Source organism: Lepisma saccharinum, chromosome 2 (genome assembly GCF_977018435.1).
Source record: "Lepisma saccharinum chromosome 2, izLepSacc3.1, whole genome shotgun sequence".
Classification (NCBI taxonomy): Eukaryota; Metazoa; Arthropoda; class Insecta; order Zygentoma; family Lepismatidae; genus Lepisma; species Lepisma saccharinum.
In genome coordinates, this window is record NC_139230.1 from 142,903,208 (window position 1) to 143,047,386 (window position 144,179).

The 144,179-nt window shown below is 38.2% G+C and overlaps 1 protein-coding gene across 1 annotated transcript; it reads left to right on the forward strand.

The window, feature by feature from the left end:
• The first annotated feature begins 13,313 nt into the window (after positions 1-13,313).
• LOC145984521 (piwi-like protein Siwi) lies at positions 13,314-94,157 on the forward strand. The gene is made up of 16 exons (XM_083118177.1): positions 13,314-13,367; positions 17,050-17,133; positions 21,639-21,850; positions 23,294-23,650; positions 24,119-24,271; positions 27,483-27,625; positions 42,271-42,379; positions 42,771-42,921; positions 45,395-45,536; positions 49,934-50,088; positions 57,917-58,044; positions 60,127-60,295; positions 63,394-63,518; positions 67,379-67,524; positions 68,392-68,539; positions 93,656-94,157. The coding sequence occupies exons 1-16, from the start codon at positions 13,346-13,348 to the stop codon at positions 93,770-93,772; spliced, it is 2,361 nt and encodes a 786-aa protein (XP_082974303.1). The 5' UTR covers positions 13,314-13,345; the 3' UTR covers positions 93,773-94,157.
• Positions 94,158-144,179: the final 50,022 nt, after the last annotated feature.

The window sequence follows — 144,179 nt, forward strand, 5'->3', positions numbered from 1 at the left end:
ACCACATTTGTACATCAGCATCATCAAAATCTTTACTGTCAGAACTAAACAATTCATCAAAACCAAAATGCTTATCACCATTTATTTATAATTAGTAATTCTTACAATTTTGTTTCCATAAGGGATGTGACTTGTTCACTCCAGTTAGTCAACCAACAGAGTGAAATGGTCAATAATTTGCTCTGTTGGGATTTACAGAGCTGTCTTGTCATGGCTCTATGAGCGTCCCACAATCGGCAGAAGTGGGGTATGGTTGGTGGACTACTATGTGATCCTCCCAGCTAGAACCGAGGGATCTGATGACGAACGACAAGTGCTGTCCTCCATTCATATTGGGGGTTAGGCGTAGAGCTGACAACTCTGCACAGTAAAAAGACATGTGAAGAAACAGCAATATGAGGCCACAGACGTTCCCAAGGTAAAATATTCCAGAGGTAAAAGAGTCCCCATTCGGATCTACGGGCAGGGACTACTTTGGGAGGTCCCTGGACTAAGGATAAGATCTACATTAGGAATAAGGATATTAAATTAGGCACCTGGAATGTTCTGATCCTTTATCGGCCTGGGGTATTTCAGTGTACAGTTAATGAGATAGTTAAGTATAAATTAGATGTAGTAGCTGTCCAGGAAGTTAGGTGGCCAGGAGAAGGGAATTGTAAGACTAAAAATTATACTTTTCTCTATGGTGGTACTGAAAATCATAATTTTGGAACAGGCTTCTTCATAAATAATAGAATTATCTCGGCCCTTAAAACAGTAGAATTTATTAATGATAGGATATCATATGCAGTTTTACAGGGTAGGTGGTGTAAAATTATTTTAATAAACATACATGCACCAACGGAAGATAAAGATGATAATACTAAAGATGATTTTTATGCAGAGTTAGAACAGGTCTTTGATAAATTTTCTCAGTATGATATGAAAATTCTGTTAGGTGACTGTAATGCACAGATTGGCAAAGAAGAGACATTTAAACCCACGATTGGTAAAGAAAGTCTTCATGAATTAAGTAATGATAATGGTATAAGATTGATTACTTTTGCAACCTCAAAGAATTTAATTGTGAAAAGTAGCACTTTTAAACATAAAGATATCCATAAATATACCTGGTTTTCTCCAGATGGTAAAACTCATAGTCAGATAGATCATATTCTTATTGACAAGCAGTGGCTAAGCATCCTAATGCAAGAGTTTGGAATTTTCATTTATGATAATTACAAACAAAATTCTAACCCTGTTCAGTATACGAACTTTCCACGGAGTGAGGCACATTTGCTGGGGCCTCTTCTCTTCACATTCTGTCGTATGGTCATATATGCGGGAAGCCTAATCTTACGAGTACTGTACGTATGCTTATAACGTGCTCGTCCCACTAGGACGAACAGAATATCAGCAACACTGCATTTCCGCCAGGGTTAGAAATTTGTGATGTACCAGCATTTTACATAAACATTAGCCTGTGTTCATGCAGAGATATTTCTATTTCATTGTACATTCTCCACATTTTGTACGAAACTTAAGTTTTCCTTCCTTTCATCGACAAGAGCAAGGGAAATTAAAAATTACGGAGTACTGTAGTTCTGACTTCGTTTTCTGGTCAGAGTGCTGATGGTCTTGTCAATTCACCCAACACAGTAGCGTAAACAGAAAGTCTAAAAAACTTATATTTCTAAAGTAAGTTTTCATACCAAATTATGTAAATTAAAATGCTAGTTATGCCCTATATTTACAAAGTAGTTTTACATTCACTGGAAATAGAATTATTTATTTTAATCCTGAACGGAGATTCCATCACTTGTTCCCTGCCTGTGAAAACTTGCCTCTGCTCACAACGCTACAAGGCAGCGGGGCTCAGAGCACGAAGTTCGTGGCAGTAGAGCTTTGTTTGTGAGTGTGTCATGTGCAGCGATCAGATTTATGCAAGAAAGTGCTGGACTGAAATGCAAGAACAATTGAGTTCTTAATTGAGTGAAGATGTAATTATCGGTAAGGTAAGACCCACTTTTGTTCTTTCATGTTTCCTTCTTATAACAATAATTTCTAAAATGTTTTCAACTCTATTTTCCTTTGCAACTAGCAGTGGCAAGTGACAGCAAAATATGAAAAATTTGAAATTTGTTGAAATGTTATTTAATGCGTTAACACTGTCGTCGAATAGATGTTGCAAGCAAAGGTTTACCCTGAAGAGATAACAAGAGGAGGGGGGCTTTGAGAGTAAAATTCAAGGGAAGACTTTTTGGGGTTTAGGACAAAGAGTGCTATGGGATTATTCCGGTTCAAGTCTGGCGGAACAGACCAGTGTTGTCACATTGGATTGGCAGAAAAGAGCTAAATTGCGCCTAAAAATTGGGATTCTATTCTCTCAAGCAACTGCATTTATTATATATAACCTGTTTATATGTTACAAGTAACCTGTCGTGTTGCCATCATAGAAGGGTCCCAAACAAGGATCCTATGTATCCTACATATTATCACGTAAAGGTGTCTACTCACAGGAGGGGCAGAACAAACTACAATGCGAAGTATTCACACAGAATGAGAGAGGTCACCTTTACCTTTGTTTTTTCTTTAACACTTCCGCCCCATATTGGTCATCCTAACATGTTACGAAGCCAGGTGTCATGATTGTGGGCATGTCAGTGTTTCTTGATCTTTAATTCATTCTCCATACATTCTCATTGTCACGCTTAACAGATCAGAACAAATGAGATGAAAATATTAAAAATTTAAATTACGTATATTTACTTGCACATACAGGTGTCAGAAATTCATTTATCTTGAAAGCCAAGACTGGAATTAACTACAACCATTCCTTTGGTTAGACAACAGATAACAATGGTGCTTTCCTCGGTGTGAGGAAGTCTTGCTCCAAAAAAAACTAAATTGGCAACAGTAGTTCGTACCAAACTGACAGTCGCTGAAAGTGCGGAATTCTGTCATCTGCTCATGGCACAAACGTCATAGTGACCTGAAAATTATAGGGTTTTTCTTCCTCTTTTCATCTCAATTGCAAAATAAATAAATAAATTTGAAAAAAAAGTGATGAAGAATTGACAACAGGGCTTGACCACTATTCATTGGATTTTCGAGATGTCTCATAATTGCTAGTTCTTTCTGGAGACGTGTGCATGAATCACTCAGAGGTTGAGAAAATACAAACAAAACACAATGAAATGAACAAAAATCTAGATCGATGACATCTGGTGAGCGGGAAGGGATAACGTCTAACAGACATAATTATCGTACTGATGGCCGGTAACAACGCTTTTGAAAATGTCCCCCACTGACAAGTAAGGAATCGGCCTGGAGAGACATTGAAGCACTCTCCATGACATGACATACCCCCCTCCTTTATTTTTTACAGATTCAAGCAACTATTGGAAATTATCGCACTTTTGTGCCTACCTTGCTAGCAACTCTATGCTTCACCACTGTTGATAAGAGAAGGCATACTAGTATAATTAATGTGCGTACACATAGAGGTGCTGACTGTGCCAGTGACCATTATTTAGTAATTGCTAAATTAAGAGAAAGACTTGCAGTGATAAATCATAAGCAACAAAATCTAAAAGTTGTAAAATTTAATATAGGAAAATTTGCTGATGAAAAATTAAGAAAGATTACCAAATTAAACTGTCAAATAGATTTGATGTTTTGCAGGATTTAAATGATGATGAAAATATAAATGAAACAGATGTAAATAAGAATTGGGAGCACATACATAATGCAATAGAATCAGCAGCTAAAGAAAGTATAGGATACCATAAACCAAGAAAAAGTAAGCCATGGTTTGATAAGGAATGTCATAATCTAAAAGAAAAAACTACAAAGAATTTTATTTCCTAAACAGTATACAAGATATGGTTACATAGAACGATTATTTTTTTTTTTTTTATGTATACGGATAAAAGTAGTCAAGCTACTTTCGGAGGTATGTGCTTATGCCCTGGTACCTGAAAATTAACCCAGGGCATCAGTTCCGTGAATTTTTTACGGATTCCCCCGCTTTTCTTTGATTCATCTTTGATTTCCATTATTTTTTTAATTACAATAATTCACTGTGACATTGGCAAGAATGTCCCAGTGTGAAGAACCAAATTTGTTCGGTTTTCCTGAACAAAGTTGGTTTCACATCATTCTACAAGGTAAGAAGATTAAGATAAAGGTTAGAAATAGTAGGAAGTAAATAAGTGTTAGTGTTTAACATTAATATTATTTATGATCACAGATACGAAATTACATAAGTGTGTAATTGGGTGGGTAATGTTTTCTTAGGATAAGTTTTATTGTGTGTCGTGTGCATTAGTGTTGATGGATGAGATGAGGAATGGACATTAACACGATTCTATGAATGTTAAGCAGGGTCTATGTTCTAGTATGTTATGTTTGAGATAGTGAGAGTATTATTGGCTTTGAGATGTACGTATTAATAGTAGGAAGAGATATGAAAGAACGAGTGGTACCTGATGCAAGGAGACTTGCGGGAGACCAGCAAGAGTTGGTCGGACTGGGATGAACATCGGTACGACGGTTGGTACCCGGGACATCATCAGGAAGGGAAGAAGTAGGGAGGGATTTCCTGGGAAGTATCGGGTACATTAGTACGTTCGGTAGTGGAAATATAGAGAATTGTCAAGAATCAGTGAGAGAAGTTTGCAGTGTGTTTAGTAACGAGAATAAAGAAGGGGGTGTAAGATTACAATTTAAGAAAGAAACGAAAAAGAAGAATCTTGGTTAAATTCGGTTGGTTCCTAGGTCGAGTCCTTGCAGTGTTATCCTTTGCCTTTCTCCGGGGAGATGTAACCTTTTTTCGTTTTGGCGTATCACTGTCTTCTGTATTAGTGTCTCCTTCTTGATGTTCCTGTGGGAGGTTCTGCTTCATTATCCTCTTGGTGATCTTAGTCCTAAGGAGGGATGTCCTGTTGTTGAGTTTGTCGAAGGTGGATTCTTTGTGATCTTCTGGGGGGGGGGTATATTACATTCCGGAGGTAGGGGTTGAATGGGGAGGTGAGTGATGCCGGATTTGAAGAGGGAATGTTCCTCTTTCGACACCAGGTTTGTTAAGTCGTTTAGTGACGTAAAGTGCTCGGGATTTCTTATTAACTGGTACGTGTTGAAGTTTGGTAGCTTTTGTCTTAAATCTTCGATTTGTTTGTTTGATGTCTGGCAAAAGAAGACTTTTTGTTCCGGTGTGTCCGTCTCGGTTTTACATTTCAGGCATTTATCAGTCTGTCTGAGGTTGTGCTTATTTAGGTGTTGACCGTAGGGACCGTGTCCCGTTAGGAAATGTATGAGACCTCTCGTGGGATGGAAATGGTCCATCGAAAGTCGTTCTTTTATGTTTGGAAGGAAGCTGTGAAGTCTCCTTCCTTGCGTAGCTTGTGTCCATTCCTGTTGCCAGATGCTAAACAAGTGGTTGTAAATTTCTGGTACCGTGGCAGGGCGTATTCCAATTAGTTTATAGATTTCGTCCTCTTGTCCATTTCTAAAGTAATACTTTGATGCTCTAGTTTTAATAACGATTTCAATAGGCTGTAGGCCCGCAATCATGAGAAGAGCCAGGGTTGAGGTTGTTCTGAATGCACCCGTTAGGCGAAGTATCACTTTGCGTTGTGAAGATCTCAATCTGTTTTTAATGTACTGTTTACTGGTTTCCATGGCCCACAGGGGCGAGCCATAGGAAATAATAGAATTATATATGGTAATGAGATATGTTTTTATGTGTGATAGTGGAAGGTTGTAGTTTGCTGAACTCAATGTGGCTAGACTGTTTATAGTTGTTTCGGCCTGGGTTGTTGCCAGGGCTATGTGTCTGTTAAAAAACATCTTCTCTTGAAGAGTAATGCCAAGGTATTTAGCTTCTCTTACTCTTTTTAAATTTCTTTCTCTGAGTTTGATTTGAGGGTTTCTTTGTAACTTCCCCTTAAGGATAATATAATGAGTCTTTTCCGAAGCTATTTTGAGTTTAGCATGATCACACCAATTGGATAGCATATTGATTGCAGTGGATGCTTTATCTTCGATTTCCCTTCTTGAGTTACCGGAAGTGAGCATGATAATGTCATCCGCATAAGCTATGATCTGGTCTATGTCTGGATGGTCTTGTAGTTTCATAAGCGCAGGCTCCAAGTTAGTATTCCAAAGCTCGGGTCCCAGAATGGAACCCTGAGGACAACCTTTTGACGTGATCTTACTCATTTGTAGATCCGGATATTTGATGCTAATTTTTCTGTTAGAGAAATAACTTTTCAGAAGTAGGAAGAGTGTACCTGGGCAGTTCATATTTTTAAGTGTTTGAAAAAGGCTGGGCCACCACAAGTTTTCAAATGCCCCGGCGATGTCCACCATGATTCCAACCATGTACTTGTTTGGAGTGTTTTGTGTTGTAGACGATAGCAGGCGTAATGCATCGTCAGTGCATTTACCTTTCGTGAACCCAAATTGTATCCCTGATATGGGTTTGAGCAGGCGAAATTCTTTGAGTCTTTTTAGGATAAATTCTCGAAGAGTTTTCCCAAAACGTTGAGAAGGCATATTGGTCTGTATGAATTGACCCTGGTTTCATCTTTATTTGGATGTTTCTTGATGATTATTAAGTTTGCTTCCTTCCAGGTTTCTGGGAATATCTTCTGAACAAGGCACTCATTAAATAGTTGAGTAATATAAGGCGTAAGTACTGGGGTGATTTCTTGTATTATTTCCACAGGAATTCCGTCTGGTCCCGGGGACTTCTTCATTTTCATGCTGCTTATTTCGTTTTCTACTTCCTGGGTAGTGAAAGGTAATATTGGTGATTCTGGATATGGCTGGTGATAGATTTTTCTTGTATCCTTATTTTCCTTGCTGTCGTTTTCAGGTTTGTCGTCTGGTATGAGATTCTTCATTAACAAGTTGATGGTTTCTTCCAAGTCCTTTGTCATATTCGTGTTGTTCTCGTCATTAATTAAGGTGGATATGGTTTGCGGTTTTTTCATTTTGCCGGTAGCGATTTTATATGGGGTGCCCCATTTATTTAATTCCAGACGTTTTTCGATGAAGATATTCCATTGTTGTGTCTTATAATTTTGTAGCTCGGTTTCGTATTGCTTTTTTTTTGGCACGGCAAATCTGGAGGTTGGCATTTCTGTATTGTGCGATGATGGATTTTTGATATAGTTTCCTGGCTTTTTGCATTTGTTTCTTAAGGTTGGTTAATTTCTTTGGCCATGCTTCCTCTTCATTTTCCTTTGGTTATTTCTGGGTGATGAATTTTCAATTGCTTGTCTGATGTTTGCAGAGAGTTCCTCTGCGAGCGTGTTGAGTGATTTTTGTTGGTCCAATTGTTCAGGGATAATAAGCTTTTCTAGGAATTTTTGATGATCGATTTTTCTCCAGTTCAATATGTTCTCCTGGTTTGTCTGTTCAAGCTGATGTTGCCTGTAGATTAAGTCGAATAGAATTAAGTTGTGGTCGCTTGTTGTGGCGAGATCTATAACTTTCCAGTTTTGGACATCGCCCAAGGCCCTTGCATTCGTGAGTGTTAGATCAATGTTGCTTGAGGCGCCCGCCCTTCCCCTGTAGGTGGGGGGATTATCTGGCTGATTTTCGACTTGTAGGTTGTGCTCAGAAATGAATTCCTCCATGGCTACCCCCTTGGTGTCGGTTTCTTGGCTGTACCACCACGGAGAGGAGGAGTTCGTGTCAGCTGTGATTATGATCTTGTAGTTTTTGTACGCATTGCAGATCAGATCGATTTTTTCCAAATATGGGTCTATGTCAAGGCTGAATTGAAAATAACTATTTACTAGGATCCAAGAACCATGCTCGGAAGATATTTGAGCGCAATTTATGTGTGTGTCACAAAATTGTGCTATTTTGGTGATTGTTAGATTTCTGTTTAGGTTAATTATTGCTGCCATGGTTTGATTGCGGTCCTGAATTGTGTGAACGTTGAGTGGTATGTAGGGAATTTTGTTTTTGGATGTGTATGGTTCTTGCATGAGAATTATGTCAATGTATTGCTCTTTGCAGTAATTGATTGTTTCAAGTGTTGCAAGCTTGCTTCTTCTGGTGTTGATCTGTGCAATGCGTATCTTGTCGTTATCTATGAGTGCCGTACTAATTGGTGGCATCGGGGCCATTCGTTTGTAGCTATGAACTCCATTCTCCCGTGTGCCCTTACAAAGTCCGCGTAAACATCGTCAAGTACCAGGGACTCTCCGCGACGTCCGAAAGCTGTCTCGGTTAGCCGGAGCAGCTCCTCTGTGTCGGTAGGAAGGTTGTAAGTTTTTAACGTTATCCTGTCCACTGCTTCTGGTATGGGGAAGGTAATAGTTTTGCCCTTGCTATGCTTCTTCCTGACTAGTAGTCTCAGTGCAGTAATGAGAATATCTCTCTCTTCTAGGCGTGAAAGTTTCAAGTTGTGTTCGAAGTTTCTATATATTAGGTACGGATCCGACTAACAAGACTAACCACATATGCTAATAAAATTATAGGTGATCATCAATGTGGATTTAAAGATAACAGATCAACTACAGATCAAATTTTTTACATTAGACAGACACTTGAAAAAAAAGTGGGAATATAATCAAAATGTCCATCAACTATTCATTGATTTCAAAAAAGCATATGATTCGGTCAATATTAGTAGAGTCTGGAATACCTAAGTAGCTTGTTAGTATGAAAAAAGTATGCACCAGTGAAACAGAAAGTAAAATTCGTGTGGGTATTACTGTGTCTGACAAATCTTCAATTCATGATGGGTTAAAACAAGGAGATGCATTGCTCTTTAATTTTGTCTTAGAATATGCTGTTAGGAAGGTAAGAGAAACTAACAAAGGACTAAAATTAAATGGTGTGACTAAGTTGTTAGCATATGAAGATGATGTAGACTTATTAGGGGATGATAAAAATACAATTAAGAAAAATGCTAAAATATTTTTCAAAACTGCTAAAGAGATAGGTTTGGAAGTTAACAAAGAGAAAACTAAATATATGCTTACAGGCAGAAACCAAGTGTTAGATAATAATCAAAATCTAATTATTGATAACAACTCATTTGAGACCGTTTCCAAATTCAAATACTTAGGAGTAATATTTAAAAATGAACATTATATTAAAGAAGAAAGAAAAAGTAGGCTTAATTCAGGAAATGCATGTTATTTCTCTCTTCATAAACTTTTGTCTTCTCGCTTAATATCTAAAAAACTAAAAGTTTAAATATACAAAACAGTAATTTTGCCTGTAGTATTATATGGGTGTGAAACTTGGTCCCTTACATTGAAAGAGGAACATAAATTAAGAGTATTTGAAGATAAGATCCTTAGGAAAATATTTGGACCTAAAAGGGATGAGGAGACAGGTGAGTGGAGAAGGTTACATAATTTAGAAATACATAATTTGTATTCATGTCCAGATATTATTAGAATGATTAAATCAAGAAGACTTAGGTGGACAGGCCATGTGGCATGAATGGGAGAGGGAAGAGGAATTTACAGGATTCTTGTTGGGAAACCTGATGGTAAGAGACCAGTAGGAAGACCAAGACGAAGATGAAGGGACAAAGTTGAGATACACATAAAGGAAATTGGTAGGGATGGAAAATAGTATATAGATCTTGCTCAGGATAGAGACAGATGAAAGGCCTTTGTTGCTACAGCCATGAACCTTCAGGTTTAAGAAGACTAGAGAGTTAGTTATTTAGTTAGTTAAGGAAGGGCAGTTGATGGAACTTCATGGTAGGTTCCCTCCCTTGGATCTCTGTAGTGACGTGGTTTGTGATATGTCATAGCACTGACAACATCCACCACTTCACATTTTTTTCTCTCAATACCAACCAAGGATAGCAACCAGTGTAAAATTATTTCATTCAATTCTCAATAGACAGCTTGATATTTTTTTTATATAAGTTCATATTTTCAACAAGAAAAATGATCATTATATGCTATATAGAATCTGTAAACAGACAGGTTCAGAAATTCAGCAAGTAACTTGGAGACTAACTTTGGGGGAGCCGAGCTAGAATCTCAGGTTCCAAAATCCTTAACTTATAAATGTTAATAAATTTGTATTTTTTGTGGGTGGGGGACACTTGTCCTGCCAAATTATGCCTCTGTTCAGAATGGTGGACATGCATTTCACAAAATGTATTATTATAATATTATGCAGTTTTTGATGATAATTTCTGTGTTACTAATATTTACATGTAAGTAGGGCGACCGGGAGAGTTGACAAATAGATTTTTATATCTACCAGATTCGAGTGACCAACATTTCAGGTTAATGTGGATGTGCTTCATCTCTTGGAGGAACTCACAACTAAGTAGTTGATCGTCTTGTTCACAAAGTTTCTAGTGAAATTTTCAACTTGCTAAGTAAATTTTCACAACTATATATTCTTTCTTATTCATTCCTTAAGTAACTAAGCACATTGTTTATGATAAGACTATCCAGAATACTATGATATGTTGTATCAAAACTACATTCTGCTACTTTTTTAAACTTCATTGTTTAGTAGTTGCTTGGCTAGAAATTCCAATGTGGTGATCAGGGTGAGTTGACAATAGGAAAGAAGTCATGAGATGCCTACTCACCAAACCAAGGAGTTATTTGTTTCTCCATATTGCTTTGCCCCAAAAATGTTTTTCTTTTGTTTTATTATTTTCTGTTTGATAATATATCATATATGTATAGTGCATATATTTAACACACGCACATAATTATTATATTTTACATTGCATAGGTTATAGAATTTTGTGTACAATAATATGTGCAAATGTAGCTGTTGATAAATAAACATATGAATGTTCACATAAAATAAATGAAGTCCTTATAAAACTATGACTCCGGCGATTCACTATAAATACATCTAGCCTCAAAAATAGAAAAACACATTGACACCTTGTTTATAGAAATAAAAAAAAATAAACACTAGGAGAAATTGAGTAAGTACTTCTTGTAATTAATTTTAAAACTTTGGAACATTTATGCTTCATGTTATACTGTTCATTTGATTCTTTTAACTCTCCATCATCCACACCCTCGTATTAGCACAAACATCCCGCGCATGGCACTCAGTGCCACCCTATCAAAACCAACATTTATTACATGATAATTGATACAAATCGATGTTGAATTACACTAGCATTTACTGGAATCAAGCAAAATATATATAAACGCAAAAACGTACTTATTTTACAATTTTAATAGCTATTAAAGGAAATAAACTAAAAAATGAGAGAAACCGTCACATTGAATTACAAACTTATACCTTTGAAGCAAATGCACCAAAATATTATTCTATGAATAATTAGAACTTTGTCATATAATGAAGGAACTTAAAAATGAACTCACCATTCATAAAATTTTCAACTTATTTTTTAGAAAAATTGAACCCATTTTTCAAAAATTTTCAAAGTATTTTTCAAAATGAATTGACATCGTTCAACATATATGGGCTTAGAAAGGAACTATTTGTTCCAAATTTCTCAGTCAAGGCCATACTGACACGCAGAAAAAGCAATCAAATGTATGATATACAACTCGAAGAAAATTGCAAAATGTTTTTAAAATGTTCAAATCTCAATATTTTTTCCAACTTGTATGAGATATATGTAAACAAAAGCCATACTGACCTAAATAAAAGGAACCAAATGTTGTCACTTGTTAATATCGTTATTTTGACAACTCTGACATTTTGTATGGGTACTGATTACTGAATGGTTTCTGCATACAAATAATTTGCATTCCGAACAACGTACTGTAATTTTATTCTTCTTATATCCACCAAATTCATGGCTGGCGTGATGTGATTTAAGGTAGGAAACATTCCCTCATGCAGTACTGAATGCCGCCAAAGTAGGATAGGTCACTTCAGAGGTGTGTAAGCAACTTAAAGAGCACCAGAAAAAAACACGAATGCCTATATGTTTACGTGGGAATAGTGTATTTAGGTTACCTAGTGCTTTCTCGACCATTTTTTTTAATGGTAAGGAAAATAAATCTAAATTTAAAAAAAATGCCACGTTTGTTACGGCAGGTCAAGGCAGTATATTCCTTGAAATTAAATACTCCAACACATGTTTTGAACAGACCCTGCACACATAGTCAACTCACCTCATATACAGGGTGAATTGACAATACTGACATGCTTAAAAAAAAAAACAATGACTTCTTTACAAGCATGGGGACATAGTGGTCGAGGAAACTGCAGGTATTGCTAATTACATTTCATCAATAGGAGATCATAATTTTAAGAGCTGCAAAAATGATAACATAAAAACATGTTCAATTCACTGTCTACCCTACTTGAATTATCATCAATTCTGTTCTTTTCTATTTAAGATATGGAGATGCTACCCACTACCAGGACTCGTGGACCTGTTAGAAGGCAGAACCAATCACCAGCTCTGGTAAGAGTTGCCATATTCTTTCTTTAAAATATTTGGCGTGGGTCAAATTTGAGAAAATTCCTAGGACATTTCTTGTTCTGCATTAAGCATAAAGGAGACTTGTTCAGATATTTACGTTATTTTAAAGTTTTTGCTAGTTTCTATCAACAAGCATTGGCTGAGATAGGTTTCAAGATAGGGAAATATAATGCAACATGTAAGTAATTAGTGCATTGGTCAATAGTAATTAATTTACATTATGAGTTTGATTCGCTATTATCAGCAATAATTGCAAATAGGTTCACCTGAAAGTTGGAGGAGGGACACTGCCTCAAAATGAATTTTTAGAATACATAGTAGACTATGAAAATGACTGATTAAAATTGTATTCTAATGTTTCATATTTATAAGTTTTTCCCTCAAATTATAGATGCCTCACAGGTGTCATTCATAATATGTAAGTAGTATCAAAACCAGCAAATAAATGTTTAATATTTAATTTTATGATTACATAGTGTTAGTGCTGATGTATTGCATTCAAGGACATTGAGATTAGCCTTCTGATGATTTCAAAAATGTTTTTTTTTTCTTTAACAAAAAAGAAGTGACATTGGATAGTGTTTTTATAATGTCAAGTCTCCATCCCAAACTTCTATTCTCATCACTCAACAGGGAAAGAAAAATATCATGAAGACTATCCTCAAGAGTAGTGATACACCAATCAGTTTTAGTACAAATGTAACAATTTCGTTTTTGTGCAACAAATTTATTGCATAGGACATGTTAGATTTGCAACACATTAATTGGTACTCATTGATATCGGCAAATATCTTCTTAGTGGTAAAATTACCAAAACGTAGCAATTTTATATGTCTGAAAATGTTTTTCATCTATGCTTGTGGAGATTGATATGTCATTTTCCTTTTCTAGGGTGCTGCAGCTCCTATCACTCAAGCAGATGCTTTCAGAGGCAGAATGCAAGGTCTGCAAATTGGAGGTAATAATATTGCATACTTTCCACAAAACTGGTTGTAGTGTTTGTCTAGATAGTAAATGCTCTCTTGCTGGTGGCATTACGAGCAAAAATTGAAGTATGAAAAGTTTTGTTATCAAATGTGTGACTGAACACATGATTACAACTTCAACTTATTTGAAAGTAAGACATTTTCTATGGTGATGGTTGCACTCAAATAATGTATTCCTGAAGGAATTTCCATGGGTAGCAGATGGCAATAAGTTAGAGTAGTCTTGAAAAACAACTACGTCTGAACAAAAATCAGCGAGAAGAAATACATGTTGCCAGTGCAACACCCAAAGCCTGGTCATTATATGAAAATACTTGCCCTGTAGTAGAAGATCTAGGTAAGTACTTGGTGTTACAGCTTCACATTGTAAAGGTTTCATGTTCAAGCCTGGTCAGAAAGGTTTGTTTATTAGTTTGCCAATGAGGCTCCAACATCCCAAAACTAAAAAAAACTACGCAACAACTATGCAGACTCTTGGATTCATAGAATATGGGAAGTGCATGCTCCATGCAATTTAAAGCAATGATTTTACCCACTAATTTCAGATATCATCTTACATTTTTCCTTCCCAGAATATCTTTTATGACTGCAAACCAAATATGTAGCTGTCAAACTATGCCTACCCTCAGTGTGAGTATAATTATATGCCTTCATGGTCTCTATATTTTTAACTAGAGATGTTTTCACATTTGTTTGAACAAGTTTACATTGTTACCTATTAGTATGTTTATTTTAATCGGTATCTAAAAGGATTTTGTTGTAAGAGGTTTAATATCGAGTAGTTTCTCCCTCTGAAAACCATTCATTACACTTTTGTTAAAGAGAAACAGTTGTACCAAAATGTGTAATTAATTCCATTCTAGATACACACGAGTTGAAAAAAAAAGTCGCATTTATTGAAAAGTGAATATTGCAGAACTGGTTTGTTGGGTAGTTATCATACTAAACTTGGCTAGAATGTCACATTTACAGAGCACTTTATTTGCCCACTTAGGCTTCCTTAGAAAAAATATATTACATGACTTTATCTATTATTCAACAAAAATTGTAAGTTTAAGTATTAAAGATATACATTTTCTGTAAGGAAGTGGGGATCATGCGCAAAAAACCCTGCATTCTCCCTGTGATACAATTCTCACAAAGGCATTTCCTTGCTCATTTGGCAATTCTACATTATCCATAAGCTCATGAATGTATGGTCTTCTCTGCTACAACCTTAGTCAATAACATGATTCCATAAACAAACATAACTCTGTGCAGTGGCTTGACAAGGAATTTTGTGAGCAAGGGATGTGGCTGTATAAAGGGTGTAGTGTGTATTGGTGTGTAGTTAGGGACTGAGGAGTGCAGTGATACAAAGTCGATATTTTCTTCTCTCACTGCATGTATACAATGCCTAGAACTACACAAGTTTTTAAGGTATAAAGCAACATAAATCATTTATCATTTTAACTGAAACTGAAAGAATGTAAATGGCAAAATGCAAGAGAGACATCACTTTATGAAATGAGAGCTTGCCATGAGGTTAATTACAATTCCAACATTGTGTATGGGTTTATAAATAAATATATAATATAGCATAGCTACATCAGTAAACCCAAGATGCACTAAACAAATAATATAGTGACATCAGTTCCATGTAAAACACTAGATTTAAATAATACACTTAACATTTATTTTGTTTGTATCTCATTTCAACTTTCTTAAAGTAGTTTTGTATTGAGTAGTTTGAAAGCTATTTGCAATTTGTATTTAAAAGTAAAAACATTTGTTATCAAATATGCAATAAACATTTTACAGATTTACATTAGTTGGCATTCTATCTTTAAAAAAAAACAACTGTTCTAGGATAGATTCAGAGGTAAGTTCAAAATAAAAAAAAAGTCATGGATCGAGTCTCCCATTTATATGCATATAAGAAAGTTGAAATGAGATACAAACAAAATAAACGCTAAGTGTATTATTTAAATCTAGTGTTTTAACCTTAATAACAGACTGCCAGACTGCTGGATTGGGTGATCTACTCAAAATTATCAACAGTTACTACTACAACTGGCCCAGTTGTATGAAGATCATAGGTATGAGTTTCTTGTGTAACCAAGGGACTCAACATTTTTATTAATATTTTATTATTTTTTTAATCCATAGGAAATAGTGTATTGTTGACATTTATAAAGGCAAAATATGAAAACTATTTTTTGATAAATCTAGTTACTCGTCAACGCAATATTGGATGTGTTTTTCCATGTAGCTTCTCCAATACTAAATTATTTCTAACAAGAGACAATAGGGTGGTCCATCTTTGAGTTAAAATATAAGTTGATTGTTAAAAAAAAATAGAACAAGCCATAACAACTCGCATTCCTCCTTCAATATTTCCTGGGCACACCACTGCAAATGAACCAAGGATGATGTCATTTTGTTTAGAGAACCTCCACCCTGTCTGTCAGTCACAAGTCGCCTCTTGTACATGAAGTTGCCAGGGAGAGTTATGAGTGGCCCAGGCTCAACTTCATCTGGTGGTCACGTTAAGACTGTTTCTCTAGGCAGGCTGCCATGGAGGATTGATTTGCGGACGCCCAGGCTCCACCTTGTCAAAGGATTGATACTGTTGGGAATCAACCCCAAAATTGTAATACTCCTTCAGCACCACTTAAGTGCAATTGTTAGACCCTGAATGGATGTGGACATACAGTTCTCCCAGTGTGTGTGCTACACTGATCCTTGTTTGTATGCTGACTGGGCAAAGCAGGGTTGGAGATGTATCTGTAAAGGATGTAAAAGGGGGGGGGGGGGTCGGTGTACAATGATATGAATAATCTATGGAGACTGTGCGTGAGATCTTAGGCATATGGAGAGATAGTGTCCAAATTGTGTGTTCAGGGATTGCAATGTGATATTTAGTAGATTACACACTACCATGAAGACGGAGGCAGAATCAGCCTCCGAAACGTTGGTATTTTTTAAAATGAACACAGTGGTTAATAGTCCAAAACTAAGAATGAATAAATCACCACTGATCAGCTACACAGAAGAAAAAACAATATATTTCTTACCACACATGCTTTCAGTCATATTTCTCGAAGAAGCCAACTTTTCTTAAAATTTTAGATTAAGTCAAGATATACTTATGGGACTCTGAACTCTTTGAAATGATACTGAGACAGTACCAAACCTCTCTCTCAACATTTGCATTATTACCTGGAATGGCAGCAATTAACATAACTTGAAATAATATGAAACAATGTCCTTAAAATAACTTGAAATGATTCCAAAAGTTTCATTTGTGTGGTCTATAATTCAAGTATTTTTTCTGGCATCACTTATTTATTTTATTTTCAGTTCTGAATCAAAACTAATTTCACTCGTGGGTATGGGAATGCAGTCAAATGAAATTTTAATGCATGATAATTACTTTGTTTACTTTTTTATTTTGACCAATGCTCATTTTTCCTTAATTCAAAATATGTGAATCTCAAAATGTAAAATATTTATGATATTTTCAAACTCAATGAATATCAGACATTATTCTAAAATTTAGGATTTGTCTAGGAAAATTATTATGTCTGGTAACCCTAGCACAGATATTTTTGCACTGCAGAACTTTCGGTTCTATGTGTGTAAATTCTTCTCTCTCAAAATTTGCATGTGCAGCTAGTAGACCAGGTGGGAATGCTCCAATAGGCAGAGGTGCTTGGGCAGACAGCTTGGGAGCTGTCGAAATGAGTCGGAGGCAAGGTAGGTGTCCTTTTACTATTTTCAAGAAAAATTGCTTTTGCTAATTGCAGATATCATATGAGCAGTTTCAGATGTGAATTCAGAATTACTAATTACAATTATAAAATAAAGTAGAAATTATAATTTACATAAAGAGCATTTAATTATTACCAAGATCACATATATGTGGTTGTGAATAAGGTCTCAGTACAAAAACTGGGCACATTTAGGGTTCAAAAGCAGTATATAAAATAGCATATCAGTGTTAAAATGCACTGTTAATCCTAAATTTGATTTAAAAATAACAACTTAGTAAACAAAATTAATATATCCTTTCTTATAGCACATTTATGTAGTTAGCAGAAAATAAAGTTAATTTCTTTTTAAAACGAGACAATTCTTGTTCTTCGAATTTTACAGTTGAATTAATGAATTTTGCATAACTCTCAACAAAATGCAGACTTCATAAAATGTGTCAGTATATGCACTGTAGATTTCATGTTTAGCAGTTTTTCGCAGATTGTTTTGCATCAACTTGTGTCAAAACATGACGGAGAAACTTGACTCACACCATTGAAAAACATGATAATTTGAATATTTGATTTAAGAGTACATTTTGCAAAAATGCGTTAATGGGGACTTAAACTACAGTTTAAAGTTGGATCTGAACCACTATGTGCCTCTTCTACATTCATTATGTACTCCGGGTTTTGAGAAAAATGAAAATAAAAATTACACAATGTAATTTTCCATTTCATGTTTACATCAAAAAAGAAATATGCATGTCTGTAATAATTATATGTAGGGTGAAATAAGGTAATTTGGTGATCATTTTTCTAACAAATTGCACAGCATAATCTATGCATTAGATGAGATGGCTCACTGTGCCCATTATGCTGATGCATTTGTGAATGCAATGCATCCAATGCATAGATTATGCTGTGGCATACATAATAATAATTATCATCAAATAACATATGCCATCAAATTACTTTACTTTACCCTTTGTAATGATGTGCCTTCTTGGCAGCCTCTCTGGAACAAGCAAATGAAAACAAGTCTTTGTGTAAATAGAGAAGTGAGATGGCTCCACCATTGAAAATGTAAGAGGGAATGGGATTGTGTGATGTGGGTGGGGTAAGCAACTGCAGTTACCAGCCTTCAAGCAGCATGCACTACTTTACTATGCCCATTTGATTTCCCTCTATGCATGGTCTTGTTCCAAAAATAGCCAGGAAAGGATATAGTTGAGTTAATATATTTACATACAGTTTATGGTAAAGAGCTTATTTTTTCCATTTTCATTAACATTTTAATTGTGGTTTCCCTTGATATGTGAAATGCAGACAGATTTCCTACTTTTAAGAAAATTACTTTTATTTTTATATGTACGGGGTAACGTGTAATTAGGTGTATTACCTGAAAGGGGTTAAAGTAGAGACAATTTGCAATAAATTTGACCTGTAAATTAGTAGTTTTCGAGATAATCGAATTTCTATTGTTTTTTTTAATGACAATTTTCCACATAAAAATGCGAATTGAGAAAAAAACAGCTCATTGTATGGCACATATTTCAGCATTTGCTGATAACTAACAAATAAGTGGTTGGTTGAAAAAAAGTTTGTCCCAAAAAACAATCACATGTAAGTAACGGGTGAGTCTAAACTTACAAGTGATGATAAAAAAAATGCACTCTTAGTTAACTAGGTAAAGTATTAATAACAAAAATGGTATGACGCAAAGCGTATAAATTACTTAAATTACTTCCTTGTGTCATCTGCTATTCAACAAGGTACAAATGTTGCTAACATTCACATTTGTGTACAAGAAATAATAACTTCATTCATCTTTTGTGTGAATGGAATCAATGAACAATACAATTAAAGAACATTACACATCTTGCTCAAAGTAGGCACCTCCGTTACAAATGCAGGCATGCAGGTTTTTATGGACATTTGTTCTTGTAACTCGTGATGTTATGGTGTCCTTGATGTTTTGACCAGCTGTTAAGATACTCTCTCTGAGCTCTTCTTGCGAGTTTACCAGTGTCTTGTAAACTACGTCTTTCATGTGGCTCCAAATGGACCTCCTTGCGAGGTCCGAGGTTTACTCTTTGTTTACAAAACAGAACATTTCCAAGAGGGGGCATTGTAATCAAACAGAACCTTTCTGAGAGGTGGTGTTGCAATCAAACAGAACATTCGCACACATTATTAGCATTTTACCAACTAGGATGACATTTACAAACAATGAAGTCAGTGGCGGCTTGTAATCACACATTCGTGATTATCTTGAAAACATCTCGTTTGCAGACCAATGTTTACTGAGACATTTTGGCTTCTACAGGGTGTCCCACGAACGGCGCAACTGGGAATTAAGAGTGGCGTTACTTTGTAACCGAAACCTGTACATACATAAGTCATACACCAAATGTTAGCCCTGTCCAAGTAAATATTTTTAAACATAGAAACAACAAACGGGGTGCAGTGTTTTTCATGCAGTGTTGCCAAATGTAAGTGAAAGTGTAAATTTATTTTTCCACAAAGCATGGAAAATTGCATGTCAAACATTCGTACGGAAATTTGGACGTCAATTTCCACCTTGGGTAGGTGGACTATTTTGCCATCTATAGTTCAGAGAAGAAAACCGATTGTTTTCCTGTATAGCCAATCCTGAAATGCCTCGTAAAGGCGTACCGGTCCAAATGGGTGTTTTAAAAAAATTATGAGGTACAGTGGCAACACTGTTAATGTTTGAAGGCAACAAAAGGTGTGTTTAGTGATGGTCTATGACATGGAAATACTGGAAACAGGAAAAAAAGAAAATGAAAATTATGGTGAAAAAATTGTTACTTACCTACTCCTGGCAACCATGCATTGGTACAATGTTGCCAGAGAAAGTTAGAAGAGAGGAGACAAATGTAAGGTACTTTCACCAGTGTTTACTGCATAGGGTGGGTGGTTTCGGGGAAGAGGGGAATGGGTTATTGGTTGGCTAGGTTGAGTCCAGGGGGTATAGTGGCGTGCATGCCTGATATATAGGCCCTTTCCCATCACCTGCAGAAAAACGTGTCTGAGTGGTGGGGTAAAAGATGTATTATGGCAACACGTAAACAGTTGTTGAAGATGGTGTTATGGCTGTTGGTGTGGATGGCTACTGTGAGATCGGAGTTTTGGGTGGAGGAACAATGGTTATTGATCCTAAGGTTCAAAGAGGTGGAGGTTTCACCAAGGTAGAAGTTGCCACAGATTTGGCAGATGAGGGTGTAGATGAGGTTGGATAAGTGGCAGGTGCCCTTGGGGTGAAGGGTGTACTCACCTGTCACTCATCTGGATTGTGGGGGAGGTGATAAGTATGGTGCAGGACTTGCACCTGGGTTCATTGCACCTGTGAGCTGGCAGGGGTGGTGTGGAAGGGGGGGGGAGTGTTTTGGACCAAGATGTTGTTCAGGTTGGGAGGTGATGGAAGATGACCCTAGGTTTATCCCTATAGATGTCCCTAATGTCAGGATCACTGTGTAGGATGGGAAGGAGGGAGTGGAGGGTATATCTGATTTTCGTTATGTTGGGGTGGTATTAGGTGATCAGAGCTGGAGGGTAGGTTTTGGGTTGTTTGGGGTAGTTGTGATTTGTTTGTTGATGAGGGTAGAGGGGTAGCCACGGTTGGTTAGGGCTTGATGCAGGCGTAGGTTGTAGTTTTGGCAAGATGAGGGGGATGAGTTAAGGTGTTTGCCTCTGAGGGCTAGGGAAAATGGGATGGCTTCTTTGGTGTGGTAGAGGTGTGAGCTGGAATAGTGGAGATACTGGAGATGGTTGGTTGGTTTGATGTGTATGGATGTTTCCAAGTGGTCTCCCACGATGTGGATGTCCACATCTAGGAAGGTCACTTGGTCTTTGTAGTGGAACCAGGTGAATTTGAGGGTCGTGTAGTCATTCAGTTGGTTTAGGAATGTAGTGAGGGAGGGTTCGACATGTGTCCAGAGGAGGAAGATGTCATCAATAAATCTCAGCCAGAGGAGTGGTTTCAGTTGTTGGGAGTCAAGAAATTCCTGTTCCAGCCTGCCCATGAACAGGTTCGCATAAGAGGGAGCCATACTGGTGTCCATAGCTGTGCCATGAATCTGTAGGTAATGCTGGTCTCCAAAGCAGAAGTTGTTGCAGGTAAGTTTTAGGTTGGTCTAGTTGTATCAGGAAGTGGGTTTTGTGGTTGTGGGGTTTGGGTCAGCTGTTGAGGAATGATTCTGTGGCATGGAGGCCATAGGCATGGGGGATGTTGGTGTAGATGTCCAGGAAGTGGTTGGTGTCGCTGTGGCAGGAGGGCAGGGCTTGCATGAAGGGTTGGAGGTGAGAGTCTAGAAAGGCTGATATGCATTCAGTGGGTGAATTGTAATATATATATATATATATATATATATATATATATATATATATTATGTACTTGAGACAGAATACACATCTAATTTTTTGCTATTGATACCAATGTTGTTTTGACTGGTCAATTTTCTTTCAAGAGTTAATTTATTCCAGGTGAAACAGGTGATGTAGTGCAATTGACTGCAAACTACTTCCGGCTGGTTACTAACATTGACTGGTGCTTGTACCAGTACAAAGTTGATTTTACTCCAGAGGAAGATCTCGCAGTGGTGAAGAAAGCTTTGCTGCGGAACCACAAGGAAAAATTGGGGTGCTATATCTATGATGGATCACTTTTGTATACCTCACACAGACTGGATCCTGATGTAAGTAGAAGAAGTCTGTCTTGTTGAATTTTCTCTTAATGCACATCAGTGTTGTCTAATTCGTTATGTCTTGTGTTTTTGTGGATTGTTGTGTGGGATTATAAACATATATAAACCAGTCTACTTAAATATGTTATGGGGCTTGTCTTGTAAAAGATAGAGAAGTGGCACAGTAAGTTTAAACTGGCTGAGCCAACACTATCAATTCCCAACAATTTTAATACTTGAACATTGCAAAAGTAGTCTGTTGCCACAAAAGTTTCCTGGTTCAAGTAATTACCTAGCCATATGTGTTCTTTGTGAGTACCCTTCAATTATTTAATCTGATCATACATTATTCTCATTGTCAGAATTAGCTAGAAGTACCAGAAATGCCAAGTAAAATAACCGACAGTGCAAATTAGAATACTTATAAATGGTATGTGTGTGTGTGTGTGTGTGTGTGTGTAGGTGATATCTGCTATACCATACCATATGATACTATATCATATCAGTATAGTGGAGTTTTTATTGAAATACTGTATTCATATGAATGAGTCAGAATTCTTTCAAGTGCAGATAATTCAAGGTGACACCTGTGAGACTACCTTGAATTACAAGAACAACAAATATCTGACCATACAAAATGGGAAGAGATGAAAGAAGAAAACAATATAACAAATAATTACATCATGTGAAATATGGGGTAGCAACACTGATTTTAGTGTCATCTATCCTCTGGGTATGCTTTGTTTCTGAGCAACAATGAATTTGAATAAGAGTTGAAGACTAAAATTCTTAAACGCTGTAAATGCCACAAGAAATCAAACACAGTTTTTCACGTTAAACTGTGAAATGTGCCATGCTTTATAATGTGGTAAATGTGAAAAGTGGCTGGTAGCCCTCTAAGTAGTTCAAGGGGCATGTAAAGAGGTCACTAGTGTGAATGTTCTTATTTGTTGATGTGCGGAACGATGCAATTTCCCAAAACTTTCGCTTTTGGCACCTACAACGTTTACTACTTTTAGTCCTCAGTTGTTGACATATCTTGTCTCATACTGTTGTTTTAAATAGTTCATTACCACCTCCAACACAGCAAATTTTATCTTTTATTTTTTATTTATTTATTTATTTTTTGTTTGGATTATCTAGACTTTACTGTATTAAAGTAGTGTGTTTAAGAGTGGTTGTTCACCTGAATTTGGTTGTTCATCACATGAAAAAGTGGGAGATATTTTCACACTGTAATTTCTATGATATAAAGCCTCATCCACTGCAATATTTTAAATTTTAAAATACCTTCTGTTCTCAGTTTACTTCATGCGAGAAATTCTAGAAATTAATCAATGACTGAAGCCAGAGAATTTTTTTGTGTTTCATTTTGTCATGTATAAAATGGAATAAAGAGAGTGGCAATGTTGTCATGTTAAATTTTACCTAACTTTGTGCTGTATTTTTTTTAAGCCAATGGAACTGCTCTCAAAGAGAACTTCAGATGATATCATGGTGAAAATTTGCATTTGCTTTGTTGGAGATTTGTCTACAAGCGATTACGACTACCTCCACTTTTTGAATATCCTGATGAGGAAGTGCTTGGGCCATCTTAACCTGCAACTTGTGGGCAGAAACTTCTACGATGCACACGCCAAAGTCAAGATCTGGGATAACAAGTTAGAGCTGTGGCCTGGCTACATAACTTCCATCAGACAGCATGAGAATTCAATTTTGATGTGTACAGAGATATCCCACAAAATAATGCATCAGAACACAGTCTTGGATCTCCTCAGGCAAATATATCATCGCAATGAGAGAGATTATAAGGTAAACCATGTCATTTTTAAGAGCTGGTAAGAATCAGGTTTTTGTTTTCTTTAAATGTGCATTTTAATAAAAATTGCTTTTTAGCTGAATAATACTTATTCTAACTAGTAAATAGGGAAAGATAGTAATGAACTGATCCATTAATAAAATGCTCATTTGTAAATCGATTTTAAAAAAGAGTGATATGTTCCCCAAATGAGTACTGAATTTTTAAAAAGAATTTGTGCATTGCTATTTATTTTACATATCATATAGAGCACACTTCAATTTCATGTTCTTCAGGGTACCAATATAAAAGAACTTAAAATCTGGGGAAATTATATATATTGCTTTATTGGATCATGGGTATTGAATTTAGAGATTTGGTACGTACTAACGTCTTTGAGATAAGCCTAAATATTACTTTGTTCTTTGATTTTTTCATGGATGGGAATATGGCATAAATGAGTCTTACCATCTTTTCTGCAGAGAATATTTAGTCAAGAAATCCTTGGCACAGTTGTACTAACTGGTTACAACAACAGAACATATGAGATCCATGATGTTGACTTTCAAGTCACTCCATCATCAAAGTTTAGTATGAGAGGAGAGGAAGTGTCATTTGTTGATTATTATAGAATGGTAAGTTGAGCAAAATTGTTTTCAAAGATTATATTACAAACTGGAAGTTATGAATTTTAAATGTTTTCATATTTTGACATTCACAAATTTCAAAATGGAATTCTATTGTTGTTCCTTTGAAATTTTCAATGACTACTTATTGCCTTTTATGTTGTGTAATAAATGTGTATGTCATTTCATACAACTACACTTTGATTGATTTGATTGATTGATTGATTTACTGTTTTAAGTCCACTTTATGCACAGTAAGGCTAATCGCAATGATCAGAAGGCTACATTTTAAAAGTAGCTTCGCTACATCTACAGATACTCTTCCAAAATGTAGCTTCGCTACAGCTACAGCTACATTTACAAAAAAGTAGCTCGCTACACTACTCCTGTTCGCTACTCGCTACTTTTTGCGCTACTTCTGCATAAAAAAATGAAAACAACGATATGGGTATTAAAAAAATCCCCTACTACTGGTAAATAGATTCTGTTATTTATTATCATGATTCCAATCATTCGATAATTTTGATAGCAGTGTTACTTCGGTTACTTATTTTTACTATAGTTTTTGAGAATACCATCCATACCTATGCAAGTGGCATATCAATTCAAATTTGATATATGAATATTGCAATTAGGGTGTTACCCAAATTAATTATTACAACTATACACAAATAAAATTTGGTAGGATTACGTATTTATGTTCATATCAACATATTTTTCTTGAGAATAAATATTTCATTTTTTATAGACTGATATGAAGTCAGCATTTTGAATGAAAAGTACCTGGAGCCCTTTGACTGCAAAAGGGTCCCAGGTTCGATACCCAATGGAGGCACATAGTGGTTAGGATCCAGTCTCGATCAGCTTATCTATGCATAAAATGGACTCAAAACAAAAACTAGGAAAGACGCCAAGTTGGGAGGATGAGATTCTCCTGCTCCTTCATTCCCCACACTGCTCATCATTCTTCCTCATTATCACAATTAGCCAAAAGTGGCAGAAAGTGACTATACATAAGAGAATAATTAAATAAACCATTCATCCTCATTGTCATGATTGAGAGAAGTGCAAGACTAGATGAGGAGGTAAACAGAAGAGGACAAATGGCTGGTGGACTATATCAGAGCATTCAAAGATTAATATGGAACAGGGATGTATTTATGAAATGCAAGAAGGTAATATATAACACACACTATGTGCCAATAATTATGTATGGAGCAGAGACTTGGACAATGACAGAGAGAGACAAAAGAAGTGGGTGTAGTGAAGCTTCAGGACAGAATAGATCAGGCACAGATGAGATGGTTCGGACACATGAAGAGGATGGATGCAGAAAGACTACCAGTAAGAGCTTACAATGCACAAGGAGTGGGAATAAGGGCAAGGGGGGCACCAAGATGTCGGTGGAAAGAGCAGATAGTGGAGAGTGTTAGGAGAAGAGGACAAGATTGGAACACCTTGGAAAGAGAGAAGTGGTGAAAGACCAGGAAAAAATGGAGAGGCTTGACTTCTATGCCGACACAGCCAGAGGCAGGAAACAGCGAAGGATGATGATGATGATGATTATGTCATGATTAGCAAAAGTTACAGAAAAGTGATGCAAAAGTAGGAGAAATACACAAATTTGAAAACTATGTATATTAGCTAAAGAAAATTGTCGTTTCTGCAGGAAAGTCAATAACTCGTACATACTTTTTGCAATATGATAAAATTATTGGGGAAACTGTCGTGTAAACCTGAGTGTTCTAAACGTATTGTAATTTTAAAATTTGTGAACAAATACTATCAAGAAAATAATTGTAATTCCAGAAACTCTATCATTCTTGTATCAATAATTTCTTGCTGGGGAAATCCTATATACTGACAATGATCAATGCTGTTCAGGTACTGAGCCATTTATTGCTGGCACTATTTCCTTGTCAGTGCATTGGAAAATGCATTGCTCGGTTTTGCACTGCAAGTTGTGTCTTACACAGCAAATAATGACATTTTGGTGTCTCTTACACCATGAATATCCACAGGATTTGTTCCGAGGGTGACGCAAACGAGGCACTTTTTCCAGTGGTGCAGCAAACGAGGCATGTTTCTCCCCAAAATAGTGATGCAGTTAAAAAACGTAGCTGTTAGCAGGAATATATTCATATATGTCAGTTAGTTGTCTGGATATCTGAATTATTCAGATACTAATTAAATAAATTACGCATTTATCTATAATCTACAATCTAGATAATCTGTATCTCCATGTTATAGACTGTCTTTATGAACCTCCTGCAAAATTAAAGGTTATTGTCGATTTTTTCTGACGCTGTTGCCACATTCAAAATTCACCTCAAAATGCTGATAAAAATGTAGCTTCGCTACCGCTACAACTACAATTTTCAAAATGTAGCGTCGCTACAGCTACAGATACAAATTTTGTAGCTAGCTACAGTAGTGACGCTACAAGTAGCTCGCTACTTCTGACCACTGGCTAATCGGGACTGATCCTACAGTTTAAAGTGGAATCCGAACCACTATGTTCCTCCACCAGGTATCAAACCCTGGACCCCTTGATTACAAGGCAACAATGCAACCACTGTGTCATCGGGGAGACCCCTACAACTAGACTTGTTGCTGACTATAGGAATAGTACAAAAGTTAATATAGGAAAAGTGATGAAAACGTTTCTAGTTAAGGCATTTTTTTTAATGTATAATATGTTTTAGACAGATTTGTACTTCAGTATAGTTGGTCTTCAGACCAGAAACAGGCTGAATTTTATTAGCATATATTTACTTTTCTTTAAAAGATACTTTACTAGCAGTATAATTTTGTATATTTTGCTTGGGTTGTAAATTTTAATTTTAATTGCCAATGGGCCAAAGTAAAATGATTTATTCATTACTAATACTGTAACATGTTCCAATATAAAAGTGCAACATTTTCCTTGAATATAGGAGTATTATTGACCCTCCTGTTGATGTTTATAACTTTATTACAACAATGAATACATGTTTTGACATAAATTCAAAACCATGGAAATGAGTTACATTTATATACATAAAGGCAATGACAATATGATATAATTTTACACTAAAGTACTGTTTTTTTTAGTTTTATTGCAAAAAATATCAAAAATTTTACCCACTTTACCCATTGATAGAGTATCAGTTAATCTATCCCATCTTTCATTTCTATAATTTCCAAATTTAAATATTCTCTTTCTTCTTAATATTCCCAGAAATACCAAATCACGATTACTCAGATGAATCAGCCTCTGTTGGTTTCCAAGCAAGAGACACATAAAGGAAATGCTGGAGCTCTTCAACTCATTTATCTGGTTCCTGAACTCTGCAGACTCACAGGCATCACTGATGAAATGAGGTAAGTTTTGTATTTTTTCTAAAATTGCACTTATTCATATTATACATATTCAACCACTAACTAGGTCAAAGTTACAAACTGTTCCTACATGGTGTGTATACAGTTTTGGGGTGAGTCATGGATGTCTGAAGCAAGCAGAGATCAGATACTAATATCTTTGTAGCTGCCAGACAAGTCACTGGCACTTCATCCTACATCTGGATGGTAGCCAAAACAAACATTGGCCAGGCAGGAGAAATATCACCATCCATTGCAAGTGGTCAAGAAAAGGACTACTTTATTTTATGCTGTTTATTATCATGGTGTTTTCAGTTGTTGAAAACAGGCAAATTGAAATACAATTTTTAATTATCCTTTTTCAAAAATGCATCTGGATATGCAAGAAATGTTTACATGCACAAGGCAGCATAATAGAAAAGAAACAAGAAATTCATAACATCTTGCAGTTATCACCAGAGCTAGGAATTTTAGGTGCTGCACCTTAAATTTTTTTGTGTGAAAATGGGTAAAAAAGTGACCCATCCCCAAAATAAGCACTTATTAAACTCTACTCATGGTGTTTCGGTTGCACCTTTTTGCACCTTTTTCGCAATCTCAGAACCTTTTCCACCTTTTTCACAATCTCAGAACCTTTTGCACCTTTTCGCCCTTTTTGCATCTTTATCATATTTCTTAATACAACTCGCACGTTGTTTAACCCCACCCATTTCGAGGCACAGCTTCTTGGCACGCGATTCTTGTTTACCGCACAACAATGAATCGGCTTTCTTCAGTTCTTGGACGTTAATGTAGTAAGTGCACGGACTTTAAACAGTGCCAACAATGACGCGTTACATTTGCTAGAAGTTGTGCTCTTCTTGTCCTATGCTGTATTGTTTACAAATTGTTGTAGGAAAGCTGTTTTGCTTTAGTTTCCTTCTCCCGTCTCAGCGAGCAAGGTAACTGCAGTCTGTGATCGACTGATCGATGCATCGGATTTGCTTGTTCACCATGCCAAAACAAAGTAAATGTTGGGAAACTGCAGGACATTGTTAAACAGTTTAGCGGTGACGGCATTCAGAGAGATAGATCTGTTCTGAGGTGTGATCTTTGTGATATTTCTAATTGCTGTTGATGACAAACACCAACACACTCGGGTTGTGCAGCATCTACAAAGTGGTAAGCACGTCAGGAATAAAGAACTACGAGATGGTGAAGGTGGGAAGCGACAGCAATTCATTGGTGAGGCGTTTGCAACTTAGACTTCCAGAAATTCAAATGAAATTTTCAGTGAGACAGCAAGGACATTTATAGCATGTGGAATACCTCTTTCCAAACTTAACAATCTTGTCATGAAATCATATTTGCAAAAATATACTGGGAAGTCAGTTCCAGATGAGAGCACCTTAAGGAAATCTTACCTTCAACCTCTTTATGAAACTAAAATCTCGCAGATTAGGCAAGTAGTAGCTGACCATCCAGTCTATTTCATACTAGATGAAACCCCAGATAGGCAAAACAGGTACGTTTTGAACATTTTAGTAGCACCTCTCAATATACATCAAGTGGAACCCATGCTTTTAAAAAGTTATTTTCTCGGCAAAACAGATAATGCAAGTGTAATGCAAAGTTTCAATGATGCATGTTTTGTATTGTGGCGGGAGGGCGTAAAATATGATAGAGTGTGGCTAGTTCTTACAGACCAAGCATCTTACATGTTAGCTGCATTTTCTAATCTGAAGAATATGTATCCTAACTTAAAACATGTGACCTGTATTGTTCATGCTTTGCATCGAGTTTGTGAAGCTCTTAAAACATATGTGAACGAATTTGGTTCTAGCATTAAGAAAAAAACTGAAAAAGGCCCCTTCTAGAATACAGAAGTACGTAGAAATTACGAAACTTCCACTACCACCTTCTCCTATCCTCACTAGATGGGGTACATGGTTAAAAGCTGCAGTGTTTATTTGCAATCATTTCCATACAATATCGAAATTTTTAGATGCTTTGCCTAGTGATTCCTCAGCTGTAGAAAAAACCAAAAAACTTGCACTTAAACAGGAATTGCAAGATGAACATGGCTTCTCTTTCCTTACTACTGCAATCACAAAACTGGAGGAGCAGTATCCTGAAAAGGAAGCACAGTGGGCTGTATTGATGAATGTGCAACGAGAGCTGCAAGGGGTCAGGAAAGAGAAGTTAGAACAAAGTTTAGCCAAAAACCCTGATGTTCAAGAAGTCGCAACCAATAAGGATGTGGATTACCGGTTGAAAACAAAATACGCACCACTTGTGTCTGTTGACGTTGAACGATCTTTTTCAACTTACGAGTATCTGCTTAGTGACCGCAGATGTAGCCTCACTCAGAAGAACATAGAAATTTTGAATGTAATCTATTTTAACAGTTTTCCAGATGACTAATTCTAAGCAAGTAAGAAGCATGTTTTCCTTTATGTCGCTTTGTAATGTATCAGAGAATTTTCTTTGCTTAGTTATATTAAACGATTTTAAACCAGAGAATACTCTGTGTTTATCCAGACAAGTTGAATCATATATGTATGCATTGCTCACAATAAATTTTACATCTCAAAATTAGCACCTATTTTAGCACCTTTTTTGTACAAAAATTGGCAAATTTTTTGCACCTTTATTGGCAAATTTTTGCACCTAAAATTCCTAGCTCTGGTTATCACACAGCCTGTACACACAAGTGGCAGCTTAGCAAGATCTTGTGAAGAGGGAGCAGTGGTGGAAGTATTATTTTAGTTGTTGCCTATTAGTTCATTGAAGATTAGATAGCTGTAACCATCCTCTTCACATGTGATTGTTGAATTTCAGTTGTTCCAATTCAACCTGCTCACAGGGCACAGTAAGATGAAGACAGCAGTTGAAGCACTGATCATTCATTAGTACAATGTCAATAAGCTACATGATCTGCACAGAACAATGCTTTTGTGCCTTAGTGACCATGTTCAATTTTGCTCTCAGTGAGTAATCTGCTGCTGACACTGCATTACTGTTCTATTATTGAGATTTTATCTGCAGGGGTATTCACAAAAAAAGAAGAAAGAACTACTCCTGGGCACAGGGGTGCCCACAAGGGAGATTATGGGACAGACTGCCCAATCCAGATTTTTGAGGAGAATTTTTTCAATTAAAATAATATAAAATTCAATGTTTATCAATTTTTTCAAAAATGTATCTAAGTTGAAAAACCTGTCCCATTCCCATATACTCACACACCCTCCACATTCACACCGACACTGGTAAATTCACCTTCTACCCGCAAAGGGACCTGCCACACCTCAAATCTAATCTACATCCTCACCTCCATCATCTGTGATGACATTTACCTGGGGGAAACATCAACTACCTTCAATCTCAGAATCAATATCCACCCCTCCTTCACTTCACTGTCGCCATCCACACCAATCATCACAACAGCCCTTTCACCAACTGCTTGCAGGTAGTAATCATCCACCTCTTACCCCAATCTGCCAACACCTCAGTATGCAAAAGATGGGAGAGGGCCTACATATCTGCCATGAGTGCAACCTCACCTCCTGGCCTGAACAAGGCCACCCAGTAACTTCCCCAACCCCAACCAAACCCATATCAAACCCTCTCTTTACTTATGCCACCCAACCATTCACTGGTCCCCACATCAACGCACCACTCACAATTTTAGATGAGCCTGGTGACAGAAAGTGTTCTCTTTCAATACTTCTATATGTTAGATCCAGACCTGGCAACTCTGCAGGTCTCTAACTTCCATTTCCACCTTTTCTTCTACAACTGACACTCTGGCTTGCAGCTGTAAAAATTTGAGTTTTTCTACTGTCTGTTTACACACACACACACACCCACACACACAATCACACACACACACACACACACGGATATATATATATATATATATATATATATATATATATATACACAGGGTGTCCGGAATGGGACTGACTGTTTTTAAAAGCGTGAGTGGCTTTAATATGGTTAGAGATACGGAAGAAAGAAAATGTGCACTTTGAAGGAAATCTCAAAAAGTTTGTTTGGTATTAATTACAAGTCATTGTAACTCAGTATGACTCCACGTGAGCTCCATTTGAATTCAATCTCTCTTCACGTATTCTGTAACATCTGAGGTGTGACAGAAGCAATCACATTCCGAATATGGGTCATCAGTTCATCAAGGTTACTAACTTTTTCACCGGAATACACAAGGTCTTTCACATACCCCCATAGGAAAAAGTCCAGAGGGGTTACATCAGGGGAGCGTGGTGGCCACCTAATTGGCCCATCACGGCCTATCCAACGTTCCGGAAATTCCGTATCACGAAACTCCCTCACTTGTTGGCTCTAATGTGACGGGGCACCATCCAATTGGAAAATCACTTGAGGTTGCAAATGTTCTAATTGGGGAACTGCAAAGTTTTGAAGCATGTCTAGGAACTCATTTCCTGTTATGGTTTGCTCAATGAAAAAGAAGGGACCTATAACTTCATTAAGTGTTAAAGCGCACCAAACATTCAATTTTGGACTGTCCCGGGAATGTTCCACATACACATGCAGATTCTCAGATCCCCATATCCTAACATTGTGTCTGTTAACACAGCCAGACAAGTGAAAAGTTGCTTCTTCTGAGAAAACAATGTTCGATAGAAAATTATGGTCATTTTCAATCTTGTGTAGAATTTCATTGGCTAATTCTAATCTTTTTGGCTTGTTGTTAGGCTTAATTTCTTGCAACAATTGCAACTTATACATTCACAAAACTTATCGTTTATGTACCACATCGTGCACAGTCGACCTTGGAATTCCCAGCTGCCTGCTCGCTGCGCGAATTGACTTCCTCGGGTTACGTTTGAAACACTCTCTTATTGACTCCACCCGTTCGTCTGACACATGCGATTTACCACAACTATAAGGTTTCACTACACTCCCTGTCGATAAAAATTATTTCCTTCACACCTTGATACTGTTGCTTGATGGAGGATCCTTGTAGTAAACACGTCGGAAGTTTCGTTGCACTTAAACAACACTTTATGTCTCTGCAAACCACCACACGCATTGTGCCTTCTCGAGTACCGACGCCATTTATCATTTCGGCGATACTAGCGTCGTCACCGGTAGTTGTACAACTATGAAAATTTGCTGAACAAAACTTTTTGAGTTTTTCTTCAAAATGTATGTTCTCTTTCTTCCCTATCTCTGCCCATATTAAAACCACACACTTTTAAAAACTAGTTAAAGTTACAATTACTAATTTTGAAAAGTAACTCGGTTACAGTTACTTTTACAGTTACTTCTGTTGGAAATAACATAATAACATAATGATGAAGTGTGTGTTATTCACTATCAAATATAAAAGAGCAAATACCTATAAAGTATCAAAAATTCACAACTTACGTGAGTGAGTATAAATTTATCCAAACTATGTTTCGGAGGTCAATACTTCCTCCTTCTTCAGGTCCACGTGAATATCTAGACACAGTCATGGTGTCATGTAAAATGTGTTTTATAGGGATATAGGTTGAAGGCTAGGATAAAAAACACTTATGAAAACCTCTGACTCTGACAAAGTAAAAGTTCCTATGTTCCTAAAAAGCCCATATTAAAATACTAAAAGGTTTTAAAGGCAGGTCCATTGCAGCGGCCCAGGAATCCCAACCAGCTGTAGGGCAAGGCGTGTGGGAAACGGTCTACGTACACAGAGTTGAAGGTTACCTCCCCTCCATGGGACTGATTACCCTCAACTCTCACTTCACCAATCCAATGAAAATTCATGTTCTTCCTCTGCAGCTCTCGAAACTTCAGCGGTGACATGAAAATCCAACTCAGCATAATCATTACTGGCTTTATTCCATATTTTAAGAAAATGGACCCACCCCTCCCCTAAATTGCCATCCTCTCTATTAAGTTTATTATCATTTCCTGTGCATATATGTGCAGACTCATATACATTCCGTTCCAATTTATTACTACTTTTTTTAATAATTTCCCTTTTTACGATTTTGTTTACTTTCAATTATGTGTTCCAAGAGACCCTTCCCTAATATCTTTATCATGCTCCCCCCACCGGATTCACATGCTGCTTCCTGTTTGTCGAACATATTCCCTTCCGCATTTGCACACAATTCTGTAAACACCTTTCTGCCCTTCAAGGTCTCCTTTGCTCGCCCCCTTTCTTATATTCCATAAAATGCTTTTCAATATTACGGGGGGGCTTCCGCTCCACATTTAACACTGTACCCTTTCATGGCTTTTTCTATTTTTTTCTGAAATCCCTTTATGATAGTTAATACCGACAAAGCAAACTCCATTGTTCCATCCCTCCTCTTTTTCAATTTCTCTATCGGCAATACTGGTTATTTCATTCCTTACAACTCTCGCAGCTTTCCTAGCGATTCTATTCATCTCCAAGATTGAATACCCGTTCTTCAAGCCCACTTCCCTTATCCAAGCTATTTCTTTCTCTTTCTCACATTTGTTGTTACACAATCTTTCAGCTCTAATAAAGAAATTGAGATAACTGTAGAGTCAAACATAACATTTAGGGAGAGGATTCCTAAAACCGGTCTCTCGGAACACATACTTGAAAGTAAACATAAAATCGTAAAAAGGGAAATTATTAAAGAAAGTAGTAATAAATTTTACTGGAATGTATATTGCACAGGAATATATGCACACATGTATGCACAGAAAATGATAATAAACTTAATAGAGACAATGGCAACTTAGAGGAGGGGTGGGTCCATTTTCTTAAAAAGTGGAATAAAGCCGGTAATGATTACGCTGAGTTGGGTTTTCATGTCACCGACAAAGTTTCTAGAGCTGCAGAGGAAGAACATGAATTTTCATTGGATTGGTGAAGTGAGAGTTGAGGGGAACCAGTCCCTTCAACTCTGTGTACGGAGACCGTTTCCCACATGCCTTGCCCTACAGCTGGTTGGGATTCCTGGGCCGCTGCAGTGGACCTGCTTTTAAAGCCTTTTAGTATTTTAATATGGGCTTTTTAGGAACACAAGAATTTTTACTTTGAAACCTGATGGTAAGAGACCTGTAGGAAGACCAAGACGAAGATGGTGGCACAACGTTGGGATAGACCTAAAGGAAATCGGTAGGGATGGAAAAGAGTATATAGATCTTGCTCAAAATAGGGACATATGGAAGGCCTGTGTTGCTGCAGCCATGAACCTTCAGGTTTAAGAAGGCTAGAGAGTTAGTTAGTTAGTTAGTTACAGTCAAAGGTTTTTATAAATGTTTTTTATCCTAGCCTTCAACCTATATCCCTATATAACACTTTTTATGTGACACCATGACTGGTGTCTAGATATTCACGTGGACCCGAAGAAGGAGGAAGTATTGACCTCTGAAACATAGTTTGAATAAATTTATACTCACTCACGTAAGTTGTGAATTTTTGATACTTTTTAGGTATTTACTCTTTTATATTCTGTTGGAAATTTTCTTGCAAATAATTTACACACAATCAATAATCTTGTACATAATATAAGTCTTAGTATATTTATATAATCAGTTTGTATTTTAGAAATTTGCAGCGGGGATAGGAATTCTACTAACTGTGTAGAAATAGCATGAAATAATGATTTTATACCACCTAACATGCCATTACTCACTCACTCTCTTTCTTTCTCTCTCTATCACACACATATGATTGAATTAGGTTATTTTACGTAGCTTTTCTGCCACTGGCTAATCACGATGATGAGTGATGATATCACAAATTTAATGAAGCTTCAGTCACAAAGAACACTCATGGCCAGGCCAGATTTGTACCCGGGTTCCCTTATGTAACAGTGCAGTTTAAAAGGTTTCTGTGTTACTTTTGCTCATAAAGTCACAAAGGTAACAAACATACAGGCAAAATTCCATTGGTGGACCTATCACCTTCCCTCCTTACGATGTGTGTACCGACATGACACTCAAGCCTATAACTTATAGTAATTTTTATAATTAATACAATTACTACATACATAACTAATGTAGACAAAAAATGCATTGATGCAACATTAATATCTCTTCTGAGCTTTAGTGAATGATAAAATACGTGTGAGCAATAACTGGTTCTTATTTGTTATTAATGATGGTAATTTTTGTAGCTATATCTGTACACATAAACAATAAACGAAGCAATGAATCAATAACAAAATGGTTTCTTGAAATTTAGTGATAAAATTACTCCGAAACCCCACCCTCCCTTCTCAGGCAATAAGTTTCGTGAATGGCACAAGTAAACAAGGGTTCAAAAGCCTCACTCCCCTCCCCATCCCCCACAAAAGTCTCGAACAATTACAGTTTAAGTACAAATTTATCAGTTTTATATGGCCTATTGTTTCTGTCATGAGAAAAGAATTCTATTTGGTTCAATATTTCTTGTAAGTTCGTTCAATTTTTGTTACCCATTGTGAGTCCAGAAAAAAGAAATAAGCAAGTGCCAAACTGATGCTACAAAGGAAGCTACTACATATTTACTGTTTTATTAAATATATTTAAATTTTCAAGAACTTAAATGCTATCAAATTATATTTTGACAGGAGAGGGGGGGGGTAGTGTTTGAGGCATATAAAGAGTGTGATAGAGATAAATAAATTTCAAGTGCGTTATCAATCAAGTCAAGAATTACTTCTAAAGTTACCCCCCCCCATCCTCCTGCAGAAGATTACATTAACAAGCATGTCTGATGGCTAGGATCTTCCTATTCATTGGTTTGTGACATGAGTGTTGCAATTATCATACTGTTCTTAAAAAACGATTTTGTAAAGGACTATTGCACTCGCGAAAAAAATTCCATGTAGGCCATCTTCCACATACTATTATCATGTGTTAACCTTGAAGTAGACATTGCAAACTCAAAAGTTGCCAAAGTCTGCAGATCTTTACCCTTAGTTCAGCTTTTAGGTGTGAATGAAGTTGGAAGAGCTGGCCACACAAATTATGGCCAACACCAAAATGCCAAAGGCAAAAATATTATATGTGAAAAACTATATCTGCTGATAAATAATACAGTAACTCTCCATAAAAATGAACATCCCATAACTCTACCGGCACCACTTCCAAATAATTCCAAAGAGAAACAACCAACCTCCACCATCAAGATCATGCAAGATATAAGAAAAGAAGTAACAAGGAACGAACCAGGAAAAGATGTAACTCTCTCAAGTCCATCATCCTCAAGTGAAAACGGTAGTCAAGTAGTGAAAGATGGAAAAGGTAGTGATGTGGTGAAAGATGGGAAAGATAGTGAAGTCATGAAAGATGGGGAAAATAGTGAAGTGGTGATTGATGAAAAAGATAGTGAAGTGTACAGTGAAAATCCAACAGAAAAAAATCCCCGAGTAGCAATCAGGAAGAAATGTATGCCCAACAAGTACAGTGACGATTTTTTATGGTAAATAATATAATTGACGTAAATGAGAACAAAAATAAAATAAACAAAAATAGTTACTATGTAAAGGACAATAATTGTAGAAACTGTGTAAATGTATATCATTTAAATGTTCAGTTTATATCAGGTAAAATGCTAAATTTGTATATTCCCATAAAAGAAGAAACCGAACTCACAATGCTTTTGGATGAACTAAAAATACTAGAATCAGAAATTGTAATATGTGGGGATCTGAACATTGACTTCCTAAAAGACACAGGGCGTAAGGTACACTTTGTGATGAAACTAAACACATATGGCCTCAAACAAGTTATCAACTCACCTACATGAATAACACCAAACTCAGTTTCATTCACAGACCACATGATCATCCACAGAGAAGCAAAAAAATACCAGTGTAAAAATGTAAGTGTACATTATTCTGATCATGAAGCACAATTTCTTTCACTAGTGTGTAGATACAAAAAAATAACTGAGTGAAAAGCAACAAAGAAAATACATAAAAGACTATACACAAAGGAAATAATTGATATATTCATGCAGAAACTAGGGGAAGAAAGGTGGGATGCCATTTATCAACTACCCTGCACAAATAAGAAATTTAATGTCCTCCTAAATAAAATTTGTGTACTCCGCAATGAATGCTTTCCTGTAAAACAAGTAAATATAAGAAATGAAGAAAAATCCTGGATAACAAATGGAATAAAAATATCTAGCAGAAATATAAAATTACTTCATGCAGAAAGTAAACTAAATAATCACCAAAATTTTATAGCCTATTACAAAATGTATAAGAAAACATATCAATTAGTATTAAAACAGGCAAAAATCAGACATAATGACATAAGTATACAAACATCGGATAAAAAATGCAAAGCCATGTAGGATATAATCTGAAGTGTAACATGTCCACACTCAAACACAAGAAAAAACATAACATTAAATGTAAAAGGCAAAGAATTAACTAATCCATATGATGTAGCAAATGTATTCAACACCTTCTTTATAAACTCGGTACCATGTGCTGGCCAAAATAAAAATAAAAAGATGACCAAGACAGGCACTAAGGTTTTAATAGCTTTGAAAAATGGAAAATCAATCTTCATATCACCCATTTCTGAACTAGAATTAAGGGAAATATTCAGGTCATTAAAAAAACAAGCACTCATTTCGATTTGATGAAATACCACATTTTCTGATTAAAGGTTGCTACAAACAGCTTTGTAAACCTCTCCTACACATCACAATCATTCCTTTGAAACAGGTATCCTTCCAGACAGACTAAAAATAGCAATTGTAAAACCAATATATAAGAAAAATGATCCAAAAGATGTAACCAATTATAGACCTATATCACAACTTTCTGTATTCTCAAAAATTTTTGAACGTGCAATGCTAATAAAAGTTGAAAAATTCTGTGAAAAGTTTTCAGTACTAAGCAAGACACAACATGGTTTCACAAAGCAAAAAAGCACAAATTCAGCCCTGATTGATCTCATTGAACAAGTGGGTGAATCACTTGATAACTGCAAACACACACTTGGGATTTTCTGTGACCTGACAAAAGACTTTGACTCAGTCAATCACGAAATTATCCTAAAGAAACTAGAAAATTATGGCATACGAGGACTAGCACATAAATGGTTTAGATCATATCTTCATGAAATAAAACAATTTGTAGAAATACGTTACTTAAATGCTGATTGAAATACAATATATAATCAATCTCCAGTTCAAAAAATAAATTGTGGAGTTCCCCAAGGCAGCATACTTGCACCTTTTCTATTCCTGCTCTACGGAAACGAAATGCCAAAACTTTTGGATGAGGCACAGGCTATATTGTATGCAAATGACACAAACATTATATTGACAGATCACTGTGAGCATGTCTTAAAAAGTAAAGTAAACAACAAACACATTGCTAAAGCTTGATAGCTGGTTTCAAGGAAATAATTTAATTCTAAATACAAGCAAAGCAAATTACATAAATTTTACAGCCTCTGAAACAAAGAAACACTTAAATATTAATGTTAAGTCCCAAAATACAGACTTAATTCACACAAAAGAATCTACATTTCTGGGTATTATTTTAGATGAACACTTGAAATTCTCAAACCACATCGACATGCTTCAACAAAAATTAAGTAAAGTCTGTTTTGCACTGCATGTAATGGTAAACATTACCAGCTTTTGGTCTGTCAGAAGTCTCTATGGAGCAAACTTTGAATCAATAATAAGGTATGGAATCATGAGCTGGGGTAAACAAGGCACACAGCTCCATACTGTTTAAATGACAAAAAAGAGCACTTCGAATTATGGCAGGGGTCAATGGGAAATATTCGTGCAGAAATCTCTACCGTAACTTCCGCTTGCTGACATTACCCTGTTTGTATATCTATGAATATCTGGTATACATCAAACAAAATATTAGTACTTTCAAACCCAATGAAGATATCCATAGCCTGAACACGAGAAATAAAGATAAAATTCGAATGAAGACATGCCATCTTATTCTCTACAAGAAGGGACCTGAAAACTCAGCAGTTGACCTGTAACAAATTGCCCAGAGAGTTAAGACACGAACCAAAAGTGGAAAAATTTAAAAATAAAATCAAAACCATGCTAATTAAACATTCATTTTACAGCATACAAGAATATACAGAGGCAACACTCATCTTTTGAAGGTCTTGTGTATATGTAACCAAACTAAATGTTAAAAGGTATGGTTAGGTTAGTTACCATACATGCAGAGCTTGCTGTTGCATATCAAACTGAAATCTCTCAAGTATAATATCCTTATATGCAATGTATCTTATGTTAAAATCAACAAACTTTATTATCATGCATTTCTATTTGACATGTCCTATAATACTATGTGTAACCAGAATAAATGTTAAAAGGTATGGTTAGTTACCATACATGCAGGGCTTGCTGTTGCACATCAAACTGAAATTGAATAGTATAATATATTGATATGCAAGGGTTATAATACACAAATATATATGCGTGTATCTTATGTTAAAATTACCAAACTTTATTATGATGTACTTCTTCTTGACATGTCCTATACTACAGATGCACCTACTTGTACAAAATTGTAGTCCTTGGATGCAAATAAATCATATCATATCATATCATTGTTCCACTCATTCATGCAAATAGACGTTCTGCTGTGGATGACTGTATCCGATTCACCAGGGCAACTCTCTCATTCATTGTGAAAATATTTTCTGGCAAATTCCATGAACAGAGGAAAGGGATGAGGGGAGGTTGTCCTTGACCCCTTGGTTCTTTCATCCATGCCTTGACCATCACTTCAGGGGGTGATGCCATGATGCTTGCCACTTGGACACTTCCAGGAATAGGGTATTGCTTGACTTGCCAAACACAGCTTCCAATGGTCTGACAGGATAGTGTGGCAAAGCAAATGAATGGTGAAGAGGAAATAAAAGTAGCCAAATTGTCAGTAACTTACATCACAATAACAATTTAGTGTTGTAAATTAATTCTAAAAGTAACCGTTGAAATGTTACTTCTGCTGAAAAAGTAACTCTGTTGCAGTTACAGTTACTTGTTTTTAAAAGTAACTAGTTAGTTACAGTTACATTTCTTAAAAAAGTAACTGTTACTTTTAACTGAGTTACTTGTAACTAGTTACTTCCAAACACTGATATATATATATATTGGCTGATTCACTGTGGTTTAATGTCCTGTCACTTTTGGTCTGTTCTGTTTCGGATGCAATAAAACAAGCTGCGATGCTCTGAAAATCTGCTAAGTACTTTGTTGATGTTTGTTTGGAAGAGATCTCTGTCCTGTATGTTTTGTTTTGTCTCTATTTCAATCTCAAAATTTTAGGAATGCATTTTCGAAAGTGCTAAAATCCCTGAACATTTCGCATATCTATACCAATTACTCACTTCTTTTCTCAAAGCTACTATCTAATTTTATTTTGAGAATTGCTGCACTATGATCACTAAAGCATACCGAAAAATTTTGAACATTAATTATATGGTCCTGAAATCTCGGTGCTACATAAAACCTATCTATTCTTGATGCTCTATTGGATGTTATATGTGTGTAACCTGGACTTTCTTTGAAATCTATGCAGTGTAAATTTCATTCATAATTCAACCTATTTTTTTTGATAACAGCTCGAATTTTTGACCTGGTTGCTGAGAATTCCACATTAACGTATATATATATATATATATATATGTGTGTGTGTGTGTGTGTGTGTGTGTGTGTGTGTGTGTATACACACACACACACACACACACACACACACACACACACACACACACACACACATATATATATATATATACGTTAATGTGGAATTCTCAGCAACCAGGTCAAAAATTCGAGCTGTTATCAAAAAAAATAGAAATACATACAAAAAGGGCATAGGAGACACTTACCACAATTGAAGAAAAGTTCGATATTTTGAGGTCATGACCTCATTTTCCCAGTAGGTAGATGGTATGGAGTACACTGTGGAAATGAGGTCATGACCTCGAAATAACAAACTTTTCTTCAATTGTGGTAAGTGTTTACTGTCTCCTACGCCATTTTTGTTTATCCGCCCTTCTGGCACTCTTTCTCATTCTATCCCTTATATATTTTTTCCTATCTGGATATGAACCCTGTTGTGTACAACTCTCGCCAACTCTCCCGACTCTGATCATTCATCATTTCCTTCACCAAATCTGTTTGCCACACACGCTTCTTATATATATGTGTGTGTGTGTGGGGGGGGGGGTGTATATGTATATAACATACTTAATGGTTCATTTGTCCTTTTTTGTACTGAATGAGACTTTCATAAAATTGGAAAAAAAATTGCTTGATTTTAAAATTCAGTTACATTATTTAAAACAATAATTGTAAATAATCAAAACAAAAGCTCATGGAATTCTAACAATGATCCTTCACCTACAACATAAAGAAAATTATGTACTATATTGATTGCTGCTAAATAGAGGAAGTACATTTAAAAAAGAAAAAAAAATGGGTCGAAATTGATAAGGATATTGTGGCAAGTAGAACATATGTTACTAGGGTTTAAAGCATTAACTTGTCCCTTTCTTGCTCTTTTTCTGTTCAGTTCTTGATATTCTTGTATTGTTTGTTCTCTATTTTTGTGAATATATGTGATTTTAATTATTTTGTTTCATACATACTGTCAATAATCACTATTTTTAATGTTTCTGATGAAATGTTTGCTTATCTAATTGAAATTATGTTTCTTTTCCAGAAACAACTTTTTGCTGATGAGAGAGCTAACCAACCACACCACAGTTGCTCCTGACCGCAGAATTGAAAAGTTGATGCAGTTCAACCAACAACTCTTGAGCAATAAAGAAGTAAGTTTATTTGTTTCATTGTTCTGAAGACTTGAATTTATTTTATTTATTAAGTCAGTAATTTTGACCCTTAGACTGGTTTCTATCTGAGATTGATTGATTGATTTAGTTTATTTTACTTCGCGTTTTGTGCCTCTTGGCTAATTTGTGAAGATGGGGATGAGTGATGAAATGATGAAATTGATGAATGGACATTCACAAACAACCAAACCCGAGCAGGATTCGAACCCGGGACTCTTGGCGTTGCAGCGTGATGTGCTAACTACTCGGCCACAGTGTCCAGCGGTTTCTATCTGAGAGTTTGTTTTGACAAAGTACATGGAATCTTGTTATTTATAATGTTAGATTGTACACAGTGCAGAAAGAAGAGTTTAACAACACTATATTTCAGATCCATGATGAACTGAAGAAATGGAATCTCAAGCTCGACAACAAGCTGGTTCAGTTCGATGGTAGAATTCTTCCTCGTGAGAAGATAATTCAAGGTTCTCACCTCAAGTATGATGTAGGTCCAAAGGCTGAATGGGCTAAAGAGCTTCAAGGTAAATGCTGATGACAGTGGCAGCTCATGAGTTCGGAACGTTGGTGGTTGTAGCGAAGAAATTAAAACTATATGTGTTTGTGTACATACGTATATAGTGAATGTGTGTGTGATTGTATATTTTACAACCATTTATTCAAACAAGAAACAACTTCTCCCCTTCTAATGACACCTTATCTCAACCCTGTCTCCCCAGCACATAGAAACCCACCCTGGTTATAATGAAGTTTGTCGTTATGTCAGTACAATCAAACTTTCTTTTCTAAAACAAGAGAGCCAGTTGTTTTTTTTATGGTGGAGGTCCACCTTGAGCCTTATCTAGCATCACAACCATTCTCCCCACAATATTTTGGAAACATATGTATATCTTCGAACCATGGTGCATTAGTTTGGTGAAAGTCTTACTGCCACATGGATGATGCAGGTTTGATTCCCCGGACAGGTGATCAAAAGTCAGAATTTCCTGACATTGTTCCTTCATAAAGTGACCCTGTCACTCAGCCTCTAATAAATGTTTACCTGGCAGTAAAGTGAAAGAACTGCAATATGAAAGATTTGATTACTTTATGAAAACACTGTTGAGTCTTGTTTCCATGCTAATAAAACATTAAAATGCTGAACAAAGCAAAAATATACACTAAAAACATGTTTCCACCTTCTTCAGATGACAGATGAAGATTCACAATAAATTTATTTATTCTTTCACAAAGAATTTATTGTGAGTTTTCGTCTGAAGAACATCCTGTTAGAGGGTGGAAACATTAAGTTTTTAGTTTATATTTTTATACAATAAATTATTCTTTCACAAAGAATTTATTGTGAGTCTTCGTCTGAAGAACATCCTGTTAGAGGGTGGAAACATTAAGTTTTTAGTTTATATTTTTATACAATAAATTTTGCCATGGTCAGCATTTTAATGCTTTATGTTATGATATTGTAAATGAGCAGCAGAATTTCTCACAACTTGAAAAATGTCAATATTCAACTTCCTTCACACACTATAAAAAAGTTTTTAAAGTGACATAAAAATATCTAAGAAAAAGAAACAGCTGTTGGTCTGCACACAAACACAAACTACAACATTCAGCAAAGAAATCAAAGCAATCAGAAAATATCGTACTGTATTCCAAAATTTTAACTTTTTTTTTTTTGTACATTGGAAGATGCCATCCAGCTATTTCCATCGACATCTGTTGTGTTTATTTTATGTCAATTTTCTACAGCCTTGTCTAATCACGATGATGGCAATAAGCAGATGAGATGGATGAAATGGAGAAACACAATGATACTTCCATACCTTAGCCATGGTTCAAGGCTTTGAGCTCTGGCATCACAGTGTTTGATGCTGCCAAGTCTGCCAGGGAGTAGGCTGTTACTTAGCTCTCTCATGTTGTATAAAACGTTAAATGCAAATGCACTGTCCATAATAAGACAAGAATATGGTTCCTTTGACATGTGTGTTTCAACATTCTGAGTGGGTGCTGTAGTTCTGAGGTTGGCTCTGGACTATCTGGATGAATTTGCAACTGGACTGTAACTGCTTGTGGCCAATACATAGTAGAAATGCAGATATAGTGCCCAAGACATGTGTAAAAACATGGGGAGGCCTCCATTGCCCTCTTGAAGTTGCAGAAGCTGAGAATAGTACCAAACACAAAAAGGACAGAGGTGTCCATGCCATGCCTAGGCACACAACAACAGAAAATGCTCGGGAAGAAATTTCCACTATGATTACATTATGTAACCATTATTCTCTACAAAAGAAGTTTAATATTTATCTATGTAAGTCCAGGAATATGTGATGGTTGCATAACTTCACCACCTTAAGGAGCAGCCACGAGTGGCTGATAATTTCCTTTATTCTTACAAAATTTTACGTGTGCAGCATACTTAAAAGTTGTGAAAATTTTGGGTTATTTGCTATTATAGATAATTTGCACATTTCATGTTTAGTTTCTTATACTACTTCCTTTTAATGAATGTATAATTGTTGTAAAATAAGCAAGTAACTGAATGTAACCAGTGTAATGTTGGACAGTTATTTCCTTAAATTATTTATTGTGCCTTTATGAATGTGATTTTTGACTTGCATCTGGGAATGGATTGTTGTTAATTCTATACAAGATGCACTGAACTAAATATGTGAATTTTTACTACAATCAAGAAAGTGAATTAAATGGAGGAGGGAAGGGAGCAATGCTGAGGTTTACCTCCTGAAGAAAAATGGCAAAACTACATTTACCTTTAGTAAGTATAAATTATCCAATACCTGGGATCTATTTCAGGTGCTAAATGCTGCTTTTGTTTGAAAGTTGTAATCATTATTATATATTATTATTAATATATTTTTAGATTTTCATTCACTAATACCCTTGAAAATTACTTGCTCATGGGTATCAAACCATTTATAACATGGCCATTTCTCTTGCATGAAATGTAACATGTTTGATAAGTCTTTATACTATTGTTTCCAGGCAAACCCATGCTGGTGAGCTATGCCATTAGGAACTGGGTAGTCATTTCACCACAACAGTACAAGAGAGATGCTCAGAGTTTTTTCAACAAGTTGGCAAGAGTTAGTGATGCAATGAATTTCAGAGTGGATCCACCTCAGTAGTAAGTTTCTTCATGTCTATTTTACTTTGCTTGCATAAATGCTATGTTTGTAAAGGCTGATAGATTTTAATTTAGAGCCACGTTCACATGCTCAAATCAGTGGCATTTAAACGTATGTGATTCCACTTGAGTCGAAGTGCATGGGGAATTGTGAAAATGTCATTTAAGTGATAGCAGTTGTAACATCCAATATTTTTGTGTGGTTTTGAAAGAAAAAATCACGGTTAATTGATGTGTTATAATTGTGTTATAAATTTATTCAAATGTGTTGCTGAAAAGTACATAAAAACATCACAATCAATGTATTAGCGCAAAAATATACTTCAAAAGACTGTTGGTATTTCAAGGGTAACACCTCCATGATGTGAGGAGAGAAAAAAGAAAGAAGGTGATAAGTTCCAGTCAAGTAGTGTATGTGTATTCAATTTGCTTTGTTAATTAGCTTGGGATAACTGCCATATCCATGAAACATTGACAGTTTTGAGGTTTCATTTCTTTTTCCTGTATGACCTTGTGTTTTTCCAAATTTTAATGCAGCTAAATTGATGTTCAAGTGCTAGTATAGTTTTAATTGTTTTGTTGGAGCAAAAATCACTAGCAAAGATTCTTACTTTACTCACTTGCTGGAGAAAGTAGCAACAGAGTTGTTCACAGATAACCAAAGGCAATTGGCCCAACATTCAGTTAACCATACTGAAAATGGTTGACCAAGCGTAAGAATATACCATTGAGCATTGGTAATTTTGGCCGTGGTTCCAATATTTGCTCAATGTTTGATTTTTACGCTGGGCCAATGTACTGAAAACTAAAATATATATTGGTTTGGGTTCTGATACATATAATATCTTGTGAGGCCAAATATAAACTCTAGTACAAATTATTTTGTGCAAAATAAAAAACAAACAAATAATCAGCACTTTCCAATTCATATGGCATCATTGTTCTCAAGGTACTAGATTTCCAGAAAATAAATGTTCAGGTGACTGTGGCCAAATCTGGAACTAACGTTGGTATGATAAATTATTTGCAACATGTAACAATTCTACTTCTCATTTACAATACATGAGATTTGTCACATTAGAGTTGAATGGAGAAAATAAGTTACCTTACCACAGAAGCCTTGTTCTGAGTTGCAGACTTCAAGTCTATTCCAGCTTATAAAAATAAACTAGTGAGAAACAGCTGATATGTTCACAAAGTTTCCACAATTGCTGATTACTCTTAAGACAAAATTTCAAATTGGTTTGATCAAGTGATAAAGTGGGGAAAGTGTTAAAGAGCTGCTGGTCCAGTTGTCTGAAGATTGTAGGTTCATATCTCTTGTACATCTCACTTTTTTATTTAGTAGAATTATTTCTCGTGGACAAAGAACTTGGATAAGAGGAAGAAAATATGAAAAATCTTCTTCTGATAAATCTAATTAGTCGTCAACACCATTTAAAATGGTTTTCTTTTTCCATATAGCTTCCCCAATACTAAATTATTTCCTACAGGAGGCAATAACATGGACAGAGAGCTATTGAAAAATCTTAACCCTTTGGATAATGTCTGTGACTGAATTCTAAATTCCTTCATTTTTAATATTTAGAGTTAACAAGAAAGCATAATGTTTTGTAGTTTCGAAAAAACACCAATTTAATTATAATATTCTGTTTGAAATACTTTCTATGAATAGCAGATAAAATAGTGGAATATGCTTTCAACACATGGGTAGGAGCATTTAAAAAAAAGAGATCAAAAAGGATGGTGTGGTCCAGATACTATGCTACCTGCTTGACATACAAAGGGTCCCTGGTTCAATTCTCCCCTACAACACTTTTTTTTAAATGATAGAATGTAAATTAATGTAAGTCTGTGAAATATTTTTTGCATATTTGATGCCAAATGCTTTTAATTTTAATAGAAATTACAAATAGTTTTGAAATTGCTCAATACAAAACTGCTTTAATAAAATTAAAACCATAAAATGAGATAATGTAATAACAAAAACAATAAACTAGTGTTTGCCTGGAACTGATGGAACTATATTATTTCCTTAGTGCATCGTTGGTTTACTGATGTAGCTATGCCACTAAATCCATCTCATCTCTCTATTATGCAGAGGTTTTGTTTGTGGAAGCAAAGAACTTGCCAACATACCAATGGTCCTGGGTTTACTTCTCATCAAAGACAGAACTTTTTTTTTTTACCGTGCAGTACAAACTAGTGTAAACCTAGGATGGTATTAATTACACATTTTGCACAACTGTAATTTTTAATATAAATGTAATTATTTTCAGAGTAACTGCCTCATATTAAACCTCTTACAAAATGTGGAAAGGTATGTGAATGAGACATACAGTTCTTGTTTTGTGTGGAACATTAATGTGGAAATTCTTAGCAACCACATCAAAAATTTGAGGTGTCATTTAAAAAAATATTGTTTGATTTATGTACAGAATTTACACTGTATATATATTTCGATTTTTAAAACGAATAACATGGTAGCTTAGAACATATTAGGTTATACTCTGTATAAGTTAACCGAAGTAGTCCAGATCTTAACATTATAATTGTGTTGTAAAATCTGTAGCTATATATAAGAATAGCGAAAATAATATTCTGAAGACTACCTTTAGTACATTGTTTTTCTGGCCAATCAGTATCTTCTCGATTTACATTTGTAGTATCCATATGCTGTGCAAAAGTATAAACGTCTGACTCATCCGTATTCTAGGATTCTACCTATTTAATTACAGACTAAATTAAACATATTTGCAACTGATGATGCAAATTTGTGTCAACAAACTCAAAATCATCTTTAGTTTAAAATAGAGGCATGTAATTTATAGTCACAGTGAAAGTATTCGTGATCTGACAGATCTATGTTTGGTCCACAAGTGTAAAAAGACTTTGTAAAGATGGAAAAAAATCCAACGTGCTTTTCAAAATCATCGGATGAATTCATGGATTAAAAATGCATGTGGTATGCACTTCCTACATCCCATGTATTCGAGAATCTGCGTTTACATAATTTAAAACAATAATAATTTCACTGTTTAAATGCTGATTCGAACACACACACATGTTGGAGCGTCATTGGTAACTACAAAGAAAAGAAAAAAATAGATCTTATCTAACCTGGCTCGAACATGCATTTTTCAGAGCATGAAGCCAAAACACTAACCATTCACCTGTAACTTCTACTGGTAGGTGATTATTTAATTATCATGTACGTTTTTCAATTGGTTCACCACTGTTGAAGCGTATTTCATCTCACTTATTTTCTTTCAGATGTAGTTGTTTTTCCAGACCGCTACAATTATTTACCTTCTGCCACCCATGGAGATCCTTATGGAATACATTATTGGAATGCAACTCACAGAAATGAGAATATCTTAGTTTGAAAAAATTGATGTGGGAATGATGTGTTCAGTCACATATTTGACCATAAAATTTTCATATTTGAAGTTTTGTTTGCAATGCAACCATCAACTGAGCATTTAATATCTGGACATATAGTACCTTCAAATGGTAGCAAAAAAAGAAAAAAACTTTCTATAGTTTACTTAGATTTCCACCTTTCATAGAATTTAATCTGCACATAACATTGTTTATTTTACATATATGGATCTAGAACCACCTACACAAGAACACCTGTAAGAATGTTCTTTTTCTGCTAGAGCTAAGCAATTCCCAGCATAGAGATATCTTTCATTCATGGTAGCTGACAAAGGACTTGTGAGTTACTGCAAGTTAAAAATAGATTCTCCTTTCATTAACAAAATATTATACTACTGAACCAAAGAACCAGACACCTTAATATTTGACATCTGAATTGCAATTACTTCTGAATTAAGCTCTTAGTTAAGAATTGTACAATTGTTCTAATTTAACTTATTAACAATAGATTTTAATTTGTTTTCTGTTGAATATATTCAGATTTTCTTATTTCCAATAATTTCTGCAAAGTTAGTTAGCCTTCGAATCAGAATTTATGCATTATCACAAAAATGCAAGTGTCTGTTTTTTCTGTCCAGCAGTGCATATTCCCTGTATGTGCTGTGACTGAAATATTTGTAAAGAAACACTGATACATATTATTTATTTTACACTCTAGAATTTACAGCATACTCTTGAAAGTTGTCTTAACAGGAGAAAGTTGTTTTTAAAACTGATTTTGATTCACTTTCCCATGGTTGGACCATTGGTCCAACATAAAACCAACTTGAATTTGATACCAGCATAAACTCAACATTTCCCACGTAAGAGCTGCAGTTGGCACAACAGTTGTGGCTACTTGGGTTCATTGGCGTATGCATACTCCTCCTCCAAAAAATTGGAATTCACATTGAATCTTCATAGTTACTCTTTTAATTGTGCCTTTTGTAATTTATGTACTTGTGTTTCCATTGTAGTTATGACATACCTGATGAGAGAACTGAGACTTACATGAATGCGTTGGAGGATGTAATCAACAGAACCAATCCTCAAATGATCATGTGTATTGTAACGTACAATAGATCTGATCGGTACTCAGCCATCAAGAAGAAATGCTGTGTTAACAGAGCAGGTAGGAATGAATTCTGGTTGTCCAGAATAGCCTAAAAGAAATGAAATGGCTGTTGATATGTATTAGTGATGAACCAATGTGAAATTTCCTGATAAAGTACTGATACCAAATTGCTAATAAATTGTTCATTAACTCTCTTACAGAATGTGTATAACAAGGAGAGTTCAATGGGTCTTGCTTTGAAATAGAAACTGCAGTAAAGTATCAGCAATTTTACCAATGTACCCATTTCACGTCCCTCTTCCTTGTCAGAGAGTAAGAACACAAGAGCAAACACAGCACAGATACAAAAAAAAATAATAATAATAATAATAGTTTCTCATACTTTTGCTACTCCTACCACCCACACTTGTTCTTAACTCAATTTTAGCCTTGAAAATGCTGTGTGTTCTCCTTTGTTCCTGCTCATTGATAGGTAGAAAGAACATGTTCTGTTCATCATGCAGTGTTAGAATCTATAATATAAATGTGAATATGAATCCCATCCCCTACATGGAATTTCTTGCTGCATTAGAAGGTTTATTGATGTTGTATGAATATAATGTGTTGCTATTTTGTGATAACATGGCGGTGGTACACTGGACCGAAGAGTCTGTCATTAATCAGATATGTTATATTTAGCTCATGTAGTGTTCAAAAATTATAAATTTCAATGTGCCTTTGTAACTTCATACAATAATAAAGTAGATGCCGCCAGCCGCCGCCATCTGATTCTTGGACCGCAGCCAATGGCAGGCGACATCCTGGTCATGTGAGTGCTCCCAGGAGCACTTGTGTGCTAGAGACGCCACCAGTCGAGCTGTGATCCTGGATGAGGGTGGATGCATTGGCACACCCCCTTCCTATTTGAAATTTTGAACCTGCTTTCAAGATGGCAGATTTCAAAATGGCGGCAATGGTTACCATGTACACTACAAGTTTTGCCCCCCCCCCTCTACTACCATCTCCCATTACCAGATTTCACATTTTCCTGTCAGGTTTCAAAATAAAAGGGTGTCCAAAGACTTTTGACTCACCCTGTATTAAATTCATGAAAGGACCATCACAAAGAAGACACATGCCCAGGCCAGGATTCGAACCCAGGAGACTGGGCATCGTAATGCAATCAGCAGCTAACCAGTCCACCGTGAAAGTGTCGGCCAAAGAAATGAAAATTAGAAAATGCCATCTTGAATTTGTAGGTACAGAGTTCACCATTCACGGTTGAAGATTTTTGCTCCCACTAGAATTGGCAAATAACAGAAAATACTTGATAAATAATTTGCTTCTCGATATCTCAAGATATTATTATGTAGGCAACTATTATTCACTGTGTAACTTCGGATTAATTATATGTGTATGTCTAGTCAATTTTGCCACTTATAAGTGCAGCAGGCCTGGAACTGGCATGGAGACCACCATTATGGCAGTGACACTCTGTTACCTTGTTTACCTGTGAAGGAACTCTCGGTCAAACAGCCAAAGTGACAATGTTAAAATTCCCTCTCCACAAAGCAGCCATTAGAGAAACAGGATTTTGTCAAAATAACTGTTCTGCACTGTGATTGCAAACCTTTTAATACATTGACTTGATTATGAGCATCATCTGCAGCATTCACGTTTGGACTTTTGGTCGATCAGTCGATCCAGCTCTGTGTTTCTTTTTTTTTTTTTGGAGAGGAAGACAAGCTGGCAGCTTCAGACTCAAAATTTGAATCGCAATGTATGAAAATGAGATCAGAAACTCTCTGTGATCCCACCTTCTCATGTTTACAGAAGCTAATCATGAAACCACCGCTTGGACCAAATTCTACTTCAAACTAACTGACAGTCATCCCTAGCCATCTGCAGCCAAATCTTCCTGTTTGTGCCGTTCCGACACAGCAGAATGGTTCCACTCTAGAGCCAGAAGAAGAGAAGATGTTACAAGCAGATAGAGGTTTGTGGGAGGGAAAGGGTGAGGGGGATGACTAGGCTTAGGCCCCTGGTGTGCAGGAAGGGAAAGTGTGTTTCCAAAAGGTCCCAGACATCCCTGAAAGGGACAGACCATAAAATCATTAACGACATCTCTTACTAATACATCTGTTTCTGTTCAACAAGCAATAAAATGAAAAATGAGAAAGATATGTATTGCTTGGGGTGCATGCCACTCAAATTCAAGAAGAGTGTTTCAAACTGAGAGCAAGATATACTGAAAAACTATTTTGCAATATTTTTCATCAAAGTCAAATTTTCAGCAAATGTAGAACAGTTTTCCAGGGCCACGTGAACATTTTGGGTGGCCAGTGTCCTTCGTGGGTATCTCGCCTAACGACATCCCTGTTTACTTGTAAAAATGTCAGATTGATAAAACTACCGTGCGTTCATTTCGATCTGCAGCCGAGAGATCGGGAGAAGCGTGGCGGGCGGCGCTGACGGAGATGCCGACATTTGCGGCCTGTAATGCCCGCTTATTTTTATAGACATATGCAGACATTTATATAAATATTGCAAAACGATCACTAACCTGTGTTATAACACGCAAAAGTTCTTCTGTAATTCATCCAAGTTCTGCTCTTATATGCACAAATAAATACACTTTAGAAACGATGTTAAGAGCCACAGATAATAAAACATTTTAATCATAGTTTTGACCAGTAACGTCCTGCTTAAGTTTATATCCTTGAAAGAGTTTTGTGCCGATGGGGATCGTTTGGAAGTTTTGAATGTGCAACACTGTATCAAGATTACGCTGTAGAAGAAACCGTTAAAAGTCAATAGTGTTCGTGAGCTTCCTTGCAATTCGAAATCTCCGAGCTCGAGTTTTTTGTTCCTTCGCGACTAGATGAAGACAGAGTTGTAAATATAGTGGCGAGCAATGTAAACCAAGAGCGTGTTAATTTCGTACTGTGCTCAAGAGTGTTATTCTTGGTTACTTGCAGTTACTTGTTTGTGTTATTGTAGTGTGTATGTGTGACGTGTCAGTGAGACGATTGGAATGCCAGCCGCAAGAACATGTTAGAACAAAGATTTTTTTATGTATGACACGTACCTACGTGAAAACAAACTCGTGTCGAGATGTGTGTAGGTAATTTGTACAGAAATTCCCATGCGTTTCAACTCCACACAGAGATACGGTTAGACATCTCGTCCTTAAATTACGAGAAACTGTATCGTTAAATTTTAAAACACCTAAGCAAAAATGACGGATTCTAACCGAAGCAAAACTCGATGATATTGGTGCAGCGTTAGAACGTTCTCCAAACAAACCTCTACGCCGTGTTTCACAAGAGGTGGGCGTGTCAAAATCATCGGCACATACAGTCACTAAGCTACTAAAATTAAAACCATACTCTTATAACACAGGTTAGTGCTCGTTTTGCAATATTTATATAAATGTCTGCATATGTCTATAAAAATAAGTGGGCATTACAGGCCGCAAATGTCGGCATCTCCGTCAGCGCCACCCGCCACGCTTCTCCCGATCTCTCGGCAGCAGATCGAAATGGACGCACGGTATATATATTTTTACCATTAAGCCGATATCGGCCTCTACCAATAGACTACCGAACAACTTGTCCCATCCTGATTAGCACTAATGTTAGCAGTAAGGGGATGTTCTACCCCAATAATGCAGCATGATGCATAATACTGTTGTAATATGTGCATTTTCCCCTTTCATATAATTCAAAAAGTTGCTTGCACTTATTAGAATTAAAATTGCTTTGAAAGAAAAAAGAGATTTTCATATATCATAACAAAGCTGAAATTTTAACTTTATATTTACCACAAATGTGTTCTTGGACTTATTAATATCTGTATCTCATCTTGACTTACTTTGACTTAATTCCTTAGTTCCTACTAGAACAAAATATATACATGGAACATCACCTTACTCTGTCACATATGGTCTTCTTCACTGATCTTTGGGCTTTTTCCTTTTTCTAGTGCCTTGGAGATTCTAATCAAGTGCTTGTTTCTTAGTGCATTATTTGCTTTCTTCAGTGTGTGTCATATCCTATTCCACTTTCTTCTTTTTATCTGGTTATTAATGTGGTCTTCTGATGCTTGTGTCCATAGTGTTTCATTTGTGATTCAATTTAATATTCTCCTGGTATAAACCCTCCGTAACCCATGCGGTGGTACTGAGTGCCACCTTTTTTAAAAGTTTGAATTATTTTCCATACCAACACAATAATGGTCTGGTTTTGATTGATTGATTGATTTAGTTTATTTTACTTCACGTTTTGTGCCTCTTGGCTAATTTGCAAAGATGGGGATGAGTGATGAAATGATGAAATTGATGAATGGACATTCAAAACAACTAAGCCCAAGCGGGATTCAGACCTTGGACCCTTGGCGTCATAGTGCGATGTGCTAACCAGTCGGCCACAGGGTCTGGCAATAATGGTCTGGAAAGCACTAGGTGAATTATCTACCAGTGGTGTAGCGTGATTGTATGAAAGGTGTAAGGCTTCCTTAGATAAACCTGACTTGAATATTGAATAAATAAAACCCAAAGATATTTTAACTAAATAGAATCTATTTGAATGTAAGTCATGTATGGGCATACTCAATTTCACACACAAAATGCACACACTCTATGTTAACAATAATAGCATATGTATTACTTACTGAAAATTCTCATTTATACTGTAACTCGATCCGACGATCCTTTAGTCTGAACACCTCAATCACGTCGTCGTAGAATCGGGAGTTTCTGGTCAATGTCTTTAGCAGCTCAACGGATACACCTATCGGTCCCAAGTCAGATTTCCTTGCCTGAGTCTGTGTGCTGCGTTGAAATGTACGAATCCTCTTCAGTGCAGAAAACGACCTTTCCACTGATGAGCTTGAGGCAGGAACAGTGAGGAACAATTCTGTTAGTTTGTACACTTGTTCAACAGCTTCATTCAAATGGGTAGTACGCAAGTGCTCATGAACTTAAAACACACTCTTTACTCGATCTTCAGCTTCAGAATAAATTACCTGTAGCTCAACTTTCAACTGATAGCAATTGACAAATTTCGCATACAGCTTAGTTAAGGACACAAACTCTTCTTCTGGAAAGGTCATGTCATATTTTTATTATTATTATTCTTTTTCTTTCACTAAAAAGCCATTGTGGGAAATGCATAGGATACAATTTGCAAATGCAAATGCATTCGAGAATATTAATCATTATCGTGGTTACGATATTTACGCACATTTTGAAAAGCATATCAAGCAACTTAGTGAAAGGAAAAGGTAAAAAGAAATCTGTAAATCATAATGCTAAGTATTACGTGTATGCTTTTAACATTACGGGCAACTGGGATGCACGAGCCTAACTTTGCGGGCTCTGCCGGTTCTAGGATTGCCAGACATTCCTCTTTTATCTTTAACTTCGCTGCTTCTAATGAAGGTAATATCCAACATTAAACCATCTCTTTGTGAACTTAATAATTAGTTTACACATTTAAAATGTCACCCGTTTTGTTAGCTACACCTCCCGTCAAGCATTGTTGAAACAACACGGGAGTCGATTTTCTTGGTTCTCTTCCGACCTTGGCAAACATATGAGTCAGATGCAGCGGGAACAGAAATTCTCTCCAGTTAGCACCCACTGGGAATGCGCCTTACAGTGCCTGAGAATCGGAGCACCCTGTCATTGGTTGAGAAGATTACGTAAGCAAACACACCCGCCATGGGCGAGTCGAAATCATTTCTTCTATTTACCCACGCATAAGTCCTCTCAAGAAGCCTTACAGAGAAACAACTCAAATCAAAACAAGTCCTCAGTTGTTTCGTTAAAAGTTCTACTTGCAGTCTAATATTGCTATGTGTGTTCAAGCGATAAATACGGGAATGCCAGCCACGAATGTGCCGGAAATAAGAAGAAATAAAATGATGGTACATGATTCAGAATGGAAAATATTAGTATGCAAAAACCATTGCAGTACCCATACAAAATTTTACTTGCCAAAATAACGATCTTGAAAAGTAGCAACATTCGGTTCCTTTTATTTGAGTCAGTATGGCTTTTTTATGTATATGATAGGGTGCACTGAGCGCTTCACACAGGAAAATTGTGCTACTATGAGGTCGCGGATGACGGAGGGTTAATATTTCTTACTGAGCAAAGTAGCATAAGAGCCCTCACTTTTTATTTTGATTTGTTCCATAAATCATCTTCTGTCCATGGTTTTGTTGCAAATATGCTTCTTGAATAGGTAACGTTTTCCCCACATTCTAAGGTTTAATTTCCTTCTTGAATGTAATCTTGAGTCATTGCATATAATCTCATTATTTTAGTCTTTATTTATTTAACATCAGACCTAAATCTTAGTTTCTGCAATCATGTCTTCTAATTTAGTTTTTGATAAAGGATTTTGATAACAGACACATATCATTACCAAATTTAGATCTACTAATCTATCCATAAGACTCCATAGTATTCTTCTTAATTTTCTTAGGATTTCTCTCATTACTGTATCTGTTACCAGAAGAAAGTTAACAGGTGGCAGGACACATCGCTGCCTCACTCCAGTTTCTGTTTCAAAGGGTTCTGTAACATTTCTGAATAACTTGGCTTTTATATTGTCGATATGATTCCTGAATTATCCTTATTATCTTGTTTGGTAGCCAATCTTGGTGGCCCAGCAGGGTTCTTGGATTCAAATCCTGGTCTGGTCATAGTGCTCTTTGTGAATGTTCCTTCATTAAGTTCATCATATCATCGTTCAACCTCATCTTCACAATTAGCCAAAAGTGTCAGAAGAATGAAATAAAATAAACAAAATCAATCAATCTGTTTGATATTCCATACTGCTGTAATATTGAATACATTGAAAAGTTTTAAAAAATATGTTGAAAATTTTGACAATGGTGATATTAATTTTTAGTTCCTTCATTATATGGCAAAGTTTTAATTATATTTAGAAAAATATTTTTGTGCATTTCCTTCAAGAGTATAAGCTTGTAATTCTCCTTATTATCTTGTTTCGTAGCCAATCTTGGTAGCCCAGCAGGGTTCTTGGATTCGAATCCTGGTCTGGTCATAGTGCTCTTTGTGAGTGTTCCTTCATTAAGTTCATCATATCATCGTAAATATTTCACATAAAATTTCATCCATACTTCTGAAAAGTTTTTATTTGCTGCCACTACACCAGGTGTTTCAGAAATAATTGAGGGGTTACAAAAAATGATTGCAAGTAAACTATTGAACTTAAGTTCATGAAACCAGTCCAGGATGAAGGAGGAACACAAACAGTTTGTTTGTGTGGGTTGTGTTGAGCCGAGAGTTCATATTCCTGTCGCTAGGTGACACTCACATCACTCACAGTGTTTTATTCAGTGTTTTGGCCCCTTAGATCACCAGACCTTACACCATGTGACTTCTGTTGTGGTGTTTCATCAAGGACAGAGCATTCGTCCCACTGATGCTGCATGATATCATAATATTGGGATGTCAGAGCATATCACCACAGTAATAGACACTATTCACAGGCCCATGTTGATGTGAGCATAGCAATAACTAGACTATCGTGTCAGTGTGTTCCCGGCAATTTACCCTTACAAGGTGCTACCATCTGGAGACAGGTAGACCAAGGTTTTTTTAAGGATGTGTTCATTTGTGTGTTCTTGCTTCATTTGCCTCTTCCACCATTGGACCCATTGACCAATGGGTTGCTTCTTAGTCCTGCTCCTTCACTAGCCTGCCCGCATAGGAGACCCTACCATTAGCTATGCTACCACCGGTAAAGCCTAGCATATCTTCAGAGCACGCAAGCCTCACCATCAACTTCAAGGTTATGCAACCACTAGGTGGGGTGTTGTCTTAAAGTTATTCTCATTCTAGAATTTTATGACACTTATTTTTCCGTTGCAGTCCCTACCCAAGTGATGCGTGGTAAGAATCTTGCCTCCAGAAATGCAAAGACCATTGCAACAAAGGTAGCCATCCAGATGAACTGCAAGATTGGAGGATGTCCATGGACAGTTGAAATACCTCTCAGTGTGAGTTTCTTTTATCTTCTATATATATAAAAAAGGTAAAGTGTTCCCCTATGCTTAGCACCATGCCATGAAGGCATATAGGGGGTGTGGGGCTAATGCCCCACACTTTCTTGATCTGGTCGTGAGTGGGGATGGTGTGATCAGCACCATGCCCCTTGCCACCTTTACCCCCCAGGTTTTCCCCCAGGTACCCATGTCATTTGATGCTGGGTGGGCACCTGGGCCGCTTCAAATGTTGGAAAAGTTCCCGGATTTGAAACGGCCAGGGATCGAACCCGGGACCTTCAGCATGGTAGTCAGACGCGTTACCGACTGAGACACCGCAGCCACAAGGGATTTTTTTTAGTTTACACTACCTTAGATAAAATTAGGTTTTGACTTCTTGAATAATGTGACGATAGTTCAAGGAGATAAATAATTATGAAGGGACGGATCAAAAGACGATACCTAAGTAGCTTCTGCATTTGATATCACGTCCCAGAACATAATTAGACAATTTAAATTACCTCCCAACGCATCAATCTTTACAGCGGAATATTAAACTATATACTGGGTGAATCACCTAAAACTTGCACCCCAAATACTTCAGAAATGGAAGGTGCTATTGAAGTGCTGTGTTCACAGAAATGAAGTGTAACCAAGCGCTCGCAATTGTGGTCCATACACAGATTTTTATAATTATTAGAATGTGTATTTATTTTAGAATGTTACATTTTTCAAATGGAACAATGTCTATTGACAGTAACGAAATAAAACTAGAGTAAATTAGAATGTCAATGGTGTTTATTTCAGGATTCTAGTACAAGTAGTTTTTGAGCTATCATAGTTTGAAAATTTTACACCTCTGAAATTTAATTCCCTACAGATAACACTTGGAATATTGTTCAGAACATACCTGGTCAATATCTGGAAAAAAAACCTCTTAATCATTTGGAGCCATGAAGCTTCAAGACACACATATAGTATATGCACACATTATTTTAATTTTATACATAGATACCAATAATAACAGAGACAAGAAAAAGCAAAAATTGGTGTGTAAATATGTGAATTTGGAATAGGAACTACCCATGTAACCAACAGTGGTTGGTCCAACATTGGCCTAACTTTACTGAAAATAGTTGGTGCATGATTGGCCCAACTTAAAATATACTGTTGGGCAACAGTAGTTTTGGCCATGGTTCCAACGTTGGCTCAGAGTGTGGTTTTTAAGTTGCGCCAACATGTGGTTTCTAAGTTAGCCCAACATATGGTTTTACTTTGGCCCAACGTACTGGAAACTAGAGAAAGGATAGGTTTGTGTTCTGATATATACATAATTTATTGTGAGGCCAAATGTAAAGAAAATAGTACAAATTAGTTATGAAAATCAAATAAATACACAGCACTTTATCAGCCACATGGTCTCATTGATTTCAAGGCACCATACCTTCAAGTGGTAGCACAAAAACTTTTCCAGAGTTTCCTTTCATGGAATTTATTCTGCACATAACATTGTTTAACCACCTTCACAATAATACTTGTAAGAATGTTCTTGTTCAACTACAGCTAAAGAGACAAAGAATAAGCAATTATCAACACATCTTTCATCCATGGCAACTGACAAAGGACTGGTGAGTGACTGCAAGTTAAAAGTACTTTCTCCTTTCATTTAAAAAAATATTATATTATATTATATTACTGATATATTCAAAAACAAAATGTTACATGTCACTTATTTTACACTCTAGAATTTCAGCATACTCCTGAAAGTTGTATTAGCATGAAAAAGCAGTTAAAACTGATTTTGATTCACTTTTCCATAGTCGGGCAAAGGTTGGCAACTACTGTTGGCCCAATGTAAGACCAATGTCAATTTGTCAAATAATGAAAAACCAACCTGATGTTGGCCGAATGGTTGTGGTTACTTGGTAAATACTAGTGAAACATACCCAATAAAATGCTATTTAATTACTTATTACACTATTTTTCGACATCTGAATACTTACCAGTTGAACATATACAATAACATAGTGGGCAGACTTTTGTATAATTTTGTATTTGTGCTCTATTACTGTGATGCTATTTTGCTCTTTGTTACAGGGCCTCATGGTAGTGGGCTTTGATATATGTAATGACACTTCTATGAAAGGGAAGAGTTGGGGGGGATTTGTGGCCTCTCTTGATAAGTCCTGCGGCAGATACTTCTCTACTGTGTCCCTTCACACAAATGGAGAACAATTGTCCAATGAACTGTCAGTCAACATGACAAGTAAGTGCTTTGTTTTCTTCATTATTATGATCTTGTGAGATCCCTAGTAGTTTAGATCTGAGCTGATGTCAGTGCTGTCTGCATCAGAATGCATTAATTGGAATTTTATGACCAATAGTGGCTGACATTTTCCAAGAGTCAAAGTGTATCATAAAGTCAGTAAAAATGCTGCATGACACTCTGCAGAGCCTAAATATCTTGGAAATTATGCAAAATCAAAATTTTAATTATGTTTACTGCAGCACTGAATTATGGATATTTTCAAGCAAATCGCTGATAAATTGCTATGATATAATTCCAATGGAAAATTTTGTGTTTTAAAGTTCAAAAAAGTACTGAACTAATTTGATTGATTGATTGCTTTATTTTACTTCACTTTTTGTACCACATGTGGCTAATTTGCAAAAATGGGGATGAGTGATGATATGATGAAATATATGAATGGACATTCATAAACATCCATGCCCAGGCCAAGATTCGAACCCAGAACACCTGTGAACTAATTTGAATTTTTACAATTTTCAAGTATCATCATGGGCGCCTGCAAGGAGGGGGGTGAGGGGGACACTTACCCCCTGAGATATCTGAAAAAATTCCATTTAATTTGAGTGATGATATTACATATATATGTATATATTATATGACGTGGGGTGACATCGACACTTGGGGTAGCAATCAGTGGTGTGCTCAAGGAGGGTTTGGTGTGGGCCATACCCCTCCCCCTTTAGGCTACAATAAAATTAATGAAGGGACAAACGCAAAGAACACCCATGCTCAGGTCGGGGTTCGAACCCGGAACTCCTGTTGTTGTAGCACCCTGTGATAACCATTCCCCTACGGTTGGTTGATTTGGTGCCATAAATCCACTTTATGTACAGAAACAAAACAGGTAACAAAACACACTTTCTTATTTTCTTCAATAATATTTATTTGGCTTTTTGAGTTCTGAGATACATTTTTCATTTCAAATTATTTCATTATTCACTGCAGAGTATAACACATAGGAACAAGAATGTGCACTCATCACGGGTTCAAATCCTGGCCTGGATTGTTTATAAGAGGTCCCTTCATCAATTTCATCATATCATCACTCATCCTCATTATCGTGAAAACCAAATGTGGCAGAAAAGCGAAGTAAAATAAACCAAACCAACAACAATATGAACGCACGTTCTCTTGCCCAAATAAATACATCTGTTAGAGGCCAAGAGATTAGTATATTTAAATAAAACACTATTAAAACGAGAGTGAGAGAGAGCCTGAGCACATATTTGTAATTTAATCATTATATATTCCATATTTGAAAAAAAAGAAAAGAAAGAAAGCATAACATTATTGTCTTCACATAACACATTCCTATTTCATAAATAATAAAACTACATCCCATATTATACATACATATTGAACAACGTGTAAAAGGTTGTGTAAATACAGAAACCATAAGTACTGCACAAAATTGTACCCTGATTTCTTTAGAGGAATTACAAAGGCTGTTTATTTACCTGGAACTGGTGAGGCGGAGGAAGAAAGAGCTAGGCCTGCTTTGCCCGCGGATCACTCCGAGGGTCGAGAAGCACGTGGAAAAAGAAGTGTTGCATATGAACTGTGGTTTTAACAAGACAATAAATATTGTGATTTAAAAATAATTAGAGATGCAAGATTGATTGATCTATCTCTGCTAGACTAGCTATTCCTCAGTGCAAGTCACTGCTGTCAGTTATAGCAATTATTGCCATTTCGAACAAAATAAGGAAGAACGTTTCACCACAGGCATTAGAACCATCTTGACTGACGTTACTATGGGTGTGCAGGATGAAAATTTTTGGTTGGGACGAGATTCGGAAGGGAAATTTTTATAATCCTGTCCTTCAGAACAAAGAATTCGCCATTTCCGGACCAGTTTCAGGATGGGAAACTTTCAAAATTTATGGACGCAGTGAAAATCTTCAATTCTACACACTCTTCCCTCCCTGTTTAAGTGATTGTATTGACACTTCTGGAATTAAACCCATTAATTTAAATAAATTTTTGACAAAAAAACAAAACAAGAATAACCTTTTTCCAATACGATCCATTGTATTTTCTCGACTGTTCAGGATCCCAAAAAGTGCCATGACTGGGAGCAGATTAAATGGTCTCCAATATCAATCCATCGTAAAAAAGTACAAAATGATAAGGAACTGTTCATCACCATAATGTTTAAGAAAAGGAAGCAAGGCTAATCCAGGCTCTATTTAAATAGTGGATTCAAGTTGCAATTTGTCAACAGCATCAAAGTATTTTCACTCAATTTCAATTTTATGATTTGTAAAATAGTAAAAATAATAATAATAATTACTACTAATAAATAAAATCAAACAAATATTATTAATAATAAATATTAATATTAGAAACTACTAATAAAAATAATAATATTAGGTAAAATACTAGTTTTATGGCTGAGGGGTCAAAATATGAAATCTTAGTTTGTTCCCCCTGAGAAAAATCCTGTGGGTGCCCTTGAATATTAGTATCGATATTGATGGGCTATCAGTAATAGGCCTATGAGGCCTATTGGGAAATCTGGGCCTGGGAGCAGGCAAATGAAAACAAGGCTTTGCACAAGTAGTGACTCAAGATGGCTCCACCAATGAACATGTGAGATGGAATGGTATTGTGTGAGAGGGGTGGGGAGTGAATGCAGTTACCAGCCTTTGCAGCAGCACATGCAGCTTTGCTCTGCCTCCTCGATTTGCTCCCCTTCTCTGGCACCTTGCTCCAGAGATAACAGATACAGGGTATAAGTGAGTGTCTCTCCAAGAATTCACTTCCACAGGCATACTGAAAGGGTGTCCAAACAATATATGTGTGCAATTTATGAGATAAAATACATTGTTTGGGAAATAATGCATGAGATTTGTTACTAAGAATATTGTAGGTGAAGTTTTGTATTTCCCAGTTATTGTTTTCATTGTCTAATTATGTAGGACCAATGCCTTTATTAATGCAAACTGCACTACCTAGAATTGAGATGTCTGCATATCACTGCTATGTTTACTCCCAGTTGTTTACCCACAGAATACATTAACCTTGGTAAACATGGAATGTTTTCATTACAGAGGCCTTGCACAAGTACAAGGAATACAATGATGGTGCACTCCCTCAGAGGATCGTCATTTACAGGGCTGGTGTAGGAGATGGACAAGTGTCTCATGTGTATGATCATGAGGAGGAGATATTAATGGTATGCATGTTAGTAAAGTTTAGACAGAAAGGAACTGATAAAAGCGTTATAAACTTAAATAATGAAGTGATTCTTATCCTTCTGTTGTTGAAGGTTTTTAAGTGTTACTCTTTCAATGATACAATAAATTAAGGTATAAGTAATTCTAATGCATTATTTATGGCCAATTATCTGTGATATCAACAATTATTGATTTGATTTTAATGTTCAAAGCTGTTCCAGATTTGGGGTTTGCAAAATGCAAAACTTTCAAATTCTGTACCAATGGTGATAGTGTATTTCATATTGAAAGGCAGCTATTTCAATAATTTAAAGGTTTCATATATTAATATATGGATGGTTTTAAGTAGAGTTCTAGTAGATTGCAAAATACATTGAAACTTTTCTTACACACTATACAGAGTTGTGTCAAATATAACATCTTATATTTTCTGTCCTGTCCAAATGAACCAACATATTTGAGAAAAAACGTTCAGATAAGAAACATGGTTACCTTTAAATATTGTAAATATTATACATTTCAGCATGTTCATTATATTTTTTGCAGTGGTGTATACTAGTTTTAATAAGTGGGTAATATCCTTGACTCAACCACACACTCCTAAAGTCTACCTGCAAATTTACCTCAGCATCCATATCGGATTTATGAATAGTGTTTGGAAAATGTTATCTTATTGCTGTGACCACTATCAATAAATTCTTGTGATTATGTGAATTAACAATACTGACATGCTTTGAATAAACAAGCAATAACTTTACAAGTTTTAGGAGCATGGTGAAATAATAATTCATAATGTTGCAGGAAACTAGAGATATTGATCCTAGCATTTCATCAATAGTGGATCGTAATTTTTAAGAGCTGCAATAATTTAAACACAAAATCATAATTAACTCACCTCAGTCTCCCCTATTGTAAACTCTGGCCCACAGATGCAGCTTATCCTTCATTTTTCTGTCCTCATCTTGACATTCGAGGGGGATGGGGGGTTGCCCCCTAAAATCGTCTTTTAGATGAAACACAAAAACACGTACTTCTTCCTTTGGGCCCCTCCATACACCTGCCAAGTTTCATGGAAATCGGAGGGGGAGACTTAGGCCTCCCTTGTAAGTGTATTAATTACAAATTGCGCACATGCGCACACACTGTATATATATGTATGTATATTAGCAGGTAACTATATGTTATAAACACATTCTTACTTTCCAAAGAAGCGCTCATGTGGGATGGTAAAATGGATCCGGATCTGAAAATTCCAGATCTGCAGATCCAGATCCGAAAAAATTTCGGATCTGGATCCTAAGGATCTGGAACCAACCGGATCCGGATTTCGGATCCAGCAAGATCCAGATCTGGCCATCCCTAGTCTGCATGTGGACACCAGCCAGATACAGAAATTGAACACAGACACTTGGCAAATAACTTTCACGAAAAAGTTAAGTCAATGAAATCATGTGTCCAGATTAATGGAAATATAACTGTCAGATAACTCTTGTAGGAAGCTTGGGGTAAGGGACGTTGGGGAGTTCTTCCGACAGCAAAATTAATTAACTTGCAAAACAAATGAGTGGGCATTCCCAAGAATGAAAAATTTAGCACAGATACTGCTCATTACACTTGGAGGCATTGTCCTTGAAATTAGCCTAATGGTAGTTAAGCAACAAAAAATAACCTACTAGTGAATCAATGAACCTGGACAAGTGTGACCATCTTGGATTCTAGGTTGATGCTTTTACCCCCACCTCACATGTTTTATTTACTCAACTCCTGTATGCAAGACTAATAATAATGCTATATTCACCATATGTCAGTATGAGGTTCATAAAGAGATATATTATGCAAGAAATATATTACAAATGTTAAAATATACTGACCATATGTAATGCAGACTTCTGTAAACACCATTGCTCTTATAAAGATAACACCAAAAATAAATATATACATATTAAATCGTCAATTTTCAATGGCGCATACAACTGCTTCAAACACAGACTCTCCAGCTTCTATGACACCAACTAGCTTCTCACGGGGTCATTGTCTGTCCTGGTCTAGAATTCAGCTAGGGTGGACACACTTGCCCAACCTCTCTCACTTGCCCCACCCTCCTTCTATAATATATACCTTTTTCAATAAACACTTGGAAGCACAGTAATACTAAGCATGAACATTGAAGACTGAAATACATTCCCAGAAATAGATTAAATAATATTAATAATCATGATGATATGATATTTATGAAGGGACACTCGTAAAGAGTACCAATATGTATGCTAGAACTCAAAGCTTTGAAAAATATAACATTTAAACACAAGATAGAGTTCCAGGACTGTAAGATGTCTGGCCCACCTCTAGGCATGCCAAAGTCTTCCGAATTTGAGAACAGTCTTCATGTTTATCTGTTTTTGGAATACTGTGAACACTGCCACTACAGGACCACTATCAAGGCAGCCTGCAAATTTTTTCTCATAAGGGCAGCAGTGCTAAAAGTTGGGGGTGGGGAAAATGGAAGCTCCTATTCCCATGGTTAAGAAAATTCTAATAAAGCATCCCTCATTAGGATAATTTGCATGGGCATCCCCCCCCTACATTTTCTCCATATTGATCCATATAAGAATTCCCCACCATTCCACAAAGTGGGCAAAGCAAGCAACCTCCTCCTCATGTAGGAATTTCCACTTCAAGCACCAGGAGGCAGAGTAAGATTTCATATCTTCAATTTTAGTCATAAAAATTCAAATTTTACCTTTTATTATTATTTTCTTTTACAAAGCATAAAATTGAAATTGAATTAAAAATACATCGATGTTATTCTCAAAGTCAGAAATGAGACAACTATTTAAATAGGAACTGGATTTGACTTGCTTCCTTTCTATAAGTATCTAACACTTTTTTTATGAACAGTTCTTTTTCACGATGGCACAGAGACCACTTATTGTGCTGTCTATCATGGCACCCCTCGTAAATGTTTTCACTCTACATTTTCACTATTCAAGTTATATAAGGTGTTCCTGATATCTCATATCTCCCTATGAGAGCAGCCTTGAGCACTTTCCATCACTAACCATAAACTTAGTGTCCCTGCTCCAGGTCTGGCAGCAGAGAAAAGGTTGGTTCTTTGAAAAATACCTTCTATTATGTCCCTACATCAGCGAATGTCTCTGTACCTGGTTTGTGATAAAAAGACAGCCATTTCTCCAGCTTTGTTCACAAGATCAACCATGGCGATTAGGTTTGAAATTACAGGCAATCTCCTACAGTATTACTACAACAAACAATTTGCTATTTGGAGTTAATAGTGTGGATGAGTGTAGTGTGGATGATTCTGATCTGGTGATAGAAAGAAATAACAATTATGTTAGGGAAAAAATGGAACACATTTTACTTTTGTTTTTAAAGATAATGGACATTTTCATATCATTGTGTCGTACTGCAACACTTCAAATAATGTGGATACATTCAACCTCAATTTTACTTTTTTCAGGAAACCAAGATGTAAAAAGTTGGGAAAATTTTATATTATTTTTCTCAATTGGGACCATGAACAGTGTGACAAAATGTAAAATAAGGAATCAAAAAATTTAGTTTTTACTCTAATAACACTGTCAAGTTATCTGTAAGGACTTGCATTTAAGCTTTTTATGAAAATTCTGAAATTTCAACTATGCTACTTCTCTTAATAAACTACTGGTTACAGTGTTGCTTGGTATTTTTATTACTAGTGACAAATTCTGCATTTACTCATTCTGTACGAACCTGAATGGTGTGTTAATAACATACTAAGTGAAAAATTATGAAAATGTATAGCGATAATATGCACATCAGCATGCTTTTGTATAAATAAACATTTCATTTTTGCACATAGCAACATCTGTCTTCTATGTATGGAAATAGATCAGTAAATATGGCATTCATCATTGTAAACAAGAGGATCAACACCAGATTATTCCTAAACAAGCAGAATCCACCCCCTGGGACTGTTGCGGATGATTGTGTCACTCTGCCTGAGAGGTTCGTATCTTGACATTTCCTTCAAAATATGAATAATCAGCACCACTGAATTGGAAGTAAGGCAAATCATCTGAGGAGCAAATAAGGCATGGAAATATCACATTTTCCACTTTGTCAGAGATAACTGAAAAACAAATTTCAGACTTTTCCTCCAACTGCCTTCTTGGTTAGAGACATTTCATATGAAAGTGTTATTACACTTTATTTTTCTTAGTTTATTTCTGACATCATTGAATAAACTTGATTCATTAAATAGCATTTAATTAGAAAACATTAATGTGGCAAGTTATTTAAAAATGCCTGGTAAAGTCTTTGAAAAATGAATGGTACCTTTGATCCAGATAAATGGTTGTTTTGCAAAGTTTTTAATTTTTAGCACTAAGTGTTTGCTATCTTAGTGTTGTTACATTTAACTTTAAGCTGTATGACTGTAGAAGCACAAGCATACTACTGTCAGTTCATTCAGAAATGGCAATCATGTTAGGCTGTTGCTTCCAGTCCTCAAGTGAATAACTGGAAGCTGTTAACTCCCGCCTTTGAAACTAAATCTTTGTCCCTTGCTATATTCATAGTTATTGCACTGTAATTACCAACTTACAATAGTGTGAATGGTGTGCTAAATGTTTTCTGGCATGCAGTCTGTGTCAAAAATATAAACTGGTGACTGTAATGGAATATATTTCATATTTATCTAGTTCACAAATATTGAACACTATTTTGTGTGGCAAAGGGGCATAAATTATTGTAAGGAATACCAACATATGCATTACACGAGGGTTCAGAATACAATTTACTTACTATTTGTTCTTGGTTTTACTTTTATAATGGTCAAATATTTTCAACAATGTTTTTCTTTTTAAATTTTAGATATGATTTCTTCTTGGTGTCTCAGTCTGTGCACCAGGGCACTGTAAGTCCTACTTCATACAACGTGATAGCTGATACTATAGGACTTGGTCCAGATAAGATCCAGCGTCTCACTTACAAAATGACCCACCTGTATTACAACTGGCCGGTAAGTACTTGAATGATCTATTTCAATGTATGAAAACAGATACACATCACACTTTCACTTGTTTCTCGCACAATTGTGTATTTTCCAGTCTGAGGAAATCTGCAATTGAAATTATACCGGATGTCTATAAATAGAAGTGGGAGCGGGCCGCTACTGCGCCCGAAAATGAGGCTCGCCTTAATGGATTTTTCTTGTAAGGCATGAGCCTCATTTTTTTGCAGTGTTGCCAACACCTTACTCGAAAAAATCACCAAGGTTTTTTTTTGGGTCTAACGTAACCTAAAGCAAGGAGCTGGCAATTTTGCTTGAGGCTTTTTAATGGTTTGCTCTTGTAAGGCATAAGCCTTATTTTCTCGCAGTGTTGCCAACATCTTACTCGAAAAAAAATCACCAAGGTTTTTTTTTTTTTGGGTCTAACCACCTAAAGCAAGGAGCTGGCAATTTTGCTTGAGGCTTGGTTTACAGGGGCATAAAGCAAGGTTGGCAACCTGGTGGTTTTGCCATAGCTTTTTACAAAAAAAAGAGAGTGGAGAGAAAGAGAGGGAAGAGATAAACAACCGACAGCCTACCTACAATTTTTTTTTGGTCTAACCTAACCTAAAGCAAGGAGCTGGCAACTTTGCTTGAGGCTTGGCTTACAGTACATAAAGCAATTTTTGCCAACCTACATATACTAAACAAGGAGAGTTGGTACTGCCGTAAAAGAGAGAGAGGTGGGTGGATGGCAACACAAGCGCGCGCGCGCGCGTGCGTGTGTGCGTGTGTGTGTATAATATGTAGCATTATTAACTAGAGTGTGTTGGCAATTTACTTCCAACTAAAAAAATAGAGATGCCAACGTTGCTGTAAGATGAAGAGAGAGAGAGATTTATGGCTGGCAACAGTAATAAGCGAATGCGCCATATCGTAATTTTCCAACTCTGTATATCGTGATTTTTGTAAACCTCTCTCGGGGAAACGATGTGCCACACACACACGCACGCGCGCGCGCGCTTGTATTGTGATGCATTACATACATGTGGAAAAAAAAAAACTTTGCTTCTTATTATTAAAAAAAAACTTTGACCGTATTCTTAAATAACTAACAAGAACAATGAATTTTTTTGGCTTCCGCAAACAGATCAACATGGAGACTGCACCGCCAAATTTCAATAACCTCTTACCTTCCGTGTTATCTAAACTCAATGGTTTACTGATCGTTCACCTCAACAGCATTTGGACGAAACTGAATGACGATGTGGGTAAGATGTTTTATGTTTTTAATAACAATTTACATTTCTACGAAATTCCGATCGACGGGAAACTTCAAATCACCGCGAATCCGGTGAACGCAGGCGAAATCAAAATTTCTACCGGCAAGAACATTTTTCGAATCAAGCACGACAAGATGCTTTCTAACATTACGTACGATGTTTCCGCAGGAGATTACCTGTACGTGGAACTCCTCGGAGATTACGACAAACTTATTTCTCTCTTCGTAGAATTACGAATTGTCTATCCTATTATAAATAACCGTTAACCAAAAATGCCTAACGACATTTTCGGCAACACCAAGCGTGTAGACTATGCAGAAGAGATTCTCATGTTGGACGTTCGAGTTAAGAAGTTGAGGACCGATTTGATCGCTTTGCAGGAGACCTTAAACAAAAGTTTAGAGTCGGAAATCGCCACGCTCCAAACGCAATGTCTCGACCCCATTCTGAAAATCGATTCCGAACTGAAGACGCTGATAAAAAATTATGTCGACGTACTTTCTTACGACAGCGTTCAAAATATACAGTTGAGCGTGGATTCGCTTCAAAATGATTTGGCCAAATTACAGCAATTTCAATCGAAAAATGAAGATTTGGAAAAATTGAAACTCGAAATCGAAGAACGAACTTCCGCAATAGAAAAGAATTTCTACGAACTTCAAACCGTTGTGAACGATATAGACGCAGAACGCTTGCACGTTGTTGTTTCCAAATTACAAGAAGAATTCACCGGCACGTTGGAAGAAATTAAATCCAAGTTGCAGACTTTGGAAGATACAATGACGAACCTACCATCGTCGGACGAACTGCAGGTTATCGGTAAAAGCGTCGCGAACATAAAAATTCAATTGGAGGCGTATCGAGATTTCGAACACATTCAAACCACCATCGCTACGCTTCAGGCGTCTCTGGAATTGATCAACGAAGAAATTAAAAATATTCACGCTGAAGCGAGAGCGTTGACGAGCATTCAAGACACGTTGAGCACGGTTCAGCAGAAGATCGAATATTTAGAAAATTTGAACGTCGAAACGAATCTCGCTTATTTTTATCACGTACTCGACAACATACAGGGTGACTTGGAATTGTTACGGACGAGCGTGCCTTCGAGCGAAGATTTGGAAAAATTGAAAACGGCGGTGACGGCACTATCCGATTCGAGCGACATCAAAAGTTCGTTGAGCGAACTCGAGAGTAGGGTGGCCAATCTCCCCACCTCCAAAGAATTGCACGCTTTGAAAAGAAACATATCTCGAATGCTGAAACGACTAGAAACGGAAACGGCGAACGTGGAACAGATTCGAGACGAAATTAGTTCGCTGGTGTCGACGCTGCCCACTTCGCAGAGCGTCGCCGACCTTCACACGCAGTTTACAGAGATGCGAAGCATCGTGAACGATCTTACCGAGAAGAGCTCGAAATTGAATCAAGTCGAGAACCTTCAGAACATCGTCGTCAACGTCAGAGATCAAGTTGAAGTGCTGGAATCCACGCAGGAATCGACGCTGGCCTCTTTCGGTGCCAAGTTGCAAGAACTCAACGAAAACTACAAGCAGTTGAACGTGGAAGTGAAAATCAAACCGTCGTTTTCTACCGTAACGGATACCATAATCGAGCATTTGCTGCCCATCGAAAATAAACTCGGACAAGTTCACAGTAATCTCGTCACCTTCGACACTAAATTCGCCAAATTGTTCACCTTGCAAGCCATCGAAATCAACAGCGTTCCCAATCAACAGAGAATCTCCACGTTCGTCGAAGGTAACAAACTGTACATGTTGCATCCTTATCATCCGTACTACAAGTTTCTCCTCGATGGGACAATTCAGATAAACGAATTTTCGTACTGGTCTCACGGCAGAAAAGCTAGCGTTCCCACCATGACCTTAATATCGAATCGTGGTGTCCAGAAAGCGGGAAACATTCCTCTGGCACGTTGGAACGAAACGCGCAACATATATGAAATACACGAAGACGAAGATCTCACTGTTTTCGACGTGAGTGCCGGCGATAAGCTGATCATTCAAAACACGAGCGAGGTGCCACCCTCTTTGAATCCCATCACGCTGGTGCTTCTCTTCAAACGTAATCTCTAAACAAAAAAATGTCTAGGCAAGCCATCGTCGAAGAATTGCATAAACCTGCACGCCGCAACTACGAACGTTTGGCTGTGGTAACCAAGGGCATCGACGACCTCTGGCAAAGCGACCTCGTGGAGATGAGCAGCGGCAATTTGAAAAACGTACATAAATGGAACAAGGGTAACAAGTACCTCCTCACCGTCATAGACACGTTTTCGAAATTTGCATGGGCTCTACCTTTGAAGGTGAAAACGGGAACGTGCGTCACGGAAGCATTCAAATTAATTTTTCGCGAAAGCGGCAGACGACCTCGGTTTCTGCAAACGGACAACGGTAAAGAATTTTACAACGCCGTATTCCAAAAGTTTATTCAAAAACATGGCATTCGACATTATTCGACCTTCAGTCACATGAAAGCCAGCATCGTGGAAAGATTCAATCGAACCTTGAAAACACACATGTGGAAACGATTCACGCTTCGGGGAAATTACAAATGGGTCGACATCCTGCCGGAACTCGTCGACACCTATAATGAAACGGTACACAGAACGATAGGCATGAAGCCAGCTGATGTTACGAAATCTGACGAGCAGCGTTTAATTTCTACAGTTTACTGTCCAAAGTACACACCCACGACAAAAAAAGCTAAATACAAAATTGGAGACCGGGTGAGGATCAGCAAATTCAAACGCACCTTCGAGAAGGGATTCACAAAAAATTGGAGCACGGAACTCTTTACGGTGGATCGAGTTTTACCCGGAAACCGACACACGTATATAATAAAAGATAGTAGCGGCGAGATTTTGAAAGGAAGATTTTACGAAGAGGAACTCTCTAAAACAAAACACCCCGACACGTACCTCATCGAGAAAGTATTGCGTAGGAAAGGTGACAAACTGTTTGTCAAATGGCTGGGACTTCCGGAAAAGAGTTGGATCGACGCGAACGAAGTGATCTTGTGAGTACGTGGAACGTGGTGAAGCGTCTACCGGATCCGGAAAGTCAAACGAAGAAAAAGAACGGCGAGTTGCTTCCCGACAGCATCCGCTGTCTGATCGTAGGTTCTTCGGGGTGTGGGAAAACGACACTGCTCGTGGACAATTTTCTCCTCGCACCGAATTGGTTAGATTGGAAGAACAGGCACCTGTACCTGTTCTCGAAAAGTTTGGAGCAATCCAAATACCAGCAACTGATGAAACTGTACGATGGTCTGGACATTGCAACGTTCGCATCGGAAATAAAACCACTCGACGATTGTCGTGAAAATTCAGTTGTTGTGTTCGACGACGCCATCCTGGAAAATCAAAATGAAATTCGCAACTTTTTCACGCAAGGTCGTCACAAAGGAATGGATTGTTTCTACCTAGCTCAAACGTTTTCCAAAATTCCAAAACAGTTAGTACGCGACAACGCTAATTTCATATGTTTGTTTCGTCAAGATCACACCAACCTCAAGCACGCGTACGATGACTACGTAGGCGGAGACATGAACTACAATCAATTTTCGGAACGCTGCTGCTCTACTTGCTGGAACGGTGACGATTTCGGATTCGCGACGATCGACATGACGAGGAAACCCAACGACGGAAAATACAGAAACAAAACCAACGACTTTCTAAACGTTGCAACGTTGTGAGAAACGACGTGTATAAATAACGTCATGACGAAACGAAAAATCGAGGACGAAAATCTCAAGTTGCGAAAATACCTCGCGAAACGCTTCAAAGGTTGGAAATCCGAGAATCGCGGATTCTACGAAGAGAAGAAACGTCAGGATCAACCTGTGATCGATGCCATCAGCGGTCTAGGTAAAGAAATTAAAAGTGTCACGGAACAAAATAAAAATTTGATCAACGAACTCGTACCGCTCGCAGCTAAAAGTTACGCCGTACCCACGCCCATTTCGAGCATTCCTTCGACACCGTTCGAACTGACGGATGCACCGGCACGACGTCGAGCTATAGGTAGCACGTCGTCGTCTTCGGATAAAATCGAGTTGGGACCTTTGGCGCGAAACTACCTGAGTACGGGGAAATTCGACAAGGATGAAGTGTTCGGATTGTATCCCAGCATGGAAACCGACGAAGGCGGTGGTGTGGTGTGGAAGATTGGGAAATCGAAGGTGACCTTCGAAGGCAACGACATTAAAGTCAATTTAGGCGAGAAGGATAGTTGGACCAGGTATCCGGGTACGGTGGGACTGTGGGAACTCGTTGCCAAAAAGCAGCCGAAAGATTACACCGACGAAGATTACCAGAGTTACAAGGAAATTCTGATCATGACGGATGCCTTGTACCAGAACAACGACGCCTCGCAGAATAGGGTGAAATCGAGCAGCGGCGAGAAGTACAGGAATCTCATCAAACCGATTTGGAACCAGGTGAAAACAGGCAGCGGCGTCAAACGCTACAACACGCTACCCAAAGAATTCGTTTGGGTGGACGACGTTAGGAAACTCGTGGACCGATTGTTGGTGATAGCCGGCGAAGAGAATGCAGGCAACCGTAATTTCTACAACGAGAAGGTTGGCATCGTGGACATGATCAGCACGAAACTTTCCAACTTCATCGTGAACGACGACAAGGGCATAGGTTACCTGATCAAAATCATCAACACGCTGCCTCCGAAATTTTGGAACGTGGCCGAAGGAAAGGGGCTCGTGAACGACATCATCAACAAGTTACCTTTCGAGATGCATCTACCTGGCTACCAGTACTGCGGACCGGGTACCAAACTCGAGAAAAGATTGGAGAGAGGAGACAAGGGTGTGAATCCGTTGGACGCCGCATGCAAAGATCACGACATCGCCTACAACACCACGCAGACGGATCTGGACGCACGTCACGAAGCAGACAGAAAATTGGAGCATGCAGCTTTCGAAAGGTTCGTGAGCAGAGACGCATCGTTGGGTGAACGGGTCGCCGCACTGGGTACCACCATCGCCATGAACACGAAACAAAAATTGGGGTGGGGTATATAAATAACATCCAGTAAAAAAAAACTTGATATATAAATAACACACATCATAAAAAAATAATTTTTGGTATATATAAATAACACACATAGTGAAAAACAATTAAATTTCTCTCTAACACTCTGAAATTTTTTGATATGACGACTGAAAAAATGAGCGATCTCCAAGCATTAAAACAAATGCTAAATTTGTCAGTCGAGTATGTAAAAATTCAGGAATTGGAAGTCGACAAACCTTACACGATAACTTCCGGTTCAATCGTTTCTACCCAGTATGGTCCCAAGGTACGCTTGTTGCTCAACGCACAATACAGTCTATTTTTACCAGATCGATACGCTAACATGTTATCCGACGAGAAGCTATCTATTTTAATCGAGAACAAAACTCGAATCGTGTACAAGGGGACAAAGGAACTTCTTGGCAAGAAAACGAAGCACGTAATAGAATTTGTGTAACGACTGCGAGGCCGTAAAAAAAATCTCTGAACATTTATATATAAATAACATACCGTAAAAAAACTACACGAGAAAAATCTCAGAATATATATATAAATAACATACCGTGAAAATAACACATAGAGCATCAACATGAAGCCCAAGGGTGTCGTGTACCAGATACCATACTCCAATCTTAAAAATCTAGGTGCCCTCGATGGGTTACTCACCAAGAAACAACGCGAGAAGAAACGTTCTTGCTTGAGCAAAGGACACGGAATGAAATTGCTGCTCAGCACACCTCAATTGAGACGCTTGCAGCGTTCGCGGAAACAGCAAAAGGTCGGAGGTTTCATATTCAGCATCCCGGCCATCCTGGCAGCATTGGGGGCCGTTGGAAGTTTAGCCGGCGGTAGCGCCGCCATCGCGAAAACCGTCATCGACTCGAAGAAGAACAAGGCGGAATTGGAAGAACAGAAACGTCACAACCTGGCCATGGAGAAGAAAGGAGGCAAGGGCGTGATGAAAAAGTTTAAAAAAAAGAAACAACAGCACTCACCAACCGAGATATTGAATCTCTGATCGAACCGTTACAAATCAAACACTTCAGAGGAGTTTTCATGTCCGACTCGTTACCTTCAAGCGTTAAAAGAAGAGAATGCGGAGTAGTCAACTTGGACGGTCAAGAAAATCCGGGCACGCATTGGATATGTTACCACAAAAATAATGATAAAGCATTCGTTTTCGATTCTTTCGGAGGTGTTCCACCTACAAATTTAATTTATTATCTGAAGACGAACAAAACCTCTATATACTACAACGACGAACGCATTCAAAATTTCGAAGACGTGAACTGCGGCCATCTCTGCCTCTCCGTGCTCGCGTTTCTCTCTAAAATAAATAACCCTACGATCGAGGATTTCCAGAAAGTATTGTGGAACCTCAAACAGCATCACTAGGATGGGCGTGTTCCATCTCACGAGCGAATCTTCAATCTTGAAACTCACGCTGCACGACGACATCGTCTATCCTAAATCCGTGGCTCTGCGTGCATTCTACAGCATGTACCTCATACCTAACGTCACGCAGCACAACAACAAAATTAGCGTTGGAAGCGAACACATCGTCGTCACGCCAGGCCAATACAATCTTTCCACTTTGCAAGCTCAATTACCCAAAGGCACGTACTTTTCTCAAAATTCGGTCACGCACAGAGTGGAAATCGTATCGGCGACGGAGACCGTGGACCTGGGCACCATGGGAGAACTTTTAGGTTTCGAGAATGACACAAAACTCGAAGCTGGCATCAAGCACACGGCAACCAACATTCCTAAATTCTTGGCCATAGAGACTCTGAACGTACACTGCAACGTGGCGGAAGGCATGATCACGAAATCTTCGGACGGATTATTAGGAAGTCACAAGCAGACGGGAATCATAGCCACTTTCAAACCAAGTTCCGAGTTCATGGAACCGATCATCTACACGCCCTCTTCGCCGATCTATTTTCCAGTATGTCGCAACCGCATTGACGACATAGAGTTGGTGGTGACGAACGAGAAAGGAGACGTGGTGGATTTCGCAGGTGCCACTACGACGGCCATCGTGGAGATCAACGTATAATAAATAACACATATAGTGAAATGGAGCAAATCGAAAGTTACGAATTGCAATCTTTCCCTCCCAACCGTCGCACGTTCGCCAATCTCAACGAAGCGAACAGGGAGATCGAATACGACGTGGACGTAGGGGATGGGTTCGTTCATCCTCACAGAGCGGACCTCTACCTTCAATTCGACGTGGTGAAGAAGGAAAGCGGAGACGCGTTTCCCGCAGCAGCAAACTTGATACTCGTGGACAACTTCGTGCCTCACCTGTTCTCGCAGGTGGAGGTGAGGAAACACAACACCGTCATCGACAGAATAGATTATCCAGGCATCACGTCGACGGCAGTGGGAACGTTGAAATTATCCAAAACGGACGCAACGTACTATCAGGCCGGGGGATTCGAAGCCGGGACCAAAATATCGACGACAAGTCACACGGTGCTCTTTCCCATGCGTCTGCTGCCTGGTTTCTTCTCGGACTACAAGGAGATCATGTGGAAGGGAGGACTGCGCGTCACGTTTCGAAGAGCGGCCAACGACAACGACGCACTGATGCGATACGCTACTTTGGGTCCGGACGGCACCACGCCGCTGCCCAACACTTTACCCGAAGCGGCCAAGTGCGTCATCCGGAGCATGGAATTGAGAATGCCGGTGGTGGAATACGAAACGAACTACGCCCTCAAGTACAAAGCGGAGATCTTGAAAAGTCCGCAGGTGCCGATTCACTTTCACGGTTACCAGTGCGTGCAGAAGATGGCGTCGGGAAGTCACATGGAATTCGACGTGACGACGCAGTTCAACAACATACAGTTCGACATGCCAGATTTCGTCGTTGTGCTCTTTCAGACCGGACGCAATAACGATCAGGAAAAAGATTCCAGCAAGTTCGACGACTGCAAGATCAAGAACGTTTATCTCAAAAATGGACGCAACGAAGTGTTCCCGCGCGAGAATTACAACCTCGACATGACCAAAAACGATTACCTCAAACTTTACGAAGCTTACACGGCTTACAAACGCGTGACCGAGGGAAGCGTGGACGTGTACTACGCGCCCAGCGAATTCAAAACACGCAGGCCGATGTTCGTCATCAACACATCTAAGAGAAAGCAGGTGGTGGTCAACGATCGAACCAACATCAAGATCGTGTGCGAGTTCCACGACGCGCTGCCTGCCGATACTCTGTGCAGCGTCATCCTGATTGCAGAGAAGTTTTTTGTGTATGATGTCAAAAATGAAAGAGTGACCGAACAGTTTTAAGTAAAAAAAAAATCACATAATTCTCAAAAAATTATACTGACCGCAGGTTCAAATATTAGATTAACCTGCAACGCAATGTTTAGGATGTACTGCGAGGAACACCTTCTTACATTTGTGAGAATAATCTGGAATAAAAAAATAATAAAAAAAAAACAAATTAATTTTAATGCATTTATAATAAATCACACTTGAACGCACAAAGGAACTTCCCCTTTGGCCCTGCGTGTGCCCCATATTCACCCCGTAGGGCGCGGCAGGGAGTTAGTCCCGCTAAAAATTCCAAACCTCCACCTGTTTTTTTTTTTTCGCATTTGAAGATAAACAAAATATTGTTCTAATATTTTGGCTATATTAAATTAGAACTTCTGTTACATAAATTGTTTTTTTCATACATACATACATACATGCCTTTTACCACATTCTAAGCTAATTTTTAGACGATAGTGGCCCCATGGGAGCGTGTGAATCCCACATTTCAGAACGCAAATCTTGTCGTCGCGTGCGTCCAGGGCAACCTTTCTCACCTGGTTGGTTGTCAACACATGGTCGACGCTCTGGATGCGCTGCTCCACTCCTGCAATTGACGTCCTATTTATAAGGGCTTTGACGTAATCCGCGAACTTGAGTAACTCTCGGACGACCCGCCTGTCCACACCCTTAGCCTTTTTCGTGATGGATCCTTCTGCCCGAATAGCATAGGTTTTGGAGCGAAGACCGGCATCCTCGAGAGGCACATCACCTTTCTTCTCGTCTTTGAGTTTGCCGGGCACCTTCTTGTTGCGAGCCAGGATGCCGTATCGGTTCGGCTGGGGATAGTTTGAGGTGTCGAAAAGGTTAACCAAAGATGGAACCGTGGCCATGTCCTTGTACGCGTCGGCTGTGTGAACCTGATATATTAAACTGTCCGTGTCTATGTAGAGAAGCGAGATGTTGGGGCCGTAGTGTGCACGTAATATGTCGTAGTACGTCGCGAACATGTGCAGCTTGCTCAGATCCAGAACCGTGACTCCAACGTAGATTGGTTTGTTGAGCCTCACCTCACCTCGATTCATGTGAATCAGAGCCAGCTGCTCATTGTAAATGGTTCTTGATTTGAATAACGGGGTTGCTACGAGCCTGCAATATTGTGCTTTGTTTGACATTAACCTCACATCTACACGATTTCGCACATTCTCCATAGTTTTCCCGAACACCGCATTGTTCATTAACTTGAAGAAATCGCGATCGAAATCAGAAGTGGCGACTGTACGATGTTCGGTGTTGAGCTCGATGTATGGCCTCATCCATGGAGAATGCTCGAACATCAAAACTCGATGTACCGTGCGGACGGTAACCCCTCGCTTCATCAACCACCGGAGGTTTTGGTAGTGCAGGACATAACGCTCTTTGGGGGCGAAGTCCATGATGAGCTTTGCTTGGTTCGAGCCGGGTGGGCATTTGAATTCCGGGACTGGCGGAAGATCGCAGAACAAATCCTGCACCTTCTCGGAGAACTCGATGTCCACCTCGGCAAAAAATCCGCGTTCCGAATCGTCGAAACCTTCAACGTCGAAGTTGGAGGGATCGGCCCACTCGAAGCCTCCAAAGGGGAGTGGCTGCATCATGCAGTATCCGTAGAGGTTGTTGACGTCCGTGTGCATGATGTAGCTGGACGGTTGCGAAGGGTCGTAACCGGTGGCCATGTGGTGATGGTTGGCGCGTGCGTATCGCAGCGGCACCTGGACCATTCCACCCCGCACGGCACGTTCCACGAACAGCATCATGTCCACGTCCGAAAGAAGCTCAAGCCTGATTTTCGTAAGAAGAAGCATGGCCGACCAAGCCAGTCCGGGAAGACTGTAGAAGTATGCAGGGTCCAGCTTGTAGATGGTCTTCGCAGTTGCACGAAACGCCTGGAACACGTCGGCGAGGAGCGTCACATCAAGTTTGAGGTACGCATCGTGGTAGTCCCCGAGATTTTGGCAATCCAGCTCGCGCCACATGGACTGAGCATGGTTATAGTCATCCTCAGATATGTCCGAGCCTCGCAGCTTGCTATAGAAGTTTGCTCGAGGAGGTAGCGACGTCTCCGCGAACTTGGTAGGGTCCGTGACCTATTCGTAGGGGTAGACCCCCTTACGCCTGAAGAGACCGGCGTCCAAGTTCGGAAAATTCGCAGAGGTGATGAGTGTTTGCTCGTCGCTGAGTTTCCCCGCGAGAGCATCGAGGCTGGCCGGGAGGAACCTCAGGGAGTCGAGGAAGCGAAGCTCGACGGTAGAGCGTGATCCCGGGATCGACACTCGTTTGCTCAAGCTAATGTAACGCTCCTCGTTCTGCGCCAGGACGTTGATTCGCATGTCGTCGTACCCCAAGTGAAGCACCAGATGGTGGAAGTCGTACCCCGAGCCATTGTGAAAAAACACAGGGATGAAGCGCGGGCCCCGGGCCATTAGGTTGCAATCGTTGCACCAAGAACCAACATACCTACCGTTACAGTGATCGTGGTGTTGGACTTTACGGTTGTTGGCAGTGTACTCCTCGACGCAGACAGGGCAAGCGATGGTCTCGTCGTGTCTACGTTGATCGTCGGGGGACAGTGGGAGCATAGGCTTGGGGGCCAACAGTACCTTCCCTATCTCGATGGCCTCGACAACCATCCTCTCGAGGAAGTGTTTAACTGCGTCGGGACCGCGATACACGTAGGGCTCGGGGGCGACGTGCTGGTCTCGTCGCACCACAACGTATGCGAAACTGGATGCCTCGTGGAGTTGGTAAGGGGTGGTGGAGGAAACTTCGGGATCGGGATCGCAAGTCGACAGGGGTTTGAGGAAGGCCTCGAAGTCCGCGATGATGATAGCGGGGTGCTCCACCATGGCACCATGCATGTGGAAACGCTCCACGGTGCCAGGTTTGGGCAAGACTGCCACCCCAGGCTCGTTGGCATCGCAATAAAATTTGTGGCGAGCGAGCTTCTCTGCAGCGATGTTGGGACCTCTGATGCGCTGATAATCCTGCTGTTTTCGATTATCAAATATGGACAAGCACCTGCGACACACCTCGACGTGGTGTTTGTGTTTGCTCCGTTGACTCGAAACAAGTCTAGAGAGGGAGCGAATGAGGGTGTAGTGGTGATGGGTTTCATCCTTGATGAGCAGAAGGTGAATTTCCCGAGCATCATCGTCGTCTACATCACTCACCCGGATGGGGTACACCACATTTTTGTCGGTGAGGCCGTAAACGTTGATGACCAACCGAGGGTTGCGTGTACGGGCCTCGAACTTGCGAATGTCCGAAAGCGCCACCGGGTAGTCGATCCCAGCCATAGCATCTTTCAGTTCCGACTCGTAGGGTAGGTAGTGGTTAACTCGATGTGGATGGTTTTTCCTGCTGACAGGGTGCAAAGCTGCAAGCACCGACCATACGAAGCACTTGGCGTCACTGTTCTGAATGTTCAGGACGGCCTTCTTTGCCGCGATGGAAGGTGGTAAGGGGACGTAGCTGGAGGCGGAGAGAGGCGTAAACTTGCAAAGTTTGACGCACAGTTCGTGAGGCCCGCCACACAGCGAACCCCCCGAGCCCTCAGCTTCATGTTCTTCTTGTTTAACCACCAGCTCCTCGGCAAACTGGTTGTAGATGACCTCGAGGTTGTCGACATCCGCCAGATGTAGCGTCTTCGCTTTGGTGTTGTGGCAGAAGCTGTAAATTTCATCGGACGGCTTCTTGTACTGGCAACGTAGCGATGCGTAGAATTTGGTGGAGTGCGTTGCAAGCGCATCACCGAGGATGGAAATTATCTCTGCTCGCTTCTCCTCTAAAAAGCTACGAACGTCGCATAAGCCCTCCGAAGTGAGGACAAAATCCTCCAACAAACGCTCGAAAGCAGATTGGTTCGCTTTCATCGCAGGCTTGACGCGTTTCGTGGGTGGTGCATTGATGGAGGCTGCTTCTGCCTTCCTCTTGGTGGAGGTCGAAGGCTGAGCCCCAGATGTACTTTCGCTTAGACAAGTAAGCTTATGCTTCTTGGCATACGCAATTGTGAAGCGTATATTGCATCCGGAACACAGTTCGGTGGCAGCCAAATGCTTGCCTGGCACGCAGGTGCGACAATGTCTTGCAAAATTTTTGCTTGATATGTTTGTTTTTTTGCACACAGGGCAACTTTTCATGGAGCGCATTTTTTTTGGGGGTATGTTTATTTACATGTGATCTGTTGGCGGTAGAGTGTTTACGAAAAATATCTTATGAGAAAAATTTTGTAAGCTAATTCTAATTAGCGTTAGTTTGGGGGGTTTATTTATATATGGGTGGTGCTTATTTTTGCTACAAGTAAGTGTAAGTGGCAAGTAAGCTGGTGTCGCTTGAAGTTGGCAATAGAAATATTTTTCCCACACTTAGAACACAGTTTGGTCGCACATATTTGTTTTCCCGGCACACAAGTACGACAGTGTCTTTGAAAATGTTTACTTGACACAGCAGTTTGGTACGTAGGGCAATTTTTTACAGAACGTATAATGCAGAGATTTTTTGGGGGTATGTTATTTAATATCCAATGCTGTGCAATGCAAAATATAATTGTTCACTTTTTTTTTTAACTATTCTCTATGACCTTACTTGGTTGTTTTTTTTCGCCAAATTATATGCTTCTAGTCTCCTATACAATACAATATACGTACAATATTGTCAACAGTATCATATTTGAGCAGGTCGCTTGTCACCTAAACACTACAGCTCACAGGTTGGCAAAATCTGACATGAAAGCAGATAATACGCTTAAGTCTTATTTATATATAATTTTCACGGGGCGTACAATATTGTCAACAGTATCATATTTGAGCAGGTCGCTTGTCACTTAAACACTACAGCTCACAGGTTGGTAAAATCTGACATGAAAGCAGATAATACGCTTAAGTCTTATTTATGTATAATTTTCACGGGTGTACAATATTGTCAACAGTATCATATTTGAGCAGGTCGCTTGTCACCTAAACACTACAGCTCACAGGTTGGTAAAATCTGACATGAAAGCAGATAATACGCTTAAGTCTTATTTATATATAATTTTCACGGGGCGTACAATATTGTCAACAGTATCATATTTGAGCAGGTCGCTTGTCACCTAAACACTACAGTTTACAGGTTGGTAAAATCTGACATGAAAGCAGATAATACGCTTAAGTCTTATTTATATATAATTTTCACGGGCGTACAATATTGTCAACAGTATCATATTTGAGCAGGTCGCTTGTCACTTAAACACTACAGCTCACAGGTTGGTAAAATCTGACATGAAAGCAGATAATACGCTTAAGTCTTATTTATATGTAATTTTCACACGGCGTACAATATTGTCAACAGTATCATATTTGAGCAGGTCGCTTGTCACCTAAACACTACAGTTTACAGGTTGGTAAAATCTGACATGAAAGCAGATAATACGCTTAAGTCTTATTTATATATAATTTTCACGGGCGTACAATATTGTCAACAGTATCATATTTGAGCAGGTCGCTTGTCACCTAAACACTACAGTTTACAGGTTGGTAAAATCTGACATGAAAGCAGATAATACGCTTAAGTCTTATTTATATATAATTTTCACGGGCGTACAATATTGTCAACAGTATCATATTTGAGCAGGTCGCTTGTCACCTAAACACTACAGTTTACAGGTTGGTAAAATCTGACATGAAAGCAGATAATACGCTTAAGTCTTATTTATATGTAATTTTCACAGGGCGTACAATATTGTCAACAGTATCATATTTGAGCAGGTCGCTTGTCACCTAAACACTACAGTTTACAGGTTGGTAAAATCTGACATGAAAGCAGATAATACGCTTAAGTCTTATTTATATGTAATTTTCACAGGGCGTACAATATTGTCAACAGTATCATATTTGAGCAGGTCGCTTGTCACCTAAACACTACAGTTTACAGGTTGGTAAAATCTGACATGAAAGCAGATAATACGCTTAAGTCTTATTTATATATAATTTTCACAGGGCGTACAATATTGTCAACAGTATCATATTTGAGCAGGTCGCTTGTCACCTAAACACTACAGTTTACAGGTTGGTAAAATCTGACATGAAAGCAGATAATACGCTTAAGTCTTATTTATATGTAATTTTCACAGGGCGTACAATATTGTCAACAGTATCATATTTGAGCAGGTCGCTTGTCACCTAAACACTACAGTTTACAGGTTGGTAAAATCTGACATGAAAGCAGATAATACGCTTAAGTCTTATTTATATATAATTTTCACGGCGGCGTACAATATTGTCAACAGTATCATATTTGAGCAGGTCGCTTGTCACCTAAACACTACAGTTTACAGGTTGGTAAAATCTGACATGAAAGCAGATAATACGCTTAAGTCTTATTTATATATAATTTTCACGGGCGTACAATATTGTTAAGAGCGTCAGTTTCCGTAGAGCTCTTTTTTTCCATCTTCCCTCTATACAGTGAAGCTGTAGAAGACACAATTAGCTAACCTAGCATACAACATACTTTCCTAATTAATATGGATATTGTCACACATTCCTCTTATTTTATACTGTTGTAAATGGAAAAATTATGTACGGTAAATGTTTTGTACATTATAGGGAAAAAATGCAAAATACCCCCCAACTTTAATTCGATCCACTTCTGAATCGAATTTTTACATATTTTCACGCCGGCACATATGTTCTATTTTGCTTCTTTTACTTGCCTTGCTTAATTAACTCTCGCTAATTAGCATTTTTTTGGAAGAAGTCAACTAGAACAACATATGGCGGTATGAGAAATATGCAAATCAAAGAATATTTTAGTAATATAAGGGCCCTAGCAATTAGCTTCGTCGACTAAGAGTACTCTTTTAAACATCTTCAGCTATCGTATTACTACGTGAAGACGTTTAAAATGTTTGGGTGTTGAAAAAGTTTGACCTATTTTTTATTTCTATTGTTTGCTAATAGATGGCGCTGATAGTACCTCCTCTCTCTCTCTCCCCTCTTCTCCTCCTGTGGGTAGGCAACACCAACAAGCATCAAATAATAATTTCGAGCCTCAAATAATAATTCGAGCCTCGTCAGTGTTGCCAATTCCTATTTGTAAACCTTTACTTTTTTTTTGGTTGGGCACCACGCACTCCTGGCGGGGTTATGGAGGACAGGAATCCTAAAAAACAACAATTATTATTATTTTGTTTGTTTGTTTGTGTTATAATATAAGTGTGTGTGCGCGCGCGCGCGTGCGTGTGTGTGTGGCACATCGTTTCCCCGAGAGAGGTTTACAAAAATCACGATATACGGAGTTGGAAAATTACGATATGGCGCATTCGCTTATTACTGTTGCCAGCCATAAATCTCTCTCTCTCTTCATCTTACAGCAACGTTGGCATCTCTATTTTTTTTACTTGGAAGTAAATTGCCAACACACTCTAGTTAATAATACTACATATTATACACACACACGCACACACGCACGCGCGCGCGCGCGCTTGTGTTGCCATCCACCCACCTCTCTCTCTTTTACGGCAGTACCAACTCTCCTTGTTTAGTATATGTAGGTTGGCAAAAATTGCTTTATGTACTGTAAGCCAAGCCTCAAGCAAAGTTGCCAGCTCCTTGCTTTAGGTTAGGTTAGACCAAAAAAAAATTGTAGGTAGGCTGTCGGTTGTTTATCTCTTCCCTCTCTTTCTCTCCACTCTCTTTTTTTTGTAAAAAGCTATGGCAAAACCACCAGGTTGCCAACCTTGCTTTATGCCCCTGTAAACCAAGCCTCAAGCAAAATTGCCAGCTCCTTGCTTTAGGTGGTTAGACCCAAAAAAAAAACCTTGGTGATTTTTTTCGAGTAAGATGTTGGCAACACTGCGAGAAAATAAGGATTATGCCTTACAAGAGCAAACCATTAAGAAGCCTCAAGCAAGATTGCCAGCTCCTTGCTTTAGGTTACGTTAGACCAAAAAAAAAACCTTGGTGATTTTTTCGAGTAAGGTGTTGGCAACACTGCAAGAAAATGAGGCTCATGCCTTACAAGAAAAATCCATTAAGGCGAGCCTCATTTTCGGGCGCAGTAGCGGCCCGCTCCCACTACTATAAATGATGTATACAACTTTCTTTCCCTGTAGAATGAAAACTAATTTACACATGTCATGTCTTGTCTGTTACTGGAAAACTAACTAACAACTGTGAAAGTTTGGCAACATTGTGCTAGTTCAGTACTCCAGCGAGTGGTGGCGCTGCTGAGCTCAATAAACAGAAATGGCATTTCTGCAGTAAAAAGCTACGTGTGTCTCATGATTTTTTATTGGGGCTTTATCAAGGCTATTGTCTACAAGACACAAGTGAAGTAAGTCTATTGCAGATCCCAGAGAATGCATTGATGCAGTTTTTGAAAGAAATTTTCACTCCAAGAGCTTTAAGGATATTTGGGTGGTTCATGGCTTTTGACACCCTGTATCTTCTATCTCTCTATATATAAAAATGGATTTATGTGTGTATATGTGTATATGTGTGTGTTTGATCCGATATAAATCTTGAATGCCTGGAGCAATTTCAACCAAACTTGATACACATATCACTTGCAATCTGGAAAGAAATGCTGTGAGGGTGAGACAACTCCTGGCACCCCTAGGGTGGGGGTGGGAAGGGGGTGACGTGTAAAAATAATAAAAAAAACGACCAATTTTATTGTGGAATCCATAGTTTTCAGGGTCGCTAGATGAATAGTGACACTCTTAATGCCGTTCAACTCTAAGACACCCTCTGGCACCCCTAGGGTGGGGGTGGGAAGGGGTGAGATGTAAAACAACCGATATTAGTGTGGAATCCATAGTTTTCGGGGTCGCTAAGATGAATAGTGACACTCCAAATTCCATTGAACTCCAAGACACCCCTGGCACCCCTAGAGGTTGGGATGGGAAGGGGCTGACATGTAAGATGACTGATATTAGTGTGGAATCCATAGTTTTCGGGGTCGCTAAGATGAATACTGACACTTCCAATGCCATTCAACTCCAAGACACCCCTGGCACCCCTAGGGGTGGGGCTGGGAAGTGGGTGACATGTAAAACGACTGATATTAGTGTGGAATCAATTGTTTTCGGGGCTACTAAGATGAATGCCGTTCAACTCCAAGTTCATTTTACACTATAGTTTGAATTCATTATTTTCCTGTCTATAATAGAAGATTGGGATAATTAATGCAACACCGGACAATCAGCTAGTCTACATATAATACACCATATTTATTACACATTTTTAATAAGTCTACGTTTCATATGTAATTATAGTTATCTTTTGCCTTGCAGTTTCTTCATTTCCCAGTTCCACACATGCTTCACTTAGTATTGAGACGGGGCTATTTTGGGGTACATTTAATCTTAAATATTTTTCTTATTTGGAAAAAACCTTCACCAACTTTTAATATAATGTAGAGCATGAAGAGTTTTCACTTTGGTGCAAATTTCAGATTTTTCCTCCATCCCCCATTTGGGGATACAGGGTATCAAACTTCTGATTTTTTCAATATTTTCAATTTTGGGGAGCTTATAGGAAAATAGAGGGCCCAGGCACCTCATGTGTTTACTGTAACAATATACTTACCCGGCACCGCAAAGTAACCATGAGAAATATGGTTATTTCTTCATGGTTATTTTGTGCCCTAAAATGAGAAATTATGAAAAAAAATCTATCGGATTTATTGTACTATAGCATGGAAACTACTAATTTGGAAGCAAAACTGATAATAAACAAAAAGAAAGGCATTTATTTTCAAAGAAAATTGTTTTTGAATTATTCCATTTGAAATTATAGAGCAGAAGTTACAGCGATTTGTATGAAGGTCTGAAAAACGCTAAAATCACTGCACGACACTGATTAAAAATGACTGGCAGATCCAAACGTAAGCCTGAAAAAAACTCAATGTTGGTTTTGAACATTTGAAACATGTTGAAATAAGTTGTGAAATTATTATTTTTTAAAAAAAATGGTGAAGCGACGAATAATTTAGAAATTGGTCAAGACCCAGGTTCAATCTTGGTTGAATTTTTTTTCCTTCTGATTTTTCAAAATTTTTGGGCAGGATTATTTATTTGTTTTGAAATAAATGTTGCCCCTGCAATGTCCAGTGCAAAGGAGGTTTGGCTCCATTGTGTTAAATGCCATGGATGGGTTTGTGAGTCATGCAGAAGCATGAGGAAGGAAGATGATGTATTTGTGCATGGCTTTTGCTCATATATAAGCCAGTGTACGAACTTTGACATAAACCCCAATATTTTGTTATTATACATAGTTCTGTGTTTTGTAACTTATACCCAATACAGGCTTCGCCATATTTAGACATAAGGTATGGGGTCCAAATATTATCCCCTAGTCACTTTTGCTTACCTCGAGACCATATTAAATATAAGAGCTGCAACATTTTATATTACCTTCCTGAACTATCTCTTTACCTGGAAACCAAGTTAAATCACCTGTATAATCAATTGTTAGTACCAAAAACAATAATTTCGAAAGTACTCACATATTGCAAAACACAAAAAAAGCGTGCCTAACTTCATCTCCCAATACAAGGTTGGAAAAAAGAGAGTAATAATGTTTTGCCAAGATATTCATGTTACTTACAAAAGGTCATTACAAAAGTGAACATAATGAACATAATGAATGTGGCAAACTGAAACAAATTTAGAACTACTCAGAAACAATATTATATTTACTTAAAAAACAACAACAACAAATGTAAGTTACTTCTTGTTTGTAAGATGAGCCTTTAGCCTTTGAAGCAAGGATCACAAAAAAAAATGCACCGTTTTTGGTGCCAGAGCATGTTTCGTGGAACCATATGAAACATTTGTGCAGCAGATCCTGTGGACAAAATTAGGAACATGAAGGGGAACGACATTAAGAACAAGGAATCAGGTAAGGCCAGGCCAGCTTGGTAGCTCAGTGGTTAGAGCAATGGCATGGTATGCCAGAGACTGGGGTTCGAGTCCTGGTCAAGCCTGCATTTTTCGCTGAAAATTTCTACATAGTACATTTCCTGTGTGTGCCTAATCTACAATAAGCCTCAAACTAACATGGCGGTTCCTACCTTTTCAACAAGTGACCTTGATGGAACACAACGCACACACCCATCTATATTGACAATGTACTAACGCCAATGACATGCAGCGAATATAAAACCTACTCTCATACTTATGCAAGAACTCACCTTATGACCAAACTGAAACTTCTTTATTACACCAGAACATATATTGTCTTGAGCCCAAAATTTTCACAGCTGGCTCTGTTTGCCTTAACCAATCCTGCAACGCTGGCGCTGATTGCATTCTTACTACATGGACAAAATTTCAAATTTTCCCCAGTTTTGTAACCAATTTAAATTTATAAGTCATTTTAGAGGCCGAGATACTGAGGGGGTTCAAATTGAGTGCAGGGACAAAATTTGGGCTCCCTACCATACTTTGCTGTCTAGGCTAACACTGTCACTGCAAGCCCTGCGGGAGAGAATGACTAGGAACACAATTTTCGAGCCAGAGTTTTAATTAACTGAAGACAGTGGGTTCCAAATCTTGATGGGGGGGGGGAGTAGTATGGGTAAAATAAGGTTGGAGACGGAAATAATTATTAGAAAGCTGATTCCTTCTGAAATACTTTCTTTAGGTCCCCCTGTACTTCCCCAGAAAAATCCCAAAAAATCCTGCATGGGGAACACCCTTAAATTTTGAATAAACGGCCGCCATCTTGGATTTTTCAAAAAATGCGATAACTCAGTAATGGACAATCATAGGGAGATGCTGTTGGTGCCAAACGTTTCAGTTTTGGAAGAAGGAACTTATTACTGCAAAAAAAGTGTATAGTGCAAATATATTTCCCACGATTCCTTTTACAGCATTTTCGCCTAGCTCCTCGGCTGAGTCGCAATTAACTCTATCATCGGCAACAATTCCTCAAGACAGGGAAATGAGCTCTTCGGATTAGTTGAAAGGCGAATGTTGATTCAGCCAAACTAAACATTTCCTCAAATCACTGGTATCTCGAGTCTGCCACGATCTTGATAAAGAAACGTGCTGGTCGGAGGATTCACCTGTCACTCCTGCGAAAGCTTCCACTGCTTCCATCACCTGGAGACTTCCTGGCATGGTGCAAATCCAATGCGCTACAACGCTATCAGACATATTTCGGCCTTGTGTGAAGCCACCGCTAACCTTCATAGATCGCATTAAAACCTGCCCTATGGTCATGTCCGTCCAAACGCCGCACCAAAACTTATCCGATCGCCGAACTGTAAAATAATCCTGACTGACAAAACGTTCAAACTCTTGATCTGACAAAGTAGTCTTAAGTTTAGACATATTCTGGAGGTAGAGGTGGGCTGATTTAGCGTAATGAATATGGCCAGCTGCATGGAGGAGAACTAACATGTGTTGAACGGAGAAGAGATGAAGGTTCCAGTCGCCTGTTCTTTCCGCTCTCACTAAGTCATGCATTATAGAAACTTGCTTGAAATATTGCAGCCATAAATTAGCAGTACGACTTCTTTCTTCAAGTGTCTTCATCGCACTGGATACAGCACTCAGTAAAGGTTTGACTTTGTATAGGAAAGATTCTGCGGAGGAGGACAAGTTTAACACCTCAACGTGAATTCCCCTGAGAGTTTGGACGTCAGAGCTGATCAAAAGTCCGTCTTCCTCACAACACTCCAAAATGAAATGAGCGATAGCTGCCTGAGCCAGCGAATGAGCTCGTAATGCTCTTGCATAAGCATGCCCATTAGCCATGTGGACAATAGCGTTATTGGAAAATACCTCACCCCACATTTCTTCCATACCACTGCCACCCATGATTTTTCCCACCGCACCCATGTAACTCATAAGCAGATGAAATCCACCTAATCTCACGATTATCTTGGACAGCTCATCAGTTTCATCTGCCTGATAGACTATATCCATGGCTTTAATTAAAAGTGGCTGATCAAATGTCACAATACACCTTTGTTGCCGCTTCCTGCATTCTTCTACCGCGAAACGAAAGCAGGTATTAATTGAAGTGGGGTTGAGGTTGAAGATTGACGAAGGGCAAGGGTATCACTGCTGACTTTTCGTAAGATCTTTTTCCTGTGGCAATCTCCATGAAACCACTCCATCCCGTATGAGGTTCTTCAGCTGATTTGGGACCCGCCATCCAAATCCATTGGTATGACGTTCCGATTTCTGCATCCATCGGCAGCAATTCCAGGGAGATGACATCTTCCATTATCAAGCGATTCAATCCATGGTTCTTGGGCCGGTCGTGAGTGAAGATTGGGATGAAGCCAAACTTTCCAAGAACAGTTGTCGTTGGTATAATCTTTGGTCGTGGAACGCGAGAACTCGTCTGAACAGCTGAAGAAGGCGTCACACACTGCACTCCTCCCATCACATGAAAGGTTCCATGTCCATCCACAGTTCGAGTGTTATGATCAACATTATCGAAGACAAACTGCACAAATCCATGTTTCTGAACTTCACTTGAAGTGTTCATTGTCACGGAAGTTTCATACTTACAGATTTCACTGTAGGAAACAGAGCAGCCTAAATTATGCAGAAGGTTAATTAGATGTTTTGATCGGAAAAGTCTATGAAGAAACACTCTAATTAATTTCAACCTGCACAGCTGACACAAATGAACGTGGATGCACCGAAGAAATGATAGAGTGCTCAACACTCAACACCTTCTGGTTGTAAGGTGGACCTTTTACTGGTTTCATTAGACCAGAAAGCAGATGATTGAGCATCTCACCTACTTGATTTTCTCCACCTTTCGATATTTCTTCGTAGGTTGGATATGTCGAGCAATCATAAACTTTACATCTTATCTCTTCTTGGAGGATGGTAATAGCCGCTTCTATAATCTTCTTCTATTCTTCCACAGCGTTTTTTTCTGTCGCTGTACCACTTGTCCGTTAAAATCGTCGATGCAACGGGCCTAAAAGAAACAACAGTCCCGAAACATTTCTTGCTGGATGACATAAGAACAGTATTGCGGTAGCGTGCTGATAAAAGCTCCCGCAGACGCTTTTCACTGTATAACTTGTCACTGTCGGTACTGAACTTTAAGAGCATCTCCATAAGGTCAGACAGCAGGTACTGGCAGCCATCGTTGGAATCCAGGAAGTTGCATAATTTATTGAAAGCTTCTAACTTGGGACTCGTCAACAGGTCTTCCGACCACATTTTCAGATGGCTTGCCTGACATACTTGAACCAACGATTGAAAATCGTGCATCACAGTTTTTATGATATTATTGATTTTTATGATCAGGTCACATTCGCTCTTATTGCGATTTAGAACTATTTTCCCCCCACATGTTGCACCTATTTGCGCACATACTCCGAATACTTGACATTTTTTGTAAAGTTTCCACTTGGCATATTTTTGGGTGGCGATGTGTGTGCTTGTTGCAAGCTTCCTTATCAACCGTCTCCCCGCAATAAAGACAGCACGTTTTAAAGTCGAAGGTATGTAGGTCACTTCTGAGGAGGGGTTTTGTTGCATTTGTTCCTACAGGTATAGACACTGGAACGTAATTTCCATGTCTGGTATAACGTTTTCTGAACTGTACATGCAAGACTAACGCCCTCAATTATCCGCCCAATCCCATCTTTTCTCTTTATACTGAGATTCCTCAAAGTCTCTAACCCTCTTGTCACATTGACACTGTCAATGTCCACCATCACGGCTTCACCGCAGAAAATGCACTTCTCTTCCTTCTTCTATTCAGCTTTCCAACAATCGCATACGATCAATAAGACCTGAGAAGAAAAACTATTAATAATGGTAATGCCGTTTTCTTCTGAACATTCAGTTTTTTTTTGTCAAAATTCTTATTGATTTCATTAAATTTTTACCGTAAACTGGACTTTTTTTTAGAAAAGATGTTTTAATCGATTATACTACACAAACCATGCATTTTAGCGCAAAACAGCACCTCTCTATGATTGTCCATTACTGAGTTATCGCATTTTTTAAAAAATCTAAGATGGCGGCCATTTTTTCAAAATTTAAGGGTATTCCCCATGCAGGATTTTTTGGGATTTTTCTGGGGAAGTACAGGGGGATCTAAAGAACGCATTTTAGAAGGAATTTGCTTTCTAATAATTATTTCCGTTTCGAGCCAAATTTAGGTCTAAATGTACTATACTAGAGGGGGCAAGGTGTCAGAACTGAGAGGCCAAGGATAGTTTACTTTTCCTTGACAGATTAGGTTTAGCATAGGGCAGGGGCAAAAGAGGCAAGAAGTGGGGTAGGGGACAACTTCTTCACTCCTCCTAATCACCTACACTGACTGCAGAGGTTTCACACAAAAATTAAAATTCTGTTTACCTAATGTAGTACACTTTGCATTTACGAAGTTATGAATATGATGATATAGAAAACACTCAGAATGAACCAACTTACAGTTACCAAAACTGAACACTGTACAATTGTGAGTGATGAGTAGAATTATCCGTTTAGGACTTGTTTGATGTTAATAACCTGTTTCTCTTCCACAGGGAACAATTCATATACCTGCCCCCTGCCAGTATGCTCACAAGCTAGCATTACTTGTGGGTCACTTCCTTCATGTGAAACCAAACAATCAGTTGGAAGATCTCCTATATTTCCTGTAACAGTTATGGATCAAGGCAGTGAAGTTCAATTACAGTATCTTATACATTTATCTACATAGGCTACATTAGTTTTGTCCTTTTTTCTTTTAACATACAAGTGATTCAAGTGTGTTTGTGCTTGGTTCAATGTTAAGAAGAAGTATGTAATTCATGTTATTTCACACCCTCAAATGTGCTTGAGACACATTTAAATGTTGATTTCATAATGTGTGCCATATGCTTAAATGTACAAAGGTAAACTTTAATCCTGGGACTGCAGACTGCAGTCATAAGTCTTGTACTACATCTTTCTAAAACTAAATTAATTAAATGTTATCAAAGGTTCATTCTTATTTTCTTCTAATATTATAATGGCACTAAAAATGTTAAGGTTAGAGTAGTTTGTAGTCATTTTTGAGATTGAGAGCATTTTTGCATTTCATGATATATACTTTATGTTGTACTCAATACTTTTACTTGTACCATATGTACAAAGCCTCTGATGTTTTGTTATATAGAATTTCATAGATAAACAATCAAGATAATGCCTTTATATATTTGTATCATTCAAATAAATAAATAAATAAATAAATATGTAGTGAAATTGATGATTTCTTTTAGTCATAGTAAAAATATTACAGTTATATATTGTTAATTTCTGTGCAAAAATGGGAGCTTATCTCAGTCCTGGCAATATAGAAAATGAATAGAAGATTGCACTCAATATTATATGGAAGGTAAGGTGTTTTTAAACAGACATGCACCTTTCAATTAAAATATGTTAGGTGGGTACAACAAAGGTATGCACAACATCAGTTGTAACTTTAGAGTATGGAAGTTGGTCACAATCATAGTAAGTTGGTTTGGATCATGTCACAAAAAAATACCCAGTAATTCCTTTCATTTCATTTATGCTCCTCCTGACCCATGGTTCCTTTGTGAATGAGTGAGCCACATACATCTATGAAAATGGATGCTTTGGGACCTTAGTGGAGCTCTCAGTCAGTGTGAACAGCTGGTAGACAAATGTTTCACATTAACTTCATGTTGAAGAGAGGAAGGAGTATGAGATAGAAATGGCTTTGAAGATTTGCCTACTGGTGGAAATACGTGTAATTTTGAACCTTGATTAGGAATCGTCAGTCATACCATATTGGAAATATTTATTGGACTACGTGAGAAATAAAGAAAGGTATACCTACTGTCTGTTTTCTTTTTTTATTTCCAGTGGAGGAATATTGCACAGTGGTTCAGATTCTACTTTAAAGTGTAAGTCCCATCCCAATTAGCTTATCTGAGCATAAATTAGACCTAAAACAAATTTTGATAACAAGGTGTCACTGGTCCAACATGATACCCTGTGGAGGCACAGTAGTTCAGATCCTACTTTAAACTGTTGATCCAGTTATGATTATACTACCTGATTATGAAGTGAACTTCAAACAAACTTTGTCTTGGACTAACATTTTTCTTTTCACTTTGAAATAGTTGAAAAGAAAATTTCCTATGTACATGCAACCGCATGCCATAGATTTATGGTTTCTTAGTAACACGCATGCTGTTACTAAGAAAGTTTGTTCACCTTGATTTTCTCTTTGCAAATTAAAAGCCGTCAGTGTTGTAGGATGAACCCTGTGTATTTATGTTCAAGAAAATTACAAGGAGCGAAAAGTTGTAGTAAAATAAATTCTGACAGAAAGAATATCTTAAATTCTACTTATTTTCTTACATTCATATTAAACCATGAGTGTTGAAAAAAATCTATTTTCTGTTAAAAGTTCTTGAGGTATGTACACTTCTGTTTACAGAAAGTGGCACACTCGTTTGAGGTAAAATCCAGCTTCGTCGCCGAAAGTACAGCCGAAGTAAGTGTTCGGAAAGGAGTTGTGTTGCTTACTATCAATCAATTTAACAATATGCAGGGAATTTCGTGTCTCTCAGACTCAAAGAAAAGGCCTAATGGAAATATTGCAGCATGAATATTAAGTAACTGGAATTTCCACGTCTACAAAGTAATGTATATGTGAAAGATTCCTGAAATTTATTTTAAAAAGAAATGCATTTTTGACGTTCGTGACGAAGTAGTTATCACAATTCCTTAGAATGCGAGGGCCCCGGGTTCGAATTTGGCCTGAGCATGGGTGTTCTTTTTCAGTCTCTCTTCATCATCGCGAGTAGCCAAAAAGGAAGAAAAGCAACACTAAATGACGAAAAGGAAAAAACGCATTAAGAATAAGCGAGACAGAAATAGTGCTGTTGCAATTCCTGAAAATGATTAAAAAAAATCTTTCGAAAATAGTGTTATCATAGTCATGGAGAAGGCTTAAGGAATAAATAAACTCCTTCCCCATACACTTTGGCAAACATAATCGCAAAGTCGGCACTGAATATGCGATGGGAAAAATAATAGAAACCCGAAGTAAGAAGAGTTGATGTCACATCCAGGGAGGCACATGAGAGGAGATACCCCTCCCCCACAAACACGCACACATCAGTCATCCAGGTTGTTAACAATAAGGCAATGGATTATTTGTAAAATGAAAATTGTCGGGCTTTCCTTTTTAAAACGTGCACGTTGGTTTCGTAATGGAGCAAAAAAATAGAATTGTGACTCGTAAAATCACTACAGGCTGAATGAATTTATCCAGAATAATGACTCCTCTCTTTGAAATAAATAGTTTAAAAATAATATAATTTATGTGCCTTTGGTTAATAAGATTCCTCGTCATATAGCAGAATCCGCTATGTTGATGTTAGGTAGAACACGATTATCATTTATGGTTGGAAACACTCACCTTCCACAAAAGTACGACTTTGCAACGCTTTCCTTCATTTTCATGCACAAGCTTGACTTGTATTCTATCAGCAATGTGCACAGCACACAAACACTATCTGATGAACCGTATTGCTTTCAAATTAATGTAATTAGCGAGAAGCGACATCAAAAGTTTCGAGCTGGACAGGATATGGATCTTATGGATAAATTACTCGAATAGCTTGGTTTCTTCACCGTGGTTTGTGGCCATGTCGGTTAAAGGCCAGCTTTGTAATCTGAAATCATAGGTTCGAATCCCCGTGTCTTCAAAACATTTTTTCTTACCAAATGGGAGCTACATAATGTATTTTATTCTCGTCACACCAATTGCAGCCTGAAACTTTGTTATTGTTTGCGTGCCATTAAAAAAAAATATGTATTGAAACTACTACTTGAAATTGAGATTTTTTAGTTGCTGCTAAGCCTCGATATTTAAAACTAGTGCTAAAGTTGAAAATTGTTGTGTGATAAAACCAGGGTTTCGGAGCGGAGTGCGGAGCGTACTAAAGGAGCGCTCCGGAGCGACTTCGAAGCGTCAGTTCTACTCCGCTCCTCGCTACGGAACGGAGCGTGGTACGACAGCACTCCGATCGGGAGAGGAGTGGTTCGGCTTTCTGAGACACACGCTCCGATCCGGAGCGGAGCGTGATACAGCAGTACTCCGCTCCGGAGCGGAGTGGTTCAAATTTTTTAGACACACGCTCCGATCCGGAGCGGAGCGTGAGACAACAGCACTCCGCTCCGGAGCGTGGTGCTTTTGACAGCACGCTCCGATCCGGTTTAAGAGGTTTTTTTTACACGAATGCTGTAATGCAACTATGAATAATGGGAATGTGCACATTAAAGCCGACTTCCGTGACGGAGTGGTTATAGTAGAACCACATGGAAAAGAGCCTGCAGTCCTGTTTCCACGTACTCTAGTTCTTTGTCTGTATGATCGCCCCCGCTTGGAGGGGAGGGACAGAGTGGATCATGCTTCCTTATGGCCCTGGTGAAGGGGGAGGTGCGCGGGGACTTTTGGCCGAAGCTTTTTTGTTTGTGGTCGCTCTACAGCACATCACCCTATGACGTCAGGGATCCGTGGGGTGGTTCAAATCCCGGCATGGGCTTGTACAGGGTCAACGAAGTTAGTAATAAGTTTGTTTTATACACTTGTATGTTGAATTGTATCTTCTGCAAATACGCTGTATAAAGTAACACACTGTCGGAGTACTAAGTGAGGCGAGTGTACAATCTTTGTGTGTATCGTTCATCAATTTAATCATAACATCGATCATCCCCATCTTCGCGATTAGTCAAAAGCGACAAAGAAGAGAAGTAAAATGAACTAAATCAATCAATCAGTCATGCACATTAAACATTGGTAAAACAATACAAGAATGTTGTTTTGGCTCAATAGAGAGGGAGAGCTATAGTACGTAAGTAGTATTGATGTACGCCAAGGACTGTTTGTGCCCTCGGGCGTTTAATATTCGCAATTTATTCGCATGTACTTATAACTAATTTGCACGGGTTTTAATTAATTCGCATGTACTTAGAATTCATTAGCATGTACTTAGAATACTTTACATTTATTTATTTGCATGTTTATAACTTTTTATGAATATATAATTATTTATTTTATGAAAAATATGTATATAGAAGGTAATTAGAGGTACTAAACGCTATGCATATGTTTTTATATTCATTACTGCAAAGTATGTAATGTATAAAATGTTAATATTAATGTTTATAGTATTGAAAATAAGTTTTCTATGGTTTATGAACCGCTATGAACGGTGGTAATGGGTGTAGGTACAGGTTCAATTACGATTGGGGACGGTCCCGGTACTCGAACCTGCGATATGTAATATTATTAATTAGTACTATGTAATAATTTCATCATGTTATGAAACACGATGGTGCAACACGCTAGACAGAATACTGTCTCAGAATTTCGACTCCGCTCTGATGCCAGACAGAGAGAATGAATTAATATTCAGCGCAGGTAGAGGAGAAAGGAATTTTGGGGAAGCGCGTTCAAGGTCAAATGACGTCACAACGTCAGAACAAAGAAGGAATCTGATTGACCAATCAGAGAACGCGTCGGTAGATTTTCAGAACCGGTTTTTTCAAGGTTAACCAGTACGCAATAACAGGGGAAAGCTATGCAATACTGTAGTAAGGCAGGGGAGGGATTCAACCAGACAACAAAGGATGTCTGGAATGCACAGCAAGGGTCAAATCTCTGAAGCTATGCGTCGCTTGTAGAATCGGTTTCTGCCGCCAATTAATATTCCGTTCAGGTTTGCCTTCAAGGCACAGGACGCTTTAGCGCAGGTTTTTTTTATCTGTACTATGAAGAAGGGAGAGCTATTAGGGACGGGGCCTACAGTTTTCACCATTTGCTTTTATCACGGGGTAACGAACCTAGGACCCTTTGATTATTGATTTAGGTAGTAAATGTATGTTACTGTGTGCTATTTAACTTAATTTTGAGTTTATTTTTTACCAAACTTTGACTTTATGTCAAACATTTTCACAGCTTATCCTTATTTTTACAAAAATAACACTATTTGTACTATTCAGGCAACATTTTTTATTAAATTTTGGACTCGCAAAGATATTTTTACAACTTTTTAACTTATTATTTTACAACTTTATGTTATTTTTTTACCTAAATAACACTATTTGTACTATTCAGGCAACATTTTTTATTAAATTTTGGACTCACAAAAACATTTTTTCAACGTTTAACTTATTATTTTACAACTTTATATTAATTTTTTACCAAAATAACACTATTTGTACTAATCACCAACATTTTTTATTAAATTTTGGACTCACAAAGACATTTTTTCAACTTTTAACTTATTATTTTACAACTTTATGTTAATTTTTACCAAAATAACACTATTTGTACTATTCAGGCAACATTTTTTATTAAATTTTGGACTCACAAAAACATTTTTTCAACGTTTAATTCATTATTTACAAGTTTATGCCTATTTTTTACTCAAATAACACAATTCTATCTGCTCAGGAAAGACTTTTAGTTACATTTTCGACACACAAAGTGTGTGTTCTCAACTTCTATCTGTTTATTTCACAAGTTTAGGCTTATTATTACCAAAATAACACAATTCAATCTGTTCAGGAAAGACTTTTAGTTACATTTTCGACACACAGAGTGTGTGATCTCAATTTCTATCTGTTTATTTCACAAGTTTAGGCTTATTATTACTCAAATAACACAATTCAATCTGTTCAAGAAAGACTTTTAGTTACATTTTCGACACACAGAGTGTGTGTTCTCAACTTTTATTTGTTTATTTCACAAGTTTAGCCTAATATTTACTCAAATAACACGATTTGAACGTGTTTTTATTACATTTTGGACACACACGCACTCTCACACACACACACACATCCACACATACACACACACACACACACACACACAGAGAGAGAGAGAGAGAGAAAGATAGAGAGAGATTTCCAAGTTTACAGGATTATTCTCTAGTTTACTCAAATAACACAATTTAAATGTGTTTTGAATTATATTTTGTACACATGAAGTGTGTTTCGTCAAGTTTTACCCGTTTATTTTACAAGTTTAGGCTTAATATTACTCAAATAACACAATTTAATCCAGTCAGGAAGGATTTGTTATTATATTTTGCATGCACAAAGAGATGTTTTCAACTTTTTTACTGATTTTTTGCAGGGTACGTATTAATTTTTATTTATTTTGTTTTGTATACATTTACAAATTTTTAACTTAGAGTTTAGTATTTATTTAATTTTTTTCAAAAACACTAAAAAAAAAAGTACTTTTAGCTAAAATGTAAGCCACAGAATATATTATTATTATTATTAGGGTTTACTGATTTCCACTATGCTATTTTTGGTTCTGTATTTCTATATGTATTTATTTAGGTCCGGTTACGCCTGCTACGTAGGAAAGTTTGTTTATTTTAGAGTTTGCTGAGTATTTTGTTACTTTTATACTAGGTAAAGTTTCCAAAATATATCAGGTAGGGCTCCATCCATATACTTTTGTTTTTGCTATTTTGGAGATGATGCGATCAGCATCACTCTCCATCTGCTTTTTATTTTATGTACCCAATATTATTTTGAGGCTTAGTGAATTCTAGAGCCTATTTATGCAGGAGAGAGGGCTTGAAAATTTTGATCTCAGACAACCCACAACTATTTGTCAGAGTATTTTAAAGGATATTTTATACTTATTATGTGCTACTAGAATATCAAAGCTTGCTTAATTTTTTATGTCTGTAACGCTGTTATTGTATTTCTAACTAAGGTTTATTGGATAAAGTACACGAAATGTTTAACATTTCAACTATTTGCTTTTATACGAGGGCAATTTTTTAGTGTAACGAAAATTATTGTGTGTCTATAAAGACTGAAATCCCTTTCCTGATGGGTCCATATTTGGACGCTTACGAACATTGTTCCTTTTATTTTAAAAAAATATAACCATTTATCAATATATTGACAATTCACAGGACAAGACGAAGTTCACAGACGACTGACTATATGGACCATAGGTCCACTTGCTAAACTTTTTTTCTATGCTAGAAGAATAATTTAGCCTTATAGCCTTTTTCAAGGTATTTTAGAAGTATTACTGGGTTTTTTGGGTGCATCAACATTTGGGTTATTTCCATTTGGTTTATTATACGAGGCTACAATCACTATCTGAACACTGAAATTCTCTGATTGAAACTAAAACCTTAGGCTGTAACTAAGGACTTAGTATGTGTATAACGACAATTTATAGGACAACACGAACTTTACAAAGGATTGTAGGTGATGTAGGACCACACGCCAGATCTTTGTTAATCTGCAAGAAGCATTTACAGCTAATGCTACGAGGAAATGAGCTTGATTTTTACTGTTTCAAAAGAATGCTATCTTTTATCCACCCAATATTTGCTTTTTCAAGTAACTATTTGTACCAGAAGCACTTACAGACCAACTCTAACTAGACTTCGACTTATTCTATATCAGGTGCTAAATTTATAAAGAACTATGATTGTGTATATTTCTGAGGAAATACGCAAAAGCAGATTACCCGATTAAAGTATCTGAAAAACAGATTTTTCTATGGAACTATATTTTCATTGACTGGATTATTTAACAGATCAAACAGGAAGACTGCAAAATTCATTAAATGTAGGTCTATTGTATAGGTGGTTTCAGAGATATAAAAAGAACAAATATAAGATTTCGCTTTTTTTTTTTTTTTTGCTTCTGAGCCTAATCGCGACGCTAAGGGTAAATGGCGAGGAAATGTAACGGAGGAGAAACACTCCCAAAAGTTATGGACTGCATGTAAGTTAATACCACAGAGATATTACAGCAGGTGTAGGTTCTACCACCAGAACTTTTCTATTATAATAATACTGGTTATGCTGTACTGTTAGCTAAAGATGCTGATATTTGAGAAACTTAAAAGCTTACTTACGACTTACTGTTGCACAAGATCCGATGACAAAATTTAAAAATTGTAATCGCCCAGACAGGGACTCGAACCCTGGACAGATAGGTTAAAAGCCTAACGTTATACCAACTAAGATATCTGGGCACAAGGTATTGTTTTCTTGAAAAGTTAGTTATGTTAAGAAATATATTGAAACATTTGAGAACACTTTTGGTCTGGTTCGACAGAGAAGGAGACAACATTTCCAAATTTTTACAGACTGGGTGTATTTTTCCACTATAGAGGCCTTCACTATATGTAAATCGAAACGCTAAAGTTCAGCTAGCTTCCAAAATCCAAAATTGAGGTAAAGATTGTGTTTGGCGAGATTAACAAGTTACAATTATATCCAGTTACGGACAAATAAAGCTAAAACTCTCAGATTTACTGTACTAGCCAAGTTTTAGTAACATTTTCTTCACTTTAGTACAAATATCAAAGAAATAGGTATATTTTATTTATAATTTGACAAAATGTACTAGTATTTAATTCACAAAGTTAGGTAAAAAACAGTATTTTTTAAAAAATATTGTTACTGCCTTCAAATTTTATGTTATTTAGCCACTAACAACTGGTTTACACTGTTTGACATCCTTTAAATAGCAAAAGAAGGAATTATTTGTTTAGTATTTTTACTACTTTATATTTATTTAAGAAAACAATACTACGGTTTAACTTAATTTTTAACAAATTGTTACTAATTTATATATCAAAGTTATGTTATTTAGAGTGTTTGAAGGCGTATAAAGTTAATATTTGTACTTATCAGTGCAACTAACAATTATATTTTACACACAAAAGATAATGTTTACAGTTAAATCACTTGAATCAGAGAATAATATTTTACAGTAATTGATTCATTCAGCACTAGTCAGTACTTTTATGCATCAGAAAGTTTTCTTAATTTTCTATTATGCATGCTATTTTGTGCTATTCTTAAAATGTATTTCTAAGGCAAACTGGTTTCATTTTCTGCTTATAATGGAAAGTTGACATAGTTTTCGCACAATGCTTTGTACATTTGTTATATTCACTACTTACAATTCAAATATTATGCTTATTTAATGTATAACTAACTAACTCTCTAGCCTTCTTAAACCGAAGGTTCATGGGTGCAGCAACACATGCCTCTCATCTGTTCCTGTCCTAAGCAAGATCTATATACTCCTTTCCTTCCCTACCAATTTCCTTTAGGTCCAGCTCTACATTATCCCTCCATCTTTGTTTTGGTCTTCCTATTGGTCTTTTACCATCAGGTTTCCCAACAAGAATCCTGTATATTTTTTTTTTCCTTTCCCATTTGTACCACATGATCTACACACCTAAGTCTTCTTGATTTAATTATTCTAATAATATCTGGACATGAATACAAATTATGTACTTCTAAATTATGTAATCTTCTCCACGCATCTGCCTCCTCATCTGTTTAAGGCCCAAATATTTTCCTAAGGATTTTATTTTCAAATACTCTCAATTTATGTTCCTTTTTCAATGTAAGGGACCAAGTTTATTTACTGTATTTAACTTTTATTTTTGTAATTAACAAAAATTAAAAGCTTATACTGTAGTTATTATATTTTTTTTCTATCAGCTTATTTTGAAATTAATATTATTAGGTATAGTCTTTGATTTATAACTATATTGCTTTTTTATCAATTTATCTAAGAGTACACGCAGACAAACACATGTGTACACACTTTTATGTAAATAGATATGCCTTTTTTCAATATTTTAGTATGAAGATTGCACTTTAGCTATTTAAGCAAGGGTAGGAAAGGTAGGAAATCTGAGAATTTGTTGCAGGATTTTGTTGTCCAAGTATAGATGAGAACTGAGCTGGGAGACTGTTTTGAACCTTTTCATGAGAGTTTGCATGTGAACTGTATGCAAATTGAGCACTATTGACTGTGCATGCTTCTAAGTTTTGCTGTTATTTTACATCAAGTCTGTGAGACTGTAGTCAGTTTTCCCATTTCAAGTAGTTTTTATTGATTGTATTTGTATATGTTGTGGGGACTTAGCAGTTTTATGTTATGAGACACTTTGTTGTAGAATATTTTTACATGATTGTTTTGAGATATTGAGTGTCTGCTGTTTTACTTGTAATTATTTTCCTTCTTGTGTTGTGTATTTGACTATATTTTGTCCAAGTTCGTATTATTTAGAATAATTGTTATTGACTTGTAGATGTAGGGAGTAATAATGCTTTGCAAGATGCCCTATACTTTAGTCTGAACATTATTCTTAGTGTTCACTTTTGAAGCCTTAGTATTCTGGTAGTATTATTAATGTAGAGGTAAAATAGGCTGAAACGTAGGCATTTTTTCTGATAAATTATACTCACTTAGTTGTTTCAGCAGGTAGAAGTTGCATGCTGGTTTACTGCTGATGATGTTAATTTGCTCTTCTTATGTACTACGTATGATGTAGCTTACTTGAGTAACTGGAATTTTCTACTGAAAAAAGGATTGCTTGTCTATTTTATTCCTATGTTGTTGAGTTTGTCCATAAGCAAGCCATGTTTTTACTCTATTCTATGCCTTGGAAGAATCTAGATATATTGTGTTTGCAGTTTTATGTTTCTCTAAGGTTTCAGCTATGTAGTTTTTTAAACTGTGCTATGGCTTAACTATTGATTTCTTTTTCTGGATGCCATGTTGAATCAATTACTGTAAAATATTATTCTCTGATTCAAGTGATTTAACTGTAAACATTATCTTTTGTGTGTAAAATATAATTGTTAGTTGCACTGATAAGTACAAATATTAACTTTATACGCCTTCAAACACTCTAAATAACATAACTTTGATATATAAATTAGTAACAATTTGTTAAAAATTAAGTTAAACCGTAGTATTGTTTTCTTAAATAAATATAAAGTAGTAAAAATACTAAACAAATAATTCCTTCTTTTGCTATTTAAAGGATGTCAAACAGTGTAAACCAGTTGTTAGTGGCTAAATAACATAAAATTTGAAGGCAGTAACAATATTTTTTAAAAAATACTGTTTTTTACCTAACTTTGTGAATTAAATACTAGTACATTTTGTCAAATTATAAATAAAATATACCTATTTCTTTGATATTTGTACTAAAGTGAAGAAAATGTTACTAAAACTTGGCTAGTACAGTAAATCTGAGAGTTTTAGCTTTATTTGTCCGTAACTGGATATAATTGTAACTTGTTAATCTCGCCAAACACAATCTTTACCTCAATTTTGGATTTTGGAAGCTAGCTGAACTTTAGCGTTTCGATTTACATATAGTGAAGGCCTCTATAGTGGAAAAATACACCCAGTCTGTAAAAATTTGGAAATGTTGTCTCCTTCTCTGTCGAACCAGACCAAAAGTGTTCTCAAATGTTTCAATATATTTCTTAACATAACTAACTTTTCAAGAAAACAATACCTTGTGCCCAGATATCTTAGTTGGTATAGCGTTAGGCTTTTAACCTATCTGTCCAGGGTTCGAGTCCCTGTCTGGGCGATTACAATTTTTAAATTTTGTCATCGGATCTTGTGCAACAGTAAGTCGTAAGTAAGCTTTTAAGTTTCTCAAATATCAGCATCTTTAGCTAACAGTACAGCATAACCAGTATTATTATAATAGAAAAGTTCTGGTGGTAGAACCTACACCTGCTGTAATATCTCTGTGGTATTAACTTACATGCAGTCCATAACTTTTGGGAGTGTTTCTCCTCCGTTACATTTCCTCGCCATTTACCCTTAGCGTCGCGATTAGGCACAGAAGCAAAAAAAAAAAAAAAAAGCGAAATCTTATATTTGTTCTTTTTATATCTCTGAAACCACCTATACAATAGACCTACATTTAATGAATTTTGCAGTCTTCCTGTTTGATCTGTTAAATAATCCAGTCAATGAAAATATAGTTCCATAGAAAAATCTGTTTTTCAGATACTTTAATCGGGTAATCTGCTTTTGCGTATTTCCTCAGAAATATACACAATCATAGTTCTTTATAAATTTAGCACCTGATATAGAATAAGTCGAAGTCTAGTTAGAGTTGGTCTGTAAGTGCTTCTGGTACAAATAGTTACTTGAAAAAGCAAATATTGGGTGGATAAAAGATAGCATTCTTTTGAAACAGTAAAAATCAAGCTCATTTCCTCGTAGCATTAGCTGTAAATGCTTCTTGCAGATTAACAAAGATCTGGCGTGTGGTCCTACATCACCTACAATCCTTTGTAAAGTTCGTGTTGTCCTATAAATTGTCGTTATACACATACTAAGTCCTTAGTTACAGCCTAAGGTTTTAGTTTCAATCAGAGAATTTCAGTGTTCAGATAGTGATTGTAGCCTCGTATAATAAACCAAATGGAAATAACCCAAATGTTGATGCACCCAAAAAACCCAGTAATACTTCTAAAATACCTTGAAAAAGGCTATAAGGCTAAATTATTCTTCTAGCATAGAAAAAAAGTTTAGCAAGTGGACCTATGGTCCATATAGTCAGTCGTCTGTGAACTTCGTCTTGTCCTGTGAATTGTCAATATATTGATAAATGGTTATATTTTTTTAAAATAAAAGGAACAATGTTCGTAAGCGTCCAAATATGGACCCATCAGGAAAGGGATTTCAGTCTTTATAGACACACAATAATTTTCGTTACACTAAAAAATTGCCCTCGTATAAAAGCAAATAGTTGAAATGTTAAACATTTCGTGTACTTTATCCAATAAACCTTAGTTAGAAATACAATAACAGCGTTACAGACATAAAAAATTAAGCAAGCTTTGATATTCTAGTAGCACATAATAAGTATAAAATATCCTTTAAAATACTCTGACAAATAGTTGTGGGTTGTCTGAGATCAAAATTTTCAAGCCCTCTCTCCTGCATAAATAGGCTCTAGAATTCACTAAGCCTCAAAATAATATTGGGTACATAAAATAAAAAGCAGATGGAGAGTGATGCTGATCGCATCATCTCCAAAATAGCAAAAACAAAAGTATATGGATGGAGCCCTACCTGATATATTTTGGAAACTTTACCTAGTATAAAAGTAACAAAATACTCAGCAAACTCTAAAATAAACAAACTTTCCTACGTAGCAGGCGTAACCGGACCTAAATAAATACATATAGAAATACAGAACCAAAAATAGCATAGTGGAAATCAGTAAACCCTAATAATAATAATAATATATTCTGTGGCTTACATTTTAGCTAAAAGTACTTTTTTTTTTAGTGTTTTTGAAAAAAATTAAATAAATACTAAACTCTAAGTTAAAAATTTGTAAATGTATACAAAACAAAATAAATAAAAATTAATACGTACCCTGCAAAAAATCAGTAAAAAAGTTGAAAACATCTCTTTGTGCATGCAAAATATAATAACAAATCCTTCCTGACTGGATTAAATTGTGTTATTTGAGTAATATTAAGCCTAAACTTGTAAAATAAACGGGTAAAACTTGACGAAACACACTTCATGTGTACAAAATATAATTCAAAACACATTTAAATTGTGTTATTTGAGTAAACTAGAGAATAATCCTGTAAACTTGGAAATCTCTCTCTATCTTTCTCTCTCTCTCTCTCTCTGTGTGTGTGTGTGTGTGTGTGTGTGTATGTGTGGATGTGTGTGTGTGTGTGAGAGTGCGTGTGTGTCCAAAATGTAATAAAAACACCTTCAAATCGTGTTATTTGAGTAAATATTAGGCTAAACTTGTGAAATAAACAAATAAAAGTTGAGAACACACACTCTGTGTGTCGAAAATGTAACTAAAAGTCTTTCTTGAACAGATTGAATTGTGTTATTTGAGTAATAATAAGCCTAAACTTGTGAAATAAACAGATAGAAATTGAGATCACACACTCTGTGTGTCGAAAATGTAACTAAAAGTCTTTCCTGAACAGATTGAATTGTGTTATTTTGGTAATAATAAGCCTAAACTTGTGAAATAAACAGATAGAAGTTGAGAACACACACTTTGTGTGTCGAAAATGTAACTAAAAGTCTTTCCTGAGCAGATAGAATTGTGTTATTTGAGTAAAAAATAGGCATAAACTTGTAAATAATGAATTAAACGTTGAAAAAATGTTTTTGTGAGTCCAAAATTTAATAAAAAATGTTGCCTGAATAGTACAAATAGTGTTATTTTTGTAAAAATAAAAATAAGCTGTGAAAATGTTTGACATAAAGTCAAAGTTTGGTAAAAAATAAACTCAAAATTAAGTTAAATAGCACACAGTAACATACATTTACTACCTAAATCAATAATCAAAGGGTCCTAGGTTCGTTACCCCGTGATAAAAGCAAATGGTGAAGACTGTAGGCCCCGTCCCTAATAGCTCTCCCTTCTTCATAGTACAGATAAAAAAAAACCTGCGCTAAAGCGTCCTGTGCCTTGGAGGCAAACCTGAGCGGAATATTAATTGGCGGCGGAAACCGCATAGCTTCAGAGATTTGACCCTTGCTGCGCATTCTCAGACATCCTTTGTTGTCTGGTTGAATACCTCCCCTGCCCTACAGTATTGCATAGCTTTCCCCTGTTATTGCGTACTGGTTAACCTTGAAAAAACCGGTTCTGAAAATCTACCGACGCGTTCTCTGATTGGTCAATCAGATTCCTTCTTTGTTCTGACGTTGTGACGTCATTTGACCTTGAACGCGCTTCCCCAAAATTCCTTTCTCCTCTACCTGCGCTGAATATTAATTCATTCTCTCTGTCTGGCATCAGAGCGGAGTCGAAATTCTGAGACAGTATTCTGTCTAGCGTGTTGCACCATCGTGTTTCATAACATGATGAAATTATTACATAGTACTAATTAATAATATTACATATCGCAGGTTCGAGTACCGGGACCGTCCCCAATCGTAATTGAACCTGTACCTACACCCATTACCACCGTTCATAGCGGTTCATAAACCATAGAAAACTTATTTTCAATACTATAAACATTAATATTAACATTTTATACATTACATACTTTGCAGTAATGAATATAAAAACATATGCATAGCGTTTAGTACCTCTAATTACCTTCTATATATACATATTTTTCATAAAATAAATAATTATATATTCATAAAAAGTTATAAACATGCAAATAAATAAATGTAAAGTATTCTAAGTACATGCTAATGAATTCTAAGTACATGCGAATTAATTAAAACCCGTGCAAATTAGTTATAAGTACATGCGAATAAATTGCGAATATTAAACGCCCGAGGGCACAAACAGTCCTTGGCGTACATCAATACTACTTACGTAAATTGTTCATTTGATGTAAGTTGAAATATGAATTACGTAAATAGTATTTCTTTATTGAGATGTACTATTTTGTATTGTGACACTTAGATATAAGAGTTTGACTGTTATGTGTTGAATGGGTTACGAATAATTTCAAGCAATCAGTTTTTCTGCTTTGCGGATTTGTCCGACCCACCTCCCCCATACGACAGACAGCTTCGTTTTGTGCCGTATTCCGTGTTCCTTGCAGGTGACTCAGTGTAATCGGTTAGTGCATTGTTCTTGTGCCCGTTTCAAGAGGGGAGGATGGTGAAACTGATATATAGCTTGTTTGTGTGTGCTTTCGGGGTTGAGAACTTCGTTCGCTGCGCTGTAAGTTGCGTTCGACTAATCAGTACATGGTAGAGACATCGCCTTTGCCAGACAGATCCGGTGTTTCCAGTTGTATTAGAATTATGCTACACCAATTCTGGCTACATTGTTCTCTTTTAAAAGTATTACATGCGCGTGTTGTTCTTCTCTTCACTGTCATAAAAATAAGCCTTTAAAGGCTGTGTTCTCTTGTATCATTACATGCATATTATGTGTGCTTGTCAACGGTGATGTATGAACATTTAATGAAATTTTTAACGCCGCAGATACATGAACGTCTTCAGGATTTTTTCCAGGAAGGGACAAGCAAGGTATTTTTCCAAGGGAGGAGGGCAGAATGAGGCAGAATTTCCCCAAAATAGTATTACTCCCTTTAAAAAAAATTCTACAGTTTGAAGTTATCATGTTCATGCAACGCCCTTGCAATAATTAACATATATTACTGTGACTGAAATGAAATTATATGCGTGAAATATGAGCTTTTTGATTGACTTTCATTTCCGGGTGGCGTGGCCCCCTCCCTTCCGGACGTCCATGCGTATGGAGAAATCATTCCAACCAGTCTCGGTTAATGGAATTATAAGGTGACTAGATTTATTAAATCAATATACAAGAACAACAAAGAAAAATCCGTAATTGTTAATTCTATGCATCATAAGCCACGAGAATCATGAAAGATCTATACTGTAATAATGAATTGAAAGAAATCATGCCGAGTTTTTATTTATAGTCTACCTGTTCAAGTAGGAATGGAAAGGTGCACAAAAAGAATTACAAAAATGTATGTAAAAGAAAACCAAGTATTTCGATCAAGTTATTTCTATAATTGTAATCAACAATGACCAATTGTCATTTCAACTAAGTATAAGTTTCAATTTGTCTTTACAGGACTATTAACTTTGCCTTGCCTTTAATCGTATATTTCTCATGATCCGTAATTTTAAACAAATCCTAGATAAGTCGGCAAAAAAATAGGACACCGAAACTATGAATAAGAAATATACTGTGATAGAGAAACAAACACAAACCAATGACATTAACGCGGGTCAAACCAACACCATTTGTCGTTGAGAGCTGAACTCACATCCACGAACTCGCAGAAATATTCCCATGGAATTCGTTATTCGTCTGACATTGAATACCCAATGATGCTTTCTGTTATGTAATAGACACTTATGAAGTGAATACATTATTAGGACTTTGCCAGATTTCAGAAAACACACACACACACACACATACGTAAAAGATATGAATAAGAGGTTGTTCATTTGGAAATTAATTTCCAAGTTTGTATTTTTATGCTCTTGTGAATAGATGTAAAGGAAAGTGAAGTCTCTTATTGTTAAACAGAATTACAAATGTATATTTGCTTAAGGATTAATTTATCACAATATACATTGCAAGTATACATTCAACATACGTTGAAACAATGCCTTTTGTTATGGACTTTTGGTGAATTTAAGACTCAACAATACGCTATCGAGAATGGACCTACAGTTTAAATCCTACCTAAAGTTGGATTCGAGCCACTATGTCCCTCCACCGGGTATTGATCCCAGTGCCCCTTCATTACAAGGCGACGTTGTTACCACTATGTTATCGGGGTACAGCGCGCTACTTTTTTTTTCAGTACACATTTATCAATTCTCTCATTAATATCGTCGCGATTAGCCAAAATTTAAAGCTAAGTAACAAAGATCAAATCAAATGCCATCAGTGAGGAAGGCACGTATTGCTCGCAGCCCTGCTTTTCAAAATGAAACCATAACATTCAGGACATGCCCCTATCCAAGTAGATAATATTACATTTTGTGTTTATCACGGTTATTAAGGTTTATATATCTTGTTTCGACTTATCTGCTGACTACACATTGTTCATTACTGAAAACTTGCTTTCAGTTTGCTGTCTACAACGTACTTAATAAAAAAAAAATATTAATTTTATACGTATACGTTTTCTGGCTTTCTAGACTCAGAAAGTTAAATATAGCAACATTCCACTCGTCGTTTTTCCAAATTTTTTGCAAATTTTCTTATAACCACCATGCCTATTTCCAGGTTACTGCTTACAAACTTGAAATGTTAGATATGGCAACCAGACATTTTGTAATTTTTGCAGTAGTATACGTATGTATCCATTAAATACCTATTTCAACTTCCTGCCTTTAGAATTGGGAAAAAGAATCGATATGACAACCCTGTATTTCATACTATTGAAATTCCCCTGTTCGGCTGTATACAAACAGCATTCCGATTTTCGACTTTATACCTTCATAAAATTAAACCAAACGTGGCAACTTACATTTTTGGTTAAGCCGGTTTTCAACTTTCTAGTGTCAGGATTTTTAAAAAGTTAGATATGAAAACTCTGTATTTCAAATTAAAACGTTTCCTAATTGGCCGTGTCTACGGTAACATTAATAAGCATTATTCCGATTTTCAACTTCAAACATTCAAAAATCGAAAAGTTAAAATTAGCAACCTGAATTTCCAATTACTTGAAACTCTTCCCTTTCGCTACATTCAAAGTATCATACATAACCAGAGTAAAAGAAAGTTAGATATGGCAATCGTGCACCAGCGAGTGTTTTGTATGAACACCTGTCTGTCTTGTATCTTCCTCCGTACAAGTTGCTTCGCCTTTCCTCTGCGAGCTTTTGGCCTTTAGAAGGTCGAATGGATTCTCTGGAGTAGTTTCGCCAGTGTTACTCGAACCAATATTCCGGAATAACTCACTTCTCCCGCGGCGTGGACTGTAACGTCGGGCCGATATGCCGAAGTGCTTAGCCCGAACCAGAAGTGGAACCGAAATGAGTTTCAGTCGCGATCCATGGTGGAAGGAAATGAGAGAGTGGTTCCATTCTCTCAACTTATAAAACCACAGGTGGCACACCTGCTATTGAAATATATTATCCCCAGAAGTAGTAGTAGAGTAGTAAAAGTGATAATGAAAATGTAATAATAATAATAATAATAATAATAAAATCGCTCTCTTCACGAAAACAGTCCAGTGAAGATCGAAGCTTCCACTTGCCTCCTTCACACCCCTGGCCCTCCAGGTTTGCCACACTTCTTCTACGCTTCATAGTTGACACATTTCGCGTTGTACGTATGCGGTTGATTGTGCCTTCACTGGTGCCTTGTGTAAGGATTATTACTTGCTTATTGGCAACAGTCTAGGTGAGTGACGTAACCTTGTCTGAACTGTTTCCGTGGCGTTAGCTTTAGTAATAATCAGTTTTATAACAACAATAACAGGCGATTTTCAAATGCCGTACAAATTCCACAAACAAAATTACTAATGTACTCGGAACCTTTGATCGTTAGTTTTCTGTATACATTCGTATTATCCAACCTCGGAGCGCTCCGAAGTCGCTCCGGAGCGGAGTGAACCGTTCTATAAAATTTCGCTCCTCGCTCCGGAGCGGAGCGGAGCGAACCATTTCTTAGAATCTCGCTCCTCGCTCCGGAGCGTGGGCAACAGCCGGAGCGTTGATCCGCTCCGCTCCGAAACCCTGGATAAAACACACAGTTAATATTCTGAAAAAGAAAACCTCTGAAATTAAGTGAGTAAGTTGTGAGGAACATCAGCAGATGTATTTTAAGATGTTCCGTCATTCACGTATAACTCTCTTAGTTTTATACATGGATAGATATTTACAAGTGACCCATTGGATGAATGCTCGCACCTTAAGACTAATTTTCATATGGGAAAGAAAGAAAGTCTGGTCTAAATTGTAACGTCAAGACGTGCGCAGATTGTAGATGTTATTATCAGAAACAAACAGAATTAATCAATAACTACACTTATTTTCCTAAACATCAGAAAAAAAAACAAAAAAAAAACAGAAATTAAGTCGTCGAACTGTTGGAAGGTTGCCACCCGGTACACGGCCATGTAGGAATAGAAATGGGCAGATATTAAATAATAATACGGCAATTTCATAGAGAGCAATACTTTTTCAAGATGTTATTGAATGCTACCCTGCTGATTTAGAAAGTGAAAACAGCGGGTCTCCGGTAGGACGTCAGACTGTTGTGGGCCGAGAACTAGATTCGATTCCCGGAGTGGGTGATCTCCGTAGGAATTTTCCGACTCGTGTGTTTCTTTCGCTTTCCGTTGTTTTGTGAGTTCGTTTCTAAGTCCACTTTATGCACAGAAAGGCTAATCGGGACTGTACCTACAGTTTAAAATGGGATCCGACCCACTATGTATGTGCTGTATACCTCCTTTGGGTATCGAAAGCGACGACGCCACCACTAGCGGGCAGGCTGGGAGTGAAAAGGGGTGCTTGTGTACCCCTTGTATTCTGGTGAGCGCCGCTTCCGCATCCACAGTTTTCATCTCAGTAGTAATAACAATAACATTAATAAACGAATATATACGAAAGCAAGTTCACTACAGTACATATTGCAATAAATAAATTTCGGTGGCGACAGACGTGTCCAAATTGCAATCCAGCCTGCATGAGCCTCTGCATAATATAACTATTGTATGCTAATTACTATTCATGAAACAATCGATTTTAAAGCCGTAATGTGTAATTTTCTTCTATTTTATATAGCTAGTTGCTTACATAAATTACTCACGAAATTATACTTAGATTATTTTTTTCTGATTTTATTACTGTCTTTTTCATTATCTATGATTCACTTACACAGTAGTTTGGTAAATGCTAACATTACGCAAAAGAGGAAAACAAAAAATGCAAACCCATAACTGCATTTCAGCAAACAAGAAATAATAACAAGGATAACAAGGTGTGTCACTGCACTAATGTTAAATCGCTGTGTTATTTTCCGTGAAATACACTTCGCACCAGTCACAGTAATCTCCGCACCGCATGGGCACCCCAAGATGAACGTAAATTAGTGTCATAATTAGAGCCCGGAAGTTCAGGCATTTATTTTCGTTAAAATAGGCAGGCAAAAAGGCATTTATAATGTGGAAAATAGGCACTAAAATGGGAAAAAAGGCAAAATAAACTGAAAAAGGCACATTTGAAAATCACTTACTTTTATCTATAATTTCTGGCAAAATGTTAATGAAGCATACATAAAACAAGCAAATGTAGCTGGACTCATTTCGATAACAGCATTTTCACCTTTTAGAATATCACAAATTGTTTTCAATTGTTTCAAGTCATCATTTGCACTCACTACCCATTTGCACTTTTCCACTACAGCTGACTCCTTTTCTCCTGACACTTCCATGATCATCTGCTGCATAGATTCCTCGAAGATTTTCATGGATGCTACAAGAGTCTCTCACCTCTTTTTTCTAGCTTTGTAATTGTCTCTGGCAATGCACCATAATGTACAAAAATAAACGACAGTTCATTCTTCAGTTCTGAATAGCACAGGAGTTTTTTTCACTTCACGAATTGAAGCCGCTTCATTTTCTGGAAGAGCATCGATCACCTCACTGATTTGTTCAAGGTGGTTAGCATAATATATAGCTGCTGATATCCAGGTTCCCCATCTCGTCAAGACTGGTTGCGGAGGTAAACTAAGCTCAGGTGTAACTTCCTGAAATGTTCGGGTTCGAGAGTGAGATTTCAGAAATATCTTCTTCGTGTTCGAAATCAACCTGTCCACTTCTGGGTGCAACACTCTAACTTTTTCGGCGATTCTGTGCATTGCGTGGGCTACACATGTGATATGAAGCATGTTCGGGAAGAGAATTTTCAATGCTATGGCAGCCTTCTTTATATAGGGAGCTGCATCACTGATAAAAAGTAACATGTCATCATGATGTACACCATCTGGCCAGAGCAGAAGTAGCCCGATCCTGTGGCCGAGTGATTAGCACATCGCGCTGCGACGCCAAGGGTCCCGGGTTCGAATCCCTGTCGGGCTTGGTTGTTTGTGAATGTCCATTCATCAATTTCATCATTTCATCACTCATCCCCATCTTCGCAAATTAGCCAAGAGGCACAAAACGCGAAGTAAAATAAACTAAATCAATCAATCAATCAATCAATCAGAGCAGAAGTAGGGAATTTGAGAATAACTGAGCTATTGACGAACCATTGGCTCTCTCTAGTTGTTCTGACGTGAGAAGAAATGACAAGGATTCTCCGCATGTTGGTTCCATAGTTCATATGATGACGTTGGCTATTCATCGTCCCATAGCGTCAGTACTTTCATCTGTTTAAATCCAAACCTTCTTTCCACCAACTTCAGCACGAATTCTTTGCAGAGCTTCTTCGTAGCAGATGCTTAAATATGTTTTCCGCAGCGTAGATTCCGACGGCACCGTTTCTTTAGTGTATTTCTCCAGAAATTTCCTCAGTGACTTGTTTTCAACTTTCCAGAAGGTTATCCCTGCTTCCATGAAAGCTTTTCACAGTTCAAGAGAAAACTGAGATTGCCTGTTGGATGAAGTGCCCACTGTTGAAATTAGGGATATCTTCTTCTGTCCAACCTTTTTGGCAACTGCAGATTTATGTTTTGCTGTTGACACATGCTGAGATATAAAGTATTTATTCTCATGGTTTTTTCACATATCTTGCAGAGAAGAATAGTACCATCTGTCAAAAATGTGCTTTCACCAAATTCATGCACGTAACCATGTAACTTACCACTTAATAGCACACTAAATTTCGGCATGATGACAACTACACGATCCTTTCCTTCCAAAGTGCAGAACTAAACTAAAGATAGAGAACTTGATTTTGGAATCCATGCAAAGGCCCTTGGGCATTAGTGCTGTTTCTTGTCAATAACCTCCTGACACGGACGCTAGACGTGATGACGTAATTGTGCAGGTGTTCTGTAACAGGTTTTCAGCAGCCAATCATTCACAAGGACATGTTAACGAAAAGGCAATATCTTAACTCAGCATGAAATACTATTTTTTTTAAACACACTTTTCTCCTTCAGCAATGTTGAAACATACGTGAGTTCAATATTACTTAAATAAGGCGAAAATTATTCACATAATAAACGGAAGAAAAATAAATGCCAACAACGTTTTTTGGGAGAAAAATAATTTATTTACACATTTTTTTTAAAAAATGTTCAAATTTAATTGAAAAGGGCAAAAGAGGCATTATAATTAAAAATAGGCAGTGGTGTCCCAAATAGGCAAAATAGGCAAAATGAAAAGGCTTCTAAAACATTCGAAACAACATAAAAAACGTATATCCGGAAAAATGTTATCAATATATGCAGTAGATAAAAAGAGGCATTTTGCCAAACTTCCGGGCTCTAGTCATAATTAACGAACTATTGACGTAACAATTTACTCTGCTTTTGTATGAGGATAAGCTTCAAATCGTGAAGTTATAAAGGCCTCTGGCATCCCAAAGAAGAGAAGAATTGATTTGATTTAGTTTTGTTATTTAGCGCCTCATCTCTGCCACTTTTAACTAATCGCGATGATGAGGATGACTGACAATTCGATGAAATTGATGAAGGGACATTCACAAAGAATACCCATACCCAGGCCTGGATTTGAACCCGGGAAGTCTGGCGTTGTAGCAGACTCTGATAATAACCATTTTGACCTGGAGGTCGGCAAGAGAAGAATGGAGTTCCTGTTCAAATTAAATATTCAAGGTAAGAAGTTTATTAAATTATATATTTATTATACTTCATTATCGCATGTAGGCCTACATAAATATTTCACAATATGATCCTCTATATTTTACAAATAACCATGAAACACTTGCAGTGCTTTCGTTACTCTTTCTACATTAATGATACTGTGACATTTTTATAATTATTTATAAGGCATGAATTTTTAATCACAATGTCAAATCACCTCAAAATACCAAAAATTTAACGAAAAAGAGCCTCACACCACCCTGAAAATTTGTGTCCATTCCAAAATTATGATATGAAGAGATAGCCCAAGTTTTGAACCCAGCATACGCCACTGATACATACATAAACACATACATATACATATCTATACACACCACACACATATATATATATATAATCATTATATATCAATACATTATATCACTAGGATAGTTTTGGGGATTATACATTCTCTGAGGCATTACTTTATATGTGCAGCAACTAACTGATCTATGCTTGTTTCTTGAACATTAGTAGTACAGTGGACGTATGTTCATTTTCTTCAACTCCTTGTTGCATGCTGGGCAATGAGTGTATTGATAGAATATCATGTACATACATGAGTGACAAAAGCAATGGCCACACTCTGTGATCATCATTATAGTATTCTTTCTCCTAATGGTTACATACGAGTCGAGACACATTGTGCACTTTGAATTGTAGCGACTGATAACATTTGCTTGTTGTGCATCACCCATATTTGCTGATCACAGGATACCTGTAAAAGAAGAGAGGTCTACAATTTTGTAAAATAAATATTGCCTTCTGCAAATTTAATACTACGTGGGTGAATCAAATATAAACGGGAATTTATTTCTTACTTGCAGGGAAAGTGTGGTGGAGTCCTGTGGCCTTGAGGTGATGATAGTGGGTGTATCTGGAGTCTGTTCCTTCCCTGGAGTCCTTGTCAACTTTTAACATCAGTCAGTAGCACGATGAGTGAGCAGGAGGTTCACCCGTCCATTGCGCAACGCATCATTATCAAATTTCTTACAAATGAAGGGGTAAAACCAAGTGAAATTTTGACCAGACTTCGAGCACAGTTTGGTGAGTCCACCCTTTCAAAGACCCGTGTGTATGAATGGCACAACATGTTTTTGGGAGGACGGGAAACTGTGGAAAATGAAAGACATCAACGGCGGCCAAGGAAAAGCATCACTCAAGAAAACATTCAGGCTGTTCAGGACTTGATTGAAGGTGACCGTCTGTTCGGTGAACAATGCATATAATTAGTGTTTTTTATCTTGTTTTCCATTTTTGTGTATATGTGTGAGTTATTCATGTGAAGTGTGTGGGAGTAAGAAACTGCGGAACCTCCCGCATACTTGATTTCGGGAACTTACACACCCACAAGTAAATTCGGGAACGTCCCGAGAGGTGGTAAATTCGGGAACGTCCCAAGAGGTGAGCCAGGCTCTTAGCTTGGGCGTTGCCACGAGAAAAGAACAGTCGTCATCAGAGAGTCATCGTGAGAAGAACCGTGTCACACGCGCGCGGTCACAAGTTTGCTGTAGAGACATCCTACAGCAAAACAGACAGTCCTTCGTGTATATTGTTTAGTTATTGTATAGTCCTTCGTATATGTGTATTATAGACATTAAATGTATGTATATATCGTCTTTGTGCGTCTGTTACTTAACCAGACACCGTGCGGGAACCGACGCATTTAGGATAATTCGGGCCAGGGTGGAGTTCAGCCAGTTAGCCAATGTAGTGCGGGGCTTTCTGGAAACTGACACTCAACAAATGGTCCTCCGGGCCGGATGCGTCGCAATTGTAGTTTTCGTGCCGTATTCCGGTAGTTTGTCGTCGGGAAATCAACGAGCCAGAAGAAGAGTCAACGTGCCACACCCTCGGTCCGCCATATGCGTTTAGCGTCTCTTGTACGACGAGTCAACATGGAGCAGTTACAGGCGTCAAAGACAGTCCTCAAGCGGGAAGTTACTCGGATTGAAAACAAGTCAGCTTCACCAACGCTGGAAGGTGCTACACTTCAAGTCTACATAGACAAGGTCCTTCAACTAAGTGCAGACTGTAGTGCATTACTTGTGAATCTCGCTAAACAGTGCGAAGAAACATTGTTCTCTGAGTACTACGATGAACTGAGTGCGGTGCAAGACCGATTAGAGTTCTTGTTGGGCTCCCTGTACCAAAAACAGAAGGAAGCCGTTTCTCCCGTTGTCGCGGTCGCGGTGAACAGTGATGCGAAAAGTGACGTTCGGTTACCAAAACTAACATTACCAGAATTCAGTGGTGACATTCATCAATGGTTGTCATTTCGGGACTTATTTGTGGCATCGGTTCATGACAACAAACACCTCAGTGGCGCTCAGAAGTTGCAGTACTTGAATTCGGCATTAAAGGGTGAACCGTCATTATTAATCCAGTCCATCGCAATAACGGATGCAAACTACGAGGAGGCGTGGAATCTGCTAGTTTCGCGGTACCAAAACAAAAGAGAGATAGTGAACAGCACGATTAATCGCTTGGTTAATCAACCTTGTGTGCCATCACGCTCGGCTACAGGGTTACGCAAGCTCATTGACGTCACTTCTGAGTGTGTGCGTGTGCTGAAGGTTTTGGACATCCCTGTAGAGGCTTGGGATGCAATTTTAGTCTTTCACACCACCGACAAGTTGGATGCAGAATCTAGGCAACAGTGGGAACTTTCCCTGAAGAATGCAGAAGTGCCTAAGTTCGAGGACCTGACTACGTTCCTGGATGTGCGTGCTAGAGCTCTTGCAGCGTCTACGGTGACCTCCAGCCTCCCAATGTCCAACAAAACCCCTCCCAGGTCTACTGATCGTCAAGTAAAGAAGAATGTGAATTCGTATCACACAGGTGCTGAAACTGTGTGTCCTAAATGCCGCGGACACCACAGGTTGCATACTTGTCAGAAGTATCAACAAATGTCGGTGAAAGAACGGTACTATTTTGTGAAAAGCAACAATCTGTGCTACAACTGTTTGCAATTGAATTGTAACGTCGGAAAGTGTACTTCGCGCACGTGTATGGTGTGCTTTAGAAAGCACCACACATCCCTTCACTTCTCTCCTAGTGAAAATCCCAGTTCTACGCGGCAAGTAACGTCGCACATCGCCAGCAAGAAGAAAGCCATTCCGTTGCAGGAAGTTCTCTTGTCTACAGCCACCGTGGGCGTGAGGGATAGACATAACAACGTTCGGCATTTTCGTGCACTCTTAGATACGGGCTCCGAGTGTACATTTGTCACGGAAGACTGTAGTCAGCAATTAGGCCTTCGAAAGAAACACATCAGTGTTGCCATATCCGGTATTTCAGCAACCGGTATCGGTACTTCTCGTTCCATGGTGGACCTACAGTTTAGGTCAAAAACGGGCAACGAAACGTACACCACCAAAGCCATCGTTGTGAAGAAGATTACAAATAATTTGCCCAAGCAGCAAGTCACTTTTGATCAACAGTGGACACACCTACATAACCTCGATCTTGCCGACCCGTCCTTCAACAAACCAGGGAAAATAGACATTTTATTTGGTGCGGACATTGTTCCCTTACTTTTAAGACCTGAGAAAGTCGCAGGTCCAGTAGGTACACCAACGGCCATAAGTACTTCACTTGGGTGGATTCTTATGGGCAGAATTAACGTTCCGCGCAATAAACGCGCAGTGTCTTCACATCATGCGTCATGTAGTGATCTGGACGCTACCCTACAGCGCTTCTGGGAAATAGAGACTGTGCCATCGGTAAAACTGTACAACGAAGAAGAAAACTTTTGTGAACAACATTTTCGGAAAACACACGCACGTGACATCGACGGTCGTTATGTTGTGAGATTGCCCTTCCGAGAACAAAGCGGTGTTCTGGGTGCTTCACGTTCCCTAGCGGTGCAGCGTCTCAAACAAATGGAGAGACAACTCGTCAAGAATCCACAACGTCAACAAAAGTATGCTGAGTGTATGCAGGAATACATAGACTTGGGTCATATGAGCGTCATTTCGAATTCAGAATTACCTGTGTCCCAAGAAAGCAGTTGCTACCTACCACACCATAGTGTCATCAAAAAGGACAGTTCTACAACGGCTTTACGGATCGTGTACGACGCCAGTGCGAAGACGACGACAGGAGTTTCCCTCAACGATAAGTTGCTTGTAGGCCCTAAGATACAAGACGACATAATGCCTTTGTTGCTACGTTTTCGTACGTATCAAATAGCCCTTACTTCGGACGTTGTCAAAATGTTTCGACAGGTGAAATTACACCCAGATGATGCAGAATATCATCGCATTGTGTGGAGGAAGTCACCGAAAGAAGAGATACGAGACTTCAGATTAGAGAGACTGACGTTTGGTACGGCTAGTGCTCCTTTCTTAGCCACCAGGTGTTTACAACAGCTGGCCCGCGACGAAGAGGCAGACTTTCCTGAAGCAGCGGCGATTACATTGAGAGACTTTTTTGTAGACAATCTAGTGACTGGCAGTGATACAGTAACGCAAGCTATCGCGTTACAAAAACAAATAAGTGAACTTCTACAAAGAGGTGGTTTCGAATTGCGGAAATGGTGCTCGAACAATACACGAGTACTGAATGAAATCCCGGTACATTTGCGAGAAACGAACTTTGCATTGGATGTGAGCATAAATGAACATATAAAAGCACTCGGGATCGAATGGCATCCAGCGAGTGACGAATTCGCGATATCAGTGACGCAACCCGCAATTCGTGAGCAGTTGACCAAGCGGATTTTGTTATCAGACATCGCGAAAATATTTGACCCCCTAGGGTGGATATCTCCAGTAACTGTCAAAGCAAAGATATTCATGCAAACACTTTGGCAAGTTAAACTTGACTGGGACGATGTACTTCCACCAGAACTAGAAATTGCATGGCGAAGTTTTCGGGCGGAGTTGCATAAGTTGCAGGATGTTAAGGTGCCTAGGCGCATCGTGTCTTCAAAACCGCTAACGTGCGAACTGATAGGCTTTTGTGACAGTTCCGAGCGGGCCTATGCGGCCACTGCCTATTTACGTTCTACATACAGCGACGGCAGTATTGAAGTGCATCTTGTAGCAAGCAAAACGAGAGTCGCGCCTCTGAAGAAAGTGACTCTCCCGAGACTCGAACTTTGTGCTGCAGTGTTACTCATACGTTTGCTGCAGACAATAAAGGAAGCTCTTCATTTGAACATTACAGAGATCCGTGCATTTACTGACTCTACAATAGTTTTGTGTTGGATAAACTCTTCTCCTTCTAATTGGCGTACATTTATTGCCAACAGAGTTGCTAAAATACACGACGTTCTCCCTGCAGAGAATTGGTTCCACGTGTGCAGTGAAGAGAATCCAGCTGATTTGGCGACAAGAGGAATTTCTCCCTCAACCCTGTTCGAACGTGATATTTGGTTCTTCGGCCCACAGTGGTTACGTAATCAGTCCTTCAATCCTACACGCACGGTCAACGCAGCAGCAACAGCTGAGGTTGAGAGAGAGAGAAAAAAGGGTCTTCTCGTATTACAGTCTTCGGTCGAGGTGGAGGAGTTATTAGTAAACAAGTATTCAAACTTATCAAAGCTCCAACGAGTAGCGGCTTGGTGCTTCAGATTTATGCATAACACCAAGCGAAGTGCTAATGAACGTCAGTTTGGACCCCTATCAGCACGCGAACTTAATCACACGTTGCTTGTGTTAGTGAAACAAGCACAAATTACAGCATTCCCTACAGAAATAAAGCATTTGAAAAAAGGGAATCCTTTGCCCTCAAACAACCCATTACTCAATTTGACTCCTTTCCTGGACCAGGAGGGAATTCTGAGAGTAGGTGGACGTTTACACAATGCACAAATGACAATTGATAAGAAACATCCCATTCTGTTACCTCGTGAACATAAACTTACAGAGCTCATCGTGAAACATGAACATTTGAAACATTTGCATGCGGGACCACAATTACTTCTCGCTGTCCTACAGCAACGTTTTTGGATTATACGAGGGAGGGACTTAATTCGAAAAATTGTGTTTAAGTGCAAAGAATGTTTTAAGGAAAAACAGTTGACAGCAACTCAACTCATGGGTAGTTTGCCAGCCCCTCGCGTCAATCCAGGCCGAGTATTTGCAAATACAGGTGTAGATTACTGCGGCCCATTTTCAATAAAGAGTTGCCAACTCAGGTCTTCAAAAATCACCAAAGGATACGTCGCCCTTTTCGTGTGTCTTGCAACCAAAGCAATTCACTTGGAAGCGGTAAATGATGCATCAACGCCTACATTCATTGCTGCATTACGTAGGTTTGTGGCCAGACGTGGTAAACCTAACCAGATCTTCAGCGATTGCGGAACGAACTTCGTAGGGGCAAACAGAGAATTGAAAAAGCTACTTCAATTCATGCGACAAAAAGAGCACGTCCAATCGATGTCAGATGTTACGGCCTCGCAAGGCATACAATGGAATTTCAATCCACCGGGAGCAGCTCATTGGGGTGGAGTATGGGAAATTTCAGTGAAGGCAGTGAAATATCACTTGAAAAGAGTTATGGGCTCAACATTACTCACTTATGAGCAATTCATCACGTTATTGACACAAATAGAGGCGTGTCTTAACTCGAGGCCATTAACGGAGTTGAGTAGTGATCCAAATGACCTAACGGCACTCACGCCAGGACACTTCTTAACCGGTGATTCGTTACTGGCTGTACCACAAGCAGACTTTACAACATCCACGTCGAATTGTTTGTCTAAGTGGCATTTGATCCAAAAAATGACGCAACATTTTTGGAAACGGTGGGCAACAGAGTACTTGTCCAGACTCCAGCAGCGGCCCAAGTGGATGGAGAAGAAGGAAAATCTACGGATAGGAGATCTGGTGTTGTTGAAAGAAGCTACCCCTCCACAGCAATGGAAGCTAGGAAGAGTAGTGAAAGTTCATCCAGGACCAGACAAGTTAGTACGATCAGTGACAGTGCGAACAGCTGATGGGCAATACAGACGTCCAATTGTGAAACTTGCTCCTCTCCCCTATTCTAAGGAGACATAAGTGTACTACATTGAAATTATTGATTGTGGTTGAAATTAATATTTCAACGGGGGGGAGTGTGTTCGGTGAACAATGCATATAATTAGTGTTTTTTATCTTGTTTTCCATTTTTGTGTATATGTGTGAGTTATTCATGTGAAGTGTGTGGGAGTAAGAAACTGCGGAACCTCCCGCATACTTGATTTCGGGAACTTACACACCCACAAGTAAATTCGGGAACGTCCCGAGAGGTGGTAAATTCGGGAACGTCCCAAGAGGTGAGCCAGGCTCTTAGCTTGGGCGTTGCCACGAGAAAAGAACAGTCGTCATCAGAGAGTCATCGTGAGAAGAACCGTGTCACACGCGCGCGGTCACAAGTTTGCTGTAGAGACATCCTACAGCAAAACAGACAGTCCTTCGTGTATATTGTTTAGTTATTGTATAGTCCTTCGTATATGTGTATTATAGACATTAAATGTATGTATATATCGTCTTTGTGCGTCTGTTACTTAACCAGACACCGTGCGGGAACCGACGCATTTAGGATAATTCGGGCCAGGGTGGAGTTCAGCCAGTTAGCCAATGTAGTGCGGGGCTTTCTGGAAACTGACACTCAACACCGTCCCTTGGCAGTCAGTGAAATTTCATCTGCAGTGGGCATAAGTTATGGTAGTGCTCACACGATCATTCATGAGAACTTGGGCTACAGAAAAATCGCTTCGAGGTGGGTCCCACGCCTCCTCACTGAGGAGCAGAAAAAGGTTCGACTGGAAATCTCTCAAAGGCTCCTGGTTCGTTACGAGAGAGAAGGGGATGAATTATTGCACCGTCTTGTCACCTGTGATGAAACTTGGTTCCACCACTACATACCAGAGTCAAAACAGGCCAGCAAGGAGTGGCGGAAAAAAGAAGAGGCTGGGTCAGTCAAGGCCAAAAGCCACGCATCAGCTGGGAAGATTCTTGCCACAGTTTTTTTGGGATTTCAGAGGTGTCATTTTTATTGATTATCTTCATGAGAGAAGAACAGTAAATGCTGCTTACTATTGTCAACTCCTGGAAAGTGTTAAGGCTGCTTATCGGACCAAACGACGTGGTACACCCATCAGAAGTGTTCTGCTGCTTCATGACAACGCCAGACCTCACACAGCTGGTGCAACACGTGACAAACTGGACGAAATTCATTGGACACCACTTGAATATCCTCCATACAGTTCAGACTTATCCCCTTGTGATTATCACTTGTTTGGACCCCTGAAAGAAGCACTCGGAGGTAAGCGTTTTCAGGATGACGCAGAAGTGAAAGAGTTCGTGTGCAACTGGCTGCACACACGACCGAGAACTTTCTTAGACAAAGGGAAAAGTGTAAAAGTGCATTTCAGTTCAAGGAAGCTATGCAGAAAAGTAATTACTTTGTTTTGTATTTGTATTTTGTTTCAATAAATTATGAAAAATAAATTCCCTTTTATATTTGATTCACCCTAGTAATATGTAGGCAAAACTCACATTGTTGGCTCTATTGTATTTTTTAAATTATGTACAAAAACGTAATCTTTTCGAATAAGGCATTTACATGAGCTTCAAGAACAAGGGCAGAAACTGTATCCTGGCAAGTTGTCGCTTTGATATTTCTAAAAGTATTCTAGATATTAATACAATTACCCATTTAAGTACTATAAAAAGCGTGATATTGCAATTGTTAGAAAAAGAAAAGAAAATCATTAAGAAATTCTATCTCCTCTCTTGGGCTGTAGTAAATATCCAAAAGTTTCTGGGATGGTATGATATAAATTTGATTTTGTGAAGTGGGATCCGAACCATTATGTGTCTCCATCGGGTACCGGACCAAGAATCCCTTGATTACAATGCGAGGACGTTACCACTACGCCACCGGGGAGGCCACTGGAGTAGGTGAGAATCATATTACTATTATTTTTGATATTTTAAAAGTACAGTAATAATTGCTTGAGCTCTTTTGTTATAGCAGCCTTGGGGCTCGATCCCAGGCGGAGTCTCAAAAATAACATTTGCGGAGCTACTTGAAACGAAGAACCAAATAACAATACAAGGCGAAGAGATACGATGCAGGGCTTCCCTCCTCGATGGAGTGGTAGTATTGCTGTCGCCTTGTAATCAAGGGGCTCAGGGTTCGATCCCGGTGGAAACATACTGCACAGTGGTTCAGATTCCACCTTAAACTGTCGGTGCAGTTAAAAGGTAGCTCATCAGAGCACAAGGTGGAATTAGAACTAACTTCTACAAGCTTGGAGAGAGAAGATACACTGACCATATGTCATCCAACAAACAGCCACTTTGCAGGTCTTGGCCCTGAAAGGGTTGTTGCACCACAGAGTAGATTATTTTAATAACTTTCCAACAATATCAGTACTCGAAATGGAAATTACCAGCTGGGAGGGTGGTTGGTCGAGTTTGGGGATAGGTGGGGGATGCCTAGATGAACATGGAGACATAGCAGTAGGTGGGAGAGGGTGCATTGGAAAATTTTCCTAGATGGGGGATGCTTTATCGTAACTTCATAGCTTTTATGCTAAGCACTCCGCTAAGGATTTAGCTATGATTGTTCATTTACGTCTTGAGACTAGATTGTTTGTAGGTATACATACATAAACTCCGTACCAGCTAACTGTAGACCAGGAGAACGAGAACAAGTCTTGCGAAAGTAGTGACGTGAGACGGCTCCGCCAATGAACAGTGAGAGAAACGGGATTTTGTAATGGGAGACGGGCGTTTCCCGTTCTCTCTGTAAGCGTTGCAAACTTTTGAATAATATAATACCAAACGCACATAGCAAACGAACCGTATTTTTATCTCCAGGTCAATACGATTGGTTTAAGAATTTCTTATGGAAATATTAGGGATAAAACTGCAAGAGCAAATTTTAATAAGCCGTGCATTTAGCGTATGGACTAAAGTCTGGACCGTACGTCCGTACATGCCATGAACTTTCCGTACATGAACGGTCAGTACCATTCGGTTGGCAACACTGCACTTTCACCACTCGATTTTCCTCCTCCTCCTCTGCCGATATGCGCGGCCCTGCTCTACAGTTAGCTGGGACAGGGTATAGATGGATTGCATGAAAGGAAGCCTTCCCCCTCACGTTGGAGATCTGACCTATCGCGTAAAGGAATGCACACTGGGGTATATGAATTTTTGTATAAAGATTAAAAAAATATATTCAGTGTAAAAAAGAAATGCGTCTCAGTCCTTAATGTCCATAGGAAAAAATGGTCAGAACTTTCCTTAAATTTCTCAGAGGTCTTCATCAGGATTAAAGTTTCAAATTCTAATCGTTTCTCTTGCGATTTATAACATCAAATCCAACAACAACCATCACAAATTAGATTGATTGAATGATCGATTTGCTTTATTTTACTTCGCTTCTTGTGCCACTTTTGGTTAATTTGCGAAGATCGGAATGGGTGATGATATGATGAAATTGATGAATGGACACTAACAAACATTCATGCCCAGGCGAGTATTCGAACCTGAGACCCCTGGCGTCGTAGTGCGATGTACTAACCACTCCGCCACGGCGCCCGGCCACAAATTGGATTTGCAATTATTTGGTATCGCAGAATAATACAGAGTGATTCCAAAATGTGGAACCACCCATCTAATTTCTACAGATATTGTACATGAATGAAACCATATGCAGTATCCAAGGACTCAAATACGCCTTCTCTAACGCATGTCACACAACCCATCCTCCATTTTGATCCGCTAGCTTGCATTCAACTGAAATTTTTCAAATGGAAATAGTGGCATGTGACATATCAAAGTCATGTAAGAGTTTCTGCCAAATCGAATGGCGTTCAATATTCCATCTATATCCTGTGAACTGCGGCCCCATGCCAGTTTCTTCAGGTACAACATTATTTGTGCCGTTCGGACAGTGGCGTACCATGGGAGTTAATGGGAATATGGTTTCCTGCATTTTCAGAATTCCTAAGAGAAATTACCTCTGATACGTGAAAATAATACAAGACCGAATGTTAAAAGAAGGTATAACAACGCTTTCAAATTAGGGGGCTTATGGTGACCATTGAGGCCACCAGTAAATCTTCGGTTCTTATCTTACAAGAAGCAATATCTTTTTTTTTGATTGATTGAGTGATTGATTGGTGTGGTGTTTTTAGTCCACTTTATGCACAGTAAGGCTAATCGGGACTGGACCTACAGCTTAATGTGGGATTCGAGCCATATGTGCCTCCACCAGGTATCGAACACGGGACCCCTTGATTTCAAGGCGACCACGCTACCACTGCGCTATCGGCGAAGCCCGCAATATCTCTTCGAGTCTTCTCTTATTTTCAATGTGATTGCTTAGTCGACTTATGATAATAATTTCTGTAAACTAGTCGAGAATTAAAAGCAGAGGAAATGAAGAAAAAAAAAATTGGTTGTCCTCTAACACATATAGTTTTTGCATTGTATGTTATAATAAAAGTTGACGATTTTAAAAACGAAAAAAAGGACAGTGTGACATAATAACAATAAAATTTCGTGTACTTGTTATTTAGCGTCGCTTTTCTGTCACTTTCGGTTAATTGCGACCATGAGGATGAGTGATGATAAGATGAAATTCATGAAGGAATACCCAGGCCGGGACTCTAACCCGGGCATTTCGGTGACGAGATCAAAACTCTAACACTTCACCCGTTTGGCCACCAAGTGGGGGAAAATGAAACTTAAAAAGTTAAATATATATTTTTTAAATAATTATTTCAAATAATCATTCTAAAACATAAAGGTTTTAGACTACGGCAAATGTGAAAAGTTGAAGGAAATATCAGAATATGAAGAATCGTGATGAGACAATTTTCTGTGCATGGGCGTCGGGAGGGGGGAGTATACGATACCCCCTGGAAATTGACATCTTCCATTTCAAGTTACAAAAATAGCAGTGAGCATGTTATTTGTATTCTTACTAACAGCAATAAAGTAACCAAGTTAGTATTCGAACAGTACTGAAGTAAAAACTACATTACATAGAAAGAAATCAGTGTGACATATACAGATATTTTCATAGTCTACCATTTATTCAAAGAATTAATGGTCCCATGCTTTCCATATATATATATACCGGGTGAGTTTTTTTAACTTGACACAACGAAATATTTCGAAAAGTACGCATCTAATCAAATAAAAGTACTGAATGAAATTTGTTCGTCACGAAGGGGCTCATCCAAAGATACCAAACTCCACCCCCCCCCACCTCCTGGGGGTGGGGCGAGGGGCAACTTTAAAATCTCAAATGGAAACCCCAATTTTTTATTGCAGATTCGGATTCTCCAGACAAAAATACGTAGGTTTTGTCTGAAACTGTTTTTGGGATTTGTGATAATCGCAAAAAGTAAGATTTGGCTCAAATCTCGAGAAATACACTGTCCTCTTCGTCAGGCTTCGTGGCAGATTATGCCGTGTCTGTTTGACCAGGAAACAAGGTGTAATGGTTTATAAGATAAAACATGCGGTCCTGAAACATGCTCGGCAATCTGTTAAAAACGAGGTTAACCAATTATAAAACTGTAAAACGTTGAAGAAATGGAATGTAGAGGAAAGATGGGTAAAGATGTTAAAAAATGGAAGAAGATAAAAACAAATATGCTTTAATTTTTTTTGATTTGATTTAGTTTATTTTACTTCGCGTTTTGTGCCTCTTGGCTAATTTGCGAAGATGGGGATGAGTGATGAAATGATGAAATTGATGAATGGACATTCACAAACAACCAAGCCCGACCGGAATTCGAACCGGGAACCCTTGACGTCGCAGCGCGATGTGCTAACCACAGGGTCGGGCAATATGCTTTAATGAAACGAAAGAAATGACACGAGCGTTCATGATGATAGAGGAGTTTCAAGGCGGAGGGATGACGTAATAATGCAGGAGTAGCGGGAAAAAGGAGGGGAGGGAGGAAGTAAGTGGGCGGGGCCAGTACCAGTCATCATCAGCACATCAGCAGCGCATCAGCAGCACAACATTAGCTGTCAAGACGACTAACTCGACGTTCCATTCCGCGGAAGTGAGATTGTTTATTTTCACATGGTCAAAGGTTTTTACGGAGCTTTGAAATCTTCAACGTTTTACAGTTTTATAAGTGGTTAACAACGTTTTGAACAGATTGCCGAGCATGTTTCAAGACCGCATGTTTTCTCCTAAAGACCATTTGACCTTGTTTCCTAGTCAAACAGACACGGTATAATCTGCCACGAAGCTTGAAGAAGAGGACGGAAGTAGTGTTTTTCTTCCTTGACCCCATTAGTGATTATAATGCAAGCTATAACGGTGCAAGAGAAAATTGAAATGGTGTACATTTATGGAGAAAGTGGCAGGAATATCAATGATGCTGTGATTCTTTATGCTTAACGTTTTCCAGACCGGGTGCGATCGCACGCTTCTTTTCGAAAAGTTGTTCAATAGTTCTCCACCGAGGGAACTGTACAACCAAAAAAAGGAATCGCCGAAGAACAATTGCTGGAGAAAATAATTAAATTGCGGTATTAGCTGCAGTGCTTCATAACCTCCACGTTAGTACTCGACAAATAAGTCGTGAATCGGGAATTTTGCAGACTACCTTGTGTCAAACACTGAAGCGTAGAAAATATCATCCGTTTCATGTTTCCTTGCATCAAGAACTTCATGGCGATGATTTTCAGAACCGAGTGACATTCTGTCAATGGGCGCTTCAACAAATACAAGGAGACCCCAATTTCTTTACTCGAGTTTTGTTCTCTGACGAGTCGACTTATACAAACCACGGTACGATTGATCGACACAACATGCATTATTGGAGTGTCGAAAACCTGCATTGTTTACGCCAAGTTGAACATCAGTGCCCTTGGAATGTAAATGTTTGGTGTGGAATAATTGGCGATAAACTTATTGGTCCATATTTTATCGATGGTGAGAAATATCGAAACTTCTTGCAGAACGAACTTCCAGTATTGCTTGCAGACCTTCACTTAGACGTGCGACAAACTATGTGTTTTCAACATGACCGTTGTCCAGCACATTATTCCGTTGCGGCACGGGAAGTATTAGATCGCGTGTACAACCGTCGGTGGATCGGAAGATGTGGTCCAGTGTCTTGGCCTGCAAGATCTCCAGATCTTACTTCGCCTGACTTTTGTTTGTGGGGCTACGTGAAGAGTGGAGTTTATAATGAACTGCCAACAACGCGTGAGAACATGATTGAGCGAATCACCAATGCATGTCGAAAGATTACACCGGGCAAGCTTCTCAGTTGTGTCCAATCACTCTAAGTGCGAATAAATCAGTGTATCGAAGTGGGTGGTGACATTTTCGAGTACTTATTGTAAAATAATTATTAAAAACAAGCACCCCGATGGTGAGAGGCGAGGGGACTCACCTTAAAAAACCACCCCGATGGGAACAAAATACTACTACGTTCACGTCGTTGTTCCTGGGTTATGCTAAATGCAGTTTCTTATAAAAATTCAACATGCCTCACGTCATTTTGCGATTAAAAGTGCATTTTTTACCATTTCCGCAATATTTCATTTTTTCGATTACAGCGCCATCTATCACAAATCCACAAACAAGTTTAAGACAAAACCTACGTATTTTTGTCTGGAGAATCCGAATCTGCAATACATAATGGGGGTTCCCATTTGAGATTTTAAAGTTGCCCCTCGCCCCACCCTCAGGAAGTGGGGGGGGGGGTGGAGTTTGGCATCATTGGATGAGACCCTTCGTGACGAACAAATTTCATTCAGAACTTTTTTTTGATCAGATGCGTATTTTTCGAGATATTTCGTTGTGTCAATCTAAAAAACTCACCCGGTATATATATGACACACCATGTATGAGTGTGTGTATGTGTATGTATATATATATATATATATACATACATACATGGTGTCTCATAAGTAATAGCACAAACTGACACTGGTGAAAGTACACGATAATAGGAGCAAAAAGTCTCAGTAAGCATGGGTCTGAAAAACCAGCCGTTTTCGAGATAATCGCGAATATGTGATTACAAGCCACCACTGACTTCATTGTTTGTAAACGTCGTTCTAGTTGGTAAAATGCTAAAAATGTGTGCGAATGTGTGGTTACAAGCCGTCATTGATTGTATTTGTAAACACCGAGTGCTTTACTCCTTGCGCGGTCCGAGGTTTGTTCTTTGTTTACACTGTAAAAAAAAATACACTTCTTGTACACTTTTGGTACACTTTCTTGCATATAATATGCACAAGATGTGTACTGAAGGTGTTGCAAAAGTGTACTTAAAGTGTTCTAGATGTGTGCGACCCGAAATGACGAAATTTTGTACACTTGTTGCACACTTTGGGGACACATTCCAAGTTGTGTGCACTTCTTCAACGCTTTCTGTACACTTTTGTTTAAAGTAAGTCTGTACACTTCTTGTACACTTTTGTAGCACATGATTTCATTTGGTGTTGTTGGTCATATCGATTGTTATTTTATACTTTTTTGACAAATGAATATCTTATGAACATAAATCAATTTCATTATATAAAGCAGTAACACACTTGAAAGCAAGCAACATTAAACAATAACAAAATATAACTATTTTTTTCCTAGAACACATGGAAATCGCATTGCATCATGAAACTATCAATACTTTTTTGTTTAATGTACCAATTTGATAATTGGATAAATCTCATTAAAATTGAAGAAGGAGCAAGTTGAATGTTCCGAGGAAATTAATAGATTTTCTTAAATCGAACTATTCATCTTTAAAGCACACCAAAACAGATCGTTAACTTCGGGGGGCTGGTTGTTCCTACACCGGCCGCTAGATGGTTCTGTCAAAATGTGTACAAGAAACATAAGTTTTTGTACAACAAATAATGATACGTTTGATTGTAATCATAGTGAAAAATTGTGCTTTAACACTCTTCGAAAAATATGTGAACATCTAAGATACAAATTAAAGAAGAAAATGTACTGCAGTGAATAAAAGTGAATCTCCCATGAGCAATCTTTTTGATTCTGGACTATATAAGTAGAAGGTACGTGTGTCGTAGAACATCATGGCATCCGGGGAGGCCCAATCCCTGAGAATCAAGGTGGAAACCTAACGGTGACAACTGAAGCCCTGATTGTATAGGTAATCGTAAGTCGGTCTCTCTTGTGTCACGCATCGTGGGCCAATTATTCCAGGTGGAAGCCGTAAGTCTGGAACGGACAAACGGTACCAATTGTGCCTATACGGTGGTTAGGTGATTGCGAGGAACCTTTTTGGTTGAACACGTTGAGTGGAGCAGACATACGACTTGCAATATTTTTGAAACTGTTTTCCCTTACTACCTTCATCATTCCTCTTCTTTGTCTTGGGATCTACAATTAGTTTGGAATTTGGATTCGCTTCTTTGGATTGAGTTGTCAGTTGGTTTGAGTTTGTGCCTCTTTTCCCATAGGATTTGCGTTTGTTCTATTGGATCATATAAACAACTCACGGTTGTGGTCTTCTGATATGCATCATGGTCTTCCTGCAACGCTGCTACGACAGCGAGAAGGGGTGAAAACCTTCACCGGAGGTACTAAACGGACTGACGGTCCAAACTCCGAGACGATGCTCGATTCACGAAGTACCAATGATCCAATGCAAACGTCCAGCTATTCCACAAAACACCGACGTCGCAATTCCTATGAAGGATTACCTCTACCTCAACGTCAACGATCTAGATCACCAATTAAACGAGATACAGGAAATACAGCTCATGCAACCCAACTAAAATCCAAACAACAGGATAATAGCTTATACAACTTCCTGCTCACCAATTACGACACCAAATTCAACACAGCAAAACATGTGTTCCAACAAACATCTAAGTATGTACCAAGGGCACAAATTGCACAAATACTGTTCACCCGTAATGGCATCATATTGAAATCACCAGATCCAGACTTTGCAAAACTAATTAGAAACAAAGCTTCTTTTGAAATTTATGGAGCCAAAGCAAACATCCAAACACTGAATGCTTCCACTCAAAAACAACCACCACCACCACATAAATCCCCACTACTATCAGTAGTCATCAGGGGTGTAGAACCTGTCTTAACAGACGAGGAGATCTTTGAGGAACTGGAATGCGAAGGTGTACAAATCCGCAAATGTATCCGTATTCGCAATAACAACGGACCCACATACATGGTGCGGGTCCTAACAGACTCACAAAATGCTGTAGACACACTACTACACAGTGGAGCATACATATACAGACGCAGGTACAAAGTTGAACCATCCCGTTCTCAACAACCTCTTCCATTGCGGTGCGAAAAATGCCAACAATATAACAAGCACACTACCGCTGCATGTCCAAACCGAGATAAATGCGGATACTGTTCAGGACCCCATTCAACCAAAGAATGTCAAAACCAAACTGCTCCACCAAAATGTGTCACATGTACGGAAAACCATCCTACATACAGCTACAAATGCAAAGCCAAGCCAGAAGCAATACCTGAACACCCCGATCTAACAGTCCCCCTGCGCACCAATGACACTGCTACGGAACCTGACAACTCACTACGACATCCTGTAACAGTGGAAGATCTAATACGTTTCTTCACACTGACTCTCCAAAATGTGCACCCATTTTTAAGAACGCACATATTAACCCAAGTAACGGCATCGGCAAAAACCATTTTCAACTTGCAACTCCATGCAACATACTCTGGTCCTCACGTGCATTTCCACATATCCCACTTGGAAACTGCGGTTTAAGGTTTTGAATATGGCAGTACGGAATATGTATAATTTTCTATTTTTAAATATCCGATCCGTTTCTAAACGAAAAGCTTTATTGCAACACCTGCTCTTGGAAGAATCTGTTCACTGCTTTGCGCTAAACGAAACCTATCTTGCTCCAAAAATGATCTGTCATATTCCACCATACAACATCTTACGCCACGATGGCCCGCCGGGCTTAAGAGTAAACGGCGGCACAGCAATTGGAGTAGATAGAAAATTACCATATCGAACAGTTACCTTCCCACCACACTTCCACTTGCCAGAACATACTGCTAGTACAATCTACTTTCCATCCCGGGTCGTTACATTTGCTACCATCTATGTAAGACCAGGGGAGACTATTCCATACCAATTCTTTCAACATATCCAAACCCTTAGCAAACATTATATCATAGCAGCGGACATCAATTATCATAGCCGAACCATGCAAGACAAAACAAACTTCTTACAATTTCTGGACCAAAACACTACAGCAGAATTCCATGTACTGCCCAGAGCCACACGTCCCATAAGTAACACAACCCCTGACGTTGTTATAACATCAACATCTCTAAGTGCCTGCTTGAACATATCTGTGCTGGATTCCATCGGCAGTGACCATGACCCAGTGAAAATTACCTTAAATCTTGGTAACCGCAATACGAGCAGTACAATACAACCTCGAAAAATCTGGTGTTACAACAAAGCGAACTGGGAGGCATATAGTGAAAAGCTACAGAATGCTTTTTCTCACCCGCATCCAGAACCAAACAATTCAGAGGAACTCGATACGGCGGTGGAACATCTTACTGCTCAGATTACCAGTGCGGCAACCACTAACATACCTACGACCACTCTCAATAGTTACAAACCAAAGCTACCTCCGCAATATCTTCACCTAATCACAGCATCACGACGAGCATACAGGGACTATCTCCAGACCAGAAATCCTGAATCCCTTAACTTACACCGTCAATGGCTGCGTACAGTTCATAACTATATAAAAGCTTATAAACAACGTCGATGGATTGAAACGTGCAACCAATTGAGTGACGAAAGCCATCCCACAAAATACTGGAAACGTTTCAAGGTGCTCACTGGACAATCCAGTAGTACTCCTTATCCGATAACAATCAAGGACGCAGCTCTAAACACAGACACTGAAAAAGCTTATGCCTTCGCAAATGCCTTGCAAGACACTTTCACTCCGACACCGCAACTAGCTCCAAATCTCCGCCTCCAGACCAAAATTGACAGAGTCACAAACCCCAATAACAGGCAACTGCAACCCAGTAATACGCACACTATTGATCCTACAAATGCTCTAACTGTTCCTATCACAACAGACGATATTATCAATACTGTGCGTAGGAAGAGAAACACTGCTCCCGGATTGGACAATATCACATACGTATTGATTAAACAGGCCCCGCTTGCATTGCTGTACTTTCTGGCCATTATCTACAATTTTATCCTCCGCACAGGACACTACCCGACAGACTGGAAGATTTCAAAGGTTCTAATGTTCCCAAAACCAAACAAAGATAGTACCAACCCAACAAACTATCGACCTATTCAGCTCACATCAACCTTTAGCAAAATATTCGAACGCATCATTGTTCGACGCATACACATGCACTTACAAGCACACAGTTTACTTCCGTCGCACCAAGCAGGCTTTAGACCTCAACACAGTGTCCTTGATAATTTATTAAAACTAACGACTCGCATCACAAATCATTTCAACACATCCAAACCATCCTGCCTAGTACTATTCGACCTGGAGAAAGCATTTGACAAAGTATGGCATACTGGACTCATTTACAAGCTCCATAAATTCCAACTACCGCTTTGCTATGTCAGATTAGTACACAGCTTTCTAACAAATAGGGTCGCTTATGTCACTGTAAATGGAGCGATGTCATACCCCATTTTCCCTTACTCTGGCGTTCCACAGGGTGCTGCTTTATCACCATTACTCTACATACTATACGTTGCCGATATGCCAAAACCCCCACAAGTTTCTATCTACCAATTCGCTGACGACACCGCATTTCTCGCCTGTTGTTCAACCATCCAAGCTATAAACAAAACTCTCCAACCAGCTATAAACTCCTTCCAAAGATGGTGTGACACATGGCGTCTCACAATTAATGCTCTCAAAACACAAGCATTGGTGTTTCTGCAGACAGGCTGTCGCTCGAAGATCCAAAGGAACCCAACATTATTAAACATCAAAATACGGGGAACTCCAATTCTGCCTGCCACCACTGCAAAATATCTGGGAGTCATATTTGACTCCAAGCTAACCTGGAAACCTCAATTGCTCAACATCGTCCAAAAAGCTACAAATCGTCTGAGCTTGCTCAAACGGCTAATTGGAACATCCTGGGGACTCAACTCCCAGGTTGTCCTACATACCTACAAGGCTTTCCTTCGACCAGCAATTACTTACGGCCACACTGCATGGATATCAGCCCCAGACTCATTCTATCACAAACTACAAGTTCTGGAAAGACATGCTCTTCGTTTGGCCTTCAGAGTAGTCCTACCAAGTCCTACACGACTACTGTACGAGCGAATAACCTTTCCCGAAATCACAACCCACATCGAAGCCATCCGTCACAAATATATAACTGGTCGAATGAACTCGCACCATCCACAACTTCTTAGCACAATGTACGAAGATGCTCTACACGACTGCCTTCCCACATACCACTGCACACCATTACAGCATCTCTTAACCATGTACACCTTCCTGATAGATCCACAGCATCCTGACTACCAGCTGTATAATATCCATCATCCTCCGGAACTACGGCACGTGATATATCCAACACATGCCGCACCATAGCAAATTATTACTTTCCTAACAGAAGTAATTTTCCCACTACTGCATAAATAAGATCTAAGTGAACTACCCTCAGAATAAGTAAATATGTACCACTTCATTACTGAAAACACTTAGACCATCACCTTGCAAGGGAAAACATTTATGGAAACAATTCACTTACCAAAGAGAAGGTGTACCCTTCTAAATGGAAAACGAGGACAAAAAAAAAAAAAAAAAAAAAAAAAAAAAAAAAAAAAAAAGTGTCGTAGAAAAACAAACACGCATCTCACAAAATTTAATGTTCACAGTTGAAAGTTGTTGCTTTTTCCTCCTTCAATTGTCAAGTTAAATGTGAGTCAACTGCATTTTTATTCTAGAAACTAAGTATGAGTACTGAATTGCGATATATCTCATGTGTGCAAGAAGTGTTCCAAATGTGTAAAGTGTACCAGAAGTGATCAAAAGTAGTTTCTGCAGCACACTTTTGGGATACCTTTATATTGGAAGTACTTCTTGCACACTTCCTGTACACTTCTTTTGCTGCACTTTTTGTACACTTCCTGTACACTTTTTAGCACTTCGTGTACACTATTGAAGCACTTCCTGTACACTTCTTGTGCACATTTAATGTGTACAAGAAGTGATCAAAAGTAGTTTCTAGGAAGTGTTCCAAAAGTGTGCAGAAAGTGTATTTTTTTTTACAGTGTACAAAACAGAATATTTCCGTATTTTTGGTGTTTTACCAACTAAGACGACGTTTACAAACACTGAAGTCAGTGACGGCTTGTAGCCACACATTCGCACACATTATTGGCATTATACCAACTAGGACGAAGTTTACAAACAATGAACCAGTGGAGGCTTGTGATCACACATTCGCGATAATCTCAAAAATGGCTCGTTTGTAGACCCATGTTTACTTAGATTCTTTGCTTTTATTATTGTGCACTTTCACCTGTGTCACTTTGCGCTATTACTTTTGAGACACCTTGTATATGTGTGAGTATGTGTGTGTGTGTGTGTGTGTGTGTGTGTGTGTGGGGTGTGTGTGTGTGTGTGTGTGTGTGTGTGTGTGTGTGTGTAGTTTTGTTTGAGTAAAACTTATCCATAACTTTTAAAGCCTTTTCTTGAAAGAGGTGTGTAAAAGCCAATAACAAAATGCCATAACCGTGAATTTCAATATATTAACTATAATATATTAAAAATAATAGTAATCAGCTATGCTGGATATTCTCATCTGGTGTGGTGGATCACGTAGCATAGTCTCCTCATTCACATAATAATAAATTTAAAATAAAATTGGTTCATGTTCATTAGTTTATGGAAGTTATTTTCGCAAAATAACAATTATGACCATAGTAATAACAATGTCCTCCTCCGTAGTCGAGCGGGTTAAGGCGTTCACTCGTCTTGAGATCGTTCGCTGCGGGACGGCGTAGGTTCGAATCCGGCTCTGGTCGGAATTTATTCGGCCTACGTATAGGGCCGGTGGCAACCCACCATCGTGAGGAAATTGGGGAGCTCCGAGTAAGTGAGCGTAATCCGGTCGAGAAGACCTACTATAACGGCTGGGGATACGTCGGGCTGACCCCCCGACTATTCCAATACTGGTTGAAGATCTCCACGCTTAGAGGTGACGAAGGAAAGCGTGGGAGGGAGATCGGCAGTCGGTAGGTATGCCTAGGTCCTTCATGGGCTGTTGCGCAACGGATTATTATTATTATTATTATTAGTAATAACAATGGTCATAATAATATTATTTATAATAATATATAATAATCCTTTGCGCAACAGCCCTGAAGGGCCTTGGCTTACCTACCGACTGCCGGTCTCCCTCCCACGCTTTCCTTCGTCACCTCTAAGCGTGCAGATCTGCAACCAGTATTGGAATAGTCAGGGGTTAGCCCGACGTATCCCCAGCCGTTATAGTAGGTTTCCGGGACCGGATTACGCTTACTCAATCGAAGCTCCCCAATTTCCTCACGATGGTGGGTTGCCACCGGCCTTATACGTAGGCCGAATAAATTCCGACCAGAGCCGGATTCGAACCTACGCCGTCCCGCAGCGAACGATCTTAAGACGAGTGAACGCCTTAACCCGCTTTTTTTTTTTTTTTAAGGAAATACCCTCTACACAGAGGTATCCCCCACCATTCACACATTTTTCTCACATTTACACTTTTGTCAATTGTTACATTTTTCCTCGTTACTTATCAAACTGGACAAACACAAACATCCAAGCCCGAGCGGGATTCGAACCCGGGACCCCTAGCGTTGCAGCGCGATGAGCTAACCACTCGGCCACGGGGTCCGGCAAGTTGCCCCTCGCCCCACCCCCAGGAGGTGGGTTGGGTGGAGTAAACCCGCTCGGCTACGGAGGAGGGTAATATTATTTATAATAATTATTATTATTTTCACTACTCAAGTTTTATCAATACCCAAACCCTATCCTCCATAGAATTTTTTGAAGACGCCCACATTTCTTTTTTCGCTCGCCCCTTTCTTTTCGAAGAAGACGATAGAACCGATATAGGCTCGATTCGCCTTGTGCGTCAGAGGTTTACACAATTTTACGACTCTGTACGTATCGGTCTTCGACTTTACATTCAGAAAGAATTGCAATCAATACATATAATGCTAATATTGTATAAGAAAATAGGAACGGCTGCAGTGTGTACTACATACTTTCCCTGCGTGTATCTATAGTGCTATTGCGAATTCTTTATTTCAAATTCGCCTATTTTACTTCACTCTTCTACCTATTGATCTAACCTCGAAGATGAGGATGAATGATTCACAGAGGAAGCGGATGGTGAAACACACACGGCAATATGCCCATGTCTTACACAGGGTTCGAATCCGGGACTTTTTGTCATTTTGGCCTGTTTCCTGTAGTGTTGACAGGAGGTGGTGAGTGGGAGGATTCTTCAATTGAAGCATTCCACCGAATAACGCTGTATGGCACATTTCAGTGAATGCGAGAACAACGGATAAAACCTGTTGTATGTTGCTGGACTACAGTAGAAACAACATAAAACCTTATACATACACAGTAGCAATCTTTGGGCAACATCCGACTTTATGACTGGCCAGCTTGTAGCCTGTAGAAACAGAGCCGCAGCATGATTTCACTGGTAACTAAGCACATTCCCAAAAGTGCCATGCAGCGTTATTCGGTGGAATGCTTCAATTATTGATGTTACATTAGTGGTTGGATTTTTTCTTCGGAAAACAACAAAAAAGCAATTAATAAATAAGTCGTCGAACTGTTGGAAGATTGCCACCAGGTACACGGCCATGTAGGAATAGAAATGGGCAGATATTAAATAATAATACGGCAATTTCATAGAGACAGCAATAATTTTTCAAGATGTTATTGAACGGTACCCTGCTGATATAGAAAGTGAAACCAGCGGGCCTCCGGTAGGGCGTCAGACTGTTGTGGGCCGAGAACTAAATTCGATTCCCGGAGTGGGTGATCTACGTAGGATTTTTTCCGACTTGAGTGTTTCTTTCGCTTTCCGTTGTTTTGTGAGTTCGTTTCGAAGTCCACTTTATGCACAGAAAGGCTAATCGGGACTTAACATACAGTTTGAAATGGGATCCGACCCACTATGTATGTGCTGTATACCTCCTTTGGGTATCGAAAGCGACGACGCCACCACTAGCGGGCAGGCTGGGAGTGAAAAGGGGTGCTTGCGTACCCCTTGTATTCTGGTGAGCGCCGCCTCCGCATCCACAGTTTTCACCTCAGTAGTAATAACAATAACATTAATAAACGAATATATACGAAAGCAAGTTCACTACCGTACATATTGCAATAACATAAATTTCGGTGGCGTTAGACGTGTCCAAAGTGCAATCCAGCCTGCATGAACCTCTGCATAATATAACTATTGTATACTAATTACTATACATGATACAAACGATTTTATAGCCGTAATGTGTAATTTTCTTCTCTATTATATAGCTAGTCGCTTACATAAATTACTCACGAAATTACTTAGATTATTTTTCTCTGATTTTATTACTGTCTTTTTCATTATCTATGATTCATTTACACAGTAGTTTGGTAAATGCTAACATTACGCAAAAGAAGAAAACAAAAAAAAAAAAAATGCAAAACCTATAATGCAAGCATAACTGCATTACAGCAAACAAGAATTAATAACAAGAATAACAAGGTATGTCACTGCACTAATGGTAAATAAATATTTAAATTGCTGTGTTACTTTCGGTGAAATACACTTCGCACCCCTCACAGTAAGCTCCGCACCCCATGGGCGCCCCAATATTTCAGATAATGGTGCCGTTTGTGAGTAAATACAAGTATACCTACTTGTACAATGTACATTTAATTTGTAGTAATGATTCGAAGTTAAATTCAACTCTCGTAAATCAAAAACTTTGCCATAAATTCATAACCATGGACGCTAAAGGGAGAAAGGGTTTCAAACAAGGCATAGTTTCCCCCAAAATAGCGATTCCTCCTGTCCCCTTCCGGACCCCATGTTTAAAAGACAAGTTCTGAGGTTGAAATTCTTCAGGAAACCGATACCAATTAATTTATAGATGAGTAGGAAAGGCCAATGATTACCTTATTGCTAGGACATGCTTTTATTAGAATCCCTAAGTACCTGGACTTGCCCGGAGTAAAATAACTCACCCATCGATTTGAAAGCGGAGATATTCTACTCACTCCGGTTCTGTTTGTAATCATATTAAGTGAGAGATGCAAATAGTCAAAGTGCCTGCGAACCCACTGTAATTTAGATATGAAGTCAATACTTGACGGGGAAACGGCCTCTTATTAAATACAGACATAACATCAATTAACAATAAATAATTGTACTCACGTCCACGACTAATGATTTTCCCAGCTGAAGTGCACGTGCCTCTCCCAGCGTAGAATGAATGAGTGTTGTATGAGGAGCGGCTCAAGACGACTAACTGGACGCCTGGGGCTTTTACGTTGCCGGTAGCTGAAAGAAAACAAACGGAATGAGCAAAACGCTGGCCACATCTCCCAGCACAACGAAGACAAAACAAATCCCGCCTACGTGATCGCAAAACATCGGGCGAATTGATGAACGTCAGCGGTACCAACTGTAGACAAATTGTGCTAACAGTATGTGACCCTTATTCGTCATAATACAAAAATCTAACAAAAAAGTAAAGTAAAGTGTTCCCCTGTGCTTAGCACCACGCCATGAAGGCGTATAGGGGGTGTGGGGGTAACGCCCCACACTTTCTTGATACGGTCGTGAGCACCACGCTCCTGACCGCCTTTACCCCCCCCCCCCCAGGTTTCCCCAGGTACCCATGTTATTCGACGCTGGGTGGGCGACGGGGCCGCTTCCAACGTTAGAAAAGTTCCCGGATTTGAACCGGCCGGGGATCGAACCCGGGACCTTTAGCATGGTAGTCAGACGCGTTACCGACTTTTTTTTTTTTTTTTTTTTTTTTTAAAGTTTTATTTCACTATTCTGTTTACATCTATGGATTTCTTTTCCTACATGTATACATACAATTACATTACATCCAGATATTTACCAAAATATTGTGACAATCGGACATTTTGTTTATTTGATTGTTTCCATCTAGATCTTTTAAGATACATTGTATATAGGGTGATATTTGGTTCAAACTTTTTGCTATATATATAATATACTGTATGTGCTATTAGCCACACAATGGCATTTTGTTTCTTCACAGGGAAATATTTGAAGTCTGGTAATATACAAATTTTTGCTTGAAAGCATTGTGGCGATATACGACATATTTTGGCAAGACACATCAGGAGAAAGGCCCAAATTTCTGAAATTCCTTTACATGTAGTAAGGCGATGTTCATTTGTATCCACCTCTCCGCATTGTCTACACTCATTTGTTGGTAGTCTTTTTATTTCATTTAGTCGAACATTTGTTGGAACTAGATCATGCACCAGGGTATACCACAAACTTCGTATGTCCGTGTCAAGGAAAGGCTTGTGGAGATTTTGCCATACATTTGACCAAATAACATTAGGAAATTTTTTCTCTATTCGACTCTGCTGCAAAATAAGTTGTAGTTGAAAATGTTCATACAAATATTTTGACAGAGTATTTTCCTTCAAGTCCATGGGAAACTCCACATAACTCCATTCTTGTACAAAATTTCGTACATACATAGGGCTCTTTGTTAGTCGAGACAAGTTGGGTGGATTTTGCGGTGGAAACGTATCGGTAAATATACGCAACCACATTGCTGTAATCGACCGTTCAATTAAGTACAATTTATAATTTCTAGCTAAAAATAGGGACTTACATTTATTTTCAATATTCCATAATTCTAGACCACCTGTCATTTGTGTTTGGCACATGATCGGGAATGGTACCCGAAAAAA

Coding starts and splice junctions, on each gene's coding strand:
- LOC145984521 (XM_083118177.1), top strand. CDS start 13,346: ATGCAAGGTCTGCAAATTGGAG. Junction 27,626..42,270: donor GGCATCACTGATGAAATGAG/GTAAGTTTTGTA, acceptor TTTCTTTTCCAG/AAACAACTTTTTGCTGATGA. Junction 50,089..57,916: donor ATGCTGTGTTAACAGAGCAG/GTAGGAATGAAT, acceptor TTTCCGTTGCAG/TCCCTACCCAAGTGATGCGT.